The sequence below is a fragment of the Sus scrofa genome, chromosome 17 (assembly GCF_000003025.6).
Source record: "Sus scrofa isolate TJ Tabasco breed Duroc chromosome 17, Sscrofa11.1, whole genome shotgun sequence".
Taxonomy (NCBI): Eukaryota; Metazoa; Chordata; class Mammalia; order Artiodactyla; family Suidae; genus Sus; species Sus scrofa.
This window is the reverse complement of record NC_010459.5, coordinates 36,501,456-36,608,770: the sequence shown is the minus strand read 5'-3', so window position 1 is coordinate 36,608,770 and position 107,315 is coordinate 36,501,456. Positions and strand designations below refer to the sequence as shown.

Genomic DNA, 107,315 nt, shown 5'->3' with positions numbered 1-107,315 from the left:
TCAGAGTAGGGCACGGCCTCCCATCTGGGCCACACTGCGAAATTGTTACTTCAGCCTCCTCTGCTTATGCACCCTCTTCCATTTCCCCTGCCCCACCTCCTTAAAATTCACAAAGCCCGGGGTTATTTCCTCTCTTTTATCTGCTCCCAGGAGAGTCTCAGAGCCACTTACTTATACCAGAATATCAAGGGCTACTGTGTTCAAGAGGATTCTCTCCCCACTGGCTTCCTCACCCGTTCCTAACCCCACTGCCCAGAGAGTTCTGGGTTCAGAAAGGATTATCAACTTTTGTTTAAAAGATGAGCATCAGTGGAGGGATTTCTGACATCAGCAAGCAGCTGAGGAATCTCAGGGGGGCAGCAAAGGCCCCAGGTACCCAAGATCCTTGGGGAAGATGAGTGCAGCTCTGTTCACCCAGGTAATTAGAGAGACTCGTTGATCCCTGAGAGGCTCTCCTGACTATGCCCATGTTGCCAGAAAGATAACTGAGGCTCAGAAAAGAGTGACCAGGCAGTCCCAGGCTGGGACATTCCTCGTTACCTCCCCAGGCCTCGGCCTCCCCCTGCCCGGACACTGAAGAGGGAGGGGGCTCGTCCTTACCCCCGGGAGGTCCCTGCAGCTCAATCTCGAGAGGTCCCGTTCACGGGGCCCCTGCTTTTGGCTAAATCTGGTCAGAGGCCGGTCTTATATAGCAGCCGGAGTCTGATCCCAGACCCAGGGAGGGAAACACCATGTAATTACAAGACACCGGAATCCAGATTTGCTCTGCAAATTGGGCGTTGAGACCCAAAACCACAAGGGTTTGTGGTTTGTGGCTAATTCTGAGAAATGTGTTCAGCCCCGGATGCTGTCACACGAGCTGGGGCTTATCAGCCCTGGGTTTGGGCTCATTCCTGGAGACCCCAGCTAAGGCCCCCAGATGGGGGAAGTGGAGGCATCCCCAGATGCATCTAGTTTCCAGCTGGAAAGCAGGCACTGCCCATTCTCAATGGCCGGGGCCGACAACGTGTGCCCGGACCAGACTTAGCATCAGGCTGACCCAGGTTCAGACCTTGCTCAACCCTGAACTCACTGCCTGACTGAGACCTTGGGCCAGCCACCTCCTCTTACCTTTCATTATGTATCTCCTTCTGTTAAGTGAGTTAATACCTGCCTCATAAGACTGATTTGAGGGTTCAGGGAGATGGATATGGGTTTGACCCTTCAAGCTTGGGGCAGGTGCAAAGAGAACAGCTAGACAGGCTTCTTTTGACCTGCAGAAGGTTTTCTCCCACTATTTCATTATGAAATGTCCACACATACAGCAAAGTTGAAAGAACTGTACCGCAAACACCCATAGACTTGTCCTCTGACACCCACCAGCCACATCTACCATTAATGTTTTGTTACCCTTGTTTTATTCTCCACCTGTTCATCCATTAATCCATCTTTCTAAAAGATACATTTCAAAGTAAGTTGCAGTTACAACAAGGTCCTCCTGCAGAGCACAGGGAAATATATCCAATTTCCTGAGATAGACCATGATGGAAAAGAATATTAAAAAGATGTATTTAAAAGTATAATTGAGTCGTTTTGCTATATAGCAGACATTGGCACAACATGTACATCAACTATACTTCGATTTAAAAAAAAACCTTGCAGTTGGGAGTTCCCACCGTAGCTCAGTGGTTAACGAATCCGACTAGGAACCATGAGGCTGTGGGTTCGATCCCTGGCCTTGCTCAGTGTGTTAAGAATCCGGCATTGCTGTGTTGTAGGTTAAAGACGTGGCTCGCATCCTGTGTGGCTGTGGCGGTGGCGTAGGCCGGCGGCTACAGCTCTGATTAGACCCCTAGCCTGGGAACTTCCATGTGCCATGGAAGCGGCCCTAGAAAAGACAAAAAGAAAAAAAAAAAAAAAAACCTTGCAGTTAAGAGTCCATTTCTCTCTAAACACTTCAACATATACCAATGTGATTCTTTTCTTTAGATGTAAAATTTACATATGGTGAAATATACAAATGTTTTGTTTATTTGTTGAATTTTGACCATGTTACACAACATGTAGCCTGTACCCCTATCTTAATATAGAGCATTTTCTTCACCCTAGAATGTTCTTTCCTGTCCTGTCCTAGTCAGTGCCTGCTCTCACCCCTCAGAGGCAGCCACTGCCCCTCCGAGACCTGCTGGGACACAGCCCAGACTTCTTCCTTGACCTCTAGGGCAGATCCGCCCTCTACACTCAGTGTCGCCCCCTCCCCTCACACACTACTGTGCAGTCCTTTCATCACCAACCCCCTGCCCAAGCCTCCCTGTCTCTGGACCTTTGCACGTGCCATGTCTGCCATAGACTACCCTTCTCCAGACTCCACACTTAGTCACACGAGTGCAGAAATGCCAGCTTCTCTGGAAAGCTTTCTGTGACAACTCTCAACTCTGACCCATCCTTCAGACCACCCAAGGCCCTCTGCACCCCACAACTGAGATGGCATTGCTTTGTGCAAACCAAGCCTGTGCCCTACTCCTAGCCCAGCACAGGTGCACATGCTGATGTAGCAAATGAATGAATGAATGAATGATGAATGCTCTTGCTTCATCCACACCAGCTGGGGAGCTCTCTGAGTCCTCCTTGCTTCTCATCCCCTGGCCCCAGCCTAGGTCCTGCCTCTAAGTTTAATTGATGCCACCTCCTCCCGGCCCCACCAGGCCCATCTGAGAACTCCTACAGGGTGTGGGGGCATTTCTCTCTCCCCACCAAGAACTATTCTCAAGCCAGGCTGGGAACTCATGTGTGTTCCCCTGAACTCTGTAGAGAGGTGCTTCCTCCCCGACTCCCCAGGGGAGGTAGGGGCTCAGAAGGCAGCATGGCTGATGTCAAGGTCTGCCAGATTCATCCATGTCAACGCTGGTCCCTGGACCAGCCCCTCTCTGGGGCTCAGTTTCCCCAACTGCTGTGGGTGTATAAATGGAACAGGCTTTGGAGCTGGGTGCTAGGTTTGAATTCTGCTGCCAGCTCTCTCCAAACTTGTTTCTTTGGTTCTGAGCTGGTGACCAGAACACCCTGGCCTCAGAAGGATGTTGTGAGTCAAATGACTCATCTATGCAAAATGCTGAGAACAAGCCCGGCACACAGTCAGGGTGCATTTTTATCCTAACGTCCTGGGTTTCTGCTGGCTCCACATGGCAGAAAGTCTGTGAAAGCTGTTAGGGGTGTGTGGGTGTGCTTGAGACCTGGCCCTGGACCACCTCATCATCTGTAGGGGCTAGAAGGGTTCTGGGCAGGGACCCCAAGAGCCACACGCCTATGTTCCCACATCCCATGTGCCCTCTCAGCCCTGGACAATCCCTTCTCCTCCAGAGCCTCAGTCTGGCCAGCTGAGAAATGGGCATAAACACACCTCCCTATTAGAGTTTCAAGGATTACAAAGGAAACATCTAGGAATTCCCTGGTGGCTCAGTGTAGTTAAGGTTGTCACTTCTGTGGCTAGGGGTGCTGCTGTGGCACAGGTTCCATCCCTGGTCCCAGAACTTTCACATGCTGCAAGTGTGGCCAAAAACCAAAACCAAAAACCAAACCAAAACAACAGAGGAAGCATTTGGAACCCACTTGGAGCCTTGTGGGGGCTCAGCAAGCCCCTATTTTTATTTCCCCATTGCCTGGCACTAAGTGGGATATGAACACTTGTTAAACAAAAAACATCACCTCTTAAAACTGAAATACAATGCAGAGAAAGCAACTCTGGCTTCCCCACCTGGCCCTCCCAACAGCAGGATGCGGATCAACTCCCACCGTAAACTGCAGAGGGCAGTGCACACTCGACGGTAGTTATTGTCAGTCACCAGAGACTCTGTGCCCATCTTCAGCCCCCTGAGACCTGCCAGGTCCTAGTGGCCATGAGGCCAGCCTGCCCCTGGGGCCCGAGAGGATTAGAGTAGTCCTGGCGCCAGGGAGATCACCTGGGCTTAGTGTCCAAAAGGCACCTTTGTCTGGAGCTGGAGGGACCAGGCCCTAGGAGGTGACTCAGCCTTGTAGGGGCCACATGGGGGTTCATGCAGGGGGGCTGTCGGGACCAGGAAACAGAACCAGCCCTACTACCAACCCCTCCATTCAGCCCTTGTCCCCCTCAGAAGCTCACTAGGCCTGCAGGGGGCTGCCCAGCAAGGGGGCTTCCTGCTGGTCCTGTTTCACTTCTCACCCTAAAAGCGAGGTTCAGAGCCTGGGCTCTGGAGTCAGGGGGCCTGGGTTTGAGTTCTAACCTCATCACTTCCTAGCTGCGTACCTTGGACAAGTCTCTTAACCTCTCTGTGCCTCAGTTCCCTCAACTCTGGCATGAAGATAAAATTGGTTTCTACAAAGTGGGGTTGATTCAAGGAGTCGACACAACATAACCAAAGCACTTAGAACAGCATCTGACACTTAGTAAGCATGCAGTGAAGGCAGCAAGTATTACTTTCACAGCAGTGAAAAGCCCAGGCTTTGGAATTAGGGTAAGAAGAATCTCGTTCCAATTCTGGCTCTGCCACTTAGGGGCTGTCCAGTTCCGTTTCTCTGAGCCTCAGTCTCCTCATATGTAACACAGGGTGATACTACCCACCGATTGTGGTCACTACAAAGATCAAGTGAGCAAAGGGATCTAAGCATCTAACACAGTGTGCGGTATACAGTACATGCTCGACAGGTTAGCTGCTCCCAGCGGTACTCTGTGCAGCCGCAGGGTGCGCCACGGTGAGCAGAGGCCATCCCTGACCTTGTGGAGCTCTCGATCAAGTGGGAGAACAGGATGCGGCGGTGACAATCCTGGGCAGGGAACATGGTAACAGACCCTGCCTCACCCAGCATGTGAGGCTGGAGGCACTCTTCCTACGTTACAGGGACTGCCTCCTTTAATCCTCAAGCGACCTCTGAGTGAGTCCAGAGGATTCCCATTTCATAGACGAAGAGCCTGAGGCGCACGGACAGCTCTGCTTTCCCCCTGCCATGCTCCAGGAGGACTGGCAGAGACCACATCTGGGCAGCCTCGAATGTCAAACCTGGGCGTGGGGATGATTTCCTGTTGGCAGTGAGAATCCGGCCAGGGAAGGTCTGCCAGTTGAGGTCAAGGATGGGCAGAAGGAGGATGGAATGGGAGAGTGTGTGAGGACAGGGAGGGGCGGATGTGGTCCTCGTGAGAGATGAAGAGGGTGTCCTGGGCTTTGGGTGGAGAATCGGGAACAGATGAAGGCAGGATGAGGAGGTAGAACAATGCAGCCGTAACACGAGCTGACAGGCACGGAGGGCTTCTTAGGGGTGAGTCACCATCCTATGGGCTGGTTAAACCTCAAAACCTTATTGTATATTTCTTGCTATACAGCAGAAATTGGCACAATATTGTAAATCGACCACACTTTAATAAAAAAAATTTAAATGCTTATTATTATCATCCCCAAATTACTGATGAAAAAATCAAGAGTCTGAGATTAAAAGACTTGCCAAAGCCACATGGCTAGTTGGCAGCTGGGGTGGGATTTGAACAAAGGCAGTTAACTTGAGCCACTAATTTAATCACTGAATTGCCGTGGGTGGGAGTCGAGAGACACTGAAAGTGAGAAGGAGTCAAAGATAAATCCCAACATGTCACTCAGCACTGGGCCTGGCCTTTAGTAGGTGCCAATAATTTTAGGGTGGATGGGAAGGAAGGAGGAAAGAAGGGAAGGGCAGAGGAAGAATAGGTAGAAGCGTAGATGGATGGATGGATGGGTGTGTGAATGGCTGGATGGATGGATGGATGGAGGGGTATGTGGATGGATGGATGGATGGGTGGATGGGTGGAAAGATGGTCACAGGATCATTCCTACTGGGGGGTAAACCTCAAGATGGATTCCAGTCTCCTCTGCCCCCTCAACTCCTCTGAGCCAGTTCCAAAAACTTCACTGACACCTCTTCACACATAAGTACCAACTGGGGCCATTCTCCAAAACCATGCAGGCCCATCTTGAGTAGCAGAAAGGGGCCCAGGAGAAAGAGGCAGAAGCCCCGGTTTCCCATTCCAGCTCTGACACTGTGTGGCCTTGGGCCAGTCAGGCTGCCCTCTGGCATCAATTTCCCTGCCCACACCTAGTACATTCGCTGTGACTTTGTGATGTGAGCCATGGGGGAAGTCCAGCATGGCTTTGCTCTGAGCTCTCTCCTGAAGTGTGTCAGTCAGGTAATAATCCCTCCAGGGTGACACCGGGCCTCACTCATCTTTCCTTCCTGGAATGCTGGCTCCTTCTCTCCCTGGAAAACTCCAATTCACCCTTCAAAATTCAGCTCAGACACCACTTCTGAGAAGTATCCCAAAGTCAGAGAGACAGAGACAGACACAGATTCAGACAGACTTGGAGAGACAGGGTGAAAGATGGAATTATTTAGAAAAATAGAGGAGGGGAAGGGAGGGGAGAAGGGGTCGGGGGGACACAGGGTGCTCGAGGCAGAGGCAGGGGAAGGCAGGGAAAAGACACAGAGCCTGCCCAGCTGAACAGCTAAGTTTGGGACATGAAGCTACAGTGATAGGCCCCAAGTCCCCTTGCCTCCCAGGGGCTCTGCCCAGAGCCAGGGAGGACACCAGAGTCAGAGGCCCAGGTAGCCTCTGTGTGTCTGGAGAACAAACCAGCCAAGAGGTGCTGAGATAGAGGAGTCATTTATTGAAAGCCCCAGACTTGCCAAGGAGGCCCCAGAGCTTTCTCCAAAGCAGAGCCTTGTGGCTAACCCAGCAGCCCCCACCCCAGATCAGGGCAGAGTTGCAGGGCTGAAGCCCCTGGGGGTAAGGGACACTTATACTGTCACCGACACAGGCTAAAGCCTGGGAAGGATATTGAGGCAGAGTGGGTAGGCGGATAGGACTCCGGCAGACAACAGGGAGGGGTGGCAGCCATGTGTCAGCCTCAGGACGCCACGGTCAGCACAACGGCATTCTGCAAGGAGCAACGGTTCTAGGTTAAGGCATCTGAGTTCTAGTGCCCAGCTCCCATCCCTGCAGCCGCCTCTGTGTCCCCCCACACCCTGGGGTTAGCTCTGTACTTGGAACACGGGCTGGCACTTGTTCAATGAATGTTGAATAAATGACATTCAGTGTGGGAGAGGTCACTGACTTTAGAACTAAAGAAACCCATGTTCAACTGCTATTTCTCCTTTGTGTGACCTTGGGCCAAAAATGTGGCCTCCTTCAGCCTTGGTCCTCATCTGAGAAGTGGGTCCAGAATTCCTTGATCCCCCACCACCCAGAGCTGTTCCAAGACTCCAAGGTGTGCTAGGTAGAAAGGGATTGTAAGGCCATATCAATATTCAGTAAGAAAAAATGTCATGATCGATTAGGCATGCCTGTGGCAGGCACAGCAGAAAGAAAAGACAGAATGGTTATTTGCTACTCCCTGGACCTGGGGAACTGTGGTTCTGTGAGTATATCTGAGAGGCTCTCCTGTAAGTCATTTATGTGTCTAAATTCAGCAGGAGAGAGTTCTGTGATTGATTGACAATGTCTGCCATGGGCAAGTAAGGAAGGATGGTTGCATGTATGTCATGTATTTGCCATTCCTAGGTTAGGTAGTTTATAGATCCCTGAGCAATTTAGAAGATGGACCAGATGATGAGAGTTTCATGAGTTTCAAGCAGGGCTCTCCGGAGACAAGCTTAAGGCCCATCTAGACCACACCTGCGTGGAAAACTCACCTCTATGATCTCCAGGGCTGCATTGGCAAAATTGACATTGAGAACCTTAGGCAGGGGAATTCCAACATCCAGGTTCACTGTGAAGAGGGGGTGATTGAAAGCAAAGATATGTTGGGGGATGGGGTAGGGGGCTGAGGTAGGATTCGCTGACCCTGTTTCACTGCTTTCCTTGAGCTAGCCAGTTCTCAGAGACTCAGGTTCCCATACTGGCAGACTCCTACTCATCCTACTAAACCCAAACAAAAATGCTCCCTTTCTGTATTGTCACAAGGGCTCCCCTCAGCAGAGCCTCCTTGAGGTTCTGTCAGTCCCTTGCAAACTGTAGGTCTTCTATATTCTCCTCATTTGTTTACACGACTATTTCCCTCTGGATTGTGAGCTTGAAGACACGACCCAGGTCAGACAGCTCTCAAGGACAGAGTCTGGCATGGTGCAGGAGCTAATCAATGTTTGAATGGAAACAATCTGGGCTTCTGCACCTTTGGAAATGGGGACCCACCCCTCTCCAGCATCAGTGTCTCTATTAAGAACAATGGAGAATAACTGAATCACTTTGCTGTGCACTTGAAACCAACACTACCTTGTAAATGAACTAGACTTCAATTAAAAAAAGAAAACAAGCAAAAGAATAATGGCGAGAGGCGATGGATTCAGCAGCCCTGAGTTCAGACACTCCACGTGTCCAAGGAGAGAGGGAAGGCTGTCCATACCATTGAGCTTCGGCACGTAAGCCACCCGGACCACATCACTGAGCCATTCTTCCAAACGGGACGCCTGCAACAAAGCACGCACAGGGCTGGGAGGAGCCATGGCTTTGCAGGGAGCAGTGCAACCCTTCCCGTGGAGAAAAGCCCACGGGTTCAGCTGCTCCAGCCTCCCCTCAGGCCTGAGGATGTAGCTCCTAGTGGACACAGGGACCACTGGGGTGGGCTGTCCACTGGTGACCCCAAATGGAACTTCGTGAGTTAGGCTGGCTTTGCTCTGGGGCCCAGGAGCTTGGAAAAGCTGCTTTCCTGAGGAAGGGTCTGTGGGGCCTGGGGGGGTGGGGGTGCTGAGTCTGAGAAAGAGAGAGGAGATGTGTCCAGCTCTCGTTATTCTGTGTGGTCTGATCTTAGATTCCTGAGTTTAGGAACACCTCGGGGGATCTAGAACCTGAGACCAGAGTGAAATTCTAGACCCTCAGAACTCCGGAAAGCAGGAAACTAAGGGCTCTGTGGGCCTCCGAAACGTTGGAACTTTCTGAGTTCAGGAACCTAATTACTTGGGTAAAGTTCCAAAATTTTGAACCCTTGGGGGTTCCAGACATTTACAACACTGTGGGGTTCCAAGACTGGAGAGTCACTCTCTTAGGACAATGACTATTTTACGGGCATGCGCACGTACACCCACATGCACACACACACACACGCACACACACACCCCTGCCCGGATGTCAGCCCACTCTGGCTTATGGGACAGAGTCCAGAGCAATGGGCATGCCCCCTTTCCTCCCCCACCTGCAGCCCCTCACCACCGCCAAGCTGCTCACCCTCCCAGGGACTTACATCAAAGGCGTGGGTGAAGGAGGAGGCCAACTTGACACTGAGCCTGGTGGAGGGAAGACAGATATTGAGGGGCCCCAACACCTGCCACACCCCCAGCCTGCCCACCTCCAGCTCCCCAGGATCAGGAAGCAAGAACCCAGGCCCAACTCTGCCTCTACCCACCCTCGACTCAGAGACAGTTTTTCCACCTATAAAATGGGACTGGAGCAACCTAGCCTCTTCTGAGATGTCATGACCGCCACCTCTGACTCCGTGGCCCTGAGCCTTGGTCTGGCTGAACCTCTCTAAGGAGTGGTTCTTCCACAGACTGAGCCCTGGACACGGGGTTGCTTGCTAGGGCAGTAAACCACCACTGGTTACAGGCGGTTCAAATGCGGGGTCAGGGTCAGAGCCCAGACACACATCTCTGTTTCCCGAAGAGCTGAGGCATCAACTGCCAGCAGGAAGGGGAGATGAATCCTGGCCGTGGGATTTTGTCAAGCTTAGAAGTGGGGCAGCAATGAAGCCTTGCGGGGGGGGCAGTATATAACAGCCTCAGGGGCCAGCAGGGGACCCTAAATGGGATCAGGTGAGGTCTGGGTAGCCGTGGCCAGATCCCAGACTCCCCTGGGAAAACCCCTGCATCCAGGGGAGGGTCCAGGAGGCCCCAGGCTAAGGTGAGAGCATTTGAGTCAGGAGGCCCAGACTGTGGACCTGCCTCCAGGGACAACCCACTGTGCAAGCCTGGGCTTTGCAAACTCTAAAGTGCTGTGCCTGTGTGAGGAAGGACCTTCATCAGCATCATTACCATGCTGGTTAGCATGACTATCCCGAGGCCTAGTTACCACAGTGGTGGAGAAACTAGAGAAATAGCTAGTCCTTGTGAATAACAAAGCATCTGACAACATTCAAGGTCGGTCATTGTCATGGCCACATAGGGCTGATAACTCGGGCCAGCTTTTCTTATTTTGTTTTTATTTGTTTTTTAATTTTGTTTTTCAGGTTTTTTTTGTTTTTTTTTTTTGTTTTTTTTTTTTTTTTTTTGGCTGCACCCGTGGCCTACAGAAGTTCCCAGGCCAGGGACTGAACCCACGCCACTGTGACAACGCCCGATCCTTAACTGCTAGGCCACCAGCGGGGCCAGGTTTTGAGCAGGTGCAGTGGAAGATGCCTACTCTGGAGCCACTTCTCTGAGCCCCAGAGGCCTCCTCTATAAAATGGGCTAACACCACCCCTTCCTGGCAGGTCCTGGAGGCAAGGAAGATGCTGGTGAAACGCCTGCCACTTAGTTGCTGCTTAATAAATAAGAGGTGGTTTCTATCGGTCCCTAATTCTTGTTGGTAAAGACGCGGCCCAGGTCCCCGCATTACCGTTCCAGGGACAGGGACAGGTGCAGCTTGGTAGCCGAGGGAGCCAGCTGGGCATTTAAAGTCATCACCTGCATGGGAAAGGTGGGCAGAGATGACACCGAATTCAGCAGGAGTTTGAGGACAGGTCTGCCTTGGCTGACAGATGAATTTCCAGCATCCATTCCCTCCATGAGCCTTGCTGAGGCCCCACTGCGTGTCAGGGTCCATGCCGGCTAGGAGGAGGTGACTTGAGGACCGGGTGCAGAGAGTAATCAGTGTTGTGTGCCAGGAAGCCCTGGGGCTGCAGGAGCTTGGACAGCCCCTTGGTCCCGCTGCTGTGCGGTGAGGAAAGGCATCCACAGCAGGGCAGTGACACCTGAGCTGAGTCTTGAAAGATGATGAGTTAACCAAGGGATCGAGTTGGCGGAGGCGGGGTGGGAATGGCACTCCAGGTGGTAGTCCCTGCACAGAGGCCGGGAGGGGGGACCTGGCAGCCCTGAGTAGCTGAGGCTTAGGGCACAGGCTGGGAGGGGCAAGGGGGTTAGGCGGGGGCATGATGGTGCTGGGCGGTGGGGAGCCAGGGAAGAGAGTGAGCAGGGAGGAACCTGCCTCTACTGAGATGTGGGTTTGGAAAAATTAGTAGAGGTGGGATGGGGGGAAGCAGACGGCAGGTGGGGGCCAGGAGGGTCACCCAAGAGATGTCTGAGCACAGAGAGGTTGTGGGCAGTCCCTGAGATCCTGAGGAAGCAGAGTGGACACATGTGCTGCGAGGGAGTGGGCAGGAGTTCGAGGGCACGTGGGTCTCAGCTCAGGCGATGACAGTGGGGGGGCGGGGCTTCCTGTGCTGGGCCACATGGGGCCTCCCACCTGGAAATCCGCAGCCTGGAGAGGGTCAGTCCTACTCAGAACCCCAGTGCCAGCTCCCACCCCTCAGCCACTCACTCCATTCAGCTCAAAGAGGGCTTCAGGGGTCCTTTACGGAGGTAGAACAGCACGTGGATGTCAGCTGGGATAGAGACTGTGGCCTTCTTGTTCTGGAGTGTGACTGCTGGCGCTTCTTTCACCCGCAGCGAGAGCAGGAGCTGTTGGCCCGGGGGCAGCTTCCTCAGGGCCTGGGGAGAAGCAGGGGCAGAGCGAGGGGCATGAGGGCAGCTTAGATGCCCCACTAACAGAATCAGTCAGTCAATCAACAAACACTCATTGAGCATCTAAGGGGCACCTGGCACAGTGCTGGGAGCTGGGGTAACAGCCTGGACCAGAAAGTCCTGGTCTTGGCCCCCACAAGGCTGACATTCGGTGCAGAGACACTAACCCAAGGATTTTGCTGTCAAAATCCCCCTCTCCCAAAGACACACGTCATTATACAACATAAAAAACAAAACACAAAATCCCCCAATGCCCAAGGTCCCTGCATGACCCATCCTCTGCCCTCCTCTCTTTCTCACCTCCCACCACTCCCTCATCCTCTCCTCTCCAGACTCGCTGACCTCTTTGCGGTTCCTCAACCAGCCAGGCAGGCTCCCACCTCAGGGCTTTTGCACTTGCTGTTCCCTCTGCATGAAAATATCTTCCCCAGACACCTGTGTGGTTCCCTCCCTCCCCCACTTCAGCTTTCAGCTCATGTCAACTCAGTGGCCTTTGCAGAGCACCACGTGTTCCCAATCCACCTCGCCACTCCATTCTCACCTTCTCACAATGTATATTCTACTTATTTATTTGTTCAACATCCGTCCCACCCACCACAATGGCAGCTCCTTGAACATGGGGATTTTTGTCTACTTTTCACTGTCTGCCCCTTCTGCATGCCCAGCACCTGACATGGGGTGTGGTACATAGGAGGTGCTCATTGAATATTAGTTGATTGACTGAATGAAGCACACAGTCAGGAAATGGTGAGTCTCAAGGTCATGACATCGTGGGATTACAGAAGTGCTGGGAACCACAGAAGTTTAGATCTCTTGAATATGGGGTCTGGGGACCAACTCCTCAAGCCCCAACAGCCAGAGCTGCAGGATCACAAAGACGGGGGATCACTGGATTCCACCTTCCTGAACCCACAGATTCTAAAGCCACAAAAGAATTTAACTCAGAGCTAGAGCCATGGGGCTCTGATGCTGTGAGAACAGGGGCTTCAGGCCCCTGAGACCTGGCTCCCTGAGATGCAGAGACACGGCATTGCCGCTGCTGCCATGGGTCCCTGCTCCTGCCACCTCTGTCTCCTGAAGTCCCTCTCCACCATCACACAACTCCTCCAAAGAAGGAGGTTCCTCCAAATGTCTAGCACTCACATCCCCTGTCTGAGACCTCTATGCCCTTTAGCCAAGGACTCCAATAAGCAGAGGCTCCAGCCAAGCCCACCAGGGCTGCTTGGAATCATCACCTCCAAGGACACCCAGAGTTTGCCCGTGCCCCCAAATTCAGCTGCCCTCTCCATCCTCTCTGATGGAAACCCAGCCCTTGAGGGTCTCTTTCTAACCCCTATCAGAATCTGCTGTTACATAAAGACCTTGTCGTCATTTCAACTTCGGTACACATCAGGTTCCCACAGCTGGAAAGCAGCTAGTTCAGCCCCAGTTGAAGGGAAGGGAAAGGTGGAGGCCTGGCCCTGCAATCACATACCAATTAGTGCCTACTGGTCAAACCTCCCTGAATCTTCTCCCTTCTCTTTCCCTCCCCAAGGCCCCTGCCCTGAGTCTTCTCTCTGGGAACAGAGAAGACCAAGACCAAGATGAAGTAGGGTAGTTGGAAGAAGGAGGCTCAGTCACTTTGAAAAAATCTCCTGCCCTCTATTTAACAAAGGAGTAATAGCCACAAGACAAATGTCCTGTTGACTTCTAGGGCAGTTAAAAGCTGGTCCTTTCCTGTCCAAGCAAAATCTGGCCATCAGGAAAGGATAAGGTGCTAGTCAATCACACTTTAGTATGAATTTGGACTCAACATTCAATCAAGGCTATCTGGACAGCTGTACTGAGAAAGTTTCTGGAGTCCATTCAGGGTCATCGGGAAAGAACTAAAGCAATAAAAGCCCATGAGAGGGTCACTCACCTCAGGGACCAAAGCTGCCAGGTCTGTAGTTGTCAGTGGGACATTGCTGGGAACCTGGACCTGAGATCAAATGGGATGAAGGATAAACACAGAGAAAACACAGGCATCCCTCAGCACACTCAGCAGTCCCCCCCAACCCCAATCACATATATACATCACTACAGACACTCGTGTTCCTTCTGCTGACCGATGGTGAGCACTTACTGCATGCCAGGCACGTGCTAAGGGTTTTGTGTGCCCTCACTCATTTCACCTTTACAACAGCTTGGTGGGTGCTTTGATGACTCCCATTTTACAGGTAGGAAACATGAGATTCCTATCCAGGGTCATAAGCTGGTAAGTGGTCACACCAGGCTTCGACCCGGGCAGGCTAATTCTAGAACTTTTTTTTTTTTTAATCTTTAGGACCACACCCCTAGCATATGGAGGTTCCCAGACTAGGGGTTGAATTGGAGCTACAGCTGCCGGCCTACACCACCATCACAGCAATGTAGGATCCAAGCCACATCTTCAACCTACACCACAGCTCACGGCAACGCCAGATCCTTAACCCACTGAGCAAGGCCAGGGATCAAACCTGCATCTTCACGGATATTGGTCGAGTTCATTAATCGCTGAGCCATGATGGGAACTCCATAATTCTAGAACTTCTAAACCACCCTGCCAGAGGGTACAATCTGAAGGCCCAGGGATCTGATCCCAGACATTTTTGCCTTTTACCCGAAAAGTATTCTCCAAACAAAGATGAATTTGTTTCCATTATTTACAAATCAGGACATTCCATATACATTTTCGGTTTCTAGCTAAAAAATTGGAAAATCAGGTCACAACGGACTCCCGGCTTAGGGCCCTGTTCCAGCCACCCATAAACCTTCGAAGTGCTCTCTGGACCTCACCTGCAGGAAGTGAAGAGTCAACCCCTGTGCCCTTAAGCTGAGCTGCAGGTGGGGGGCCCAAGTGGCTCAGAGCTCACTGTCTTTAGACAGGGCTGAGACCAAGAAAATGTCTCTGGGTAAGGCTTCTGGGGTCTGGGGCTTCCAGATTTCTGTGAGAGTGTGAGAGAGGCCAGAAGAGAAAGAGAGAGGCCTCAGAAGTTTCAAAACAAAGGTCCAAATGACCTCTGGTATAGTAAAACCCTAGTTTTCTTCTTTTCTTTTTTCATATTGGCTCTTGAGAAAGAAGTGGAAATGTTAGCCACTCACACTTTAGTTAAAAAAAAATTGGGCTTTGACTCTAGAAGGGCTCATCTGGTGCAGGGACGGAAAGCTGGCTACATTTCATATTCCAGTTTTGACCAGTTGAAAGTAACTTCCTTAGTTGCAAACTATTACACTTAGAATAGCTAAGAAATGAGGTCCTGGAGTTCCCATCGTGGCTTAGCAGAAATGAATCTGACTAGCATCCATGAGGAGGCAGGTCCAATCCCTGGCCTCGCTCAGTGGGTTAAGAATCCGGAACTGCTGTGAGCTGTGGTGTAGGTCACAGACGTGGCTCAGATCCTGAGCTGCTATGGCTGTGGTGGAGGCTGGCAGCTTCAACTCCAACTCGACCCCTAGCCTAGGAAATTCCATATGCTGCAAGTGCGGCCCTAAAAAGACAAAAAAAAAAAAAAAATGAGGTCCTACTGTACAGCACAGGGAATTATATCCAATCTCTTGAACATGATGGAAGATAATATGAGACAAAGAATGTATATATATGTATGACTGGGTCACTGCTACACAGCAGAAATTGGTACAACATTGTAAATCAACTATAATTATAAAAAAAAAAAAGAAAAGAAAGTCATTTCCTGGCGTGTCATGTGGGGAAGGATTCAAAAGTCCCATTCAGGTTTAGCCAAGCAGAGGGCCACGACCCCCGTCTATTAGCAATGTCCACCCCAAGGACAAGAGAGGGCGTGTGCATGTTATAAACTCGTGCGACTCCAATTATAAGAAAAGGGCTCGTCAAGGCCGATCCGTGATGATGCGACTAGGTCATCACTAGCATTGCCAACACATAGGAGGGCAGGGTGTCACACTTACCAGCTCAGGGGTGATGTCCAGGTCGAGGGCACCATTGGTCTGCAGAAGCCCAAACACGGTGTTGAAGAGGTACAAGGGCACGGTCACCTGGGATGTGTGGTCATCCTTGGGGGGCACCTTGATGGGCTTGGGGGGCTTGGGGAAATCGATGATGTCACCTGCTACGCTCTTCACGATGGGCTGCAGGGGCAGGAGACAGGGTGTGGCAGGGTCTCAGGGCAGCTCACCCTTCTGGTTTGGATGCAGCATCCCCTACCTGGCCTCCACTGGTACCCCACTCCCCCCAGCTGTGGGCAGGGCCTCGGTGGGCACTCACGTTGATGTCCAGCTCTATGTACTGGTTAGAGATGAGAGGTAGTGTGGCCAGAGTGAATTCCACCGACCCAAGAGCCCCGAGGGGCACCAGGCCTGCATGAGGAGGGAAGGAGGGAGAAAGACCCCATGAGCCCATGCCCAATAAGAACAGACCCTACCTCTATTTATTTAGTGCCTGCTGAATGCCTAGCTCTCTATTAAGTATTCGTGTGGCCACTACCATCATGCCCATTTTACAGATATGGAATCTGAGGCTCTGACAGAAGAAGTTGCCAGCCCCGGGCCATACAAGCCCCAGAGTAGCCAAGCCAGGATTCCTGTTTTCCAGAGCTGGTGCCACTAACCAACCACCACGTTGCTGCCCTCCCTCTCTCATATAACACCATAGCTGCCTCCGCCTCCAAGTTTTCTACCCTTATCCTAGCTATGCATTTTATACTTTTTTTTTTTTTTAACAGCCACACTTGTGGCATACAGAAGTTCCCAGTCTAGGAGTCGAATCAGAGCTGCAGCTGCAGGCCAACACCACAGCCACAGCAACGCCAGATCTGAGATGCATCTGCGAACTCTGCCGCAGGTTGCTGCAACACTGGATCCTTAACCCACTGAGTGAGCCAGGGAAGGAACCTGCATCTTCACAGAGACAATGTCAGGTCCTTAACCTACTGAGCCACAACGGGAGCTCCAACATTTTATACTTTTCAAGGCCCTTTTTGTGAGTACAAAAGGCATCCATGTCTCCATAAGGCTCAGGGAAGCTGAGCGCTGCTGCTACTGTGGGGCCTTGAGGCCCTTACTGAGTATGTCCTGGGCCTCAGTGATCTTGTCTGTCCAGATAACACTAACATGATACCAGACGCACTGCTGGTGCTCAGTAAGTGGCTGAAGGCCCTGGCAGATGGAGACCTGACGGCTCTGAGTCTCCTCACCCTGCCGAACCAGCCTCCACCCAGAACCACACCGTTAAGCCTCCTCAAAGTGGCGGCCTCGTCCGTCTGAGGAAAGCTCCCAGAATTCGGCCCCCCTCCTCTTCCCAGGTATCCCACTCATCGGGGGTAATGCTGGGGGTGGGGGTAAGAGGAGGGGGCAAAGAGGAGGGGGTGGACCCCAACTTACACAGCACGGCCCCCAGGAGCTCATTCACCACGCCCAGCACACTGTCCACCACGGGGCACAGCTGTGTCCAGAGGAGACAAGAGTTACCGGAAAGTAAGAGTGGGCCCCAGCCTGGCGCGGGGAACAGTGGTGTTTTCTTTAAATCGTTGGCTATGTGGCCCCGGGGACCAAGGCAAGGCAGAATGTGGAGACGGATGGGGGGACACACAGGTGGGAGGCAGGGGTGGGGCTGGAGCTTGAAGTGTCTGAGGACGGAGGGCCAGTTACATGGGCCTCCTCAGAAAACCATGGAGGATGCTGGGAATGTGGACAGGGAGACACATTCCAGAGGCCAGGTGGGGCATGGGGACAAGGTCCTCCCCCAAGAGACAAAGTAGCTATTCTCTCTGAGGTCTCAGCCTCTCCTGCCAACCAGGTGGGCACTGGGAGACCTACAGCCCAGACCCCACAGAGGGGCACCTCCTCCGCTCCCCTGGAATCAGCCCTGGCCTGGGGCATCCACTGCGCACCCACCCCACATTCCCCCATCCCCCCACCCCCCGGCTTCCCAAAAGCCCCTGGGCTGTGAGCACAGGGAACAAGTAGTTTGGCTTCCAGAATCCCGAGCCTGGAATCACAGAATCTGAGTCAACCGCAACAGGAACCCCAGAGGGGAGCCAGATCGGCCCTTTGATTCTTCAGCCCATTCATTCCACTGCCAGGGGCCAGAGAAGAAAGGTGACCTGCCCAAGGTCACAGCTGCTCTCAGAGAAAAGAGAAAGGCTCTTTTTTCATTTAAACATTGGAGTCCCAAACTCTAGGACTTCTGGGGTCAGACATGTCACAGAAATGAGAGGAGACCAGAGGGGCTGTGAGGGGCGGGGCGGGGAGCAGCCCCCTGGGCGCCAGCCGTGTGTCACCTGCAGGAAGGCAGTACGTGTAGCTGGGGTGACTGACTGCACAAGAGAAGCCAGAAATCGGATTGTAAAGAGAAATCTCTAACCTCTAAGCGCTAATAATTAACTCATTTTTTAAAACCTCTTTGAGTCACATAAATCCTGTCTTTCAGCCAGTCATTTACAACTTAGCTGCACCCACATCCCGGTGTTGAAATCCACTTGAGACAGGTCTGGGCTGGGGTCTCTGCTGCCGGGAACTTCTCTGCTCCCCCTGAGCTTCTTTGCCAACTGGCTTCTTCAAGCCCAGGGAAGTTTTGCCAAAACCTCAGCCACCCACATCCTTGCTACCCCTCACCTCTTGGTATTCTTCACAAGAGAGGTCCTGCCAGGCCAGGGCATCAGGAGGCCTGACTGCCCTTTGCTGGCTGTGTGACCCCAGCAAGCCCCTCCCCCTCTCCATCCTCAATGAAACGGGGCTTTGACCAGACCAGCTTTTCTCAGCAGTGGTCCAAGGAATGGCTGGGTCAGGCCACGGACAAACATTCTGGAGCAGTTTAATCATAATGTGTTTAACATAGGATGTATTCACCAACATGTATGTAATTATCTGGACATGTTTGCCAAGCACGGGGCTCGGTTTAAAATCACTGAGTGATCTGACTAATTCAAAGCTAGTCTAAAGAAAAGTATAAAGTCAATAATAATACAGATGACCAAGACAGGGCAGAAGGGTAAGAAAGGGACTTGGATTTGGAAGCAGGGGACTCAGGTCACCTGAGGCTGTAAATTTAAGATGCAGAGGTCTGGGGACAGATTGTGCCAGGCAGGATAGGACAGAGGCTGGCAGGCAGCACCTGGGAGGCCGGTGGGCAGGATGGGATTACCTGATGGGCGTGGAAGGAAAGAACAGCCTAATCCTTCCTGGCGCCCAGATTTGCTCAAAGCCAGGGGAGGAGTCGCCTGCAGCCCCCACACTCACCAATTCCGGCAGCACCTTGAAGAGTGTCTGTTCCACGACCCCAAAGAGTGGTGGGGGCAGCAGCCTGGGCAGAGGGAGACATGTGAGACTGTGGCCACCACACAGGGCCAGGGCCAACCTGGAGGATGGGGCAGGGTGGGCACTGGGGACTTTGGACATCGCCCGTCTCCTCTCCTAGTGGGCTCTGCTGGGGTTTTGGGGAGCTGGGCTTAGGTCTTGGCTCTGCTTCACCGTGGCATCCATGGAAGGATTTCAGTTTCCCAATCTGTACAGTGCCTGCTTTAGATCTGATGCTGCTGAGATCAAATGGGCATGTATGTGGGTCTGATGCTCGATAAATATCTGTTCCCTTTATCTCCTCCAATATGGGTAGACAAATGACCTTCGGGCTTAGAACAGCACCTGGCTTAGAGTGAGGATTCAGTAAATGTTTGTTGAATGAATGCATGCATACAGAGTGGCCTGAGGATGTGCACGTAGATGGGCTTAGGTCAGTTTAGAGACTATGAGGGTACAAGAGGGAGGGGTGACAACCACGGAACTACAACCATAGGATATCAACACCCTCCTGGGCTCTACACACTCCAAGCCCCTTCTGGCCCAGAGGAGCAGAATGGAACCACTGGGTTTTGAGGAGCCCAAGACCTTCCCGGAAACCCCTTGTGAAGGTCCTGCAGACAGGACCAATCTGGTTCCCATTCCTGGGAGCCAAAACAGAGATGTCTGATCATCCATCACTGCTCAGGCCCACCCAACAAAGGCAAGGGGTGGGTGTGGGATTCAGCCTGGATAGCAGAGGCTAGAAGGGGATGACTCAAAGTGTGACGTGACGCTGAGGGTTGGTGCAGTTCTCAGAGAAAGCCTTGAACCTATGTCCAGAGACCTGCCCATCCCCACGCCTGCCTCAATCTGTGCATCTGATCTTGGGCCCTTGCCCTCTTTGGGCTTCAGCAGTCCCATGGGAAGGACAATGCAACACAAGTATAGGAAGGGTCACTGTGTCCTGAAGAGTTGGGAGAAGAGATGGATATAAAAGTGCCAGGGCCTTTCAGATCATTAAATTTAGGTCTTCATTATACAGATGGGGACAGTGAAGCCCAGACAGGGGAGGAGGACTCCACGGGTATCACAGCAAGTCAGGGGTTGGGCTGGTCTCTGATGTGCTAAGAGCAGGGACTGAGAGGCTCGCAGGTTCAAAGGACCGTAGAGAGCCCTTGCTCTGGGTGGAGAAGGGACGGCAGGATCTCAGAGGTCGGAGAAGGGGGACCTCAGAGTGAACGTGGCAAGCTGTGGTCTGGGTTAGAGTCCTTGTGCGAGGTGGACCTTAGCCGGCAGGTCTGGGCAGCGGGTTGATCCGTGGAGATGGGTGGAGGCGGGGTGAGCTAAAGCCCCGCCCCGCCAGCTGCTCCTAAGAACCCAAGGAGCCGCAAGCGCATTGAGCCCGAGAAGGTCGGAGCGCGGGGAGACCCGCAAAACCGGCTTGAGCCTGTGGACTCACCCCGAGAGCAGGCTGATGTGGCCCAGGAGCGTGCTGCAGCGTTTGAGGATGAGGATGGGCGTACCCCGCGCGCTTACGCCCAGCGCCACCCGCGACGACACGTTCACCTCAGCTTCCAGCTGCAGGATGCCCCCTAGGGGGCTGCGAGACCACACCATGGGGGCGTGGCCAGACGGCCAGGCCCCACCCACCAGGGCCGCCTCAGGCGGGGCCATGGACCTGGGCTCTGGGGCGGCCTCTTAAGCGACCTCGTCCCCTTTCCCTCCTCGCACCCCCTGCCTCTCTGCCCCTTTGCACGCCCCTCCGCCCCCTCCCTCAACCCTACCACTGAGCTCCAGGCATTGGGGCAGGGGTCTCCAGGGAGAGTGGGAAGGAAGTCCCTGGGTGTGAGTGGGATGGAGCTCCCCGGGGAGGGGCCGGGCGGTGGGATCTAGGGAGGGAACAGGAGCATGGGAATCCCGTGGGCAGGAAGTAGGGTGGGAGGAAATAGGGGGGCAAAGGGGTGGGCATGGGGAGCAGTAGGGTAGATGTTCCCAGGGGCACACTCACCCAGAGCCATGCAGGCCCACCTTGGTGTGCAGGTTCAGCTGCACCCCAAACCCGGGCAGCAGCTTCAGAGACACCTTGGGCAGTGTGAGTTCCTCAATCTTCAGCCTGTGTGGAGGAGAGGGCCTCTCACTACCAGACACCCCCCAGCACCATCCCAGACGAGGCAGCGCCTAGAGCCTCTCTTGGGAGACCCCTCCCAACTCTAACCCAAAAGCCCTTGGCCCAGTTACTTCACCTCTCTTGGCCTCAGTATCTTAATTCATAAAGTGGGGGAATACAAGTACTCACTTCATAGGGATGTTGCAAAAATAAATGAGATAATTGAAGTGCGAAGCTGGTAAAGCACATGCTCTAGAACTGTAATCTCATCATCCTCAGGGAAGCTCAGTAAATTAAAGAGCTCCACCCACCCCATCCCCAGAGCCTCAGCCCTGCTTCAGTCTCTGGCCTGGGTCCTTTTCCAATCACTCGCACCTCCTAGGCTCACACACACACACATACACCCCCCCCCAAAAAAAGGGGGTTCTCAGACAGAGCTCCCTACAGTCCATTATTTTCTCTGTCCTCTGGGCCTTTGCCAAGGCTGTTCCCTCCGTCTGGGATACCCTTTCCTTGATTTTCTTTCTACTCTGCATCCACCATCAGCTAGCTGACTCCTCCAGCTCTCCTGATTTCAGCTAGGGTATCTCCACCTCCAAGAAGCCCTCTTTCTTGCTTCTCTGACTCAGGCAAATGCTCCCCTCTGAGCACCTTCCACACCCTGCCTGCACTGTCTGAGTACACAGCATCATGACTGCTGGGCCCAGACTCACACTGAGGGGCTCTTTTTTTTTTTTTTTTTTTTTTTTTTTTTTGGTCTTTTTAGGGGCCGCACCCACTGTATATGGAGGTTCCCAGGCTAGGTGTCCAGTTGGAACTATAGCCTCCAGCCTACGCCAGAGCCACAGCAACACGGGATCTGAGTGGCATCTGCGACCTACACCACAGCTCATGGAAACGTAGATCCTTAACCCACTGAGTGAGGCCAGGGTTCAAACCCAAATCCTCATGGATGCTAGTTGGGTTTGTTAACCACTGAGCCATGACAGGAACACACTGGGTGGGGGAGCGCTCTTTGAAGCAAGGACAAGGTCTGGTTCATGTTTGAGGCCCCAGCTTCACCAAGTAGGGGGGATTCTAGAGTGAGAGGGGGTACTAGATCTATTAATAGTAATTGTTAATATTTATGGAGCTTTTACTGTGTGCCAGGCTCTATTTCAACTGCTTGACAGCTCGGGCAGGTCCCTTCACTATCCATGGGGCTTCCATCTTCTCATCTGCTAAATGCAGTTGACAACAGTCCTACCTCTAGGTTCTGTGGGTTAATTCATTTACAATGCTTAGCGCAATGCCAGGCACCCAGAAAATCCTGGCTAGGTGTCATTAAGTTATAAATATTAGCTATTAAGTGATTTCACTTGTTCATTCATTCATTCAAAAATATTTTTTGAGCATCTACTATGTGTCAAGCACTATTTTTTTCTTTTTATGGCCGCACCTGCAGCATATGGAGGTTCCCAGGCTAGGGTTCAAATCAGAGCTGCAGCTGCCGGGCTACACCACAGCCATAGCAATACCAGACCCCATCTGCATCTGTGACCTACACTGCAGCTTGCAGCAACACCAGATCCTTAACCCACTGAATGAGGCCAGGGACTGAACCCACATCCTCATGGAGACAACGTTGGGTTCTTAACCCATTGAGCCACTAGAGGAACTCCTGTGTAGCACTATTTTTATACTGAAGACCCAGCAGTGAACAAGGCAGACAAGTCCTAGCCCTTGTGGAATTTATAATCTAGCAAGGGAGATGAGGGGAACCAGTGACACAGTGGAGGTGCAGGGGAGTGATTCATCCCCTGGAGAAAGTGCAGGCGGATGAGGGGACAAAGAGGGGTTGGACAGGGCAGGGGTTTTTGGAGCAGATCCTGAAAGAGAGGAGGGAGGGAGCCATCCAGATACTTGGATGAGCCCAGAGAGACTAAGCAACTTTCCCCAGGTCACACACTAAGTAATTGCAATCGACCTCAGAGCTGGAACCTTCAACCACAGGAGCATGCTGCCTGGCACTCAGTAGACTCCTTGTTTTCTGACTCGGGTCCTGGCACTCCCTGTCCAGGCTGCCCACGCCATTCCCACTGCCTGACAACACATAAAAAAGAGTCGACCTCTTCTCTGTCCCCTGAAGCAAAGAAAAGCTCAGACTTCCTGTAGGGCACACAGTAGGTAGGCACTCAAGTGGCCACTGTGTGAGGACTCACCCGGAAAGCTCCTCGACAACACCAAAAACTCCTCCGTAGCTCAGCAGGCCGCCTCCTCCGAGCAGGCCTCCTGAGCCCAGGAGGCCCTGGTTCACAGATGTGACCGTCCCCAACACATTCTGCAGAATAGGCCCCCCGACCAGCGAGTTCTGGATGGCTGCAAAGAGGATGGGGAGAGGAAGGTTCATTTTACAGATATGGAAACTAGGGCCCAGAGAGGGACAGAGACGTGCCCAAACTCACACAGCAAATGGGGTTTGGAGCTAATGGTCTGACTAGGGCAGAAGCAGGGGCAGAAGTAAAGGAGGGAGCAGCCACTAGGGCTTGATTAAGAAGGAGGAGGCAACCATTGCCCCTCCTGGGCATCCTTGACCTGACTCTGGCTTGTGAGAAGGACAAGATAGGGGGAACCGCCTGGTAGAGTCAGGACAGGCGGGTTGCCTCCCTGATGCATTTGCCATTCGAGACTATTCCACCTGATCCCTCAGCCTCACGCTGGGTCGTTGAGCCATAAGGCACCAAATGCCTGGTAGAGTTCCCCCTACCCCAGAAATGTGGGCGGAGACGCTGGCCCAGCCAGCACCCTCCCCTGGACCTCCCAACCCCACGAGTTGCCCCCACAGGCACACCCCACCCACTCACTGCCCATGGGGACCTGCAAGCAAACCTTTAACCCCTGAACTCTATGCAGTGGGGAATCTGTTCTCATCTATTCCTGAAAGGAGATCCTATAAGCATCTCAAGGGGGTCGTTTATGCTGCCGCTGGACCCCTCGCACACGGCCCACCTCGGGCTCACCTTTTCCGAGTTCATCCTTGTCGATCCGAGCAAGCGTGCCCACCGTCTCAAGCAGCCCCTGGCACGGAGTGGCCAGACCCCAGAAGAGAAGCAGGGACCACACGCCCAACATGGTCGGCATCACCCCTACCAGGGGAGGAAGCAGGGACCCTGAGGCCACCCTCGTGCCCAAGCCTTCTCCTCCCAGTGCCCCTTCACCAGCCTGAGGCCCACCTGCCCACCTGGCACAGCCAAGTCCAGCTCCACTGCCAAGAGAGCTGCCTCCATCCAATGCATGGAGCAGCTAGCATGTCTGACTTAAGTGTCTTTTTTTTTTTTTTTTTTTTTTTGACTTTTTAGGGCCACACCCGCGGCATATGGAGGTTCCCAGGCTAGGGGTCGAATTGAAGCTACAGCTGCCTACCTGTGCCACAGCCACAGCAACAAAGGATCTGAGCCTTGTCTGCAACCTACACCACAGCTCACAGCAATGCCAGATCCTTAACCCACTGAACAAGGCCAGGGATCGAATCCACAACCTCATCATTCCTGGTCAGATTTGTTCCTGCTGCGCCATGACGAAACTCCTGGCTTACGAGTCTTAGTCCTCTGCAGCCCCAGGGATGCTGGGCAGTCTCTGAGGGAGAGCCACAGAGGGGCTTCCTTTCCTGGACAGTAGAGTGGGAGCTCTGTTTCCTGGGCTGCTTTTCCATTGGCTCAGGAGGCCCCTGGCTGCTTGGAGACATCCAGCATCTAGAGTTACAATGTCCTGTTCCTTTCCTCCTCTCCCACCTCTATCCTGGATTGATGTTGAAAGGAATGAGATAGGAGGCGAAAGCATGGCTAACTTACTAGTTCACAGAATGGGACTTTTCTATATGAATCTTCAGAGTTGCCACCCTAATCACATGCCCATCTATCCCCTCATGTCACCCTTGCTTAAACCCTCCAGCGGTCCCCCACTGCCCAGGCTCCTTACTGTTACTCACAAGGGACCTGCCTGTCTCTTTAATATTCTCAGTGTTTTTATTTTGTTTGTCTTTTTAGGGCAGAACCCATGGCATATGGAGATGCCCAGGCTAGGGGTTGAATCGGAGCTGTAGCTGCTGGTCTATACCACAGCAATGCAGGATCTGAACCTTGTTTGTGACCTACACCACAGCTCATGGCAACACCAGATCCTTAACCCACTGAGCAAAGCCAGGGATCGAACCCTAATCCTCATGGATACTAGTCGGGTTTGTTACTGTTGAGCCACGACGGGAACTCCCTTTCTCAGTCTTAAATCATGACAGGCTCCTTCCCACCACAGGGCCTTTGCACATGCTATGCTGTTCCTTCAGTTAGGGAGGCTCTTCCTCGGGTTCTTTGCATGACTGACTCTTCATCCTTTAGGTTCTGAATAAACGTAACCTGCTAGGAAAGACCTCCCTCTTTCACTTTATCTAAAGAAGCCCATCTGTCACATATTTATTTACTTTAGGACAATCTTCCATTATGCACTGTGTTCGTACCCTTGTTTGCCATCTCCGTGAGCTCCACAAGGGTGGGGACTGTGTCTAGGGTGCATGGTTGTGTGCTGGAGGGGGTGCCTGCTGAGAAGGGAAGAGTGGATGGAAATCCAGTCCCACTTCACTCGCCTACTCTTTGCCTTGGTAAAGGCTGTGTCTACCCAAGAGGTCGCCTTTCCTCATTTGCCCCGAGGGGCATATGAGCTCTGCATGGACCAACAGCTTTCTCAGCACGGCCTGTCTTCTTTCCCCAGGACTCATCCCAGAATAGCCCCCTGTGACCTTGGTTCTCTCATAGAAGGAAATATTTCTGCAACGGGAAACCAGTCAGAGTCTGTGGCTTAGAGAAAAAGGGGCACCCCGCCTTGAGCCTAGGACAGTGCTGTCCTCGGCCCACCTATCCCTGCCTTTGCCCTTCTCTGAGCTCCGGTTTCCCCATCTATAAAATGGGCTTTTTCTCCCATCAGCTCCAGGACCCCCAATGCCCTCCTAGGAAGGATTCTTTCTGTGCCCCTTATTCAGATGGGATGGCAGGAAGGTCCCAGGGTGAACAGCAGGGGATCTGGATAAACTGGGGCCTCCCGCAGGCTGGCTTACCCGCTCTGCGGCTCCACGAGGGGTGGGTGGGGGGTTCCTGGCCTCCTGTCGGCTCCTCCACCCTCTCGGGCCTGGGGGTGGCTCTTATATGCCCACAGTGACTCTAGGGACACAAAGGGGGCACAGCAGCCAGAAACCCGTCAACATGTCATGTCGGAAGCAAGTTGTGGTTTTCCCTGCGGGCCTGGGCTAAGCCTTCCTTCTGGGGGAGAGTGAAGGTGGGGAGTGCTGGGGTCGTTGCCCTGGGGCGGGAATGAAGGCATGGGGGCAACCACCTCTTTCCAGACCTGGGGGTGGGGGCAGGGCATTCAGCCCACCTCTGGGGTCTCCCTCCAGAGTTCCCCCAGGGCCCCAGCCTGATGGCACAGAATCCACCCTGCCTCCCCACCTAACTCAACTGAGGCCCAGGGAGAGAAGGGGGAGCTCAAGGCTGCTGGGCCTCCTGACCCTCTGCTACCCCCCACCCCAGGCCTGGCATGGAGGCAGCCAAGGGGCCTGGAGGGAGGAGCTCTGGGCCAATGTGGGGGAGGGCCCCCAACTCCACCCCCACCACCCAAGACCCAGTGTCCCCTGAACACCCGAGCAGGCTGCTTTTTCCCTTCCTGAGGCTGGGGAAGATGACTTTGGAGAGCCATTCATCCATCCATCCATCCATCCATCCATCCATTCTTCAGTTGGCATTCGTGGGGCACCTACTGCTTGCTAGGTGCTGGAGCTATAGCTGTACGCAAAAGAGACAAATGACCTGCCCTGAAGAAGATGACCAGTAGAAATACAATCCAATTTAAAATGTTTCTAGGAGTTCCCCTCATGGCGCAGCGGAAACAAATCTTACTAGAAACCATGAGGTTGCAGGTTAAGGATCCTGCATTGCTGTGGCTGTGGTGTAGGCCGGCAGCTGTAGCTCCGATTCAGCCCCTAGCCTGGGAACCTCCATATGCTTCAGGTGCGGCCCTAAAAGGACAAAAAAAAAGGGCATAAAATGTTTCTAGTAGCGAAGTTCCCATTGTGACTCAGCAGATAAAGAACCCCACACAGCATCCATGAGGATGGGGCTTCTATCTCTGGCCTTGCTACGTGGGTTAAGGATCCTGCTGCAAGCTGCAGCGAAGGTCACAGACAAAGCTCGGATCCTGCATTGCTGTGGCTGTGGTGTAGGCTGGCAGCTGTAGCTCTGATTCAACCCCTAGCCCGGGAACTTCCATATATGCCGCAGGTGTGGCTCTAAAAAGAAAATTTTTAAAAATAAAAAAATGTCCTAATAGCCACATTTTTAAAAAAAGATAAAAAGAAAAACAAGTGAATTGATTTTACTCATACAGTTTAACCCAATATACCTAAAATACATTTAACATTCAATTAACAGAAACTTCTTTTGTTTTTCATATTCGAGTTTATGTCTAAGTTTTTTCTCGTTCACCTCAGCCTTGTTATGACAGAGTTTTTCCAACGAATGCATATGTCCACATATGGGTTTATGATTAACAATGTGTGTTTATTATTCTGCCACAATTCTTTTTTAAACAATGGGCAACTGAGTCTTTTTAAAATTTTGTTGGAGTATAGGTGACTTACAATGTTGTAGAAAATTCTTAATGAGATACTCTACCTTCTTTTTCTCATACTAAGTCAAATTGGGACTCGCCTCATTCGTCATGCTCAATCTCCTGGAACAGCTCTTGGCCATCACATTGGCCAGTGCAGCCTGGGGGGGACCAAGTAAGCGGGTGATGCAATAAGTCAGAGGCTGAGGACAAAAGTAAAATGGGGGGTAGGGGGGACGGGAGGGGAACAGGGTGCGGTTTTCAATATGACGATCAGGGGAGGCCTCATGTTGGAGCAGGCGAGACTTTGGACCCGTAGGAGGAGAGGGAGTGGGCTAGGTGCATATCTGGAGAAGAGCCTCCCAGACAGAGGGCAGGGCATGTCCAAAGGTCCTGAGGTGATGTGTTCCAGGAACACCAGGGAGGCCTGCGTGTTTGGAAGGGTATGGGGGACCTGGGGCCGAGGAGGTGACAGGACCTTACGGATTACTGTACAGACTTATAGACTTCGGCTTTTTTTTTTTTTTCTTTTTTTCTTTTTAGGGCCACACTAGTGGCATGTGGAAGTTCCCCAGCTAGGGGTTGAATCGGAGCTGCAGCTGCCAGCCTGCGCCACAGCCACAGCAATGCCAGATCCGAGCCACATCCATGTCCTATGTGGCAGTTTGCAGCAATGTCTTAACCCACTGAGCAAGGCCAGGGTTTGAACCTGCATCCTTATGGATACTAGTCGGGTTCTTAAATGGGAACTTCATCTTTGGCTTTTGTTTGCACTTCTTCTGCAGATCCTGGCTCCTCCTCCAGGCAGCCTTCCCGACTTCCAAGCTGGCTGTGGTCCCAAAGCCTCCTGGGACCCCCTCTATCAGAATCTGTGGCTTGCAGGGCTGTAACCATGTCTCTGGGTACTTGTGGGGCTGTCACCTGCATGGGGCCCTGAAGCTTTGCCTGGGGAGATGGAGGAGGAATGGTATTTGTCTAGTTCACCTCATAACTTCCAAACCCCTAACCATACCATGTTCGTCTTATGACTTTAGACACTGAGCTAGGCTACTCAACCACACCACTTTTATTTGTTTGTTTTTGTCTTTTTAGGGCCACACCTGCAGCATATGGAGGTTCCCAGCCTAGGAATTGAATCAGAGCTGTTGCTGCCAGCCTACACCACAGCCACAGCCACGCCAGATCCGAGCCTACACCACAGCTCATGGCAATGCTGATCCTTAACCCACTGATCAAGGCCAGGGATCCAACCTGCATCCTCATGGATGCTAGTCAGATTCGTTAACCGCTGAGCCATGATGGGAACTCCAACCACACCGCTTTTAAAGAATAATCCTTTCATTAAAATAAAAATCCCAGGAGTTCCCGTCGTGGTGCAGTGGTTGATGAGTCCAACTAGGAACCATGGGGTTGTGGGTTCGATCCCTGGCCTTGCTCGGTAGGTTGGGGATCCGGCGTTGCTGTGAGCTGTGGTGTGGGTTGAAGTCACAGCTCGGATCCTGCGTTGCTGTGGCTCTGGCGTAGGCCGGTGGCTGCAGCTCCAATTGGACCCCTAGCCTGGGAACCTCCATGTGCCGCGGGAGCAGCTCGGGAGAAGGCAGAAAGACAAAATAATAATAATAATTAATTAATTAATTAATTAATTAAAATAAAATAAAATAAAAAGCCCAGGAGTTCCCATCGCGGGTCAGTGGTAACAAACTCAACTAGTACCCTGGAGGATGCGGGTTCCATCCCTGGCCTCGATCAGTGAGTTAAGGATCCAGTGTTGCTATGAGCTGTGGTGTAGGTTGCAGACAAGGCTCAAATCTGGCATTGCTGTGGCTGTGGTGTAGGCCAGCAGCTGTAGCTCCGATTTGACTCCTAGCCTGGGAACTTCCATATCCACGGGTATGACCCTAAAAAGACAATAAATAAATAAAGCCCAGATCCTAAGTGTACAGCTTGCTGAATTTTTACGAACAGTATTCCCAAAGCCCCCTCGTGTCCCACCCAGGCCTGACCTCTAACGCAGTAGATGAGCCAGGTAAGCTCTTTAGGGTCCCGAAAATGGAACTGCGCACATGTACTCCTTCTGTGTGGCCCCTCACACCCCGTGTCTATGCAGTTCATTCACATTGTGCCTTGTATGAGGCAATGATTGGTTCATTGCCCTCTGCTTCTCCGTGTGTGAATGCACCCAGCTTGCTTATCCATTCTCCTGCCTAGAGGCACCAGGGCCTTCCAGTTGTCGGCTCCCGGAATAAAACTGCTCTGAATATTCTTGTCGCGTCTTTTCGTGGATGTGTGTTCTTTTCCACTTCTCTTGGGTGACCAGCCAGGAGCAGGATGGCTGGGTCCTAGCAGAGCATGCGCACAGAGAGCTTTCCTAGGTGCCGCGGGGCTCGCCACGGTGCCTCTGCATCCTCACCAGCACGGGGTAGCACCAATATTTTTAAGAGAATTGTTGAAGGAAGGAGGAAGGACAGCTAGCACCTGGCATTTATTGAGCACTTATTGTTTGCCAGGCGTTGATGTGTATGACTCCGTTCAGTCATCACAAGGACGAGGAAGGTCAGCATTGTCATTATCTCTCTGTCTCACCCTCAGGAAGCCGAGGTTCTCCAAGGAGAAGCCACCAGCCCAAGGTCACACACGAGTGACCAGCCCATCTGCCTCTGACACTCATCATCTTAACCACGGCTCGGTCCGGCCCCCTGGAAGGGAGGAAAATGCTGTCTAGTTTCTGGCCTGCCTTAGCTTCCTAGCCCAGGAACCTCCATATGCCACCCATGTGGCCCTGAAAAGGAAAAAAAAAAAAAAAAGCCAAAGTCTGTAAGTTTGTACAGTCATCTGCAGGGTCCTGTCACCTCCTTGGCCCCATGTCCCCCACACCCCTCCAAAGGTACAGGCTTCAGCTCCTTCCAGACCCTGCTCCAGAGGAGACCAACCCCCCAGCTCCCCAGGCACCCGCAAGTCCCTTCGTGCACAGAAGCCAAGGCAGGAACTGGGCCTGCACATGGGAAGGGTGAATGAAAATCCCTATCTCCAGGCCCCACCCTGCAGCCCGACTCAGCGGGCCCAGGGATGGAGAGCCTGGGAACTGGCATGAACCAGCCTCCAGGGACAATCTGAGGTGCTGCCCTTTGGAGAGTCCTGGGTGATGCGGAGCCATGGAAGGGATTACAGCAGGAGAGGGACTTGATGAGGAGAATTACCTCTGGGCATTAGCTGCTAGAGTGAAGTCCCTAGAGCCTGGGACTAAATCCTGATTCTGATAATCCCTGTCTCAGAGCCACAGTTTCCCCAGCTGCAAAATGGGCCGATGTTAGAGGTGCCCACTCTCACCTGACTGGTCTGGCTGTGAGGACAGGTGTCTAGGAAATGGACTTCAGGGCATCAAGGAAGGGGTGCCAAAGGTGCCAGAGTAATTCAGACCGTGGCAAAGAGGCCTTCCTAGAGGTTCTGGAGCTGAGAGTGGGCCAGGAGGGGCTGAGAAGCAGGCTGGGTGGTGACTGGTGTGGACACAAATGTGGGGGATGGTGTATGGTCTTCAGCTTCCCCAGGTGGCTGCCTGGCAGGCAGTGGGGCTCAATAGCCACAGGCCCAGGTTCAAAGACATGGCTCTGCTGTCTTCTTGCTCTGTGACCTTGAGCTGATCACACACCCCCTCTGGTCCTCAGTTTCTTTAGAGGAGGATGCAGCTGGCTGCTGAATGAGATATGAAGAAGCAAGAATGAGCCTTGGACTCGGGGACACAGGCTTCAAGTCCCAGCCCCACAGGCAAGTGTGCCCTTGGCGCTGCCTTCATTTCTCCGAGCCTCCACTTCCTCATCCAGGATTGGGAGTCTTGGAAAGTGAGCAATGCCCACAGTCAGAGAACCCCCATCACGGCCTCCCCGGGAGGTGGGGTCACAGCCCAGGACTCCCCCAAACAGCCCAGCCCTCATTTCCTGCCCATGGTAAATCTGGGGTAACTGATCATTCAAAGAATGTTGCGATCAGATTAGAGGTCTGAGCACTCCACCCATTTTCCAGATGAGAAAACTGAGGTCTAGAGAGGAGCTATGGTTTGTCCAAGGCCACACAATGTGCCCCTGTTCCTGCTAAGGCAAGAACCCCATCCTCCTGACTCTCAAGCTTCGTGCCTTGGTTTCTCCATCTATGCGCGGACCTGGGAGGGAGAGGGCGGTGCTGAGGTTTTGGGTGGCCATCATGTGCTGTGCGAACATCCAAGGACGGGATTAGGGGAGTGGAGGGGGCGTCTCTGGCACGCCCAGGGTAGGCACCAGCCACCCACAGATTATCCACGATTACCGGCGTCTGGATCTGCCAGCCCGGTCTCAAGGCTGCTATTGTCCCAGAAACAGGAGATGATGGGTGATGGGATTAGGGCCGACAATGAGGGAAAAGGGGAGGCTCTGGCATCCAGGCCAAAGCCAGAGAGGGTCCCTCCTTCCTCTGCGACATGGGCCTGGGCCAGGCTGGGCCGGGGTTGGGGCCCCGTGGGCTCCAGGAGTGCCAGCCTCATGGCCAGGCCTCTGACCACACCACCCACAGACACCTCCGTGTGCCCAGACATGGACCCCCTGCCTTCACAGCCCTGCCCCCATGGAGACAGAGCCTCTGACAGACACACACACTAACACATGGACACATGGGGCCCCCATTCTGATAATTTGGGGGCTGGGGTACCAGCTCATCACAGGGGCTCCAATGTCCTTTTTTAGTTTCAAAGTTATGTTTTTGTTTTTTTGTTTGTTTTGTTTTACATTCTAGGAAATGATTCTGATTTTCAGGGTCCACTTAGAATATATCTATTTTAAATTGTATTTTTGACTTAGTTACATGTAAACATATATTTACTTTACAAAGAGTCCATTTGAAGAACAGTATCCGTGTGACTCCCAGGAGAAGTGATGGGGCAGATATAAACCTGCAGGAGCCAGTCCTCGCATGCATGTCATCTATGGGACATGCAACCACCCTTGATGCAGACAATGTGCGAGTAACATGGGAACACGCAGACACATAGACGTGGATGGACCCCAGAGGTCTCTTCACACACAAACCTCCACGACTGGACACGCATGGCTGCAGACACCTGGGGCCACCCTGATCCAGAGGCCATTTATAGAGTGACGCATGCTGCAAAATGCATACGCCAGCACAGTCACACATGGCTGAGCCACATGCACTCCAACACAGACACACCTGTCCATGTCTCCCCCAGCCTCACAAATTCACCTGTGGCTAACACTTATTAAGCACTCTCTGGGTGCCAGGTACCACGCTAAGCACTTCTGATGATTTGATTCATTTAATCTTCACAGCAACCCTGCTGCGCTTGGTACTGTCATCATTCCCATTGTACAGGTGAGGAACGTGAGGTTCGGTGAGCTAAGTGACTTGCCCAGGGCATGAGAAGGCAGGGCGGGGATTTGAACCCAGGCAGACTGGCTCTAGAGCCTGAGTCTCTCTCTCTTTTTTTTTAACCACCGCACCTGCAGCATATGGAAGTTCCAGGCTTGGTGTCGTCTCGGAGATATAGTTGGTGGCCCATGCCATGGCCATGGCAACACTGGATCCGAGCAGCATCTGTGACCTACCCCGCAGCTTGTGGGCGATGCTGGACCCTTAACCCACTGAGCCAGGCCAGGGTTCGAACCCACATCCTCACAGAGACAATGTCAGGTTCTTAACCTGTTGAACCGCAATGGGAACTCTTTTTTTTTTTTCTTCTGTATTTCAGTCCCAGCTCTGTCCCCTGAACTGCCAGATGGCACCTCTCTGAGCCTCAGCCTCCTCATCTGTGAAATGGGGACAGTCCTCAGCTCCCTCGCCTGTCGGGGGGCTTAAAGGAGGTGGCACGGGAGAACTCCTGGGAGCACACAGGGCCTTCCGTGGGCGCCCTGTGCATAGGGCCAGGCTCAAGTTATCAAGATTTGGGGGCAACAGCTAAGGTGGAGTGGGAGGGGCTTGTTAAACTCTGACCATGGGCCACGGAGTTGACCTCCTTGGGCCTCCATTCCCTCTGTAAAGTAGGGATGGCAACAGCCGCCCTCCTCTCAAGGTTATTGTGTGGATTAAATAGATGCTACAAGTAAAGCGCTGAGCATGGCATTCAGCAGGTACTTGATCTGTGCTCAAGCCAGCCCCTCGGACTCCAAGCTACTCTTAGACCCCAGCACCCACCAAAGGGGAAGAAAAGCCACACATCGATTTGCCACAAATAAAAAGGTCAAAGCATCCGACGTTTGTAAGGGCCTTTCTCCTGTTTATTGCCCAGGCCCTGGCCCAGTCCTGCCCTGCTTACTTCCCATCAGAGGAAGCAGCCCTGGTGGTAGGGGGCCAGGCCCACTGGCTCCAATCAGGCTCCTCCACAGGGTGCAGCCGGATGGTGGTATGTGAGCAGCTGGCAGGCACATCTTGTCCTGGTCAGTCCAGCTTCAAGTCCAGCACCAGGGCATTCTGGCAGGAGACAAACGGCCGGGAGGTAGGGGCTCGGGGAGCAATGATGGGGCCACCCAGACACAGGGAGGGATAGTGCGGCCAGCGCCATGTTTAAGAGCAAAGGAGGAATGAGACTGGCTTTGTGACACTTCACTGCTCTGAGCCTTGGTTTTCTCAACAGTCAAGTGGGGATTAGCGCCCCTACCTCCCAGAGTGGAGAGATTAAATGAGAAAAACGTCCATCGAATGCTCCAAGTGCAATGCTTGGTGTGACTTGTAAAGCTAATATTTACTGAGTGCTTACTGTATGCCTTTGGTGAATTACCTCAATGAATCGTCACAACAGCTCTCTGATGTGGATACACCTTATCATCTCCATTTTAGGCAACAGAAAAATAGAAGCATAGGAGTTCCCGTCATGCCTCAGTGGTTAACGAATCCGACTAGTATCCATGAGGACGCAACGGGTTCCATCCCTGGCCTTGCTCAGTGGGGTAAGGATCTGGCGTTGCTGTGGCTGTGGTGTAGGTCAGCAGCTATTGCTCCAATTCGACCCTTAGCCTGGGAACCTCCATATGCGGTAGGTTCAGCCCTAAAAAGACAAAAAAAAAAAAAAAAAAAAAAAAAAAGAAGAAGAAGAAGAAGCAGCAGCAGCAGCAGCATAGAGAAAAAGGAAGCAATTTGCCCTAGGTGGCAAAGAAGGAGAGCAGCAGAATTTGTTTCCTCCTGAGGAGCCACTGGCTTTGAGGGGGTGGGTGGTATCTGAGGGGCAGGGTCTTGCTCAAGGGTTTGGCAGGATTGTACTGATGGCCACGCCCTCCTCAGTCCAACTCCCTCCGGGTGGAGAGAGGCCAACTTCCGCTCATCATTCATTGGCCAGCAGTGCTGGCTGACATGCCCTTCCCCAGCTCCTCTCCTCACCTCTGCTATATCCAGCTCTGCCAGGTTGTAATTCATGTCCAGAAAGTCCGGAAGTGGGAGCCCAACTTGGAGCACATCTGAGAAATACAGGAAGAGTCATTTCAGCGGGCCTGCTCTGCAATTGATTACGGAGGGCCTGCCTGGACTGGAGTAGTGGGAAACAGTGCAGTGATTGATTCATGATGTCTGCCAGCTGCACAGGCCTAGGGAGCATCAGCTGGATCACATGTACCTGCATCCCAGGTCTGAGTCAAGATCCAGCGCATGGTCTAGGGTCAAGGGTCAGAGTCCAAGTCGTGGGAGGGCCCCAGGTAAGTGACATTAAGATGACATCAGCCTCAAAGATTCCGCAATGACCATCCACTCCCTTTTAGCCTCCCTCAGCTGGGGCCAGTGGAGGGGCTTTGAAACCACCCAGGTTGTGTCCCTTCCAGCTCAGAGTGCTTCTTGGCACCAGCAAAATCCCAGCCTGTTGGAGCCCTCACCATTGATGGCTGGGATGTAGGCTTCTTGGAGAAAATCGGTGATGAAGCCAGTCAATTCCTTCTCCTGGGGGACAGAACGAAAGAGAGAGAACACCTCCATCCCATCACTGAATTAAATTCAACAGATTTTTCTCAGCCCTCACTCCCACTGGGTCTGGGGACCACAGAGATGAATCTTGGAAACATCAAATCGCATCACCATCGCATCTGACTGTTAGACTGTAGGCTGATGCCCTTCACCTCTGCTTAGTCCCAGTTTGGGTGACATGTGGGCCTTGGGTCGCTGTGCAGACAAGAAGGAAATCTGGACACTGGGTGGCCTGCAGACCCTACTCCTGCTGCTACAGAAAACTCAGTGGCTCTGAGGACTCATTCATTCACTAACTTTGTTCCTCAGTAACCCCATCTGTGAAAGAGAAATATAATAGCACCTACTCACGGGGTTTCTGTGAGGATTCAATGAGTTTAGGTAAAGCACATGGCACAGAGTAAGTGCCCAGCAATTGGTGCTGCTGCTGCTGCTGTGGTGGCTATGATGATTATTATTAGCGCCTTCTGTATCAGGTTCTGTGTTGGGCCCTGAGGCTACAGAGACTAATAAAAATAACAGCTGGACCAGCCAAGCCAGCTCGGGTTGCTGCTATGCATAACAATGCTTTTCACATCAATCCAGGGAGACTTCCAGATGCTATCCAGAAAAGAAAACAGGGGCTCAGAGAAGCCAAGTGATTTCCCCAAGGTCGTACAGCCAGTCAGGGGCCCCAAGCTCCACAAGGACCTACTCTATTCACTCTGCCTCCCTTTCAGAGCCTTTCCTGCAAAGAATAGGACCCGTCTTGCCTTAAAGCCAGACCAGGCAAAAGTCCTTGGGACACTCACATTGAAGGCGCCAATTGAGGAAGACCGCCGGGACAGGCTCAACAATCTGCAGAAGAAAGGGAAAGAGGAGGGGGAAGGACGGTCAGGGCCACTCCCCCTGCCCTGGAGAAAAGGGATTTCAAACACCCCAACTCCTCCCTGATGCAGAAGTTCCCTCCCCAGCCTTCACACCTGGTGCTCATAAGTCTGCCTACAAGCTACATAGGATGGGGCACTTCACACCTCCCCCCCCCGCCCCCCCGCCACCCCACCGGGCCACGCCTGTAGCATATGGAAGTTCCCAGGTGAGGGGTGGAATCGGAGCTGCAGATGCCTCTGCCATGGCCACAACAACGCCAGATCTGAGTCATGTCTGTGACCTATACCACAGCTCACAGCAACATCAGATCCTTAACCCGCTGAGCAAGGCCAGGGATTGAACCCACATCCTCACAGATATTAGTTGGGTTCATTACTGCTGAGCCACAACAGAAACTCTGACTTAGCACCTTGCATTACAGTCCACTTGGTTTTCCTGCATCCCAAACCACTGCTTCTTGTCATTGGTCCTAACTCCACCCTCTGGGACCTCATCAGGTCTTGCTTCTGCCCAAGGCCAGGTGTGCAGAGGTTTGCAGCTCAACTCCGTTAGTCCCAGATTTTTGCAGGACACAGATCCCCTCACACAGCCCCCTTCCCTGCATAGCTTCCCGTAAGCATCTTGGCAGCAGAACAGACCATGTGGTAACTCTATCTTCCCAACATCTATTCTCTTCTAGCAGCAGGTCCTCCATTTTCTGTTCTCATTCCAAGGTATTTAGGTGGAGCTGAACCCAGAGCCCCTAGGGTGAGCACATGACCTGAGCCTGGCCAATCAGAGCATGCCGTCTCTAGAGTCAGAGTGAATAGCTTGTGGGTGGTCATGTGATTCATGCCAGACCAATGAGAAGCAGCCTTGAGATTTTATTAAAACTATTAAAACAGGAAGCCTGACTTTACAACCACCTGGGGAGAAGTGAGGCTGCCTGAAAATGTCCAACAAAGTGGACAGCAAAGGCCAAGGGAGGAGGGAGACTTGTAAGAATTTTGTGTACTTACCTCCAGCCATGCCTGAAAGGGAAGATCTATCTCTAGGATTTTAATATAGGAGTCAAAAGTTTCCCTTTTGGGGCTTAAGCCAGTTAAAGTTGGAATTGTCTTCTACAACTGAAAGAATCCTGGTCTAATACAAGTTGGGTTAAAAAAAAAATTAGGGAGTTCCCGTCGTGGCGCAGTGGTTAATGAATCCAACTAGGAACCATGAGGTTGTGGGTTTGGTCCCTGCCCTTGCACAGTGGGTTAACGATCCGGCGTTGCTGTGAGCTGTGGTGCAGGTCACAGACGCAGCTCGGATCCCGCGTTGCTGTGGCTCTGGCGTAGGCCGGTGGTTACAGCTCCGATTCGACCCCTAGCCTGGGAACCTCTATATGCCGCGGGAGCGGCCCAAGAAATAGCAACAACAACAACAACAACAAAAAGACAAAAGACCAAAAAAAAAAAAAAATTAGGACAGGAGTTCCCCACGTACCATAGTGGTTAAGAATCTGACTAGGAACCAGGAGGTTGCGGGTTTGATCCCTGGCCTCGCTCAGTGGGTTAAAGATCTGGCATTGCCATGAGCTGTGGTGTAGGTCGCAGACACGGCTTGGATCCCGCGTTGCTGTGGCTGTGGTGTAGGCTGGCAGTTACAGCTCTGATTAGACCCCCTAGCCTGGGAACCTCCATATGCCGTGAGTGCAGCCCTAGAAAAGATGAAAAGACAAAAAAAAAAAAAAAAATAGGACAAATACAAAAATCAATGAGCAACTGAATGTGAAACCAGGCTTCATAAATAGAGCTCTATAAACGTTAGCTGTTTTTGGTATCAGGAAAGGCTTCCTGGAGGAGACGGCATTTGGATGGCAAGGGTAAAAGCCTATTAATGGAAAATGGAACATGGGCCCACACTCAGATTCACTGTGCAAGAGCCTAGTGGAATAGTGGGAGCAATGGTGGGAGAACTTGAGAAGGGCCTTGAGTGCCAGGTGAAGGTTTGAGAAAAGATCATGCAGATTTTGGGGAGCCATGGAGGGTTCTAGAAGAGGGATAAGTGACCAGAGCAACCTGGCAGTGTGAGCCACACCGGATGGATTAGAAGGAGACTCTGGAACAGGAACTAAGTGGCACTGAGAAGGCCCATGCGGGGGCACAGGGATGCCAGCGTGGGCAGCAGACTCCTACCTGTCCAGAGAGGTGGCCATCTGCAGCCGGTCCTCACGAACTGAGTACTGGATTTTCACGTTGAAATGCTGACATGGAGGGAAGCAGGGAGAAGGCAGTGGGTCCCCCATCAGGGCTGGTAAAACCAGGGGCTCGATCACCTTCCCAGGACCACCATCACTGCCAAGGCAAGGCAGGGGTCTTCCTCTTTGCCCATCTACCTTCAGGAACCGAACCCAGCAGCCTCCCCACGCACTCGGCCCAGGGTTTTCATCTCCCCAGGATAACACTATCACAAATCCTGGCAGTTTGTAGGTCCCTGCCCTCACCATGTTATTGCTCCAGGTCTCTGCATAGCCTGTGACTCCACCTAGAGTCCCCTCCATCACCAGTCTCCCCAACACCCACCCTTTCCGTAGCCAGCTCCTGCTCAACCTTCGAAATATAGCTGAGACATCACCTCCTCTAGGAAGCCCTCTGTGATTTTCTAAAACTAGATTCAGGATGTCTCTAGCTCTCTAGGTGAGTCTTTCACTGCCCTTATAGAAGCTGATGACTATTGGAGGAAGCGGGTGGGGGGGAAGAAAGGCAGAGAGTAAGGGGAAGAGGAGGGAGGGAAGAGAAAGGAAGGACTAAATTCTGGCCTCCATCCATTTTGTTGATCTTTCTGGCCATTCAAAGCATTAACGGCAGAGCCCAAGTCAGGTGACAGTGCCCAGGAGGTTAAGATCACACAACTGAGATTAACCAAGAACCCTTCAATCCATTACTTGGCTATTAGCTAAAAGTCCACCCTCCATTCTTGGATATTCATGCATTTGGGTCTAAATGGGGCACAGAATCCACTCACAATTTCCAGAAGAAAGAGAGATACAGGAGCCCTGCCCCGCTGCCGAGCAGCGAACATCTGCAGAGTGCCGTGGAGGTGCAGCAGGCTCTTGCCTGTCCGCATGGTGACCTTGGGGGGCTTGTTTATCCTGATCCGAGTCACCAGGGGTTTCGGCTTGGGATAGGCCTCAGCCACCTACAGAAACCAAAAAATCCCCCTCAGGGCCAACAGCTCAGGCTGGCGGCTTCAGCTGAAACCAGGAGTCCTTCATGAACCAGGGGATTTTGACCTTGAACCCTAGAAGCACTATCAGCAAAGGCAAGGGTGTGCCTATCAGGAAACAGAAGAGACAAAGCGGCGATCCATCTGGCTGCTTCTAGGTTGGACGCGGAAGTGCAATGTGCTAAAGCTCAGCTGTTTCTAAACTGGGCCCTACAAGTACTCTATGGAGAAATTGGGTTGACGCCACAGTGGGCAAGGGAGGCGTGGGGTTTACAGTCCCTTGTCTCTTCACCTGGAGAACAGGGTGGGGCGTGGTGAGCAGGGCTGCTTGGGGCACTCACTTCAGGGATGAAGCCAGCCAGGGTCTCCGTGGTTTGTGGGGGCAGCTCGCCGATCTACAGAATACAAGTCCAGGTTAGGATTCTTGCAGGCTTCCCTGAGCCATCCTAAAAAACCTCTCCTCTGACTCCATGAGAAGTGCCCTCTGAGACTGCATCAAAATGCTAATCACGCTTTGATTAAGTAGATATGAGCTTCCAGACTGGGGCTTACACATTCCAGTGCCCATAGTTCTGAACAACAAGATCACATGCTGTGAAAATTTTGTTGGGTGACAAAGCAGACAGATAGATGGGAGAATGGGTGGATTCAATGGATGAAAGGGGGTGCTGGATGGATCCATGGATGGGTAGATGAATGGGGAAAGTGGATAAACAGATGAGTGGGTGAATGGATGGGTGAATGGATAGATGAGTGTTTGTGTAAGAGAATGAATCACAGGTAGACGGGGAGGTGAATGGGTGGGTGGAGGGATGAAAGGAATAATGGATGGGAGGATGAGTGCATGGGAAGATGGTGGAATGGTCTGATGAATGAATGGAAGAGTGAATGATGAAAGGATTGATGGGTGAGCGGATGGATGGGAAGGTTCACAGATGGAAGGTGTACGCATGGATAGGAGAGTGAATCAAGGAACAATCAGTGTGGGTTGACGAATGAATGGATAATTGAATAATTACTGAATAATTCTTGGATGAATTGATGCATGACTGGATAATTTAATAATGGATAATTGAATGAATGACTGAATGAATAGATAATTGAATAATACTGATTGGGTGGGTAGATATCTGGGTGTTTGAGTGTTAAATGACAGAGCATAGATTCACTCATTCCATAGTATCAGGCCCTTTTCTAGGGTTGGATGGATGCTAGCTGGAGGGATAGAGTTTAGGGCACTAATAAATAGCAGTGATATAGATGAGTGGGTGGGTGGTGACTGGATAAAAATAAGGTGGATGGATGGCCAGTGCATGAGAGTCATAGGCTGACAGATAAATACTTGGTTTGGTGGACAGTTGAATGAATGGATAAGTAGATGGTAGTTACTTGGACAGCGAGACGGTGGTTAGCGGGGTGAACAGATGATAGAAACCCAAACCAGTCCTGGCACCTCCCAGGCCTAGTGTGGCCCACGACCCCAAGATGAGCCTCGGAATACACTCTCCAAGGCAGGGAGTATCATTACAGGGGACAGATGCAGATGTGGGGGGTGTGACCCCGGGCAGCTCACCGTTGTATCCTGGACATTCACATCAAAGGACTTCTGCAGAAGAGCAAGCTCTGCCGTGAGGAAGGCGGCCGAGAGCAGCAGCTGTGAGGAGCCTGCAGCAGAGTCCTTGGGGAACTCAAGGGCCTCCCCAGCACCAGCAAGCTGGATGGTATCACCTCTTTGCTGCTGCACCACAGGCTGTGGGACAGCCAAGGGACAGCCACTCAGCCTTGGCCATGAGGGACCGTGGCCAAGGGTGCCTCTCAGTCCTCCAAACTAATGGCGCTCACATCAGCCCCAAGTCAGCAAGTCCTAAGACGATAGAGCCAGAGCAGACTCTAGGGGTTCAGCCCTCCCAGGGTGGAGGTGGGTAGCCTGAGGCCCGAGAGGATTAGGAGTCAGTCACTAAACCACTGGCACTTCCTACCCAGAATTGCTTCAGGAACCTCAGTTGACCTGACTCTGACTGATAGGGGCCCTCATTTGCACAGAACGTGTTTCTCTTCTCAGGAGAGGAGGTCAGTGGGAAAACAAACAAACAAACAAAAAAAAACACAGGGCCCTGTAGAAACCACGCTCTGGAGAAAGACTTCACAGGGAGATGACTGCTTGGGATTTTTCTCCCCATTCCTGCAAGATGCATTCACCTGGGGCCCTGGGCCCCTGGAGACCTGAGTGATGACCTGGTTCCGCCACCAGCTCATGGTGGGACCCCAGCCTGTCCCCTGGCTGGATAGTGGCGCTCCCGCCTGCACAGTGACAGGGGCAACTGGGTGAGGCACTCATTGGGAGAAGCAGGCAACCTTGGGAGAAGTAGGGTGTGGAGTCAGCCACCCCGGAAACCAGCTCAGGACTTGGGGCTCATGTTGAGAGCAGAAGGAGGGAGAGGACCCTCCTACCCTCCGCAGTCCCAGCCCAGCCAGCTATCCCCGGCCGGATGAGACCTCAGCCTGCTGGTGTCCCTTCCTGCCCCCGCCACCTCCCCCTCCCCACCCCTGGCACTTACATTAAAGTCCACTTGAATGTAGTTGGCCGTGGTGGTTGGTATGGAGGTCAGGACGTATTTGACGGTGCCCATCTGGCCCACGGGCATGGGGGCTGTGCAAAAAAGAGGTTTCACTCAGCACCAGCCAGTTGCCATCTCAGCCTGACCTGGGCGCCAGGAACACTGGCCCTCTGGGTGACCCAAGGCAAACTACTTAGCATCTCTGGGCCTTGGTAGTCTCATCTGGAGAATGGAGCCAATGGTGCCTGATCCAGAAAATCACGCCCCCTCACATACTCTACAAGCACAGAGCTTAAGAGCTCACCAAGTGTTGTGCAGCTCAGTTCTCAGACTGGCGGGAACAGGATCATTGGCTCCATTTTACAGATGCATGAACTGAGGCTGGAGGAGTGAAGTGACCACCCAGGACACACTGCTGGGCACATGAACCAGTTTTCCTCAGTCCCAGCCATTGGGCTATCCTCTCCCCCATGCTGAGGACCCGTGGACCCTGACATGATGGAGGCAGCAGATCCCCTGGGCAAAGGAAAGGGTGGGGTTGCTACTGGGGTTACAATTTGTGGTGCGAGGTTTGTGGTGCAAGGACACAATGGCTGCTATCCTTGGAGTCGGGGGAGTGATGGGTAGAACAGTGGGTGAAGGGCTGAGAGGCAAGGACCCCAGAGGCCCTCAGGGCCTTAGGCTCCCCATCTGGGAAGTGGGGGGATGAATGGACTTGGTGACCTTAGACCTCCTCTAGTCTCAAGGCTGGGCCCAGAGCAGACCCTTGAATGGGGAGCAGGGCATCGAAGTCCAGCCATCCTGCCATACCCTTGTGGGAGCAGGGCACGGCTAGGGCGACTCACCATTCAGGTTGGCCCACTTCTTATTCACATACACTAGGACCGCATCAATGGCTGGACACATCTGGAGAAAGAGAAGGCACTGGGCTGAGGCAGCCCCTGCATGGAGAGCCTCACTCCTCACAGCTGAATATTCCTCCACAGGGAGTCTCAAGGGTCCTGGTGGGACAGGGACTAGAGGAGGGGCCCAAGGCCACAAGTTGCACATGAAATCAATGGCAGAGCCTGGGCTAGAATCCAGATCTGCTGACCACAGCCAGCAAGGTCAGTGAGGACTCACTTCCTAGGGACTGGTGCTCTATGCAGAGTTGGCAAGTGTGCTGTGCAGGCTGCTATCGCCTCCTCCCCAGCTCACAGCAGACATCACTAGCTGATCACAGAAGTTTCTCCCACTGAGCCAGCCACAGCCTCAGAACCCTCCTCAGCCACAAGTATTCAATCAGAGAAAGCCCCTGAGATGAAATGCACATGCCGGCCCTGGTCTAAGTACGCTGCGGATGCAGGGCAGAGGCTGGCTCTGGGCACTCACCAGGCCAGGGAGAACTTTGTGTAGGGTGCTGTCCAGGAACTTGTTGACCACCTTGGGGAGCATGCTGGCCACAGAGGACAGGGACAAAGGCACAGACGGCAGGAAGTTAGGCATGGGACATGCAGGGACATGGCTAAGGAAGTTCAGAGGCTCAGGCAGTGGGATGCTGGGCCAAGGCGGGGTAGCAAGGAGGACCCAGCCTTCCACCCGACCTGCTGAGCCCCTCACTTGCTAGGCAGGTTCGTCTTCACGCTGACCAGGATGACCTCACAGCCCTCGCTCTTGAACATGGGGAGGCCCGTCTCCTCATCCTGCAGAAGCCGGTTGGTGGCTGTGATGTTCAGGACCACGATGATCTCCATGTTCCCACCCATGAAGCTGCAGGAGGGGGTAGGCAGGCATCATGAGCACCTCTGCCACTCTGGCCACTACCCCTGTCGCCTCTTTGCCCACAGTCCCAGCAGATCTTAGAGGGGGAGAGGGATGGGACCTGTCTGAGCTCACACAACCAGTCTTTCCTCTCCCCTCTTGCGTTGGCGAACTCCTATACATCCTTCAAAACCCTGCTCTGCTCAGCTGTCATCATCTTCCAAAAGTCTTTTCTAATATCCACCCCCAGCAGCCTAGCAATGTTTCTTCTGTCCCAGGCCAAGCCTTCAGTCTGTGATCATCTGTGCTCAGGTCTGGTTCTCATCAAAGGTAAGAACCAAGTTTGCATCATCTCAGACCACAACATGTGCACAGTAGATACTCAATAAAGGGGCATGCCAGGGTGAGACAAAGAGGTCATTGTCCTTTCCTTCTCCCCTCCCGTCATACCCACCTCTTGCCAGTGATGGTCATGCCCGTGGACACACATTGGAAGATGCCCACCCCAGGCATGAAGCTCAGTGTGATGACAGGAAGCTTCACATCCTTCACCTTCAGGCTGGGAGAGGCAGACAAACAAGCAATGAGAACCTGACAGGTGAGATGCAGGCCCGCAACCGGCTCCTCCATCACGCTCCTGGGAGGCCTTGGGTAAATCCCCCACCCGTGTCATAGGGCTAAACCTACCGCTGTGGCCATGATGAAACACAAACAAAAGGCTGGAGATAAACCAATTTGTTCGCAGAAAGAACTCGCCATATGTGAGTCGGAACACCTGGCTTAATTTGTGACCTTGGGCTGCTCCTGTCCCTGCTGTGGGCCTCAGTTTCCCCACTGGCTAAACAGATGTTTGCTTAGATAAGTGTTTCTCAACAGTGATGCTGTGGACATTTGGGGCAGGATCATCTTTGCCATGGGTTGACCTGCACACTATGAAGCAGTAGCCATCCTTGGCCTCTGCCCAGTAGAGGCACTAGACGCGCCCCTTTCCCCCACCCCACAAGCTGTGACAACCAAAAATGTGTCCAGACATTGCCAAAAGTCCCTTGGAGGCAAAATCAGCCCTGGTTGAGAACTGCCAGTCAAGATCCAGGATAACAAAGTTATGGCACATCTACCTCTGCCTGCCCATCCCAAGCTCTTGGCAGACATTGCTAATTGATCACAGTCCTATTCCTGCTAAGTCTAGAAAATGCCTGAGACGCCTCCCCAGGACTTCATTCCAGGAAGCCCCTACCAATCGACCACATATGATGCTTGCAGTAAAACGAATTTGCCCCTGTCATTAGATGATCGTTCCCATTCAGCCACAAGAAGGCTTATCATTCAATGTCATGTACATTCAGTGAGCTCCTGCTGCATGCAGGGAGTTGGAGTTTGACTTTCCAGGCTCCCTTCCTCCTTCCAATAGCCCTGCTCACAATAGGACTAGAATTGACCCTAGCAAATGACTGAGGGAACTGAGGCCCAGGCAGGAGCAGTGACCTGCCCAAGGTCACACAGCAAGCCAGCAGCAAAGCCAGGAAGAGGCCCCACACCCTGCATCGCTCTCCCACCAGCTGTATCAGGGCCTGAGCACAGCATTCCCCACCACCCTCTGCCCTAACCACCCCCATCCCATCCCCTCCCCTGAAGCCCCTCCCCCTGCTCACTCAGTGATGCCCTTGATGGGTTTCATCCCCGGTCGCTTTTTGCCCGCTTCCGCTGCCATCTTCTCCAGGATGTGACTCTCATCCATGGCATTCTGGACCTCTGGAAGTAGAGTGGGGGGAGAGAGACACTCAGCTGAGCTCCTCGCTGCTTCCCTGCCCTGGGCCAGTCTCTCCAGCATCCTAGAGATGAGTCATGCCCAGCCCCTGCCCTGGTCCATGGGGGAGACAGAATCACCAGCAATGACAGGAATGAGTGATGGGAGCATAGAACTGCAGGCAGCTGGAGGAAGCGCATGGGGGGTTGGGATCAGGAAAGGAAGAGCTGTGGAAGGCTTCCAGGAGGAGGTGACATCCTAGTCGGTCCTCAAGAGAGGAAAGGGAATTTTCACCAGGAAGTAAAGGGATAAAGCAAGCCACTGGGGCAGAGAGCCCAGCAAGTGCCAAGGCGGGGATGTGGGGAAGAAGGTGGCATGGCAAGGGAGGAGTGAGAGATACAACATGGCTGGAGTGGGGAGAGACAGGACAGAGCAACTAGAGCAGTTTTAGGGTGCATCTTGAACCCCCAAGCTAGAGTGTCAACCTTATCCTGTGGCCCAGCCCCTTCAAACCTGGGTGATTAGGGAATTCCACTGGGAGCTTGTTAAAGTGAAGATTCTGTGCCTAAAGCCAGGATGTTCTGGTTCCCCAGGCCTGGAGGCCCCAACCCCAAGTGACATGTTGCAGAAACACTTCATAATGGTCACAGGCTAGTTCCCAGAGAGGGGACAAATGTGGAGCTGATGAACCGTCATTAGCCCCTTACGCCTGGATGTGACTTCCCTCGGGGTCCCAGAGCTGGGGTGGAAAGTATTTCTTAGTAAGACCCCCAGGGCACTTAAATCTCATATTTCATCTAAAGCTGCCAAACAAGGATGGTTAACCATATTTTACATTTACAGATGAGCAAATGGCAACACAGAGAGAGTAAGTGACATGCCTGAGGTCACACATTAAATTGTTGGCAGAGCTGGGATTTAGCTCATGTCTCTCACCACTTGTAGATGCCAACTCCTGTCTGCCATCAGGGCCAAGGAAAGGCTCCAAGGAGGTAGAATTTCCAGCTCAGCCTCCAATTGGTGGGGCATCTTAGGCAAGTCGCCCCATTTTCTCTGGGCCTCAGTCCCCCCTCCCCGCCCCACACTGTAAAATGGAAGAAGAATAACATACTGCTGATAAGTTTATTTTGAAGATCATAAAATACTCAAGTCTTTGTAAACAGGAGCCATCACTACCTACTCCCTAACCCCTGTCCCCACCCCCCAGCCCCCAGCCCCCCAGGGGCCCGCCAGCTCACCTCGATTCATGATGTCCATGCCCAGCCGCAACAGCGCCCCAGGGTCCGCTCGTGCTGGGGTCAGCAGGCCGCAGAGCGCCAGACACAGGATTCGCAGCATGGCTCCGCCTGTGCCACGGGACCTGAATTGGGGGCAGCCCACCAGGCCCTGGGTCCCCTGGGGACCCCCCCATGCTCCAGAGCAGACTAGGCCCCCTGGATGATCTCGGGAGTCCAGGAGCCTTTGGACTCAAGCCAGCTGAGCAAACCTCACGACTGCCTCCTCCAGAAGGGCCAAAGAGTGTCCACACTAAACACAGGGCTCTTGGAGTCACCCCACGCCGGTGACTTCCCTGTCTAAGCCTCAGTTTCCTCATCTGCGGGCATGATGCATTCTGACCAGTCTGCATTATGGGGTTGGCGGGAAGTTTAGCTGCAGGTTTTCCTGAGTTCAAGGGTGGGTCAGAGGGCAATGCTGGGGCCACAGAGGAGATTCCAGCCTGGCCCTGACTCTGGGAATTCCCACTGCAGTTTGGGAATGGGGGAACCCTCTGCTCCCCCAGCCCTGGCACTATAGCCAGTGGCATCCCCTACCCTCTCCAGCTCAGTCTCACTTCCAGAAATCTCAGCCCACAGCCTCTTAAGGCCCCTTGAGACATCACCTCACCCATAGGGAAACTGAGGCACAGTTTGAACCGGACCCAAGGCCACACAGCTGCTGAGTGGAGAATAACAACCTCCCATCCCAGACCCTGCAAAATTCCCAGGAAAGCCCCATGGCCACCCTAGACCCCCAGACACCCCTTCCTCCTACTGACTACTTACCAAGACCTGAAATTCTCCCAACCAGAAGCCAAGTGTTTTTTTCAGGTTTGAGCTGTGGCTGAAAAGAATCGAGGCGGGGGAGGGGGTGGCCACCAGGACTGGCCTGTGTCACCAGAGAGGGAGCGTTCCGGATGGATTCCTGCTGACAGCAGGCTCTGCCACTGAGGGCTCCACCGATCCACAAACACAGACGGGCACCTACTAGGGACCCATGTTTCCAGTCCAAGCCCATGCCTGCCTGCATGTGTTCATTCACTCAACTGGCATTTACTGAGCACCTACTATGCGCCAGGCAGGCTGGGCTATAAGCTACATACAGCTCCTCCTGTATTTTAAAGAGATGCCGTCAGAGTTCCCATCGTGACCCAGTGGTTAACAAACACGACTAGGAACATTGAGGTTGCAGGTTCGATCCCTGGCCTCTCTCAGTGGGTTAAGGATCCGGCGTTGCCATGAGCTGTAGTGTAGGTTGCAGACAGAGCTCAGATCCTGCGTTGCTGTGGCTCTGGCATAGGACGGCGGCTACAGCTCTGATTAGACCCCTAGCCTGGGAACCTCCATATGCCGCGGGTGCAGCCCTAAAAAGACAAATAAAAAATTAAAAAATAGAAAAAATAAAGAGATGCCATCGAATGTGATGCAGTGTATATGGGGTGGGGGCCGGGGAAAGGGGGTCGGGGAAGGACTCTCTAAAGAGAAGTTATTTAGGCTAAGACCTAGAGGATGAGAAGCAGACAGCATATAAAAAGCCAGGGAGACCATTGAGCCTACAATTAATATTTGCTCAATGAAAGCATGATTTATTTGTCTCTCATCCCATTCAATTTTTTTTTCTGTTTTAGGGCCGCACCTATGGCATATGGAAGTTCCCTGGCTAGGGGTCAAATCAGAGCTGCAGGTGCTGGCCTACACCACAGCCATAGCAATACCAAATCCAAGCCACATCTGGGACCTAAGCCACAGCTCACAGCAACGCCAGATCCTTAACCCACTGAGCAAGGCCAGGGATCGAACCCACATCCTCACGGAGACTAGTTGAGTTCGTTACCACTGAGCCACAATGAGAACTCCCCCATTCGATTTTTAAATTATCTATCTGCGCTTGAAAATATTCAATATTGGTGTTTCCCCAACCCCAATGAACACACACACACGTGTGTGCCATGGAATGCTGGGCACATGCACATCCAGGGACAAATCTCCGAAGATCACCCCTTGGGGGACTGTGGGGATCAGCGCCAGGGCAGCAGAGCATGAAGGGTCTGGGTAAGGGTCTCCTCCAGCCTCACCCCAGTCTCCCCAAGACTGTGTGCCACCCCACTTGTCCCATTCCCAGGCTAGAAATGATGACAGGTGTCGAGGCCCCTCGGAGCAGGTTTTTTGCCATCTTACAATAGCTCATGGTACACAGTCAGGAGAGTGTTTCTGGGACAAACGGTCAGTGCCAGGGTTTTGTTTCTGACTGTGCTTGTGCTTTTGCCTAAGCTGTCCTTTCCTCTTAGGGTTCCCTCCCCTCACCCATCTACTACCTGCTTACGCCTCAAGTCCTAATTTCAGCCCTTGCCTCCTCCACCAGGAAGCCTCCCATCCACCTCCAACCACCTACAGCCTCAAAGATCACAGTTTGAACCTGACTGTATATCGAATCCATCCCACCCCAAGATGAACGTTTCCTGCCCTCATCCTCTGCGTGCTAAGTTTCCTTCTCCTGGAGTCTTTCTCATCTGTTGCTGCTTAGCAAATGCTTCTACATAGCAGCCCCACCCCTGTGGCCTCAGCTCAACTCTGAGCTCCTGCAAAGCAGAGCCTCTCTTATCTCCCATCAGCCTCAGATGGAGCCCAAGGAGGCATCTCAGATCTGCTGTCTCCTTGACCTTGCCCAAGGCCTACAGCATCCAAGGATTGCCCTGTCCAGTGGCTTCCTGTCAGGTGGGGAGCACGGGACAGGGGTTAGGACATGGATCCAAGCCCTGGCCCTGCCGCCCAGTTGCTGTGTGACCTCAGGCAAGTCCCTTGCCCTCTCTGAGCCTCAATGGCTTCATCTGTAAAATGACAGGGGGTGAATAAGACACTCTCTAGGGAGAGTTCCACAGGTAGAGCCTGTCCTTACCTTGCCGAGCCTGGGGACGTCCTCCAATGACTGGCCCCTGCCTCCCCACCCTGGGACGAGGAAGCCCTTATATGTGGGAGCCTGATTAGCTGCTTGGATAATTAAGGGTTTAATAAGACCCAGATAATTATCTAGAGGCCCAAAGAACAGGAGCCCCGATGCTCACGTGATGATTCAGTCTGTTCCAATGTAAATAGCACAGAGGATGGGGGTGGCAAAGCAGCCCTGGTGGCTGCACTGGGGCGGGCCTGGGGAGGGGATGAGGTGGCCAGAGGGGGCACTGGGGCTCACTTCCCCCGCCCCTAGACTCAGCACCTCCGACAAGATTGGACATGCGGTTGGCCCTTATCTACTGCTTTCACAAAAGTTTATTGAGGACCTACTGTGCACCATGCCAGTGCAGGTGCTAGGGATGCTGCTGTGAGCAAGGCAACTGGGGTCCTAAGAGGGCTCCTGGAGCCTACAGGGGAGACCCCACAAGTGGACAGTGCAGAGCCAGGTCAGTCCTGGGGAGCCAAGTGTGGTGGAAACCGCTCACCGGGCATGGGATGGGGAGGGAAGAACGGGGTTATATTCAGAGCAGAAGACCCCTGGGTGGAGGCATTGGAGCCAGTGCTGGGGGGTGAGCAGATCCAGTTCTGCAAGGCAGGGGAAGGAGTTGGGGGGGAGGGGGGGAGTCAGCAAGCACAAAGGCCTGGGGGATGTGGGCGGACCATGAGGGCTGGGGTCTGAGATTCGAAGGCACAAAGAGCTCATGGCCCAGTGGGGTGTCCTCAGGGGAGACCCTCTTTGAGATGCCAGGAGGTGGTACATGCTGGGGCAGGGCCTTGCCCGCAAGGTCTAAATCTGGAGGGGCATGAAGGCAGGGTGACCCCAGGGCCACAAAGCAAGCTGGCCACAGAGCTGAGGCTAGAACCCAGGCCTCGGGCTGCACAGCCTCTGCTCTGCTCTCCACGAGGCTCTGGGCAGGCGGCATGGCTGGAGGCACCTTGAGAGTGATGAACTGTCCTGGGGGAACGCGGGAGGACTGGGGTTTTCCTCTTCCACCCACAGGGAGCCCACAGGTCTGGAAGATCAAGGAAACTTCTGTGTCCGTGGAGGCCAGAGGGGGCTGAGGGCATGCCTGAGATCAGGGGGGCTGAAGCCAGGTTGGAACAGGGGAGAGAAGGATCCAGGTCGGCCCAGGCAGTCTCCATCCTGATCTGGCCCCTGAGCTGGAGGAACCAGACTGCAGATAGCATCATTTTATCCCTGCAGATCCGCCCCCAACAGACAGAGGGAGCACAGGCCACGCCTCCTCCTCCGTCCAGTGGCCTTGCTCGCCCCGCCCCAGGCCCATCCTGGGTATTGGGGGAAGGGGGAGGCCGGAAGGACCGGAGGCGGGGAGGCTGGGAATAATCCCTTGTGTGGATTCAAGGATCTGAGCCCCAGTCCCAGCCACTGCTCTCTCAAGCTGTGTGGCTTTGGGTGGCTCCTTCAACCCCCCTGGGCCACTGTTTGATCCTCTTTATGATGAGGGGGCAGAATGATAATAGTAATTCTGAGAAAAGGACAGTCATGTCAGCCCCTGCTCCTCTAAGTTCAAAGTGGCCCCAGCCGAGTTCCAGTGGCCAGATAGGAGGCAAGCCCCCTAAAAAATAAATGACTTCAAGGAAACAGAGTCCTTTCTGGAGCCCTGGGTCATCGCATGGCTTCAGCGTTCCCAGGGAGACTGGCCCAGCCAGCTTCTGACTGAAGCCATTGGAAGCAGTGTGCCCCAGCTCTCTCCATGCTGACAATAACAGTGATAAGAGGGCCATGGAGTTCCCATCGAGGCTCATCAGTAATGAACCCGACTAGTATCCATGAGGATGCGGGTTCGACCTCTGGCCTGGTTCAGTGGGTTAAGGATCCGGCGTTGCCATGAGCTCTGGTGTAGGTCACAGACACGCCTCAGATCTTATGTTGCTGTGACTGTGGCTGGTGTAGGCCGGTAGCTACAGCTCCAATTCAACCCCTAGCCTGGGAACCTCCATATGCCAAGGGTGAGGCCCTAAAAAGCAGCAAAGGCGGGGAGGGGGGGATTTACTGTGCATCTGACCTGTGCCAGGCAGCTTGCTTGATATACACTAGTCCATTTAATTCTGTGCTGGGCACTTTGGCGGTGTTCTCCATTTTACAGAGAAAATGAGGCTGAGAGAGATCGCCCAAGGTGTACAGCGAGTGATGGCACAGCCATGGGCTGTATCTGGATCCAAGAGCCCAGGCCGAGACCCGGCAAGGCACAGCCAAGGGGGGCACTGCCTACCTACCTGACCTCCTATTCCCATGCCCCAGCATGGCCCTGCCTGGTCCCTAACACTGCTCCAAATCCCACCATCCTTCTAGGACCAGTCGCAGCTCCTTCCTCCAGGGAAATAGCCAACCCCCAACCTCCACCCCACTTCCCAGTTACCGGAGGCTGGACCGGCTCCGAAGCTCAGTGCCATCTTCTTCCTTCTCCATAGACCCTTTGGGGACCCAACAAGAGTGACTCCCAGGCCAGCCACGCTGCCTGCTCATGGGGATTGGGCTCCTCATGGCTTCCCAAGCTCAGGGCTGGACAAGCCCGGGCTGGAGCTCAGAAATACACATGCAAGCAGCTCACTCACCACGCCCTTATGCACTTGCTGTGTACAGGGCTCTGGAAGAGTCAGAGAGGTGCAGCGGAGAGGGAAGCCACAGATACCGGGAAATTGAAGGGCATCAGAGTCACCAGGGCAGGGCGACTGCATTTGAGTTGGGGGCAGCGCGGGGGGCGAGGGGTGAACTGGCTCAGGTTCAGGTGGCCCAGGTGGAGCAAAGAGCCAGGACAAAGGCCAAGGCCTAGAGAGGAAATCTGCTGGGTGCATATTCGAGCTGAAGGGTGGGCCTTGCCTGGGCAGGGGGGAGGTTGGAGGTTTGTGAAGCAGCCAGACCTGAGAGGACCCGGCAGTGCCTTGCCGCTCCCTCTGAAGGCGCCCCTCAAGAGAGCAACACATGAGACAGAATCCAGAATTCATTTCAGCATCTTCTCTTTGGAGAAGAAGGATGCTAACCAGAGGGCACGCAGAGGGCAGAGGTGGGGGAGGAAGGGGCCTCCTCCTACAATTTCTGGGCGGCTTGGGGTGCACAGTGTGAGCAGGAGACCAGCCAGCGAAGCCTGTCTCAGTCACAAGCCTGGACTCAATCTCTCTGCAACCTTCAGCCTCAGCCTGGGGACAGCCTTTCCAAACAAACCAGGGCCCTCACCCCACCTGTACCCCTCTGTCCGCTCAATCTGAAAGTCACTGGCCCATGACAGTGCCTGCAACCCCTCTGACAGCTGTTTGGTGTGTGTCTCTCTGGGCCACAGGTGGCGGCCACATCTGCATGTCACAAACCCCGCCTCTCCTTCCCCTCTTCCCTTCCCCCACGCTGCTTGCGGGGGTGGGGAGGGCAATTCTGGAGGTCTTAGTTGCCATTGTCTGCCCAGTGCCCAGCTCACTCCGACCTGGTAGCAAATGTCTCTGCTGACCAGTATCCTCCCCGTCGAAGTCTGAGCCCTTCCAGGTGTTTCCGTGCCCGGGTGCACTCCCTCAGCCCTAGCAAACCGTATAGTGTTTCCTTAGAGCCTATAGTTACTCTTAACCATAGTTCATTATCCTTCATAAAAAACATCCTCTGTTTAAGCTACCGTGTGGTTTCTACCTTCTGACTGGACCGCATCTGTCCCCCTCAGCAGCCAGCGCCCAGCAGCCTCCTAACAGGATGGCTGCATGGGGTCCCCTAGGGATTGGGTCAGTTCTCTTCAGGCAGATCACGGCTTCCCTCTGGGCAGGGAGCTTGACTCAGGCATTTCATCCCCCTCATCTTAAGAGAATGTTTGCAACAGAACCAGGCACATCATGGGTACAAAGATGTAGCTGGTTGGAAAAGCAGGTGAATATATGTATGGCAGGATGGATGGATGGATAGAAGGAAGGAAGGAGGGAAGGAAGGACAGAAGGAAGGAAGAAGAGGGGAGGAAGAGTGGCTGACTCACTGGTCTGATTGCTTAATGAACAGATCTTAGGTACTGATCTTTCTGTAGGTTATTAAATTCCTTTATGGGTCAGGTCTGTGTCTTAGAAATTTTGTCTCTCCCACATTTCAAACCACCTAGTCTTGGGTCGAGCCTGTATTAGGTCCCAGGAAAAGTAGGATTAATGAATTAATTAACTAAGCAACCAAATGAAATAAAAGCCATGCTGTCCTGGGCAAAATCACGAGGTTGGATTTTACAGCCCGGCTCTTTCCATCTGTCAGCACCACCTCCACCTCCTCCCACCGAGAGGCAGGCTTGTTCCAGCCCCTCAGTTGGTCACACCAGGGATGAACCCATAGCTGAGGCAGGGGGGAGGTGGTGCCAAAGGCTTTGCTCACTGATGGTGGAAATTCAGGCACATTTACTCCCTGGGGAAACATAAACAAAACGGGAATCCTGTGTATCTGGGCAGGAATATTCTCTCTGGCTAAGAGATTCGCTAATCAGGAGAGAAAAACACATGGCTTCATCCTGCCAGCCTTGGCATCCCTGGGTCTTCCCTGGGCCATCTTTTGGCATGTGACCTGCTGGGTTTGAAGGGCTTTCAGAGGAAAAAGGAATTAGACGTGCTCAGTGAGATCACAGGCCCAGGAGGCAGATCCTGCCTCCTTCGCATATAAACTCGCCAGTGATCCGAGTAAACCAAGGTGAAGAGGCCTCCCGAGAAGACAATGAGCTAAGGCTTATGACCCAAGGACAAACCCCACGTGGGGGTGCTGGTGATGGAAGAGGGGACTGAACATCTTTGTTTGTTTGTTTGTTTACAGCCGCACCTTCGGCACATGGAAGTTCCCAGGCCAGGAGTGGAAGCGAAGCTGTGGCTGTGATAGGATCACAGGAACACAGGATCTGAGCCACATCTGTGACCTATGCTGCAGCTTATGGCAATGCCATATCCTTACCCCACTGAGCAAGGCCGGGGATTGAACTCACATCCTCACAGAGACAACATCCTTAACCCCTGAGCCACCACAGGAACCCCAGGACTGAAAATCGTTATGTCTGGATGCCAGGAAGGTCAGAGTCCTAGGATCTGCTGCCACCCCTCTCAGGACTCTGGGCATATTCCTCTCCTTCCTGGGCCTTAATCTCTGCATCTGTGAGATGGAGCTGCACGCCGTGCCTGCCTGCCTCCAGGGCTCCTAGGAGGTTCGAGGAACAGGATGGAACGTGACACTGTAGAGAGAAAATGCCACACGGGGTGGGGGGGGGCAGGGAGGACCCGGTGTCTAGAGTGCCACCATGGCATTCAGAACTTCCAGGTCAGCTGCGTTGCTCCCCTGGGCTAGGAGGTGCTGCTGCCATCAGATATGATCAGCAGAGATGTGGTCACATCCTCTTCCTCCCCCAGGCAGCTTTGGTGGCTCCCAGGACAGACAGGACCAGGGACGGCATGCAGAGAACTGGCCTCTGGTATGCAAAGAGTTTGCCAGGCCTGGCTGGAAGTTGCAGCTCAAGAGAAGAAGTTTAATGCAAGAGGAGAGAGATCTATACACCCTGGAGGAGGTGTCTGCTCCCCACAAAGAGGGGGTGAAGGGAGGAGGGGAGAAGGCGGAGGGGGATTAGGCAGCCCGGTGGGGCCATCCAGCTTGCTGGTGATGACTAAATGTGGCTTTGTCTCTGTTTCCCAAGTGGCTGGAGGCAAAAGGGTTCCCACAGCAGCACTCCCAGTGGTCCCACGTCAGCGCTGGTACAAGAGTGCACTGGAGACCACGACGTAGCCCTGAAGGGCAAAGACAACTATGAGCCAGGTCAGAGGTCACACGAGGACCATGGGACCTCCCCCCCCAGCCTCTCCATCAGCCTGGCTCTGGGTTCATGCTCTGCCACTCCTGCTGTGAGCCTGAGGACAGTCATTTGCCTCTCTGGGCCTGTTTCCTGCTGGTACTTGGGGTTGGTAATAGCATCCACCTGGCCAGGTGACGATACAGCCAGACCACGCAGGCAGAGCGCTCAGTGTGGGGCTGGAGCTTGATGTGTGCTCCGTACATGGTCAGGACTATCTCTGTTTTAGGGCCAGGAATCCAGACTCTCAGTATCTTCTCCAAGTCCAAGTCTCCCCAGCAGAGCCAGCCCTGCCCCCACGTGTCCCCTACTCTCCACACTGCACTGTGCAAATGGCCTGGGGGCCTGCCAATCTCTCATTCATTCATTTACTCAATATATTGTCATAGAGCCTCTGCTGTGTTGGGGACCCAGCAGAGGAAAAAAGCAGACCCAGTCCCTGCCCTTGGATAGCTCATAAGTGGTCCAATATGGTAGCCAGCAGCCACATGTGGCTAATTACAGTTATCCCCTCTTATCCATGGTTTCATTGACCCACATTTAACTGCGGTCCAAAAATATTAAATGGAAAATTCTAAAAATAAACAATTCACAGGTTTTTAATTCCATGCTGTTCTGAGTAGCATGATGCAATCTCATGCCGTCCTGCCGTGTCCCACCCTGGGCGTGAGTCAGCCCTTTGTCCAACAGATCCATGCTGTGTACATAACCCATCAGTTATATAGGAAAAAACACAGGAACTTCCCAGAATGACTCAGTGGAAATGAATCCGACTAGGAACCATGAGGTTGCGGGTTCAATCCCTGGCCTCACTCAGTGGGTTAAAGATGCGGCGTTGCCAATGAGCTGTCATGTAGGTCACAGACATGGCTCAGATCTGGTGTTGCTGTGGCTCTGGTGTAGGCCGGCAGCTGTAGCTCCGACTCGATCCCTAGTCTGGGAACCTCCACATGCCACGGGTGTGGCCCTAAAAAGACAAAAAAAAAAAAAAAAAGAAAAAAACCCAAAACATAGAATGTACAGGTTCAATACTCTCTATCTGCAACATTGGGCATCCCCTGGGGGGCCTTGGAACACATCCCTACAAATAAGGGGGGACCAGTACCCACTTAAACAAGTAAAAGTAAGTAAAATTTAGAATTCAGCCCCTCAGTTGCAGTGGCCACTTTTCAAGTGTCAGAGGCTACAGGTGCCCCATGGCTGAAAGTGGCCTCTGCCTTGGACAGTGCAGACTTCTGTCGTTGCAGGAAGATCTGTTGGACAGGGCTAGTCTAGGACATTTGACTTCTGACCGAGGTAACAGGTTCTAGGAGTGCCAAGGTGGGTCAGCCATCAATGGTGCCCATTCAGGAAAATCTTGGGGAAACACTCCTCAAAGCCCTACTCTGACGCGGGCTGACCGGTCCTTCTCAGGGGTCCAACTGCTTGCCTTGGGCCCACAATTTTTTTTTTTTTTTTTTTTTTTTGTCTTTTTAGGGCCACACTCGTGGCATATGGAGGTTCCCAGGCTAGGGGTCGAGTCAGAGCTACAGCTGCCGGCATACACCAGAGCCACAGCAACACCAGATCTGAGCCATGTCTGTGACCTACACGACAGCTCATTGGCAACGCCGCATCCTTAACCCACTGAGCAAGGCCAGGAATTGAACTCGCATCCTCATGGACACTAGTTGGGTTTGTTACCACTGAGCCACTCTGGGACCTCTGGGACCACAGTTCTTAAGCAAAAAAGGCATCTTCCCTGAAAGACACAAGACGGTCCCACCCGGGGGGCGTGAATGACACACACAGATGTAGGGCTCAAGGGACCTTGGTTAAGCTTTCTGTCCCATGACTGTCTTTCTCAGAGAATGAGCAAGAATATTATCCTTTTAATCCACAGAAAGAAGTTGTCGGATCTGACCCTGGGCCGTGGTGGTTGAATTCACCCTGGGCCCACGATCCCTAATCCAGGGACATCCCTCCCACCATCTGGCTTGCAGAGGTGTACACACAGCTGGAAGGACCCCCACCCTCATCCTCCCCAGACACCCAAGGGGCTGTGCCTGTCCCAGGGCACAGAGTCACAAGACAACTGGAGGCCCTGAGTGTGGCTGGTGTGGTCTTTGATGAGGACTAGAGGGTGAGTGAAAGCCTTACTGCAATGTCTCTTGACATCCTGAATTTCCACGTCATTGCAGCTGAGGATTCATGGCGTGGTCTGGGTGGGAGCAGGGGTCACTCCCAGGCCTGGCTGACCCCAGACCCCCTGCGTGCACCAGCAGGGAGGGAGGGAGAGAGGTGATCCCTGCCTCCCCGAGCCCAGCCTTCCTCCAAAGATGGACGAGGCCCCTCTGGTCACACCCAAAGGCTCTCACCTCATAGACGAAGATCTCAGGGGAGATGTAGTGGAGGTTGACCACGTGGGGGAGGGCAATGCCCAGGCCCAGGAGAGCTGCAGGAGGGAAAAGAGAAGTCAAGTTCAGCCGGGAGGCCGTAACAAAGCACCCCCAGGGCTGGCCTGTGCTGAAGTCCTCTTGAGCACTGTGACACCCATACCCAGGAGGTGGGAGCTGTGATTATTACACCCACTTTATAGACAGGAATACTGAGGCCAAGAGAGGGACCAGAACTTAGCTAAAATCACACAGCTGCCAAACAGCCGAGCCAAGACGCACATCCGGGCAGCTGGGCTCCCAAGGCCACCCTCTTAGCCTCTGAGCCTGGGGAGTGAGAAGAGGCCAAGATCTAGCCTGGAGCTGGGATGGGGGCAGGAGGGGGCCAGAGTGGCCACACTGGGGCAGAAGGCAGAGCTCACCGTTGAGGTGGTCCAGCAGGGGCCTCTCAAACACGGTGTCCATGAGTATCTGCACTTTCTCCATCTGCAGCCAGGGCACCAGGGGGACAGGGACCGTAGGTCCGCCCCAGCGAGGGGCCGGGAGCATGAACACACAGACAGACACACAGACGGTAGGGGCACAATGGGAGGGACAAGGGAAGGTCCCCCCTGCCTGGGCTTTAAGCAGAGCCCTGCTGTCCCCATCAGCATCAGGGACCCAGCGGCCTGCTGGCCGGGGGCGGGGGCACTGAGGGATGAGCCCCTGATTGACAGACATTCATTTGCTGCGTGACCACCAGGTGGACAGGCTGCTTTTTGGCGCCAACAGACAGACAGACTGACCATGGACAGACTGACAGGGCCAAGTGATGGATGGGCCACCAGTAAAGGGACGCACGGCGGCTGGTGGCCCAGCCACGTCATGTGCCTGAAAGAACAGCTGACACTGTCTGACGCTGGCTTATACAGACACCTTACTATGAGACCTAGTGATTCTTGAGCTGAGAGTGGGATTGACGAACCATTGAAACCCCGGCAGTGACAGGCCCACTGACCCCACTGAGGCTGACAGACCGCTGCCCAGCAGATGGACAGCCTGGGAAAGATGACTATCTGATGGGTGGGCCACCCCCTGACCGCGCAGGGAGGAAGCCTGGTCCTGGCACACACGCCTGTGAGCACACGTGCACACACTTTCCCTCCCTGGGCTTAAGGCCTGCCCCACCCAGTGAGGGGGTCTCTGGAGACCCCAGCCCCACACTCACATCAATGAAGCCCACATTGGAGGAGGCCATAGTGATCTGAACATTCCTGAAAGGGAAGAAGGGGGCTTAGGAACAAGGGGACCCAGTGCCTCCACCCACGTACCACACCTGCTGCACCCCAGACCCCTCTGACTGACACTCTGATGGGTGGCTGCGGGCCCATTGCAGAGAGGAACACACTGAGGCTGCTGGGTCCAGGAGGCCTCACTTACCCCAGCACAGACGTGGTCCCCCGAAGCCTCACCCCGGACACGAAGAGCTGGAGGCTCAGGTTCACTACCTGAGAGTGTGGGGAGAACAGGGTCAAAGGGCACAGAGCCACGAGGGAATGGCCACCAGCTACCCCAGTCTCCCTCTGTGCCCCTATTCATTTAGGGTTTGGGGGGCACAGTGGGGGAGGTGAACCACCACCAAAGTAATCAGTCAGAGTGGTAGGTGCCACCAAGGCAGAGTGGGGTGTGGAGAGGGCTGATGGGGATCATCTTCCTTGGGGCTTTGATGTTTTTTTTTGTTTTTGTTTTTGTTTTTGTCTTTTGTCTTTTGTTGTTGTTGTTGTTGCTATTTCTTGGGCCGCTCCCGCAGCATATGGAGGTTCCCAGGCTAGGGGTGGAATCGGAGCTGGAGCCACCGGCCTACGCCAGAGCCACAGCAACGCGGGATCCGAGCCACGTCTGCAACGTACACCACAGCTCACGGCAACGCCAGATCCTTAACCCACTGAGCAAGGGCAGGGACCGAACCCATAACCTCATGGTTCCTAGTCGGATTCGTTAACCACTGCGCCACGACGGGAACTCCGGGGCTTTGATGTTTAAGCTGAGACTTGAAAGATGAGGAGAAGCCAGTCATACCAAGAACCAGGGGAAGAGTGCCCTAGGCACCCGGTGTGGCATGTGCAAAGGACCTGAGGCAGGAATGTCCGGCCCACTGAAGGAGCCAGTGTGGTTAGAGCAGAGCAAGTGAGGAGAGTATGGGAGGAAGTGAGGTCTCCTTGAGGGTCGCCCACCCCTCCAGCCAGCCCCCTGCCCCAGCCCACCTCACTCACCACATTGAGGGAGAAGAGGGACTGGAAAGCCGAGTTAGAGGCTGGGGCCAGGACCTCCACAAAGGGCTGCAGCTGCAGTGTGGCGTTGTTGGTATGGAGTGTGACAGTGGGCATGGCACCCAGCCGTACCTTGAGCACCAGGGCCATGGGCTCGGGGAACTGACGGGCCACCTGGGGAGCAGAGGGGGCCAGAGGGAGGAGGGCAACGGGGGACAAAGACTGGATGGGCCCTTCGCTCATCATTGCTCAGATGCTGATCAAGCCACCGTTGCGCTGGACATGCCCAAGCCACAGAATTGGGTCCGTCCCCCTGGTCCCTGCCCTCAGGGACACCCAATGTGATGGGCAGTCACACGAAGACAAGAACAGCCTGTGTGATCTGTGCCAGGAAGGAGGGAAGCTCAGGGGCGGGGGAGCCTAAGGAGGCTCCTGGACAAGACCTAGGAGGTCATCCCCACGCTGGGACTTAAAGACGGTTAAGGGAAAGGAAGCAAGAAAGACACTGCAGGCAGAGGGCACGGCGTGCACACCACACAGGAAGGAGAAAATAGCGTGAGGTCTGGGCAGAAGGAGGGGCCGCCTGGAGACGGAGGAGGTGCAGATGGAAGGGCAGATGCTGAACCCCACTTGGTGCAGATATTAGCCAGCAGAGACCCGCCCCCCCAGCCCAGACAGCCTCCCCCGCCCCAATCCTGGGTCTCAGCCGCTGAAATGACCAGAAACATCACCCACCTCAGGGATGAGCTGGCCCAGCACGGACGTGTTCAGTATGTTGTCATCTGACTTCTGAAATCAGGACAGGTTTCAGAGTGGCCGCTTCCCAAGTTAGAGCACCTTTTGCTTCCCCCCCCTCCCTTTCTAACCCTTCCCAAAGCCATCGGGTGGCCCCAAAGCCCCAACTGTCCCACCTGCCCACAACCGGGCCTCAGCAGGGTCTCCCCGGGACAGCGGGACCCACTCTCACCAGCTGCCCAGTGATGTCCATGTTGAGCACGCCAGCCTTCTGCAGCAGCAGGAGGGCGGAGTCGAACAGGTCCTGGGAGAGGCCCACGGTTACCATGGCACCGCGGGTGCCCACATGATGTGGCAGCACGAAGGAGGTGTTGACCTCGGGCAGCATGATGGGTCTGCCCAGCAGGAAGAGAATAGCCTGTGGGGTTGGAGGTGCGGAGCAGGGAGGAAAGCGCGGGGGCGGGGGGGGGGGTGCCATCAGTAGGCAGCTCCATAGCGAGATGCCACCCACCCCAAGATGCCCCGGCACTGCCAGCCTCACACCTTTGCCTGTGTGCTAAGCTCCCACCTGGAAGGCCCGTCCCAGCTTCTCTCCCCTCAACTCCCCTGCTCCTTTAGGAATCTTCCAGAACGCTCAGGACTCCAGAGGCAGGTGTCATGGCAGGTGAAGGCTCACTGTCATGAAGCCCCCAGCTCTGGGCTGACAAGGAGACACTTACGTTGACATCCAAGGAAATGTAGTCCCTGGTGATGGTGGGTGCGTTGATCATGGAGTAGCGAACCTGGGACTCCGGACCCACCCGGCTGAGGCCTGCACGAAACCCGGGTGAGGAACAAAAGATGGCGTGCTTAGCACCATCCGCCAAGGCTTCGTCTAGCCAGACCCAGGCCAAGAAAAGAGGCGGAAGAAGGCCCTGGTGGAAGCAAATTTAGGTTGCACAGCGCACACCCAAGATGCAGCCTCTCACAGCCTCTGGACTCTTAGTTGAGACACAATTCTAACAGGTTTGGTTTTTGTTTTCCTAATCAGTAGAAGACTAGAGACCCCAGATTCAAAGGAAGGAGAGGGACATTCCAGCCACCAACACCCCGGACCAAGCCAAGAAGGAATCAGAGAGCAAGGAGGGAGCTCACATTTACCAAGGTCCACACCGTTGCGTTACACTGCATCATTCAACCCTCAGCACGATCCTGTAGGGTTAGGAGCCCATCACACACACACACACACACACACACACACACACACACCCCAAATTTGGCAAGTTCAGTCATGCTCAAGAGTGCGTACCTGATCCATCTGACACCAAAGCTACTCTTTCTCCACTTAACCACACCACCCCCTACAGGACCTCAGAAGCCACACACCTCAGGGTGTTCAGTGCAACTTCCTCTCAGATGCCCAGAGTGGCAGGCCCCCAGGAGGGGAGTTGAGGGCTCAGCTCCTATAAGGCAACTTCCCCAAAGGCTCAGAATAGTCTGTTTGCAAAGGAGGAGTCACTTGTGGGATGCACATCTGTGGACATGGCAGGAAAAACCTCCTCTTTTTTTTTTTTTTTTTTTGGGCGGGGGGGGGCCCTACACCCACGGCATATGGCGGTTCCCAGGCTAGGGGTTAAATTGGAGCTCCAGCTGCCGGCCTACACCACAGCCACAGCAACGAAGGGTCTGAGCTGCATCTGCAACCTACACCACAGCTCATGGCAACATCAGATCCTTAACCCACTGAAAGAGGCCAGGGATCAAACCCATATCCTCATGGATACCAGTCAGATTGGTTACCACCGAGCCACGGCAGGAACTCCAGAAAAGCCACTTCTGCTTAGCAAGAGCTCCTCCCCCAAAGACTCTGGGTAACCAAGGTGTGGGCATGTGTGTGTGTGTGTGTGCGCGTGTGCCTGCACGCGTACGTGCATTCAGACTCTGTCTGATTTTCTACTGTCTTTTCTGGATTTAATTTTATCTTCTCTAGTATTTTGGAAATTTATGATTGTAAAAGCAACATCGTATGACTCCATTTCTACAGATCAGTGTTATCAAAGATTAGAGTGGAGGAGTGGGACAGCCCAAAGAGATTTGGGGGTTGATGGAAGGTTCTGCATTTGAAGGGTGGTTACATGACCATATCCATTTATTTGTCAAAACTCATAGAACTTGACGCTTGAAAATATGTTTTTGGGGGAGTTTTCATTGTGACTCAGCGGTAACGAACATGACTAGTATCTGTGAAGATGCAGGTTCAATCCCTGGCTCAGTGGATTAAGGATCCATCATTGCTGTGAGCTGCGGTGTAGGTCACAGATGCAACTCGGATCCAGCGTTGCTGTGGCTGTGATGTAGGCCGGCAGCTACAGCTCCGGTTTGACCCCTAGCCTGGGAACTTCCATATGCCACACATGAGGCCCTAAAAAAAAAATTATGTTTTTAAATGAATAAAATAATAATACATATTTATTGTGTACATATAGAAGATTCTTAAAAGATGGAAAAACATAACGCAGAATCTCAAATTTCTTTTTCAGTATTTTGTTAAAGAGAAATAATCTCTCTCACTGGAGTGAAGCTGTATATAGTTTTGCATCCTCTTCTTCTTTGCAGAATGGCATGATAGCTTAGTTAAAAGCACAATCTGTCTAAGCAGACTGCCTCAGTTTCTTCAACTGTAAAATGAAGCTAATACTGCGAGAGTAGATAATAGCTCCTTTTATACTGTCTTTTGCCAGGCATGTTGCTAGGTGATTAAATGCCCCCTTTAAACTATGCTTTTATTGGTTCCTGTCACTCCACCTGCCACATGTACGTGACTCAGGTAAACAGTCCCCTAGGGTTGGACACTTGGATTTCCTTTACCAGATTTTGAAAAATTCCTCAAAGACAAGGGCTGGTCTTTGGGATAAACCCAACTACAAGGCATCTTGATGGGGACAGCTTCCTGAGGAAGAAGGGAGAGACGAATGTTTATTGAGTGTATTGCATGCCAGGCATGTAACCTGCGCTGTCTTATAACAACACATGGCGAAAGTAGAATTTTTTTTATTTTGCTTTTTTTAGGGCCACACCTGTGGCACATGGACCTTTTCAAGCCAGGGGTCAAGTCGGAGCTGTAGCCGCCAGCCATAGCCACAGCAATGCAGGATCCGAGCCTTGTCTGTAACCTACATCACAGCTCACAACCATGCCAGATCCTTAACCCACTGAGCGAGGCCAGGGATCGAAGCCACATCCTCATGGATACTAGTTGGGTTCTTAACATGCGGAGCCACAACGGGAACTCTGAAAGTAGACATTTTGATTCCTATTTTTGGATGGAATGATTAAGCTCAGAAACATGGAGTGGCTTCCCTAAGATCACACAGCAAGGGAGCAACAGGGCCAGAATTCACACTTATGTCCTCTGATGCCAAGCCCAGTTTCCTTGGCCGCCTAGTACCTCCTGTGAAGGTGACTTTGGGGTTGGGGCAGGGAGGAATGTCCCCCAGACTTTGAGCTGGACTTTGAAGTGTGGACAGAGCAGCAGGCATGTGAGAAGGAGAAAACCTGGGTGAGCTGATTCCTGGGGGGCTCCAGCACCTGCTGAGGATTGTGGACTCGGAGCCTCTGATTTCCCATCTATAAATTGGGGATAACGACATCAACTCATAGGACTGTTATTAAAAGTTTGCACAAGACAGCCAGAGCTACTTTGACATGAAAACCTTCCCTGGAGTTTCTGTCGTGGCTCAGCAGAAACAAATCTGACGAGTATCCATGAGGACATGGGTTCAATCCCTAGCCTCGCCCAGTGGGTTAAGGATCCAGTGTTGCTGTGAGCTGTGGTGCAGGTCGCAGACACGGCTCGGATCTACTATTGCTGTGACTGTGGGGTAGACCAGCAGCTACAGCTCTGATTGGACTCCTAACCTGGGAACCTCCATATGCCGCCGGTGAGGGCCCAAAAAGACAAAAAAGAAAAGAAAATATTCCCTGAGGAAGCCACCGCGGATAAACGTGGGCCCTGCCAGACATCCCTCCTGTTTTGACAGCACTACGCAGCCCCGCACACCTGTCCCTGAGCGCCTGTCCCAGGCTATGTGAGAGTTAGATGAAGCCCCTGACTCAAAGGCAAAGCCCACCGATGGCCAACAGATTTCACAAAGTCAATGTCGCAACAGAGGAGAAACACTGCAATCCCAGGCAAAGCTGTCAGGTAGGAGAAGGTGCACTTCAAACAGGAGCAGCTTCCAAACAGCGTTGTGAAAAAAACGGAGGAAGCCCCAGGTAACATACTCAGGGCTCTCTGAGAAAATATTACCCTGCCCCAAATCAACAGAGGATGAGTCTCTTCTTTGATCAGTCTGGAGATGGGTGGGTAATTGCCAGGGTAGTTCTTCAATATTGATAAATACCACTCAAAAGATGAAGCTGACCTACTTTTATAGCTTTGGGGTCCATACTGCAAGTGCAAGCCCTGCTGAGCCTTGTTTAGTTCGCACAGCTCCAAGCAGACTATGTGTGTGTCGGGCTGCGCGCCCCTGGGATCCGCCCGTCGCGGTGGAGGGAGGTGTGCAGGGCAGTAGGGAGGTGATGGGGGTTGGTGATTTCACAGCCCGGCTCCTGTCCCTCATGTAGGACCACACTAGGCATGTTCAACTCCGTCTCCCGGAGCCCCCCTCCAGCACCCCCCTGCCGAGGGAGTGAGCCGCAGGTGCACACAGCACACCCTCTCATTAACACGCTTCCCCCCACCTCGTCTGATCACTCCCCTCCCCAACCAGGGCTCCCTAGGACCACCCCCCATGTGAAACACACTGGAATTCTCACCTCAGGGTCTGCCTCTGGGGGGACTAGGCTGACAGTGGCCTTCTCCTAGTGCACTCCTAGAACTCTCCCTAGACAGCAAGGACCCCTGGAAACATCAGGGGTGGAACATGCAGAGGAGAGGGAGCCGTGGCTGTGGGCCCCTGCAGGACAGCGGGCGGGGGGGGGGGAGCTGAGGGGGGAAACAGGGGCAGGGGCGTTCGGGAGCAGAAGAGTTTGTGTTCCGTCAAGGATGTGCTGAGTCGGAAGAACCTGTGGGCCTTCCAGAAGGAGGTGTCCAGGAAGAGGTGGAACATAGGGGCCTGAGCCCTGAAAGTGCGGGCCAGGAAGAGAGTGCAGCAAAGAATGTGGGAGATGTGGCAGCAAAACCAGGGGAGGATGGGTGTCCCTGAATCCCCAGGCGGGGGCAGAGGCCATTGCAAACTGAGATGAACCCGCCCCCTCAACACACGCAATAGTCAAAGATTCAGTTCTAGAATTTGGAGAGTCCCACATTCCACCAATAATTGTTCAGTCATCCTCGCACTGACCACCCAGAGGTTGATCCTGATGCAAAGGAGGACTCTTTGAAGGATCGTGGGGGTCCCAGAGGATCCCAGAGGCCCAGCCCCCTCCCCCTGGACTCCCAGGTCTTACCAATTAAAGTGCCCAGGTGGACATTGAGGCTCTGCACCACGTTGGAGACTCTCAGGCACAGCTGCAGAGAGACAGGCGCTGCGTCAGGGCTGGAGGGGGCGGGGCTGGGAGGGTCCAGAGTCCCTGTCTAGAAGCCTCCGCCAACCTGGACACCAAGGCCTGGCATCCCTCCCTTCCTCCACCACCCCATGGGCATCTTCCACCACCTCCTCTGGGCACGGGGGGTTCAGAGGGCAAGCTGGGGCCCATGGGCGTCAAGGAAAGAGGGGCTGTGGGACGCAGCAGAGGTGGCCACAGCTGGGCCCAGGCAACTAAGGCAGAGAGCCTGCTGCCTCGGGGTTCGAAGGCCCAGCTGATGGAAGGGAGCTAACTGCAGCGGAGGCAGGCAGTGAGCCAGCTAGGCCAGGGAGACTGGGGTCCTCCTGGGCACAGAGGGCCTCCAGAGAGGCGGATTAAGCTGGGGTCATTGTGCAAAAGTTGGAGCAGAGGAGAGACAAGGCTGATGGCAAGGCCGGTGGATTGGGGGGCGGTGGGGGAGTCAGAGCTGATCCAGGCAAGAGTTGGTGAGGCCGGGCCAGGAAAGTCCAGGAGGCAGAGAAAAGGGCCGGATCAGGCTGTATCACCGTCAGCCCTCCAGCCTCAGTTTTCTCATCTGCAGGATGGGAATGCTGAGGGCTGCCTCTCAGCATGTGGGATGGAGCACAGTGGGTTGATCCGGTCTCTACTACTGCCCCTTGGAGAGGTGGGGGTGGGGCAGGAAGAAGGGTCAGGGAGGGAGAGTCGGCTCCCCTGGGGCAGGGGGACCCTGGCCTGGGGCACCATCTCTCACCAGGTCAGCGACCTACAGACAATGACAGGAGCTAAAACAGAACAGTAGTAGCAGCCTCCTCACTCCGCTCGCTGGCTTGCTCTCCCCAAAATGTTCAAAACTCTTTACAAGTGTTAATGCGCTCAACCCCCACGGCCTGCCTCTGAGGGGATGGGACAAGGGACATTCACTCTGTGCATTACAGGTGCAGAAGGAGGGGCCGAGGGAGGTCAGGTGACTAGTCCAAGGTTCACTGCAGGTGGGAAGGAGGGAGCCCAGGACCCAAAGCCAGGGCGCATCTGGCTCTTGCGACCACACACGTCTCATTGTGTTCTCCTTCCCTAAGCCACAAGCCCTGAAAGCCCTGTCCCCACCCCACCCCCCAGCGAGGAGCTGCGGGTAGTCCAAGAGGATGAGCCCCCCGCCCCATGCAGTCCCACAGCCTCCCCGCTCCCCCCATTTGGGCCCCCACGTCATTGTCTTGGACTGTCACCGCAGCCTCTTCCCTGCCCTCGTGGGGAAATTGGAGGAACCCCATGAAGGGTCTTCTACCGCCCCCATCTTCCCGGGGCCTGAGCCACACCCTCCTCCCCGATGCCTCTGGCGGGAGGTCCTTTACCTTGCTCTGCAGGACAGCTTGGATGTGCTTCTGCAGGGGCACCAGCAGCGCGGGGGCTGCGCTAAGGAAGAGACACAGAGAGGCCCTGAGCGCCAGGTCAGCGCGATGGGGCAGGTCTCTCAGCAAACCACAGATCCCTGAGAGAGGTCTGTCCCCTCGAGGAGTCTGACCCCTCAGCCAGAGGGCCAGCAAGTCCCCCTCCACACCCTGCCACGTGCTGGGCACAGTGCAAGCCCGATGTCCCCATGGAGGAGGAAACAGCCTTCAAGAAGCGGTCACTGGGGAGTTCCAGTTGTGGCCCAGTGGGTTAAGAATCTGATCAGTATCCACGGGGACGCGGATTTGATCCCTGGCCTTGCTTAATGAGTTAAGGATGCAGCGTTGCCGTGAGCTGCGGTGTAGGTCGAAGACGCAGCTCAGATCCCACATTGCGGTGGCTGTGATGTAGGCCGGCAGCTACAGCTCTGACTCATCCCCTAGCCTGGGAACCTCCATATGCCGGGGGTACAGCCATAGTAAAAGAAAAAAAGCAGGGGTCGCTGGTCTCAAGGTTTGGAATACAGGAGAATGAGGCCCCGGTTGGGGGGCGGGGGGCAGAGGGGGAAGCCAGGTTCAGCCACGTCTTTGGCCATTGAGGTGGGGGTGGGGCTGGAATCTCAGGGCTGCTTTCGGCGTGGGCCCCATTTCTCTGCGACACACTTACTATAAAGTCCTTTCTTCAGTGAGAGGTGGGTCTAAGTCGTGTTTCTCTATGGAAACCCATTGAAATGATGGTACCTTGGCTTCCTAAAATGTTGACCTCAGCCACAGTCCAATCTCACTGAATGGCCTCTCGGGGGAGGTGGGAGGGTGGCATCTATGTTCTCCATGGCACCAAACTCTGGGCTTCCGTTTTCCCAAAATAAACCATGAGCAGCCCCTGCCCATGAGGACCCGCCGTGAGGGGTCGTGAGTTACACAGGCTGATCAGGGACCCAAGTGTGAATAGCTTTACACCCAAGCCTTCTCAGAGGAAGAGGTCCAGTCTTTGTGTACATGTCACACCCTTTGAAGCCTCTGCCGTACTCAGTCACCTCCCAGTGAGCCCCCACCCACACGTGAGAAGGTGTAAACCGAACACAGAGGGATTCACAGCAGTGGGGTTAGTCCAGCTGCCAGGGTAGGGACCGTTGGTCAGCTGTGTGACCTTCGGCAGGTCACTTAACCACTCTGTGCCTCTGTTTGCTCTTCTATAAAATGGGGGAGATGCTTCCACCTACCTGGTAGGACTACGGTGAGATGATACACATAAAGGGCCCAGAACTGTCCCCCACCCCACACGTGCTCTGGAGGTGGAGGGGCTGTGAGCTTTAGATGCCAACAGGAGCAGCCACCTGACTCACAGTGAGACTAGGCAGGTCCCAGCCCCTCCCTGGGCCTGAGTTTCTGCGGGGGGGGGGGCAGCCCTCTGAGGTCCCTAACAGTGGCTACCAGTCCAGACTCCTTCGCCAAACAGGACATTAGTGGCTAGCATGCATTGTCACCTGGTGTGGGGCAGGACAACAAGCTCTGGCCACACACTCACTATGTGACCTCTGGCAGGTCCCACCCCCTCTGGCATGTGTGAGCCTCCATGTCCTCAGCCAAAAAATAGGTGTGATGCCCGGGGGCTGGGGTGAGGGGTGTCTGAAGCCCATTGCGGTGACTGAAGTAGAAGGTTCAAGAAATAGCATCCAGCCCAGCCCCCAACAGGCACTCACCGGTTACGATCATCCAACACGATGGCTTCATCGAAGAAAGAGAAGCAGTCGGAGATGCTGACCACGGGGGTCCCAATGGAGCACTGGTCCACAGGGGCATCGACCAGCAGCTCCATGGGCAGCATCAGGTGCAGGGGCTCTGGGACACTGCAGGGACACCGGTCCTGAGCCCCAGTGGTACTACCCAGCAGAGCCCAGATTGACAGATGCAAGACCCTACAAACTCCAGAGACTTCTGTCCACTTAATACAGGCAGGCCCCCCACTCAACATGAGATGGCCCCACCTAGGGTAGGCCGGGCATGCCCCCAACTCCACTCAGGGTCACAGACATTGCAACATATGACTGTGAACTCGGGCTCCCTGCACCCTCTTACTGCGAGACCCTGGGCCAGCCATTCCTCATGTTGATCCTCTGTTTCTTCTTCTGCAAAATGAGTATAATACTGGTGGCACCTATCTTACAGGGCTGCTCTGCTGAGTTTTCTAGCATACAGTCATGGGAAAACATCCCGCTTGGAGCCTGGCCACAGTGAGAAGCCATAAAATGGTAGTGTCAGGACAGAGGGATTAAAACATGAATACTCAGCTCCTAGTTTGAAAATTAAATGTATAGAAAGTGACTGATGTACAGAAACAAGTCTAGTATTTTATTGAGCACCTGCTATGTGCCTTGCACTATGAAAAGGGTAATACAATTTGAATCACAGAAAGGAATCCATTCACGGCAACCCTCACACCCAAGCCACAAAAGTTTCATGTCTTTTTGTTTTTTACAGACGAAGAAACTGAGGGTCGGAGAAGGAAAAGGACTGCCCAGTTGCATAGCTATTGAGCAGGGTCTGGGGTCTCAGAAATTCTCTCACCGTCTTGCTCCCCCACTGGAGGATATGAGAGAAGACACTGGAAAGAGGCTGCTGGACAGAGAGTCGGAAGGTCTGAGTTGGGGTCCTGGGAGTTGCTAAACCCCTCCCCTCTGCCCAGGGAGAGTCCTTGAAAATCCTCCCGCTCCCAGGAAGGAGAGTCACTCACTGAAAGATCTTGAGAGTAAAATTGGCGGCTGCCGACAAGCGTATTCCAAAACCGGCAATCAATTTCAGGTGGAGGTGGGGCAGGTGGACATTCAGAATCTGAATCCTGCAGGGTGAGAATCAGTGGCAAGGTGGCCCCTTTTAAACCATGGAATCAATTCTGGGGTGGATGCCCCGAGCATACCCACAACGTTGACGTTTATAAAGGACTTAATGACAACTAGAACCACGGATGAGGAAGAGGTAGTGGGTTCTCCATCATAGGGAGCATGCAAGCCAAGGTTAGCTGGGACAAGATGCAGTGAGAACCCCAGTGTTGGGCAGGCATTGGCTGAAATAATCGCTCAGATATTGGAGGGATTTTAATTTCCGATGGGGGGGTCTGGAAAGCTGGAAAGATAGGGAAAGGCTTTGGGATCCACAGAAGGCAGAAATCCACTCTAGTCATTAGCTTTGGCTTATAGCCCTCCAGCAACGGGAAACTCTCTCAAAGATACCTGTTCAGATTGCTAAGTGGTCTCCAGCCAATCTATGATTTTTTTTTCCCTAAATGATAGTCATTTCTTTTCTGCAGAGTGGTTAGATGTGGGGGGCATTCCAAAATGGTAGGACTTTCAGGTCACATCAAAACGCCACCCTGAAACACTCTCACTGTTAGCTTTTGGGTGACATCTTTCCAAGACTCCCTTAGAACAGGAGACACCTAGAACCTGATCTAGAACCTGCTTCTTTTCACTCGACAACCATACTGGATGTGTTCCCACAGCTACAAACAAGGATTCTTGCCACTGTTTTCAAACAACCACATGATGCCCCTTGTGTGGCCAGGCTGCAAATCATTTAGGGATTCTCAATTATTGGGCACGGATGTTCCCAGCTCTCCACATCATCATCTACTCCACGAGCAGCCTCCCAGCCCTACCCTAGAGTCTCAAACTGAGGGCTTCCACTCCAGCTCTTTTCACACACCTAGTATTTTAAAGTTTTAAATGTTTAAAGTTTAGTTGCCGTCATTCAAAACTTGATAGAGTCTTTTTATTTTATGGCCACACTGGAGGCAGATGGAAGTTCCTGGGCCAGGGAATGAATCCCAGACACAACTGCGGCAATGCCTGATCCCTTAACCCACGGTGCAGGGGATCGAACCCATGCCTCTGCAGTGACCTGAGCCACTGCAGTTGGAGCCTTAACCCACTGCACCATGGCGGGAACTCCGAAACTTGATAAGTTTTAAATATAGAGTAATGATGATGGGATCTCCTGTGACGATGCACAGAGTAACGCAGCTGACAATTCTTTGCCGTGTCTAGAAAACCCCTCAGTGGTAGATGAAAAGTTCCCCTTTCACCCCTTCCCAAGTACAACCTCTTCCAAATGGTAGAGTTTGTGTGTTGTTTTTCAATTTCTTCACAGATCCATCAACACTTCAGAGCAGATTTAATTACCTCCTAATAGTTGTTATTAAGATCTTTTTAATGGCTTCAACTTTGCATGGGTATATTGGATTTATAAATTTGGTACCCTCGCCGAGTGTGATAAACATTTTACAATGCCACGTAGGCAGAAGGAAGAAACCGCGTGTTTGTCGTTGATGATGATGGTGATGAAGAAGAAATAAAACACTGCTAGCAATGGTCAATAAGATATTTAGCTTCATATGGGAGTTCCCTGGTGGCTCAGTGGGTTAAGGATCTGGTGTTGTCACTGCTATGGCTCAAGTAGCTGCTGTGGTGCAGATTCGATCCCTGACCCAGAATTTTGCATGCCACGGGCCTGCATATATATGGCCTTTTATAAATATATATGGCTTCTCTTGAAATTCAGAGATTTGGTTATGATGAGTCTGTGTTCCCACATGGATGGGGATAATTAGCCCAGACCCTGAAAGTGTCTGAGTTTGAAACGTCTCTACCTCTGCCCTTGAGTCTCTATGCATTATGGGAGGGGGGTGGGGTTGCAGTGTAGGGTAAAATAGGCTTAGATTTGGGTATAGCTTTTGGAGGAAGTACGCAAGTGTCCTGCTGGCCCTGAGGACCCAGGAACCACGGTCTTGGCTCCTGGGGGTAGAAATCTACTAATTAAGAGGCACAGGCCAAGTTGGGATTAGCAGATGCAAACAACTACATTTAGAATGGATAGACAATAAAGTCCTACTGTACAGCACAGGGAACTATATTCAATCTCCTGGGATAGACCACGATGGAAAATAATTATTAAAAAAAAAAGTCAGAGTTCACATTGTGGCTCAGCAGCTTAAGAACCTGACTAGTATCCCTGAAGATGAGGTTCAATCCCTGGCCTGGCTCAGTGGGTTAAGGATCCGGCGCTGTCACAAGGTGCAGCGGAGGTGGCGGAGGTGTCTCGGATCTGGCATTGCTGTGGCTATGGCTGTGGCCGGCAGCTGCAGCTCCGATCCAACCCCTAGCCTGGGAACTTATATGTGCCACAGATGTGGCCCTAAAAAAAAAAAAAAAAAAAAAAGAAATGTGTATATATGTATGATGTACGACTGAGTCACTTTTCTGTACAGCATAAATTGGCACAACATTGTAAATCAACCATATTTTAATTCAAAAAAGGGGAGGAGTTCCCATCATGGCTCAGTAGAAACAAATCTGACTAGCATCCATGAGGATGCAAGTTTGATCCCTGGTCTCACTCAGTGGGTTAAGGATCGGGCATTGCCCTGAGCTGTGGTTGCAGGTTGCAGACCAGCTTGGATCTGATGTTTCTGTGGCTGCGGTGTAGGCTGGCAGCTAAAGCTCTAATTCTACCCCAGCCTGGGAACCTCCATATGCCACCAGTATAGCCTTAAAAAGACCAAAAAAGGAGGGGAGCGTTCCTGTCGTGGTGCAATGGAAAAGAATCCAACTAGCAGCGGTGAGGATGCAGGTTCTATCCCTGGCCTCTCTCAGTGGGTGAGCGATCTGGGGTTGCCGTGAGCTGCGGTGTAGGTCACAGACGTGGCTCAGACCCCCAGTTGCTGTGGCTGTGGCGTAGGTTGGCAGCTGTAGTTCCCATTCAACCCCCTAGCCTGGGAACCTCCATAGGCCATAGGTGTGACCCCAAAAAGCAAATAAATAGGTGCTGTCATAATAGACAATTAAAAAAAAAAGTACCAGGCCCCCATGTCTGGTCCCATGTCCTAAGGCCTCTTGTGACAACTCCCTGGTAGGTGGGCGTGTCTAACCTGGAGAGGGAAACACTCTTCTAGCTGGTAGGGAAGCGACTCAACTAGAGCTGCATGTCCACCTGGTGGGCTGGAGCATTTTCCCCAGGGGCCGGGAGCACTCACCTGGCGACAGGAGCACATCACCTGGAGGGCAGGAGCACTCACCTGGTGGGCTGGAGCGCCTCTCCACTCCGGTCCAGGAAATTTGGGACAGTGACTTGCAGGGCCCGCTGGAGAGGGGCTTTCCCGGCTTCAGCCGCTGAGGAGCCAGATCAGGGTGAAGTCAGGCCGTCCTCAGGAGCCACGGAAAGAGCTCACGCCCCCCACCGTCTGCCCCACATCTTGAGCAGAGAGAACTCAGGGGTCGGCAGGGGCGGGCTTGTCCACTGGGCCCCCATGTGGTCCCTTTGGGTGCACGACCCCACCAGGCCCCTCCAGGCCTCACTTTCCTCTCTCACATCTGCCTCTCAAATCCTACGTGTCTACCGTCTCAAAAACAGCAACATCCTTAGCCCTTCTGCAAGGCCCCGACCAGACTCCACTTCCTCAAGAACCTTCACAAACCCCAGGTGGGAGAAGTATTTCCCAGTCCAGCGGAGATGAGGGCTGAGGGCTCTGGGGTCCCTCGGATTCTGGGTCCCAGCTCTGCTACTGGCTCTCCATGTGGCTGCTCTGGGCCTCAGTTTCCCTGCCTATTAAACTGCAATGACTAGAATGGTGCCTGTCACATGGCATCCTTGGAGAGACTCAGTGCACAGTGAGCGTTCGCTCCCGTGACCACTTATGTTTGTCACCACCATGGCCGGCTCTCCTACAGCGCCCCCTTTGTGCCAGGCGCTGTTCTGAGCACTTGGGTCTTCCTCAACACACTCAGCTTGTAGGCCCAGGTTAACCAGGAGGTGAGGACCTTGGCAAGGAGATGTTGGATCTGGCCCTCGAGGCCCTGGACTCCCTCGAACACCTGCGCTGCCAGCCTGCTGGAGGCACTAATGAAACAATTAAACACAAGCAGAATTAAACCTTGAGGTCATGGTGTGAGAAGGGAGCAGCCACGGAGGAGCCCGTGGACCTAACTTCCCTCAGACTCACTGTCTAGGGGACCTGGGGCGTCCTCGTGCCCCTCCTAGCCTCCGTTTCCACAGACCCTGGAGCATGAAGGTGGCGGTTTCCATTTCCCAAGGCCCACCTCCAGCCTGACCATCTGCAGCTGAGCTGAGACTCACACCCAGGCCTCTGGACTCCGTCCACAGGGCTCCCCTGACGTGGGCTTGAACACTGGCCCTTGAAGGGTGGGCCAGGGAGGACACGGAAGAAGCCACCAGCTCGGCCTCAGAGATGCATGCAGTGTGGGCCTCCTGCCAGATCTCCACTGAGAACACACACGGGCAGGAGCACCCTAGAGGGTGGTCTGGGGACAAAGGAGGCTCACAGGGCACAGGCCGAGGGAGGTAGCCAGGGGAGGGCACGGGCTTCCTGTTCCGGCCTACAGTCCGCCATGTGCCACTTAACACAGATCACTGACCCCTTATACTGTCTGCCCATCTGCCTGGATACAAGGTTCCAAAAGGCTGTGTGAACCCCAGGGGGACCCCACTGCCTCCTTGAGCCATTACCTCACTGACTCAGGGCCCAGGGCCACTGAAAGTCCCTCCCACTGAAAGTCCCTCCCACTGTCTGACTTGAGTCCCTCATGCTGTTATCTGAGTTTGGCTGGCCTTGAAACGGCTTGATTTCTCACTCCTGACTCAGTCTCAGCGGGATCCCAGAACCTCCCCGAGGGCAGCTGCAGGGCAGCTGGAGGGCAGCTTTTGTCCCTCCCTGGGCCAAGATTTCCCAATTTGCCCTAGGGGCAGGACTTGGAGAGAAGGAAGAGAAACAGAACAGAGGCCTCTCCCAGGAAGGGCCCAGAGAGGGGCTGGTTCTTCTCACCAGCGGGAGGGCCCAGTCCCCCAGCACAGTGCTAGCTGTGCCTCTTCCCAGAGCGCATGTGCATGCAGACCCCCTGCTCACACGCACACGCATATGCCCAGGCTGCACGGCCACACCTGTACACACACATCCAGGTATGCTCCTGGCCTTTGCACACATGCCTATGGTTAGGCAGCTTCCGACCCTCAAGTACCCAGGGGTGCATCTCCCTGGATTTTCAAACCCTACCAGACGCACACAAGCAAAAAGAGCCTCGCAAACCCATCTGTCCTCACACTGCTTACTGGAGCCCAACCGGGCACGCATTCATTCAATGCATCTTTGTTGAGCAGCACTGTCTAGGGACCAGGGACACAGCAGCAGAGATAAAATCCTGATCCCTGAGGGGCTTTCCAGTTCATAGATACACGTGTACACCTAGGATGGTACACGCACATGCAGACGTGGATTCACGCACTCGCTCATGCGTAGACACACATGGGACTGCCGGGGGCTCCGTCTCTTACCGTAGCTCAGCACTTCCTTGTTGAGTCTGACCACGGTGCCCGGCCTGGAGGCACCGACCACGGGCAGCAGCAGCACCAGCAGCAGGCCCAGCCCGTTTTCCCGAGTCATGGCAGCCTGGCCCCCGCCCCCAGGATCTGTGGGCTGGGGTGGGGACAAGCGTCAGGGGACTTGTCCAGAATGGCCCCACCCTGGGCTGCTCAAACCATTACCTGGAAGTCGCAAGCTGAGAGTGGGGACCCCGGCCCTGCCCAAGACACTCCTCCCAACCCCCACCATCAGTTTTGGCATTTCTGCCCTGGAAAAAATTGTCTTCCCAGCCTGGTCCATCGGGAACCTCAGGGGCATCTAGTCTAAAAATGGCCCCCAAGGCCCAGAGGGGACATGGCCTTGCCTGAGGTCACACAGCAAAATAGGGCCAGGTGCAGGACCGAGCCCTGCCAGAGGAGGATGGAGAGACTCCCCAGATGCAGAGACTGAGGGCAGCCCTCTGTCCCACAGAGGGAGCATAGGCCCACTGCCCCAAGGCCCAGGGCTGTGTCACCTGATGCCAGGAGTCCAGCCCAGCCTGGTGCCCAGCTGTCTGAACCCAATCAGGGAAGGACCCAGGTGGCTCCCATCCTCATCTCATCCTGTGCCGGGTGAGGAATGTCCTGAGGGCCAGCCTCTCATATGGCCCCCGGCCCCTCCCGACCCAGCCCAGCTACATGGAGCCGGAGAGAGGGAACCAGGGTGGAATGGGGTCAGGGGGATGGGGGCGCAGCTCAGATGGGTAACTGAGGCCCAGCCAGGCAGCCCTTGCCCAGAGTCCCACAGCAACACCAAGGATGGACCCTTCTGCAGAAGGCTTTTAGAAGTATCATCAGCATCCCCACTGAACAGATGGAGAAATCGAGGCTCCTCCCTGGAGGAGCGCCAGCCCCATCTCCAGTCCTACCTCAGGAGATTCCTGGAACAGGTGGACTCTCAGCTCCAGCCAAGCCCTCTGCGGCCCCCAACAGGTGTGGAAACTGCTTTATGAGGCTCCCTGGTGCACAGGACCCACCGGGAAGGGACCCAGGGAGGGGCAGGTTTGATTGTGGTTACAAGTGTTTTCCTTGCAAACATGGCCTTTACCAGAGTGTCTCATCTCACGTGTGTGGTGGGGCTGCCACGTAGCAAGCCCAGCTGCCAACCACTGCGAGACTCTGCGGCTGGACAGTTTTGGGGCCTCAAAAGACCAGCAGATCTCTATACGGGGCTATAGGGGGCTCAAAGGAGGAGAGTTGCTTCCAGGATGGTCCCCCATCACCCCCACAAGGGCTGGCCAGGCCCAGGAAGGAGGGGCTGTCCACGGTCAGGGGGATGGCGGCAACTACCTCTCACCTGGGCCTCCATGTGGAAACTCGGCCCTTTCAGGAGGAGCAGGAGGCCACCTAAGCCCTCTGCCACCAACTGAGCCCTCTTCCTGGTCACATAATAAGCCCTCATGAGGCATGGAGCCCAAACTCAGGGAAGAGAGTATACAGAGTTCCTGCTGTGGATCAGCAGGTTAAGAAGTCAACACAGTGTCCATGAGAATGCAGGGTTGATCCCTGGCCGTGATCACTCAGTGGGTCAGGGATCTGGTGTTGCCATGAGCTGTGGTGTAGGTCACACACGTGGCTCGGATCCCATGTTGCTGTGGCTGCGGCGTAGCCGGCAGCTGCAGCTCCAATTTGACCCCTAGCCTGGGATCTTCCATATGCCACAGGTGCAGCCATTAAAAAAGAAAAAGAGAAGAAAAAAAGAAAAGAAAAAGGAAAAAAAAAAAGGAGAAAGTACAGAGGACCCAGTCCTGCTACCCAACACTCCAAAGGCATGTTCCACTTGCGAAGGACCAAGCCCACCCTCTTTTTCTGAATTACAAACTCCAGCCTCCACTTTGGCTATACAGAGCTCAAGGAACTGAGAGTTATATGTGTGTTTTTGTGTGTGTGTGTGTGGTCATGTGTGCACCATCCTGCATTCACACATATACCAGGTCATAATGGCTGGCATCAGAGGAAAGCGTGTTTTTGTGTGTGGGTGTGGACATGGAGAGGGCACATTGCCCTCTTAGTTTATGGCATCACATGCCTGTTTACATGAACCTACATGAATGCAGGTATGGGGAGTTTTGTGTACAATATGCGTATAAATGGAGTTCCTGTCATGGCTCAGCAGTAAAGAACCCAACTAGCATCCATGAGGATGCAGGTTGGATCCCTGGCCCTGCTCAGTGGGTTAAGGATCCAGCGTTGCCGTGAGCTATGGTGTAGGTTGCAGACATGGCTCGGACCCTGGGTTGCTGTGGCTGTGGTTGTGGCCAGGTGCCGTAGCTCCAATTTGATCCCTAGCCTGGGGTGGGTGTGGCACTAAAAAGAGCAAAAATATGTGTGTGTGTCTGTGTGTGTGTGTGTGTAAGTGGGCTTAGTATACTGAGTGTGTCCGTGGGTCTGTGTTTGTGTGTGTGTGTATAGTGGACTGTTCCCTGGCACTGGGGGTGTGCATTTGTGTCTGTATGTGTACATACATGTGTAGACAGGAGGTGATGGCAGAACTACAGGGAAGCCCTCTCTGTTCCTCTGCCTGGCTCTCCTGGGATACAGGCACAAGAGGCCTTGAGGCCTTCCCTCACTCCAGAGCCCTCCATGGCTCCCACTGATTCCACACCAGCCCATATACCAGGCGCACCTGTGCTGGGTCCCCCGAGAGCCCGCAAAGCTAACAGGAACTACAGAAACCATCGGGCCCTGCCCTGAGACGCCAGAGCTCTCCTGAACCAGCCTCCCTCCCAGCCAGTGCCCTGCCCCATTTTATAAGCTAAAAAGAATGAGCAGAGCCACGTGCACGCTCCCTGACACGCTTCTCCTGGCCTCAGTTTGTCCACAGATGCACAGGACCAGCCCTTCTGGTCTTCCCCGTTGCCCACAGCCTGTAGCCGAGGCCAATAGCAGACTCAATAGAGAGCACGGCACAAATATTGACCAAAGCCATTCTCAGTGTTTGCTCTCAGCATGAACACTTCCTCTTCCCGACATTTCAAGCAGCAGGGGACATTGGGTGACAGCCAGGAGACACAAAGGAGGAAGATTCTCTCCAGACCCTCCTCCCTACAGCAATGACAAGCACTGCTCCGTGAATACCCACTACAGGCAGGCTCTTCTGCAGCCACTTTGCCCTCCAGGCCAGGGGTGGGAGCTGGGTCTGCTCACCCCTGTGCTTAAGAAATAACATGCTTAATCAGCACTTGTTCAGTGAATGAATGAATGAATGAATGTACCGTTGCAGCATTTCAGACCTTCTTAGTCACCAAATATTCTTCAGGGCATTGTGTTAGTTTCCTCCTGCTGCTCTAATGCTCTAAAGTACCCCAGACTTAGTGACTTAAAATACAAACTTATTATCTCACAGTTTTGGGGTATCAGAAGTCCAAAACGGGTCTCCCTGGGCTCAAATCAAGATATTGGCAGGACTTTGTCCCTTTCTAGAAGCTCTAGAAGAGAATCCACTTCCTGGCCTTCATTTCTGGGCTCAAGGCCCCTTCCTCCATCTTCAAAACCAGCAGGTTAGGCTCTTTATGCTTCTCTTCTTTCCTCTTTCCCTCTTAAATTACACTGGGCCCACCTGGATAATCTAGGATAGTCTCTCATTCCCAGGTTAGCTGCCTAGCAACCTTAACCTCACCTGCAAGCTTTAGCTCCCCTTTGTTATGGAGCCTAACATATTTATATGTTCAGCTTTTAGTACATGAGCCTCTTGGGAGTTCAGTTATCCTGTTTATCATGCGTACTTAGCCTGCAATTTGAGCTACTGCCACCAGGGGGCAAAAGCGAACTCATGTCAGCTTCACAGTCCGAATAGGCTTCTCCACAGGCAGGACTGACAGAAAAACCATAGCAGCCTTTCCCACTCTGCGGGCTGTTATTTGTCACCAGGAGAAAGCCAACAACACGCACATATTGTTTTGTGTGGTGTAAGACATCCACCAGCGAGAAGCTCAGCTTTACAGAATGCATTCTTGGACAACCTAAAAAGGTGGCAAGTCCAGGAAGCCTGGGACAGAAAGGGGTCTGGGAGCAAGAAAAAGCCTGGCCTGGATACTGGAGCCCCGGGTCTCGGCCCTGTCCAGACCCCAAGACTCTGGCATGGCCCTTGCTTTCTCGAGGCCTCGGTGTCCCCATCTTAAGAGTGAAAAGTTGGTCGGAATGGTTCCTCCACAGAGAAATTCCAGGGCCAAGACTGGACAGAGCACCCCCACCTGCTCTGTGAGGTCACAGTGCCAACAGCTCCTTTTGACCCAGGGAAGATTCCACATGGCACCTTTCAGAGAACGCCAGGAGGTGGTGGCAGCTGCAGCCACTTCCTCCTCACCGACCCCCAGAGAGCCCCGCCACCAATTCCCCGTCCTAGAGAAGGAAACCGATGCCGCGGTCCCCAAGGAGCCCCGGGGACTCATGCGACCCACCAAGAGATGTGGCCCACGTCCCCAGGGAGATCAGGCCCAGGAGGTGAGGAGAGCAGGCCCTCCTTCTGCCCAGCCCTTGGCAGTTTACAAAATGCTCCCTTTCTTGGGAGCCAGCGGGCATTGCCAGCTGCAGCTACAGATGCAGTGCCTGAGGTCAGGGAGATTTGCTAATGGCTTTCCTAAAGTCTCCCTCCCAGCCAGGAAGTGGGGGAGAGGTCAGCCTTTCAGCACGTTTCACTGAGCGCCTGCTGTATGCCAGGCCCTGGGCAGAGCCTTGCGAGCATGGTGTTGCAACAGATGCAAGTGCTCTCCGCCCCCATGGAGCTGACGTGAGGGAGACAGGCGGTAGGTGAGGAAACACGCATCTCTGCAGGTGATGGAAGTTCCAACTCAAAAAGATGCCTCCTTCCGGGCTCCCCAAACAGGTGTCTATCCCAAGAGGGATCTATACGAAACAATCCACTGAAAGGAGCTCCTGTTGTGGCACAGTGGAAACTAATCTAACTGGTATCCGTGAGGACTAGGGTTCGATCCCTGGCCTAGCTCAGTAGGTTAAGGATCCAGCGTTGCCATGAGCAGTGGTGTAGGTCGAAGACGCTGCTCGGATCTGGTGTTGCTGTGTCTGTGGCTGTGGTGTAAGCCGGCAGCTTTAGCTCCATTTCAACCCTTAGCCTGGGAACCTCCCTATGGTGTGGCTGCGGCCCTAAAAAGACAAAAAAAAAAAAAAAAGTAAAGAAAAGAAATAAGGAAAAATGTACAATGGGGAATACAGCTAATATTTTATAATAACCATAAATGGAGTATAAGTTTTAAAAATTGTAAATCACTGTATTATACACCTATAACTTTTAAAATATTGTACAACTATACTACAATAACAAAACTTTTTAAAAGAAATTAAGAAAATTGAAGTTCCCCAGTGGCTCAGAAAGTTAAGGTTCTAGTGTTTCCCTGCTGTGGTTCAGGTCACTGCTGTGTTTCTGCGTTTGAGCCCTGGTCCCAGAACTTCTGCATGCTGTGCATGCAGCCAAAAAATAAAAAAGAAGTAAAAATTTATCTCACATACCAAAAGGTCCGTAGCTATGGGTAGCTCCAGAGAACATCAATTCTGCAGTTCTGCAGTGCCAGCCAAGGCCCAGGTTCCTGCTGTCCCTTCTCTCCCCCTTTTGGCCTCGTCTCACAATCCCAAGACAGCCACCACTGTCTGTGGGTCACACAGAAGCACGGCTGTGTAAGATGGAAGGAGAGTGGCTATTGCAACCTGTGGTCTGAGTTTAGCAATGAGAAAACTTTTCCCCCTAGTCCCAGACCCCCGTACCCATCCCCACACATCGTGCAGGCAGAATTCCCCATCCTTGAGCCAACAGCACAGGGACTGAGTGTCCTGCCACAGGCTGAGACTGACTGTCTGGATCACATGGGGGAGGAGTTCCTACTGCGATGCAATGGGATTGGCAGTGTCTTGGGAGTGCTGGGATGTAGGTTCGATCCCCAGCCCGGCACAGTGGGTTAAGGACCTGGCATTGCTGCAGCTGTGACTTTGGTAGTAACTGCAGCTCGGATCTGATCCCTGGCCAGGGAACTCCATATGCCACGGAATGGCCAAAAAAGAAGAAGAAGAAAAAAAAAGATCACATGGGGGAGAAGTGGACAAGGGACCGAGACCAGCCTCCTGCCAGTAAGAGGACAGAGTGGCTTTTGGATGACAACCGCCTGTGATGGCCACGGCAAACTCAGTCCTTTCCTCTAAAGAGACCTGCAGGGGGGAAAGCCAGACCCAGGTCTGTCCCTGATTCACAGGCTTGTGGTCTTAAGCCAGCTTCTCTGCAATTCACTTTCTCCATCTGGAATGTGGGGACACCATGCTCCTTAAAAATCGTTAAATGCATTCGTGAAATGTCATTGCCAGGATCATTCAGCGAGGCCGGAACATCTGCAGGATGGCAGAGGAGCCTTTGTCAAACACAAGTGAGAAGGGAGGGGAGGGGGGTGCCCTGGGGTCTTTGTGGGAAGCCAGGGGCTGAGGCTCAGAGATGTCAAGTGAGCAACCCAGGGTCCCCCAGCAGGGGGCAGGGCAGGGCAGGGGGGCAGCGATGCCTCCACCAAGCCCTGGGTAAATCCCCAGTGACTACAGGCACCATGTCCCGGAGACCAGCAGTGACCTGACAGCCCTGTTCTCTCCGCAGGTGACGCCGTCCTGTTGCCTATCCGCATCAGTGTCCCAGCCCCAGGCCTGACCCAGTGCATGCTGGGATGCATGTGTACGTATACACTGAAGGGCCACCTTGGCCATCAACATGGGCCAGGCTGCAGGTTGAACTCTGGAGGTCTTCCCCTCAGGTGTCATTCCACCGAGCATCTCTTTGGTGGTTGGAGAGAGGGAGTGGGAGGAAGACTTGCTGTTTGGAGGGAGAGCTAACTGCCAGCCCTCGTCTCCTCTGCCAGCAGCCTGGCCCCCGAGCCAAGACACTGTTGGTGAAGCCATGGAAGTGGTTGGATGCAACTCATCCTCACCTCAAGGCCATGGGTCTGACCCCACCCTAGAGATAGGTCTTCTGTGTCCATCCACCTCCACTTACTCACCCACTCAGTCATTTATCCAGCCGTCTGTCCACATAGCCACGTGTCGTAATATCCACACATCCATTAGTCCATCCATCCATCCATTCACTGAGTCACCCATCAATTCACCCATCAATCAATTCAGCCACACCTTTATTTACCTTTATTAATACTCACATCCATCCAGTCATCGGCCCATCCATTCCCTTCTGATTTTCCTATCTTCTTATCCATCTTCCATTCATCTGTCTTCCAGACCGTTCTCTTCCCCATTCTTCCATTTATAAACACATCTTTCCACCTACTCACCCATCCTGAACCCCTACTTTTTGCCTAGCCTTTAGGGGCAATGCAAGGCACCCAGGGATGAAACTGACAAGGACTCTTCTAGTGAGAAGCCCTTGGTGTCTGGGAATGGACATTAGGAAGGACAGCTCAGACTTTTCCTGCTCCTGAAGTCATTCTTAAGTATTTATTAACTTCCGGTTGCAAGCAGGGCTTACTATAGTCCCAGTACACACTCCAAACTGGTGCTCACCCCACCCAGCAAGGGACCATCCTGGGCTCGACTAGCACATTGAGGGGGTCTCCCAGCAATAGGGCCTCACCCTCTGTGAGTTGTTGTAAAATAAAGATGAGGGTGCAGCTCCTGAGAGTTCTCCTGTTTCTCCCACAGCCTGGATCGCCTGCCTAGTCTGCTTCCTAAGGACTCAGGCCCACCAAGTTCTGTTCAACAACTGCAGGTAAGCAGGAAGAGGTAAGGGGAGAGTTACAGGGACTGGGACCATGCAGCTGGTGACCATGGAAACCCCATCAATGGTTTGGAACCCCCTTATCACTAGAACAGATAAGCTATCTGAAACCTGGTTTTTATTGGATCCCCTCACCCCAGAACCCACTGTGGCTCCCCATGGTTTCAAGCTCCTCGGCCTGTAGCCCTCTGAAACCTTGCCCCTCCCTTCCTTTCCAAGCCCCCCTTATTCTGCTTTCTGCAGTGGACCCATTGGACCAGCAAGCCTAGGATGCTCACTCCCTGGACCCCCAATCCTATTCCTACTTCCATACCTTTGTACACGCTCTTCTTTCTGCCTGGAAGGCCTGACCCACTCTTTCTATTTCCTGCCCATGCAAATGCCTCTAAATTCCTGCAGAGATTTCCACCTTATTCATTCATTGAAAGTTTACATTCTAGGAGTTCCCATTGTGGCTCAGTGAGTTAAGAATCCAACTAGTATCCATGAGGATGTGGGTTAGATCCCTGGCCTCACTCAGTAGGTTAAGGATCCCACCTTGCTGTGGTCCCTGGCGGTGGTGTAGGCCGGCAGCTACAGCTCTGATTCAACCCCTAACCTGGGAATTTCCATATGCCACAGGTGAAACCCTAAAAAAAAATTATTTTAATAAATAAATAACATTTTCTAAAAAATAAGGTTACGCTCTAAATGTTTCCTAATGCCTACACTGGGCCCAGCCTTGGCCTCTCCCACTCATGAGCACCCAGTTCGTTGGGGAAGGTAGACACTACAAAGAGGCTGGGAGTGTTGACTCTGGAGGTTGTAGGCAGAGAGGACATTTGAACTGAACCCTGAAGGATGCGTTTACCGGGAGAGAAGAAGGGAGGGGAAAAACAGTATGTCGATGGCGAAAGGAAGGACATGGGTGACCACTGTGAGTTGATCTCTGATGGCCCCAAATACTGGGGTAAGAGCTTTCTTTCCTCTGAGATGCTGTGAGCCATGGAGCCCGGCCAGCATCTTGGAGAGAGTATCACGGCCCAATGGGAACCTGCCTCTCAGGGTGGGAAAGGAGCAAGGGCCAGGCTGAGACTGATGAGCCTACGCAAGGCCCTGCTTCTCCTTAACCACTGCTTCTCTGTCTTCCAGATGCAGGCTGCTCTTCCACAAGCTCATGGAAAAGACTGGTGTTCTGGTCCTCTGTGCTTTTGGTGCGTGTCCAGGACTCTGTCCCATCCCTGGTGGAGGTGCTCTGGCCTCTTGGCCATCCTGGGGAGGAAGAGTGAGGGTTCTGGCACTGACTGTGTGACACTGGCTGAGACACTGCCTCTCTGTAAGCGGCAGTGTCCTCATCTGTCTATAATAAGTGTGGCTGTGAGGATTAAATGAAGTGACGGCCAAGAAAAATTTCTGAAAGCTAAAAAAATCTTTGAAAACTGTGAAATTCTCCGAGAACCATATTATGTTAATTATTTCCCTCTCTCTCCCTGTTTCTGTGGCTTCCTTCCAGCCACCACCTCCACCTCCTCCCACATCACAATTTTGCTTTTTCTTTGTTTCTTTTGTCTTTTTGCCTTTTCTAGGGCCGCACCCACGGCATGTGGACATTCCCAGGCTAGGGGTCCAATCGGAGCTACAGCTGCCAGCCTCAGCCACAGTCACAGCCACACCAGATCCCAACCACGTCTGCGACCTACACCACAGCTCACGGCAATGCCAGATCCTGAACCCACTGAGTGAGGCCGGGGATCAAACCTGCAACCTCATGGTTACTAGTTGGATTCATTAACCACTGCGCCACAATGGGAACTCCGACAATTTTGCTTTTTCAAACAAAGGAATCTCCTCCCTCCACTTAAGTACAACATGGCATGTGTGGGGGAGAAGGGGTGTGTGGCAGGGGGACAATTTCCTAGGAAATTAGAAATTCCTAGGCAACATAACCCAAAAGATACAATTTTTTAAAATAACAGCTTTATTAAATGTAATTCATATACCATAGATTTATTTATTTATTTACTTCATTTTTTAAAGTATAATTCAGCAATTTTTAGTATGTTCACAAAGTAGCATATCCATCACCACTACCAGGTTCCAGGATTTTCACAGCCCCAGAAAGGAAGTCCCCCATCACTGGCAGTCATTCCCATGCCCCCTCCTCCAGACCTAGGCAACTACTCATCTATTTTCTGGCTCTGTGGATTTGCCTCTTCCGGACATTTCATATAAATAGGATCATACAATAGTTTGTCTTTATGGCTTCTTTCACTGACAGTGTTTTCAAGGTCCATGCAGGAGTTCCCGTCGGTGGTACAGCATAAACGAATCCAACTAGGAACCATGAGGTTGCAGGTTCAATCCCTGGACTCAATCGGTGGATTAAGGATCTGGCATTGCCGTGAGCTGTGGTGTAGGTTGCAGACTCGGCTTGGGTCCTGCATTGCTGTGGCTGTGGTCTAGGCTGGCAGTTGCAGCTCTGATTCGACCCTTAGCTTGGGAACCTCCATATACTGTGGGTATGTCCCCCGCCCAAAAAAAGTTCATCCATGTTGCAGCACATATAATAAGCGTTTTATTCCTTTTCATAGCTGAGAATCCTTTGTGTAGATAAGCTACACTTTGTTTATCCATCCATCATTCGGTAGATATTAGGGTTATTTCTGCTTTTTGGCTATTATTAATAGTGCTACTGTGAAAGTTCTAAAATTTTTACGTAGACCCGTGTTTTCAATTCTCTTCCGTATATACCTTGGTGTAGAATTGCTGAGTCATTAAGTTAACTCTTTGTTTAACTGAGGAATTGCCAGACTTTTTTTTACCAAAGGCTGCACCATTTTACATTTCCAACCGTATATGTGGGTTCCAAGTACTAGTGTCTATCTTTTATTTTAGCCATCCTGGGGGTGTGAGGTGGTATCTCACTGTGGTTTTTATTACATTTCTCTAATGATGTTGAGCACATTTTCCAGTGCTTATTGGCCATTAGTATACCTCCTTTGGAGAAAGGTCTATTCAGATCTTTGTACTTTTTTTAATTGGGGGTTTTTTAATTGAGTTAAAAGAATCCCTTATATAGTCCCTTCTCAGATATATGATCTGCAAAAATTTTTTCATGATCTGAGGATTGTGTTTTTTTGTTGTTGCTTTTTTTTCTTTTTTTCTTTTTTTTTTTTTTTTTTTTTTTTTTTTGTCTTTTCTGGGGCCACACCCACAGTATATGGAGATTCCCAGGCTAGGGATCTAATCGGAGCTGTAGCTGCCAGCCTACGCCAGAGCCACAGCAATGCAAGATTTGAGCCGCATCTGTGACCTACACCACAGCTCACAGCAACGCCGGATCCCTAACCCACTGAGCAAGGCGAGGGATCGAACCTGCAACCTCACGGTCCCTAGTCAGATTTGTTTCCACTGCGCCACGACAGGAACTCTCTCTGACGATTGTCTTTCTTGATGGTGTTCTTTGCAGCACAAAATTGTAATTTTTTTTTCTTTTCACTTTTTTTAGGCCCACACCCATGGCATAAGGAAGTTCCCAGGCTATGGCTCAAATCAGAGCTATAGCTGCCAGCCACAGCCACAGTGAAGCAACACAGGATCCGAGCTGTGTCACAAAGAATACAATCAGTCCTCCTTACCTGCAAGTTTTGCCTCTGGGGATTCACCCAACTACAGAAAGAAATTTTGATCAGCAGTTGGTCGATTCTGTGGATGTGAAACTCCCAAATATGGAGGGCTGACTGTATATTTCTCAAAAAAAAAATCCACATATAAGGGGGCCCCCAAAGTTCAAACCCTTGTTGTCAAGGGTCAACTGTACAAGTGATTGCAGGATACAACTGGACTTGTATCCTGCAACCTTGCTGAACTCATTCATTACTTCTGACACTGGACAAGACACCCAGTCTTGGATAATTCAGGATTTCTATATGCAAGATCATGTCATCTGCCTTTTCTTTTCCTTGATTAATTTGAACTCACTAGAATCTCCAGGATAATTTCAAATAGAAACGGCAAGAACAGACATCCTGTCTTCTTCCTGATCTTAGGAAGAAAGCATCCAGTCTTTCACCATTATGTATTATCTTAGCTGTGGGTTTTTCATAAACGGTTTTATCAGATTGAGGAAGTTCCATTCTATTTCATTGTTGTTGTTGGGTATTTTTACATCAAATAGGTTTTAAGGGCTTTTAATAACGGCTTGGATGATGAAATTTCCAGTAGCACGGAGATCATAAAAGTCAGGGGAGACCACCCACCCACTTTTCATCTCTTGCCAATTATCCCCAGTAGGATTGGGACAGGAGAGGGAGCACAGACATAGACTATTTGGTTAATGTGATGCACTTTGCACATACGATGTCCTTGGATCATGAAGTGGATGTTATAATTATTCCCACTTTATGAGGAGGAAACTGAGGAAGAGAGAGAGTAAGTATCTTCTCCCAACTCTGCACAGTGCTAGTAAGTGGCAAGGCTGGGATTTGACTCCAAATACCTTAACTCCAGAGCCTAAGCTCTGAACCTTTCGTTTTAAATGGCTCGTTCTCATTCTCCTGGCCCTACAGGCTTCTGGGTGTTTTCTATGCACTTACCATCCAAACTGGAAGTCTGGCAGGTGAGTATGTGCTCTCTTCAGGCCCCTATCCAGTCAATGTCACCTTCAATGACTGGTCCTTTCATTCTTGACACATCTGGGCCCTACTCAGTTCCTGACTCATTCCAGCTCCAAATCGCTGCCTCTGCCATGCCAACCCACCTGGAACCCGTCTCTCCCACCAAAATAGGTCTTGCAAGGACAGATGCACAGTGCCTCCCCCAGGATGCCTCTCCTGTCACTCACTCCCAGAGGTGACCCATCTTTCCTTTATCAAGGCCTCCACCTAAAGTGGGATGGTGAGGCCGGGGGACACATTGCTCCCTCTGCTCAAGGAAGTTTCTTCCTCTGCTCAGATGAGATGAAACCATTTGCTTTGTGGCTCCTGGAGGAGAAGGAGGAGGAAATCAGTAGTTCGAACTCCCTGAGCAAAACGTCTCAGAAGGTCTAGAGAGAAAGGGGATCTAATGGGCCTGTCCCTTCCTCTCCTCTTCTCCCCTTATAAATTCCATCACATGGGCCAAGTTCCAGCTAAAATATCACCTCCTCCAGAAGCATCCAAGCAGAGGTAGTCACGGTTCCCTTTTTTCCCCACAATTTTCTGTAATCATATATGCAATGTCTTGGAATCATAATTTCCCCAGTTGTATAGGGAGTCCTTAAAGGCAGATCCAGGTCTGATTAATTCCAGCAATTAGGTCCACCTCAATGTCAGGCACAGGGTGCCACAATCAATGTTGGATGTCTAGATGGCCAGATGGGAGCATGAATGAAGGGGGGATGGAAATGATGGATGTAGGGATGAGGGGAAATGGATAGGGGGATAGATGGGTGGATGGATGGGAGGGCAGATGGGTATGGGTGGGTAAACTGATGGAGGGATGGATAGATGAATGGATAGTTGAGGGAGATGGTGGAAAGATGGAAGGGTAGCTGGATGCATGTATGCATGGACTGATGAGAGGGTCAAAGGGTAATGTAAGGTGGATATCAGGGTAGATGGATGAGGAAAACTGGATAAATGAAGGAGCAGAAGATAAGAAAGGGTGGGTAGATGGAGGGTGGATGTGGATAGATGAATAAAAATGTGGGTAAACTGGATTTTGAATGGATGGTAGGTGGATGGAAGAATAAATAGCAAAGCAGATGAAAGAATGAATTATGGCTGTGGGAGGATGGATGGATAAAGCGCTATTGTGCCCAGATCAGGCCATCTGAAGGAGACCCCTTGTTTTCCTCACTACCCCACCAGGATGATAGCATACATAGTCCACTGCAGAGCTTGAGGTAAGAAGATTCTGCTAAATAGTCCTATTATCACCTAAAACCCATAACTATTGCAAGGACCTGGGATGTATCAGCTAAGAATGTGGGCTCTACAGTCAGACCAACCTGAGTTTAAATCCCAGCTCCCATATTTCCTACCTAGTTATATACAAGTCACTTCACCTCTCTGGGTTTTGACTCCTTATTTATGAGATGAATAAATACACCCACCTTGTTCTAGCTAATTATGTGTATTAAAGAAGATGTAAGATGTCTTGAATAGTTCCTGGCCCATGGTTAGGGATCAGGAAATGGTAGTTGAGAAGAAATTTTAACCAACAAGTTACAACCTGATGGCAGCATCCTTAAATGCAGAAAAACTATGCAAAAATTTGGAAGGAATGAGCTGGGTTTAAGGATATTCCAAGCAAGAGGAAGAGAATGAATAATGTTTTCATGTTTTAGAGATAAGAACCTACTGGGTAGGTCCAGGGATGGGTCCAGGAGACTGGAAAAATGTGAAGCTAGATCTTTGTGGACTAACGGGCTAAGGTAGAAGCTGAGGGTGATATTAGCAGCATCACAAATCAGTCAGTTCCTGTTCTCACTCCTTCCTCATAAGGATGTACCAAGAGAAGGTACGACATCATACTGGGAAATCCAGGACCTCCGAGGTAACATAAACCAGCTCATTGCCAAGCTCCAGGAGATGGAAGCCATGTCTGATGAGGTAAGGTGCTAGCCATTCTGACCCCCAAAACTTATCTCTTTGTTTGATGCCCTGACCCTCATATCTCAAGTTTTGATGGTCCACATCCCCCAGTGATTTCCTGGAAAAGAGTTGAATAAGAGGTTTTGGTTTTGTTTTGTTTGGGGTTTGTTTGTTTGTTGCTTTTTAGGGCCTCACCCACAGCATATGGAGGTTCCCAGGCTAGAGGTGAATCGGAGCTACTGCTGTCAGCCTACACCACAGCCACAGCAATGCTGGATCTGAGCCACATCTGTGACCTACACCACAGCTCGCAGCAACACCAGATCCTTAACCCAGTGAGCTTGGACAGGGACCAAACCCACAACCTCATGGTTACTAGTTGGATTCATTTCCACTGTGCCACAACAGGAATCCTATATATTAATTTTTTTAACTTGCATGTTTGAAATGTCTTTATTCTATCCTCATGCTTGATTGATAGTTTGGCTGGGTATGGAATTCTAGATAGGAAATAGTTTCCCCTGAGAATTTTGAAAGAAGTCCATTATTCTCTAGTTTATACTGTTGCTGTAGAGAAGTCTAATGTCACTTTTATTATTGATCCTTTGAATGTGGTGTTTTTATCCCTGGGAATTTATAAAAAATTTTTGCCCCATTTTATTGTATTTAACTTACTTGGGGGACTGCTGAGCTTATTGAATCCATGGGTAGAATGTTTGTCAATAGTTTGGGGAAATTCTTAGCTATTATTCCTTAAAATATTGTTTTTACCCCATTATCTAAATCCTCTCCTGGGACTCCAATTACATCTATGCTGGACCTTTATTGTGCCTTCTACATAATTCCTACTGCTATTACTTGATTTGCTTGTTTTTTCATTCTTTTTCTCTACACATTTAAGTTTCGATATTTTCCCTTCATATTTCTTCAGGTTCACTAATAATCTCATATTGCATTCTGTCCAATGTACTGTTAAGACTTTACATTTAAGTTCTTAATTTCATATATTGTATTGTTTAGTTCTAGAAGATATATCTGATTCTTTTTCATGGATTTTAATTCTATGGTGAAATCCCCAACATTGTGTCTATGTTGTCCCTCTTTTTCTTTATTTAAACATTGGTCACCATTATTTTTAAATCTCTGTCTGCTAAATATGATATTTGTATCATCTATGGTCTCCTCTTCTTGTCTGTTTTTCTCTGGAGTATCAATCTTATGGTCTTTCCTTTTCATGTCTGGTAATTTTTTAGTGTTTTCTGGGCATTGTCTACAAGAGAACTAGATGCTCCAGATATTACAATTTCAACCAGGGAGAGTGCTTTCTTTTCTTTGTAAGGAAGATGAAGTATACTGATCACTTCTAGGTAAATATGCATTGAACTGGTTCAGAACAGAATTGCAGTTTTTATAGAATTGAGTCAGAGGTTTTCAGCTCAACCCTCTAGCCTCCTGCCTATGCAATTTCAAAAAATTGGGAAATGTCAGGAGTTTCCGTTGTGGTGCAGTAGAAATGAATCCAGCTAGTACCCATGAAGATGCAGTTTCAATCCCTGGCCTTGCTCAGTGGGTTGGGATCTGGCGTTGCCATGGGCTGTGGTGTAGGTCACAGACACGGCTCAGATCCCACGTTGCTGTGGCTGTGGTGTAGGCTGGCAGCTATAGCTCTGATTCAACCCTAGCCTGGGAACTTCCATATGCCACAGGTGTGGCCCTAAAAATAAAAAAGAAAACAATTGGAAAATTCTTAATGGAAAAGACGGACCATATACTTGAGGCCTTGAGTTTCTTTTTTTTTTTTTTAGGGCCGCACCTAAAAAAAACGGCATATGGAGGTTCCCAGGCTAGGAATCCAATCAGAGCTACAGCTGCCGGCCTACACCACAGCAATGCAACATTCGAGCTGCATCTGTGGCCTACACCACACCTCACGGCAACACCTGATCCTTAATCCACTAAGCAAGGCCAGGGATCGAACACACATCCTCATGGATCCTAGTGGGGTTCGTTAACTGCTGAGCCTCGACAGGAACTCCCCAATTTTGAATACAAAATCTCTGACTCCATTGGCAGCCTTCTCTGCCAGGGGCAAGCTTGGATTCTCAGCCTCTAATTGTACCCATAATTGGTTTACTGCCTGCAGGTAAAGCACAGCTATAGCTACTCAGTATTGATTCAACATTTCTTCTAGGGCAGCAGTTATCAAAGTGTGCCCCCGTTCCAGCAGCATCAGCATTACCTGGAAAAATGTTAGAAATTCCAACTAATGGGCCCCACCCAGACCTACTGAATCCTGTACTTTGAGGATGGGAACCAACTCTCTGTGTTTCAAGAAGTCCTCCAGGTGATTCTGACACTCAGTGAGAGTCAGTCACTGTTCTAAGGCTTTAATCTCTTGCTTGTTTTGTTTTGGGGTTCCCTTTCTCAAAGGGACTTAGTTGACTAAGATTGTGATATCAGGACATTTTAGTCTGCCTTTCAGAACCTTTCAAAGCAGCCCTTAATCTTCCGACATTGTCTTGGGTTTCAGTGAGCATCTGATGGGGGAAACTGGCCCTGGCTGGGGCTTCTCGTCTCCAATTTTGTCCCACCAGTTCTATGTGACTGTTAAAAAAATTGCTGCTTTCTTTTTCATCAGTGGCAGCCCCTAGTCCCACCTAAACCTCGATCTTCAGCCCATTCTCAGAATCATCAAATGCCACAGAATTGATATTTTTTAATGTTAGCACATTTCAGAATGGTAGTCCCCTCTCTAGAATTTTAGTCCCTCTGGTCATATTTCTTTCATAGCTCAATGATGCTTCTAAAATATGATTTAGTAAACTATCTGGCTTTTTCTAGTTGTTTTCAATGGGAACACTGGTTCTCTGCAACTTACTACATCTTACCTAGAAGCTCTACATCTTACCTTACATCCGAAGTGTCATAATAAAGTGCTTAGGGGCTGGCCATCCTTGGGATGCTATCAATCTGAAAACATGTGTTCTTTGGTCCTAAGAAATTTTTTTTTTTTTTTTTTTTTTTTGGTCCTTTTGTCTTTTTGTCTTTTAATGGGCTGCTCCTGCAGCACATGGAGGTTCCCAGGCTAGGGTCTAATCAGAGCTATAGCCACTGGCCTACACCAGAGCCACAGCAACGCGGGATCCAAGCTGTGTCTGCAACCTACACCCCAGCTCACGGCAATGCCGGATCCTTAACCCACTGAGCAGGCCAGGGATCAAACCTACAACCTCATGGTTCCTAGTCGGATTGTTAACCACTGCGCCACAACAGGAACTCCTACTAACATATTCTTAATACCTAAGAATTTTCTTTTTGTTCTCTGGGTGGTTGCTGCTTTTCATATAATTCTATTCTTATTTTGTGGATGCTGTATCTTTTCTTACCTTTTGGAGCTGAGGCAGGTCCTCTCTGAGCTTCAGTTTCCACACAAACAAAACAGTGATAATCACCTCCCTGTAACATCCAGCCATTATCCTAGTTACCACTGGTGCATAACAAGCTATCCTAAACATAGTGGTATAACGCAATCATTTCATTATGTTAGAGATTCTATGAGTCAGGAATTCAGACAGGACACAACAAGGATGGTTTGTCTCTGCTTACAATGTCTGGGGCTCAGCTGGGAAGACTTGAAGGCCAAGAGTGACCCAAGAGCTGGGTCTAGAATCATCTGGGATCCTGCCTTGCTGTGGCTCTGGCATAGGCCAGCTGCTGGAGCTCCGATTCAACCCCTAGCCTGGGAACCTCCGTATGCCGCAAGTCTGGCCTTAAAAAGAAAAAGGAAAAAAGAAAGAATCATTTGGAGGAATCTTTACTCGCTTGTCTAGAGGTTGATGCTGGCTGTCAGCTGGGAACTCAGAGCTGTTGACAAGAACACCCAAAGGTGGCCCTTTCCTATGACACAGGCTTCCTCACAACACCGCAACTGGCTTCCAAGAGGGAGCGTCCCAGAGAAGCAGGCACAGCTCACCTTTTAGGACTGAGCCCAGAGTCACATGGCAGGAGTGATGCCTGTACAACATCACTGCTGCCACGTCACAGCTCTGCCCGACGGAGAGGGAACTGAACTCCCACGTCTCAGGGAGAAGAGTGTCAAAGCCACACTGCAAGACGAGTGCGGGATGGGAGAACTTTTTGCAGCCATTCCTGGCAAACATAATCTGCCACGTAAACACTAGCTGTGAAGAGTCTAATAAAATAATAGCCAGCAATTATGGAGCACCCACTGTACTAAATGCTTTGCAGTCTTTTTCTGGCAATGGCGTGTAGTGGTTAAGAGCCTGAACTCTGGAACCAGCGTTCCTGGGTCTCTTATCAGCTGTGTGATCTTGGACAAATTACCATTTTGTGACTCAGTATTCTCTTCTTTATTTATTTATTTTGTCTTTTGCCTTTTCTAGGGCCACTTCTAGTGGCAAATGGAGGTTCCCAGGCTAGGGGTTGAATTGGAGCCATAGCCGCCGGCCTACGCCAGAGCCACAGCCACACCAGATCCGAGCCATGTCTGTGACCTACACCACAACACATGGCAACGCTGGATCCCCAACCCACTGAGCAAGGCCAGGGATCGAACCCGCAACCTCATGGTTCCTAGTTGGATTCGTTAACCACTGCGCCACGATGGGAACTCCAGTATTCTCTTCTTTAAAATAGGCGTGATGAGAGTTCTCTTAGGGCACAGCGGGTTAAGGATCTGGCGTTGTCACGCAGGGGCTTGGGTCACTGCTGTGGCATGGGTTCAGTCTCTGGCCTGAGAACTGCCACATGCCACAGGCATGGCCAATGAATTCATTAATTAAAATAAAATAAAATGGGAATGATAAGGAGTTTCCTGATGGCTCAGTTGGTTAAGGATCTGGCATTATCACTGCTGCGGCTTAGGTTCAATCCCTGATCTGGGAACCCATGGGCATGGCCAAAAATAAAAATAAAAGTGGATGGTAATAGTACATACCTTCTAGAGTTGCTAGAGGGAGTAAGTGTGAACAGATGTGGAGCCAAAGACAGTCCTGGCAGGTAGCAGTGGCTTTGAGTCTTAGTTCTGATCCTCACAACAGTGGGAGGTGGAGTGACTATCATCCCGTCTTAGAGACAGAAAATCAAGACCGAGGGGCAATAACTAGTCCACGGGCCCATGGCAGGAAAGGTCTGTCTGACTCCAGGCCCCCTGCCCTTAACTTCACTGAGACTCCTGGTCCTGCGTGTGTGACCCCCCATCACAGTGGGTGTGAAAACACCAAGTAACGCCCCCGGGTGCAGTGGGAGCGGCTCTGGGCCTCCGCACAGCGTAGACACCAGGAGCTCCGCCTGTGGACCAGCCACGGCTTCCACAGGCAGGGCAAGCAGGAAGGGACAAGAGGGTGCCCCGCTGCCACATGTCACCTGGTGTGAACAAGCACGTGCACTGCCATCTCTAAGCACACCCCAGTGCACAGCTGTGTTTTCTGCCTTCTCAGCAAAAGATGGCCCAGAAAATAATGAAGATGATCCAAGGAGATTATATTGAAAAGCCGGACTTTGCCCTGAAGTCGATAGGTGAGTGACTCCCCCTACCCGCTCCCCACCCATGGACCCACCTCAGGTTTCCTCAGAAACTCTTCAGAGGGTGGATTTCAGGTCTGGGGCGCCTCTGCTGCTGGGAAGTTCATCCTCAGAGCTAACTGCTGCAGCCCAGCTGGTTTTCTTGCTACAGTTTGCTGTTTTCTCTCATGGTGGCTGAGGTGGGGAGGGGAGGCCCTCCCTCACCCCTCTACCCCCTCCACAGTCCTCCAGACCTACTGAGGGTTGGTGGCCGGGGGCGGGGGGTGGAGGGGGGACTGACCACATAAGAAAATCAACATGGGCCCAATTACAACTGGGAATCGGTACCTTGGGAAAATAAAGCCATGGCTGCGATAGAGGGGATATGGGCAGAGGGGTAGTGGGAGGACGTTGAGTGGAGACTGGGTGAGCAGGGAAAAGCATTCCAGACCAAGGGAAGGGCTGTGAAAGGTACCCCCGGGAGGGGACGCGGGGGAGGTGATAAGGGAGGCGGGCTGCTCCCCACCAGCTGAGCCAGGCACCCCCAAGCCCGAGGACATGTGGGGTCAGAGGGCTTCAGTCCAGCCTCTCAGGGCCGTTTCTTCCTCTGTGCAGTGGGTATAATCATGGCCCTGGCTGTCGCCACAAGCTGTGGCATAAGCCACAGGTGCGGCTCCGATCAGGCGTGGCTGCGGCGAAGGCCGGCGCTGCAGCTCCAATTCGACCCCTAGCCTGGGAACCTCCACAGGCAGGTGTGGCCCTAAAAAGAAAAAATATAATGGCCATTGTAATCATAGCTAGGGTATCGTGCAAGGCTGGCGTAAGTGAGCAAGCGCTTACTTTGCACCAGGCGCTGCTGGAAAACGAGTGTGCTGCATTCACTGCTTTCACCATCATGACAACCCAAGAAGGGGCGCTCTTACCACTTTACCGTTACTCTTTTCTTTTATCTTTATTGATTTATTGATTGATTGATTGATTTTTTTGCTTTTTTCGGGCCATACCTGCAGCCATATGGAAGTTCCCAGGCTAGGGGTTAAACTGGAGCTGCAGCAGCCGGCCTACACCACAGCCACAGCAACTCGGAATCCGAGCCATGTGTGTGACCTACACCACAGTTCACGGCAACACCAGATCCCTGACCCACTGAGTAAGGCTAGGGATCGAATCCCCATCCTCATGGACACTGTGTCAGGTTCTTAACCCACTGAGCCATGACAGAAACTCCACTTTACCGTTACTCTTATTACTCCCATTTCTCAGAGGAGAACACTGAGGTCCAGGGAGGACCAGTGACTCTTCCAAAGTGCTGCCCTGGCACAGACACTCCCCTCTCGCAGGCAGAAGCCAGGGCTGCTCAGCTGAGACACCCCCCCCCATCATCTCCCATCCAGGGGCCACCATCGACTTTGAGCAAACGTCAGCCACTTACAACCACGACAAGGCTCGCTCCTACTGGAACTGGATCCGCCTGTGGAACTATGCCCAGCCCCCGGACGTGATCCTCGAGGCAGGAGGAATGGCAGGACAAGGGGAGAGGGGCAGGGGTGTGGTCAGGGGTCTGGGGGCAGCAGCCGAAAGCAGAGGTTGGGGTGAGAGTGAGGAACAGGGGGCTGGGGCAGGGATAGGGTAGGAAGAGGACAGCAGGGAGCAAAGGCAGAGAAAGGGGACAGTTGATGGGTGGGGGCTGGAGAGAAGTCAGGGTGAGGGCAAGAGGCGAGGGACAGGGGAGAAGGGGACAGGCCCAGGGCAGCGACAGCCCACTTTGGCGCTGGAAGGGGGCCCCCACCCAGCCCTCAAGTCTTGAGGCTCAGGAAAGCTTCAGGATCCCAAGAGGGCCCCTGCCCTCAGGGGGCTGGGCTGAGGGGAAGGCTCCTCCTTGCCGCCTGCAATCAGGGAAGCTTCCTGGAGTTGGTGGTGCTGGAGCCAAGCTTTGTAGATGGGAAGGATCTGGCCCAGCCAGGAGGGCTGAGGAGGTCTAGGGGAGCCAGGGTGGGATGGGGAACGCGTGCTCACCCACCCACCCACCCAGCATAGCCTCATGGCACCGGCCCCTTCCAGCCCAACGTGACGCCTGGTAATTGCTGGGCCTTCGCCGGTGACCGAGGCCAGGTGACCATCCGACTGGCCCAGAAGGTCTACCTGTCCAACCTGACACTGCAGCACATCCCCAAAACCATCTCACTGTCGGGCAGCCTGGACACGGCCCCCAAGGACTTCGTCATCTACGTGAGCACGCCCCGCCCAGGGGCGAGGCTTAACTGGGGCGGATTCCAGGCACTGGGGTAAACTGAACAACTCACGCAGCCTGGAGGGCCTGGCTGAGGCTCTGCTGAGACTGGGAAGGGCCAGGGTCGGGGTCAGATCGCAGCTTCAAGGATAGGGGGCAGAGAGGACTCTATTTCACCCCAGGCTTTGCAGAGCCAGTTTAGTCTTGAGACCACTGAGCCCCCATTTTACTGATAAGGAAACTCAGGTCCAAAGAAAGGGCGGGGAAGCACCAAATCCTACAAGTCAAGAGCAGTTAGAAGTGGACCCTTAACCTTCTGACTCCCAGGCCAGTGCCCTTCCTATCCTTTACTCTGTGTTGCAAGGGAACGGTGCCAAAGCGGTAAGGAGCTCCCCATCCTGGGAGGTGTGCAAATCTCCAGGGGTGAGGAGTGACACCTTCTGGAGGTCCTGCCTGTACCTGATGCTTTCTTCTTGGTTCCGATTCTCCAGGGAATGGAAGGCTCCCCCAGGGAGGAGGTATTCCTGGGGGCGTTTCAGTTTCAGCCAGAAAACATCATTCAGATGTTCCAGCTCCAGGTACCTGAGAAAAGTTGCCCACATTGAGCACCTACTGAATGCACACTGTGTGCAAGGCTTTACCCAGGGGACCCCGCTTCACCCCTCAGCAGCCCCAGGGGGTGCCCAGTTGTCACCAATCCACTTGACAGATGAGGAAACTGAGGCCCAGAGCAATGGAGTCACTGCCCAGGGCTGAGAGTTGGACCCGGAGGAGACCCATCGGGCCTCCATTTCCCTGACCCCCAGGAGCCCTCCTGCTGTGGTTCCTCCAGGTGCTAAGCAGGCGGGGCCCATCGGCCAGGGTCACTGGCTTCAAATTTAGTGTCTCCATCCTGGGAGGCCATGTGACCACATCACCAGCACCTGGTCCAACCACAGTGGGGAAACTGAGGCCTAGAGGGGTGGGAGCTGGGGACAGAAGCAGGACCAGAGGGTGAAGGCTGGAATGGCCCTGAGATTGGTGGGATGTCTAGGCATGGGATTCAAGCTGACACGGGTCCAGATCCTGACCCAACCACAAATTCGGCATAATCTTGGGCCATTCTCTTCCTCTCCGGGCCTCAGTCTCTCCTGATGTGATGTCATGGGAGGTGGAGACCCCCAGTGAGACCTCACGGGCCAAAGACCCCTTTTGCACTGGGCTCCATCCCCTCTCAGGGGGCCGCGGGGGGGAGATCAAAAAGGAGAGGGGGCCGCACTACTGGCATCTACCATGCGCCAGGTGCTGGTAAGTCCTCTAGCCCCAAGATCTCATTTCTTGCTCACGACAACCCTGGGAAGCAGATACTACTCCTCCCATCTTAGCAGGAACTGGAGCCCAGAGAGGGCAGGGGTTTACCCAGGGTCCTGGAGCACGTATGCGCTGGACCTCGAGTCTTGAACACACTCCCAGTCACAGTCCACGTGTCCTTCCAGCTTCAGCCCCTTCCATTCCAGCCCAAGGGTCAACTTGCTGTGTGGCTTTGGGATAGTCCATTCCCCTCTCTGAGCCTCAGTTTCCCCACCTGAGGAAATGGGGTTCCCTTCCACTCCCAAATGCTCCTCTGGACAGGCTGGGTGGGGGCCAATGGGAGAGGGGCCCTGTGTCTCTGCCTCTTCCAGAACCAGCCTCCCAGGACTTTTGGGGCAGTCAAGGTGAAGATATCAAGCAACTGGGGGAACCCACGCTTCACCTGCCTGTACCGAGTGCGCGTGCACGGCTCCGTGACCCCACCCAGAGAGCAGCCTCACCAGACCCCCGCCCACCCCAAGAGAGATTAAAGTGTATTCTTTGCACCCGAGCACAAGTTCAAGTGTCTTTTGGCCCCAAAGTGAGGGAAGGCTAGGGTTTGACATCTGGAGCTCAGTTAGCAGTGATCGATCCTGGGCTGGCACCCAGGCACCCTCACAGCAGCCCCATGAGACCCCATTTCACAGATGGGGGACAGGAAAGTCTCCAAGTAAAACAGTGACTTGCCAGAAGTCACAGCCAGCTATCAGCAGTACCAGGATTCAGCCCCAGGCCATCTGACACCCGTACATGAGTCATTTTCCTGGTTCAGGTCAAGCTCTGCCCTGACCCCCGTGACCTTGGGCAAGACCCAGCCCTCTCAGTCTCCCCATCTGTACAGTGGGGACAGGATTACGGCAGTTGTAGCAGATGAGGTGGGAGATGAGAAATCCCACCCCGACCATCACAGAGTGTTTCAACATCACACACGATTTACTCTGTACCGTTAGACAGGACACGTACACCCTCTGGACCTCTTGTTTTTCCAGATGTAAACATTTCTTTCCACTGTGTGCATCAAAAGACAATATCAACAAAGTAAAGAGGCAACCCACAGAATGGGAGAAAATATTTGCAAATATTTTGTATCTGATTTGATAAGAGATTAATATTCAGAATATTTAACGAACTCCTAAAACTCAACAACAAAAAACAAACCCAATTCAAAAACGGGCAAAGGAAATGCCCTATGATACCACTTATATGTGGAATCTAAAATATGGCACAAATGAACCTTTCTACAAAACTGAAGAAGCAGACTCAGACACGTGGAGAACAGACTTGTGGTTGCCAAGGGGTGGGCGGGGAGGGAGGGGGATGGACTGGGAGTTTGGGGTTAGTAGACGCAAACTATTCCATTTAGAATGGATGAACAATAAGGGCCTACTATAGAGCACAGGGAACTACATCCAATCTCTTAGAAAATGATTGAAGATAATATGAGAAAGAGAAGAGATATATATAGATAGATAGATATCTCTATATATATGTATATACAAATATATCTATGTATCATGACTGGGTGACTTTGCTGTACAGCAGAAATTGACACAACACTGTAAATCAACCATACTTTAATTTTTAAAAATTAAAAAAAAAAAAAACAGGCAAAGACTTTGAACAGATATTTCTCAAAAGATACACAAATGGGGAGTTCCCATCATGGCGCAGTGGTTAACGAATCTGACTAGGAACCATGAGGTTGCGGGTTCAATCCCTACCCTTGCTCACTGGGTTAACGATCCGGCGCTGCAGTGAGCTGTGGTGTAGGTTGCAGACGCGACTCGGATCCCGCATTGCTGTGGCTCTGGCGTAGGCTGGCAGCTACAGCTCCAGTTCAGCCCCTAGCCTGGGAACCCCCATATGCCATGGGAGCGGCCCAAGAAAAGGCAAAAAGACCAAAAAAAAAAAAAAAAAATACACAAATGGCCAATAAGCACATGAAAACTTTCTCAGAATCATTAATAATTAGGGAAATGAAAATTGAAACTACAATGAGATACCACTTCACACCCATTAGGATATCTAGTACCAAAAAAAAAAAAACAAAAACAAAAAAAAACAGAAAATAGTGTGGATGAGGATGTGGAGAAACTGGAATCGCTGTGCCCTGTTCGGGGAGTGGGGTAATGTATGTACAGCCACCGTGGAAAACAGTACGGAAGTTCACCCAAAAATTAAAAATAGAATTACCATATGATCTAGCAATCCCACTTCCAGGTGTATACCCCAAGGAATTGAAAGCGGGGTCTCAAACAGGTATTTGTACACTCGTGTTCATTACAACAGCTGGAACCAACCCAAGTGTTCATTCACAACTGAATGGACAAAGCAGATGTGGTCTATATCAATGGAATATTATTCAGTCTTAAAAAGGAAGGAAATGTAGCACATCCATATGCCACAACATGGATGAACCTTGAGGACGTTATGCTAAATGAAATAAGCCAGTCACTTATCTTAAAAAAGACAAAAACTGTATGATTCCGTTTATATGAGATGTTTGTGAGTAGTCAAATTCCTAGAGACAGAAAGTAGGGGGGTGCTGGGGGAGGGGAGAATGGAGAGTCATTTTGTTTCATGGGTAGAGATTCAGTTTGTCAAGACGGAAAGATCTGCGAGGATGGATGGGGTGATGGCTGCACAGTATCATGAATGTGTTTAATACCATTGAACTGTACCCTTCAAAAGGGTTAAGATGGTAAGTTTTATGTTATACATGTATTTTTTTATCACAATTTTAAAAATAGAAAAAAGTTTAAAATATCTTAAATCCTATCAGGGAGAAACTCTGAGATATTTTGGAAATGTCATAAATTAATCCCATAAGTTTTTTTTTTTTTTAGGTTTGCACCTGCATCATATGGAGGTTCCCAGGCTAGAGGTCAAACAGAGCTGCAGCTGCCAGCCACAGCCGCAGCAATGCGGGACCTACATCACAGCTCATGGCAACACCAGATCCTTAACCCACTGAGCAGGGCCAAGGATGGAACCCTTATCCTCAGGGATACTAGCTGGGTTGTTACCCCTGAGCCACAACGCGAACTCCCGCATAAGTTCTGTTCCATGTCAGCATTGCATACTCTTAAGAATGCAGATGTAATTTTTTTGCTCTCTTCCCTAAGCCAGTTTTTCACACTTTATGTGCATAATCTTTGTCATAGCTGAGTCCTACCTGTTCTAGTATTTACTTAAGAGCTTACAGAAGTGCTAAAGCCATAATCTACCCTCATTCCACCCACGAAGCTCTCAGCACAGAGCAAGGCACACAATAGGTCTGGATAAATGATGAATAAATGATCACTGGCAACCTCGGGCCCCAGGCAGGTGATCGGATGAGCAGTCCTCAGGGAGGGAGTGACGCTGCCCCTAGGCAGGGCCCTACAGTGGGTAGGCTGGCCAGGCCAGAAAGGGCTCAGGGCTGAAGCCTGCAAGGCAGGGACTTCATCAGGCAGCGGCAGGCATGGGGAGAGGCTGGCAAGAGTTCAGCTGGGCATTAGAAGAGCAGATCAATACAAATAATCCTTGTCTCCTTGGAGAGCCCTCTGGACAGGCCCCTGCCCTGCCGCAGAGGCTGCCCCTCTGGCCATCCGCCAGGCTCTTCACCAGCCCCTGGGGACCCTCCCTCGGCCGCCCCAGGGCCTGTCCTCTGATGGTCTCCGTGGTGGGGAGGGCTCCAAGGGGTCACCATCCTCCTCACACTCCCTGTCCCCTCTCAGCAAGCAGTGGACATGGGAGCCACAAACATCCAACCTGGCATTATTCCCACAAGTTTTATGAGAACCATGCTTGTTAGCAACTGAGATTTGGTGCAAAAGGAACCGGGAGACGCCCCACCTCCTCCCACAAAATGCTTCTCCCAGTCTCACTCCTCCAGCTGTGCCAGTGTTTTCCCCTGGTCATTTGTCTTTTAGCTTTGGGTAAAGTGTCTTTTGTTGAACAGATTGTCTTTTTGAAAATGATGTGTACATGGTCCTGCACCTAGTGCCTTTATTGCTTCTAAGTTGTGTGTGTCGTCAGGAAGGTTCTGCCCAGTTCCAGGATTATAACAATATATTCCCATATTTTCTTGTACTAATTTTATAATTTATATATAATATAAATACACTATAGTATATACTGTACACTAAAGATATAGATATATGTTCTTTAAGAGAGCATTTGTGAGATTTAGATGTATCTGGAATTTATTTTTTGCATGGTGTGAGGTAGGGATTTTGTTTGATTTTTGCTAAATGGCTACCCAGAGGCCACAATATTGGTAGAGTCTTGTGGCTTGGAGACAGTGCACAGCTTCTGGTTTCCTTCGCTTTGTTGGGCCCCCTGCCTTGTCCTGAACCAACCCACACTCTTCACGTTCCTGTAGCTTTGGACCATGTGTTCATTTGTGCTGTACTGAGTCCCCTTCTCGTAATATCTGTTGTTCATGCACTTTCCCTTTCAGGCAAACTTTTTTTTTTTTTTTTTTTTTGGTCTTTTTGCCTTTCCTAGGGCCGCTCCTGTGGCATATGGAAGTTCCCAGGCTAGGGGTCCAATTGGAGCTGTAGCCACCTGCATTCATCACAGCCACAGCAACTCGGGATCCGAGCTGCATCTGCAACCTACACCACAGCTCACGGCAACGCTGGATCCTTAACCCACTGAGCAAGGCCAGGGACCGAACCCGAAACCTCATGGTTCCTAGTCGGATTCGTTAACCACTGTGCCATGACAGGAGCTCCACAGGCAAACTTTAGAATCAGCTTGTCAAGTTGCGTTTTTGCTGTTCGCTAACCTCACCCAGGTTTCACGGATTCATATGGGGAGAACCCATGTCCTGGCCATGTCAGCCCCACTCTTCCTGGACCACAGGAGCGTCCCCCGCTGTCTTCCAGCTTTCCTTCAACACCCTTGGTAAAGTGTCGTTGCTTTCTTCACATGAACTCTGTGCTTTTCTGGTCAGATTGCGCTCTGGATGTTTTGATCCGTTGTCAGTGACGACACATGGGATCCTTACATTCAGGGGCCTTCTCTGTGGTCAGAGCCACGGTGGTGGCAACTCGGGTGGCCTTGCCCCTCCGTGGTCCCCACCCTCTAGAGAGTTTAGGCACATTCTCTCCAGCGTTCTAGAGGGACGCATGTGTCACCCACAAGCTTTCCACTAGAGCGTTCACACCATCTCCTCCTCACTATGGGGGTGAAACTTCCCCACAGGTGAGGCAGCTGAGGCACGGAGAGGGGCAATGACTTCCTGAAGTCACACAATGGGTCATGGTGGGGCTGTGACACCAACCCAGACCTTCCAGGCCTGAAGCGCTTGCTGATCCCCCAAGCCTTCTCCCAGTCCTTTCAGATTCCAGTTGGTTCGGGTGGACCGACTATGGAACCACGAGGAAGGGCACAAGTGCTGGGTCTGTCCCCGCTGTGCCCGGGACAGCAGGGTAACTGCCCCACTTGAGGACCCTGAGACGTCACCCAGACCTACAGGAAGGGCACTGCCGGGAGGCGCTCCATCCACGGCGGTCCTGTCCACGAGGGGGCCCCAGTGTGTGTGGCTCACAGCCCCCTGGTTGGATCGTCAGGTCCTCCTTATCCCCCACAAGTCCCCTTTACTTGCCCCACACGCATCCCCCCACGACCCGCAGCCCCGGCCTTCCAAGATCCATAGGCCCTGCGCTGGGCACTGCAGTCCATGTGCTGTTGAATGACCCCTCTCTACGACAAAGAGATAGGCCCAAGAGGGACCCAGGGTCACCAAGGCCCACAGAAGAAACCTGTTCAGCCCAGCGTGGGCCAGGGCCCTCCTCCAGCTCAGAGGGGCTCCTCTGCAGTGCGGGTTCCTGCAGGGCATCCTGCCCTGGGCTGCGCACCACTGTCCCCCCTCCAAGCCCACAGGGCACAAGGCTGGCTGCCCGCCCACACACTTGACTGGAGCCAAGCAGTGGGCGGCCGGCCAGGGTGGGAGTCAGCTCTCTGCGCTGACCAAGGCCGACCGGAGGCACAAGGCGCCAAGCCACCCCTGCAGCCCCCAGAGTGGCGCCTCCAGTGAGCCTCGCTCCAGCCTCAGGGTTTTCATTAATCCCGCTAATCCCTGGACACCAGGCCAAGCAGGGCTGCGGCAACGGGCAAGACTCGGAGGAGGCCCCCTGGACCCGTGACGAGACAAAGCCCAGAGCCCCACCCCTGCCTGGGCTTCCTCACTGTATGACCAGGAGGGAGTCGCCCTCTCAGCCTCACTTGCTCCGTATGTGCCCAGGAGATGCCTGCCCTTCCTCCTCCCAGAGGCCAGAGGTGAGCTGAGGCCCCAGGAGCCTGGTGCGGAAGCGCTCGTCGCCTATGATGGGGTATGAGCCCCTCGCCACAAAGTCAGGGAAGCATCACATTCTCTATTTCTCCAAATCAGACCCAGCTCTGAGGCCAGTGGGAAGCCCTACAGTGGTCGCAGAGCTTTTTCAGGTCACTGTCACTCTCCCAGGGCTCTGGAGGTGACTCAGCCCTGGAGAGGAGGGGTCAAGGCTGCTGGTCACCACATGTTTGGTCACAGCCTGGGAGCCTAAACTCGAGCACCCCGATCCACCCTCTTCTCCGCCATGGGACCTAAGGGCTTATGGAAGCTCTAGGAAGGTTGACTCAGACTTTGGGGCCCCTAGAGCCCCCTCCGACCTGGGTGTGTGGACACTCAAAGTTGCTCTTGGAGTTTCTGTTGTGGTTCAGCAGGTTACGCGCCCCACTAGTATCTGTGAGGATGCGGGATCAATCCCTGGCCTCACTCAGTGGCTTAAGGATCTGGTGTTGCCACGAGCTGCAGAGTGGGTCACAGATGTGGCTTGGATCCTGCATGGCTGTGGCTGTGGTGTAGGCCGGCAGCTACAGCTCTGATTAGACCCCTAGCCTGGGAACCTCCATATGCTGTGGGGGCTGCCCTAAAAAGCAAAAAGGAAAAAGAAAGAAAGAAGCAGCTGCTCCTGCCCCTTACACTGGTAAAGTGCTTCCTGCTCTGTCTGATCCTCGGGCACTGGCCCTGGGGCAGTCTGCGCCCAACACACTTTGAGCCCCTCGGCTTTTGCAGCAGGTCTGGAGTGGGAAAATGGGGGAAGGGGATGCCTCGTCCACATACACCCCTGCCGGGGCTCAGAAGAACACAGCTCCCAGAGACACCTCCCTTCTTAAGCTGCCAGATTGTCTGCCACCAACTAGCCATATGGCGTCAACTACAGAAGGTCCCTCTGTGACAGGAGGGATGTTTCCAGATGGCCGTTCCAATTAGCCCAGATATGTCATGTGTCATCCTAGGGCTCTCGAGACCCTGGGATTTGCAAAGGGATTGAGAAATAAAAATGGCAAACAATAAGCACCCTCTGTGGAGGGCTTACCCCGCTAGGCCTGGAGATGGGAGCTTGCTGTGTATCCCCAACGTCCTCCTCTTGCCAGCCCTCAGGGAACCCACAGGGCCTCAGGACAGAAACGCCTCCCTTCCTCACACTTCCGCTCTGGCACATCTGCATCCTGCCACCCTCAGCTCCTGAACATCCTCCTCGACCTCTGCCCTCTAAGAAGAGGTGGTACATATACACAATGGAATACTACTCAGCCATGGAAAAGAACAAAATAATGCCATTCGTAGC

General features: G+C 52.5%; 4 protein-coding genes across 5 annotated transcripts; 1 reads left to right on the top strand and 3 right to left on the bottom strand.

The window, feature by feature from the left end:
• Positions 6,626-24,163, bottom strand: BPIFB3 (BPI fold containing family B member 3). Its single transcript, XM_013985243.2, is given in 16 exon segments — positions 6,626-6,911; positions 7,666-7,742; positions 8,376-8,439; positions 9,210-9,252; positions 10,559-10,626; positions 11,480-11,508; positions 11,511-11,649; positions 13,583-13,642; positions 15,610-15,789; positions 15,926-16,017; positions 17,041-17,101; positions 18,898-18,961; positions 20,396-20,536; positions 20,945-21,049; positions 23,245-23,401; positions 24,043-24,163. Coding segments are annotated over 16 exon segments (1,431 nt in total). The 3' UTR covers positions 6,626-6,881.
• BPIFB6 (BPI fold containing family B member 6) lies at positions 33,918-48,159 on the bottom strand. Of its 2 annotated transcripts, XM_003483940.4 has the most exons (16): positions 47,746-48,159; positions 46,942-47,049; positions 45,609-45,708; positions 44,411-44,515; positions 43,816-43,965; positions 43,588-43,651; positions 43,062-43,122; positions 42,217-42,308; positions 41,232-41,408; positions 40,000-40,053; positions 39,458-39,631; positions 38,629-38,696; positions 36,391-36,436; positions 35,512-35,575; positions 35,027-35,103; positions 33,918-34,123 (listed from the first exon to the last, which is right to left on the bottom strand). In XM_003483940.4, exons 1-16 carry the CDS (start codon positions 47,987-47,989, stop codon positions 34,091-34,093), a joined length of 1,617 nt encoding a protein of 538 aa, XP_003483988.2. In that variant the 5' UTR covers positions 47,990-48,159; the 3' UTR covers positions 33,918-34,090. The 2 variants fall into 2 exon arrangements, with proteins under 2 accessions (XP_003483988.2, XP_020933741.1); XM_021078082.1 differs by having other exon boundaries at positions 46,942-48,159.
• BPIFB2 (BPI fold containing family B member 2) lies at positions 55,361-77,286 on the bottom strand. The gene is given in 16 exon segments (NM_001101030.1): positions 55,361-55,641; positions 58,061-58,137; positions 58,501-58,564; positions 59,286-59,331; positions 59,498-59,565; positions 60,331-60,501; positions 61,063-61,116; positions 61,295-61,480; positions 61,782-61,873; positions 66,493-66,553; positions 67,920-67,980; positions 69,659-69,805; positions 70,690-70,794; positions 74,026-74,119; positions 76,296-76,437; positions 77,231-77,286. Coding segments are annotated over 15 exon segments (1,377 nt in total). The 5' UTR covers positions 76,405-76,437; positions 77,231-77,286; the 3' UTR covers positions 55,361-55,599.
• On the top strand, positions 80,719-100,202 carry SUN5 (Sad1 and UNC84 domain containing 5). Its single transcript, NM_001177910.1, is given in 14 exon segments — positions 80,719-80,804; positions 82,671-82,729; positions 82,948-83,022; positions 84,000-84,066; positions 85,207-85,268; positions 88,623-88,672; positions 89,904-89,938; positions 90,540-90,570; positions 90,573-90,647; positions 96,089-96,167; positions 97,547-97,662; positions 98,214-98,381; positions 98,874-98,960; positions 100,044-100,202. Coding segments are annotated over 14 exon segments (1,149 nt in total).

Coding starts and splice junctions, on each gene's coding strand:
- BPIFB6 (XM_003483940.4), bottom strand. CDS start 47,989: ATGCAGGCAGGCATGGGCTTGGACTGGAAACATGGGTCCCTAGTAGGT. Junction 45,709..46,941: donor CATGGACATCATGAATCGAG/GTGAGCTGGCGG, acceptor CTCTACTTCCAG/AGGTCCAGAATGCCATGGAT. Junction 40,054..41,231: donor TGAATGTCCAGGATACAACG/GTGAGCTGCCCG, acceptor TGTATTCTGTAG/ATCGGCGAGCTGCCCCCACA.